The following is a 121,109-nucleotide window of genomic DNA, read 5'->3' on the forward strand; positions in this document are numbered from 1 at the left end:
CTTTGGATTTTGAGCTTTTGATCTCAAGTTGTTCATTCTCTTTTTTTTTTTTTACTACCCCACAGAAAACTGACACCCAATAAATATTTGCTGAATGACTAGATGTTGCTGTCTGCAAGTAACCTGCAGTCACACAGGCCTTGTGTAAATGAGAGCATCTCATATGCCCCCGTGTATTTTGAGTTTGATGTTAGAAAAGTGAATCTTACACTTACCAACAGTTCGCAGCAGCCCAGCCATAGTCACGAGGGAGGACCCTGAAGACAGACCCTCCCCAAGGGCCAGTGGAGAAACTGCCTGCCTCCCAGGGCCGGCAACCACGGGGTTAATCTTCACATTCAGCGGTGGGTCCTCAAAACTCCTTTCCTGTTTATTGAGCAAATTCTCATGCTGGAATTTTAATAACTTTTGCCATTTCAAATAACTAACTGAAGCCAAAGGCAGGGAAAGCATGAAAGTCTCAGCTTAAAAAAATACCGAGGAGCACAAAGTCCTTATTATGCACTGTTCTGCTCCCTGGCCGGCTGGGGGCAGGGCTCTGGGGGGGCCGGGATGCGCGGCAAGGCAGACTGGTCCTCAGCGGAGGCGAAGGTAAATCCCAGCCCAGGGTGCAGAGACGGCCAGCGTCCTCGGGCCCCTCAGGGCCCTCTGGTGGAAGGAGATGATGCTATGAGAACCAGTTCCACGGTAAATGGGGCCAGTTTCCAGGCCCTTCCTACCTTAAATTTGCAGCATTTTAACCAAAAAGACCCAAAAGCTGAGAAGACCTCAGAGTCACAGAGCAGACCGCCAGGGTCCAAGGTCACACAGCCACCCCGGGTGGAACCAGCCCCCCCGCACATTCCCCAAGTCCTTTGCCCCGTGGGTCCGAGCTCGGCAGCTTTCTTGTATAAAACCCAGAGCAGCTCCACCACCTGGACACAAAAAGTGGGTGGCACAGTGGGCGGCTCAGGGCGAGCCCGGTCCTGGGGTGCACCAGGCCCCACACCTGGCGGCCAGGAACTGGGCAAGGCCACTGTCGCTGGGCACTGATGGAGCAGGCAGGGGCCACAGTACTGACATGACCACCAGGACCTACGTGGTTCTTCCTTAATGAATGACTCAAAACAGTCCTTCCAACTCGGACAGGTGCCCTGAGTCCCAAGGAGGGGGGACAGGTGTCTCTCATGGTCTTGCTTCCGCTGATCTTGGTGGGCACTGGGGGAGCCCTGCCGGGCTCTCCTGGGGCCACTGGATTAGAGCCTCATCCAGGCAGCACCCACATGGTCCCCCAGGTCGCTGGGGCTGTTCTAATTTCCCTTTGTTTCTGGCGTTGTTTTCATTTCCTTTTGTACCAGTTGATGTTGTGAATTATGGACCACAGAATTTTGAGACAGCTGTGTAAACGCCTTATGGTTAGTGTCAAAACCCGATTCAGCCTAGCTCCCTCCAGCCCTGGGTGTGTATCAGAGATTCATGCCTCCTGCTTGGGCAACATATCTGCAAAGCTCTCTACTCAAATACAAACATTTTTGATCAGGTAGTAACAGTCAAACAGCCTCCGTTTATGGAGATGGAAAAAGCATCACCTGCAAACACTGTCCACCCCAAGGGTGTAGGCACCTGTTAGGTACAAAGGGCCACCCAGGGACGCAAAGCCTGCAGTTAAACGGTGCTTAGAGTTTCCAAGTCCTTTCCAGGCCTGCAGGGCAGGCAGGAGCAACTCCTCCATTTTGCAGGCAAGGAACGTGGGGGTCAGGGGTGGTGACCCCCCAGCCAGCAGTTTTACAGTCCTCTGGTCCATCTGCCTCCTCGGAGGTTCCAGAAACGAGACACCGCTCTGGGTGCCGAGCGTGGGAAGGTGTGAGCCCCGGTTCCAGTCCTCAGGGCCCTGTCCACGGGGAGGGGGAGGCAGCCCATTCACAGGAAGGTGTCCGGGAGCCCAGACAGTGACTAGATTCAACAGCAGTTTGAAAGCCATCTCAGAATTGGCATTTTGAGGACCCCCCCCCCCCCCCACCAAGCAATCAAGATGACTATTATTAGAAACAAGAATGAAAAAAGTTTATATACATGACTGATAGTTTATAAACACCTTCACATGGTGTGCTTTACTTCAAACTCATGGTTCAGGGCTGAGGTCATTTCTTTCTGCCAAAACATGTCTCTTCTTCTTAAGATTCTGCGCCAGCACCTTGCCTCACCCAAGATACTGATGCAGGAAATTTCCTTGCCCGTTGATGGCCGTAATGCTATTTATATCACCTTAGCAGGCTTGTTGGAAATCGTTGAGGTGTTTCCATTGTGAGACGCAGACTTTGCTCTGTTTTTGGGGCTCACACCTGTGTGTGTGTGTGTTGCAGGCGGGAGGGAGGTATTTTTAAGTCATTTTTCATACTGAATTCACCAGACCCTCCAGGCGGTGGCGGTGAACCCCTGAGTCACTGTTTACTGCCTCGGCGGGGGACTGCACCCCTGGAGAGCTGTCTGCCAGGGCGGGAAGGGGTGGATAGCCTGATTGCTGAGGTGGCTCCAGGACTTGGAGGCGGTTGTCGCAGAGGGGGACCCGGTGACCCTTTTCCACTAGTCTTGTCTCTACTTGCAGGGTCCTCAGAGCAGGGAGCTCCTGTCTCCAGGTGGGGTGTCAGCAGTCACAAGGCACGCCCCCATGGCGCCCCCTGAGATCAGGGTGGGTGAGGGCTGTGGCCCTCCTTCCCTCCGTCCTGAAGCCCCGGCTCCGGTCACTGCAAGTAAAGACTTCATCAGAGCCGCACTCCCACCACGAAACCCGTAAGTCCCTGAAATGCAACTTTCCCCTGATTTTCCCGAATGTCCCAAACCTGAAAATGGAGGCTAATCACATCAACATTTTCTAGTGGCTTCACCGAGGCACAGTTGAAGGTTTAAAGTGTGCAGTTCGAAGAGTTACGTCCAAGGCATCCGGCTGCACAACCAGCACTCATCTGCGGCTGAGAACATCCCCTCCGCGACACGTTCCCTCCATCCTTCCATCCCTCCCTGCCCCCACCCCGTCCCCGACCCCCGGTGACCTGCTTCTTGCTACAAAACGGGTGGATCTGCCTTTTCTAGGACCCACGCACATGGAGTCGGGCAGCGCACGCTCCCGGCATCCGGCCCCGTCCAACGCGTCCGTGCTGTTCTGTGTATCGGGAGTGTGTCCTCTGCATTCCCGAGGTTTATGACGATTCTGTTGCATGGAGATCACGCACTTCATCTATTTGTTTATTCTCCATTGATGCATATTTGTGTTGTTTCCATTTTGGGGCCATTTATTTTTACAATAAAACCTGCTGTGGTCACCCGCACACACGTCTTTGTGTGGCTGCTTTTTTGGTGGCTGGGTGGAGGGGTGGCATGGGCTTAGCTACATTTTCTAGCCTCGGTAGTGACGAGGAGGCTGTGTGAAGCCACCTGTTCATTCACCAAATGTGAATGGTGACGGGTGTGGGCACAGGAAGGCCCCCCTTAGAGGGGCCCCCAGGAGGAGTCGCGGTATTGATGGGCTCTCACAGGCATGCCTGCTCAGTGCGGGACCCCACCCTCCCTCCATGTGGACACTGGTGTCGGGACCTCGGCCCCCTGTGGAGAAGCCATTCCCATTTGGGAACCTGCCTAATCAGCAGGAAGCTCTTCCCTTGTTGGGCTCCATCGCCTTTTCATGGCTGCGTAGTGTTCCATCATGTACATACACCACAGCTTCTTTATCCAGTCATCTGTCGGTGGACATTTAAGTGGTTTCCATGTCTTGGCTGTTGTAAACAGTGCTGCTGTGAACATTGGGGTGCAGGTGTCTTTTCAAATTAGAGTTTTCTCCAGATATATACCCAGGAGTGGGGTTGCTGGATCATATGGTAACTCTACTTTTTGTTTTTTGAGGAATCCCCATACTACTTTCATCAGTGGCTGCACCAAACTGCATTCCCACCAGCAATGTAGGAGGGTTCCCTTCCTCCACACCCCCTCCAGCATTTATCATTTGTGGACTTTTTGATGATGGCCATTGTGACTGGTGTGAGGTGACACCTCACTGTGGTTTTGATCTGGATTTCTCTGATAATTAGCGACATTGAGCATATTTTCATGTCTCTGTTGGCCATCTGTGTGTCCTCTTTGGAGAGATGTCTGTTTAGGTCTTCCACCCATTTTTTGATTCTTTTTGTTGTTGTTACTGAGTTGTGTGAGCTCTTTGTATTTCTAGATATTAAGCCCTTCTGACGAGGGTGTCGTGTGTAAATGCGTGGCGCTGGGCCACACCCAGAACAGGCCCTTGTAGTGCCCAAGACAGCCTACATTTTGGCTTAAGAGCAACATCCAACCTTGTAGTGATCTTATTGTATTTTAATTATTTTTTGTGATAATGTGCAATTTAACGTAAAGCCATGAAACGCCAAACCAAAGGAACAAACTAAGGTTCCGAGAGACACAGTCGAACCGCAAACACATCATGTCCTGTTTCTGCCCAGTCCCAGACCCCTCGGGCTTCCAGACTCGCCCCTGGAAGATGCTCTCAGGACCTTGCCCGTCTGGGGCGTGCTGGTCCCTCGGCCTCGGGGGCCCCGTGCCATGATTTATTGTGGTGCTTTCCAAAGTCCATCTTGAATTTGGTGTCTAAATGCCTGTTCATGTTTTTACCCAAGACATACCAGTTGCCTGTAATTTCCTGCTCTCAGTCCTGGTAGAATCTTGTTTTTCCAAAACCTCAGTTCAGCGAGCACTCATCGTGCCGGTGTGGGAGGCACTGTCCACACAAGCCAGGGCGTCTGAAATGCCAGGACATGCTCCCTGCCCTCGACAAACAAAACATCATCTGCTCTGATTGTTCATCCTGCCTCGTCTTCACTCCGGAGGGTGATGGGAGCCATGTAACCAGGAGCACGAAGCACCGCTTCTCTTTTCTTGTTTGGGGGGCATTGCACCTGGGTTAAAGTGCAGCTTGCTGATTGTTGTTCTCAACCAATGAAATGATGCCCATGCCAGTGGGATATTGATAAAAGACCACAGGAAGGCTGTGACCAACCAGCACTGAGTCACAGCCCAGAGCAGGACCAAGCCCATCTCGCCCTGTGTAGGGAAGAGCTGTCTTGTCTGCATTCTCACAGCATTTCCCTTTCCACCTGCTCCAAACTCCCTCCCCTCTTCAAACACGTGGTCCCCCTCTTAGGGGACCTGCTCTCCAGGCCTCAGTCGGTGAACCCAGAAGTGAACAGTTGACCCAAGTCTCTTCCCTGGGACTTGTGGGCATCTGTCGGGGACAGCATGGCTCAGAGCAGCCTGGGCTGGGCTGGGGGACATGGAGGGACCACTGGGTAGCCATATCTGCAGGATGGAGCAGAATGGGGTCATGGAGTGAGGGCAGAGATGAGGGTCAGTCACCCAGAGATCTGTGGAGTCCGTGACCTTCACACTATCTTCCCAACAAACCCAAGTCCTGGCTTTCCTTCGCTCCACATGGATTTGTGACTTAAGACCCCAGGCGGCCTGATACACCAAAATTTCCACAGACAGGCCTCTCCTGACTCAACATGGAGCCTGAGACAGTATCAAAATTACAGAGCCCGTCCCACAGAGCATCCTCTGTTTGAGTTCACATTTTTGTACTTGGGCCAAAACCATTTTATATTTCCTGGCTCACGCCCACAGAGGCCGGCGTGTGGCGGGGCATGTAAATGCAATCACGGGGCATGAGGCATTTAAGATTCATCCTTGTGGTGAGGTTTGAGTGTCCATTCCCTTTTAATCTCTGAATAGGATTCCATTGTCTGTTGTACCACAGTTTGCTCATCCGTTCTTGCTTCTCCAGGTTTTTGCAATGATGAATCAAGCTGCTGTAAACATTTGCGCGCAGGTTTTGAGTGCACATGAGTTTTCAGATCGGTGGGTAAATACCTAGGAGTGTGGTTGCTGGATCATATGGTAAGAGTTCATTGCGCCTTGTGGAAGCTGTCAGACTGCCTTCCGATGCTGCGGCACAGTTTTGCTTTCCCACCGACCAGGAGCGAGGTTCCTGCTGCTCCACATTCTCATCAGAAATTGCTGTCATCAGGGTTTTGGATTTGAGCCACTGGAAAGGTGTGTCCTGGTAGCTCATTGTTCACTTTCCAGTCTATGTAGGAGCAATGGCCAATGTGGAGCCCGGAAAAGTTTTCCACTGGCCCAGGATTTTATATTGTTTTTAAAGATATGATTCCATCAAGGCTAAAGAACACGTTTCAATAACTCATTAAAATATTTACAGTTAAGAAAATTATAAAGAGGCAACAATCAGTTCCATTCGGAGGCGATGGCTGAGTGTGGAATTTTCAGGGTGTACCCACCACTCACAGCTGTTTGTGTGCGGGGCCGGAAGGAGGGATGCGTGCTGGACACAGGGCCATCGTGCCCTCATCTGCGCCGGGTCTGACTGTCAGTGACCCCGACGAGCTCCCCAGGAGCCCCACGCTGGAGGCGGAGGCGTGAGCGCCTCTATTTCAGGCAAGGGCTTCCTGTTTTCCAGCGTCTCTGCCTGGCTTGGCTCCCTGCCTCCTGCCTCCTGCCTCCTGCCTCCTGCCTCCCATCCCAGCAGGGATGATCTGTTTATGCAACTGTGCTCGGCTCTCAGGGAAATGACGGGAGACCAGACTCGGAGGGGAGCCAGCCCCTATCCCCCTCTACCTCCGTTCCCAGCTGTGACCCCAAACAGAATGTCTGGGGTCTGGAGTCAGCCCTGGAATCACACTCTGCAGCTTCACACCCACATGGCCAGACCCTGTGGAGATGCTCTGCCGACCTAGAACATCTCCCCATTCTCTGGTCGACATCATGGACCTGTCTTAAAAGCCAAGAATATTTTTCTGTTCCCAAATAACCCATTCCAGTTTTTAAAGTTCACCTAAAATGATCTGGATGATTCTGAAAATACCACGTTGTATGAAAGAAGCCGGATGATATAAAGTACATTGTATGATTGATTGACTGACTGATTGATCGAATTCACGTAGAGTTGATTTACAGTGTTGTGTTGGTTTTAGGTGTGCAGCGTAGTGATTCAGTTATACAGATACACACTACTTTTCATATTCTTTTTCATTACAAGTTATTATAAGGTATTGAATACAGTTCCCTGTGCTGTACAGCAAGGCCTTGTTGTTTATTTATATATAGTAGTTTGTATCTGCAAGTAACAGCTCATCTTTCTTACGTATACAAGTTAGTATTTGCAAGTATAATTTTATTTATATGAAGTTTAAGAGCAGGCAAAGCTAAATTGTGGTGATGTTGAGACAGAATAGTAGTTAAATTCAGGGGGACGTTGACTGGAAGAGGTACAGGGGAGCATTCTGGATGTAGGAAGAATTCCATCTCTCTCTAGATCAGGGTGGTGACTAGAGTGTGTGTGTGTGTGTGTGTGTGTGTGCGTTTGTATATGCAAAGGTCGTGGTAAAGACTGAATGTTTGTGTCCCTCCAAAACCCCTAAGTTGAAGTTCTACCCCCGGCGTAATGGTGTGAGGAAGGCCCTGAGGGTGGGGCCCTAGTGAAGGAATTAGCGCCCTTCTCAGAAGAGCCCTGAGAGCTTGCTTCCTGGGTCTCTACCCTCAAGCATGGGAGGACACAACCCAAAAACGCTGTCCGGGAACCAGGACTTGAGCCCTCCCCACACACCTTCTTCTTGGACTCCCAGCCTCCAGAACTGTGAGAAACAAGCTTTTTTTTGCTTAAGCCACTCAGTCTATGGCATTTTTGTTATAGTAACCTGAGCGAAGGCAATCATTGAGCTGTACACTTTAAATTTTTGTACTTTATGTAAATTATATCTCAATAAGGTATAGGGGGAAAACATTTCCCTAAAACAAATGGCCTAAACTCTGAATGCTGAGTGCAAAATAGTAGATCACACCCCCCTCCAGAAGCTTTCATTTAACAGAAGCCCAGAGTGGTTCAATGACTTGCCTGCAGACACACAGCCAGTTAAGGCCAGACTCTGATACAGAGGTCACAGAACATGCTTTGACTGTGGCTTGGAATAATTTTCCTAAATAGGTAGTTTTCTTTATTTCCAAAGTGAGGATTTAAGGCATTTTGTGACTGGAAGAGGCTGACCACAGAAAAACACTGGGGACCTGTCTACCTCATGAGATCGAGGAAGCACGTGTTGACCCCTGATCCTACAGTCTATGGATGCCTCCTCCCCCACCAAGATTTCTGCAAGGAAGGTGTGTGTTGGGGCAGTGTGGGGACTTACTCCCCCCGCCTCGGTCCATGTCCTGAGTCCACTCAGAGGCCGGGCTGCCTGCTTGTCCGCAACCTGAGTTCCCTCCACTCACTGTCAGTGGTGGTGGGGGCGGCGGGGGCGGCTGAGGATGGTGGTAGCATCCTCTGTTTACTGATACAGCTGGCAATATTTTTCATTTACAGTGTCTACTTTGTGATTTAATTCCTGCAAAACAAACCACACACACAATCACTCCCCACCCCCAACTCACAGAAGGAAAACAGACTGGAACCAAAACTGTGGGTCTTCACTTGGCTAGGTAAGACGCTAGGTGATTTTTATTGCCTTCTTTATAATATACATTATTTAGTTTTTATGCAATAGATTTATTCCTAATTGACATTATTCCATGACATTATGCCAACTAGAGGAACATTTGTTCACTTTGCTTTGAAAGAGAAGGAGCATTTAGGTCCAACAGCTGGATCTCCAAGGGGGTTCAGTAAACCGTCCACGCAGCGGACATCAGGGGAGGGGAGATGGTCCTCCGAGGACTGTTACGTAAGGATTCAGGGGACCCACACTAATACCTGGCTCAGGGCCCAGAACACAAACTTTTACCACTGCCTGTGGGCCCGTTTTCCAGGATTATTGTCATTTTCTCATAGGAAGTTAAGTCTTTACAAGGAAAAATTGCATTGAGAGGACCATGAGGATGTCAAGTGATCATCTGTGTGGGCTGTTTATTTTCACACCTGAGGTGATGATTGCTCTTTATGACATCATAATTGCTTGCTGAGGACCTGATTATCACGTCACCAGCAGAGGATTGCGCCTTCAGGCCAGGAGGCAGCAGCTGGGAAACCAGGATTCAATTTTCATGCAAATGTCGGCGTTAATAAAGGGAAAGCAGGAGAGGCTGCCAATTCCACTTTCACGGTGTATCTATTCTCCTTGCTACTCGGCCCACAGTCTCCACGAGCTGCAGGCTGGCCTTTCATCTCCTCCAACTTAAAACCAACGTGCCCTCCGATCTCTAGTTCATCCACGGGACCCACAGGCACCACATTCTCCCTTCTGGTGAGGGGAGTGGAGGTGAGGGTGGGGGAAGGACGGGTGGGGCTAAATCTGGGTTGGGGGTGGGGGGTATGGTTGGGGTGGGTAGCGGATGGGACACAAGCTTGAGAAAGCTGGGCTCTGTCAGGCTTATCTTCAGTGTTTAAAGATAAAATGCAACCTGCTGTATTTAATTTAGCTGGTCTTTTTCCTAGATAGAAGAGAGCTTTAAGGATTTCCTTGTGGAAAGCAATTTTGTTGTTTTTTTTTTTAATTTTGTTTATTTTCCTTCTGTTACGAAGTGCACTATTTTTTCTTCCTCCGTGGTGTTTACATGGAGTTAAAATCATCGCATATAAGGTGAAACCTCAAATAATGAAAAGGCTCAGGGTTTAGGCTGTGGATGCTGGTTAACAAAATATGCAGGTTAACTGAAGATTAAAACAGAAAGACTCTTATTTTTACCTTGATTGTTGGAAATATTTTTATAAGTGAAGGTTCTGGATAGGCAAGTGATGGTTAACTGACATTTTATTATCTCTGTCCCTTAGATTAGGTCTAAGACGTTGTTTTCCACTTAGAAGGTCAGACCTTAACAACTGCAGGAGAGGCACGTGGATGGTGGGTTCCCTCACTGGCGGAAGAGCTAGATCAGACGACGCTAGGGTTTGCCAGTCACACACTTTCTGTGAGTGTAGGTTTCCTGTAATCACATTTTCCTCCCCAAACCTTTGTGCTCCTGAAGGTAATTGCCCTGTAGCCTTTCCAGTACCCCTAAGTCAGCCTAGCAAACTCAAGATCTATGGCTTAGCACTTAAAAGCTAATTTCTTGCTCCTCCAGAGTCCTTTTTGTTTTGGTCCAAAGGCAGGTGTTGTACATGTGAGATGGAGTGGTCAAGACTTGGTCAGACTTGGAGCTCTGCCGTCTTCTCCTGGGGGCCCCCCACTGCGCCCCCCACCACCGATGGGGAGCCAAGAGACTGAAAACAGCACGCAGGCTTTTCAACGGCCGAGGCTGGGGAGTGAAGCACGCATCACTTTTGTGCCTAAATCTTTGGCCAGGTCTGGACACAGGGTCCCCACCTGACTACAAGGTGTGGGGAGGTGGACTTTTCCGTGTGACTGTCAGGATCTGAAAACAGAGCTGGTGGACACGGGGTACCACCTCTTCCTTGTCAGTCTTTTTAAACGCTGTTTGGAGCAGTAAATGCCTTTTGTTGAGAAGGTCTGGGACCTTGATATATTTATATATATATATATATATATATATATATATATATAAAAATGTATAATATATTATATAATTATATAGAATAATATAGAGTATGTAATATGAAATATATATTTCGGGGTACTCCAGAAAAAAGAGGGGCTTCCACTGCAAAAGTTTTAAGAACCCTGAACTTGGCCACGCACACTCGGTTATTCACAACACACTTTGATGGACGACAGACGCTGACCAAGAGCCGTTAGAGGGACGTCCAGTTACAGTGACATGAAATTGTCCACAGTTCCTCTCTGGAAAACACTCTTAAAACTGGACAGAATTGTCTGAGATGTCAGTCTCAGGGTACTGAAAATCAAAGGCGACCAAAAATTTGCGAGCATTCTTGAAAGAAATGGTAGAGTTTTGGGGTAAGAGTCTGTGGCCTCATTCCCTGGGGCTGCCCCCAGCCTCTCTCGCCCGCAGCTTGGGTGGCGAGGATGGTGGACTGACCAGGGTGGGGCCGGCTTCCAAGACAGCAGCTTTGAGGTCAGAATGTGCACTCTCCTGGGTCTCAGGTGAAAACGCCCTGTGACTTTGTCCCAAGAAATTAGTGGCCTCAGGGGAGGATGAAGAAATGTGACAGAAAGTGTCTTTTTTTTTTTTAATTGCAGTCTAGTCAGTTTGCAATGTTGTGTCAGTTTCTGGTGCACAGCATCATGTCTCAGTCATACATGTACATACACATATTCCTTTTCATATTCTTTTTCAAAATAGGTCACTGCAAGATATTGAATATAGTTCCCTGTGCTCTACAGTAGGACATTGTTATCTATTTTATATATAGTAATAAGTATCTGCAAATCTCAAACTCCCAATTTATCCCTTCCGACCCCCTTTCCCCTCTTGTGACCATACATTTGTCCTTTATGTCTGTGTGTCTGTTTCTGTTTTGTAAATAAATTCATTTGTGTCTTTTCTTTTTTAGATTCCACATACAAGTGATACCATATGAGATTTTTCTTTCTCTTTCTGACTCACTTCACTTAGAATGATGATCTCCAGGTCCATCCATGTTGCTGCAAAAGGCATTATTTTATTCTTTTTTGTGGCTGAGTGGTTCCATTGTATACAGGTACCACATCTTCTTTATCCATTTATCTGTCGATGGACACTTAGGTTCCTTCCATGTCTTGGCTATTATAAACAGTGCTGCTACGAACATGGGGTGCATGTATCTTTTCAAATTAGAGTTCCCTCCAGATGTATGCCCAGGAGTCAGACTGCTGGATCATGGGGTTAATCCGTTTTTAGTTTTTTGAGGCCTCTCCAGACTGTGCTCCATAACAGCTGCACCAACAGAAATTGCCCTGGACAGAACTCCGTCCGCCCCCCACGCTCTCCTCCTGGCTGGGCCTCATCCCTGGGGCTTGTTCTCAAGCTTGGCAAGAATCTTGCTAAGCCAGTTTAGCAGAAATCCCCCCACCTTCAATATTGATTCCCTCAATAACTGGTCAAATTCCTCGTTTCCTGCCGTCTCTCAGGTGCTATCGGTTCACTCTCGCCGGCCTTCAGAAAGAATTCCGTTAGGTCAGTTTAACGAGAATTGCCCCATCCTTGACGTCTCCTCTTAGTAGATTTCCAGCCACCCAGCCCGGTAACCTGCCTCTTTGCCATAAGTCTCTGCCTGTCTTTGCTGTATTCGGAGCGGTGTCCAGCTCTATAAGAAGGATTCCTTTCCCCTATTGCAATATTTCCTGAGTAACGTCTATTTTTACCTCTTTGACTTCTGTCCAGCTCTGGTTTCTTTAACAGGAAAACCTGAAGCTTTTGTAGCCTGAGATGGAAGACCCAGTTAGGGCAAAGAGCAGACCAGCTAGAAATGTAACAAGGACATTCCAGAAACAGGAGAGATATAGAACGAGCCATCCGCCTGTCCCTGGGCGACTGGAAAACTCCTCAGCGTGGAAAAGACCCAAGAGGGCCTGACAAACAGTGAGACCTGAGATGTAGCGGGGAGGTGCGATGCGCTGTCCAGCACACACAGGTCCCTCAGCAGAGGGTGTGGCCTTCCAGACGCGGGACCTAAGCACCGGGTGGCCACGGAGCACTGCGGATGCAGGAGGGGCCTGCAGGGAAGCCAGCAAAATAACACAAGAACAAAGAGCTTAGCAGGGACGTCAACTGTCCACCACGGGGGAGACGGAGTCCGAAGGCTAAGTCCAGGCGACGAAGAAACGAGAAATTCAAGCTAAAGAAAAACAGAACAGAATCCAGGATTGCTATGCTATGTTGTCCGAAAAAGGTCGTTTCAGTTTAAAGTCTTACTGGACTGGAAAGAAACCAGGAGGGGTGACATACTCAGAAAAAAAAAAAAAGGCAACAGAAACTGACTCTGAACGGGCCCAAATTTTGGATTTAGTGAAAACTTCAAAGTACCAATTATAAATATGTTCAAAGGACTAAAGGAAAATCTAACAATGGCTCAGCAAGTAGAGTGTCTCAATAATGAAAGAGAAACAATTAAAAAAAAAATTAAAAATCAGTTATAAAGTCGAAAATAACAAAATGAAAAAAATCACCAGATGGGCCTAATAGCAGATTTCAGAGGGCAGAGAGGGAAATCCGCGAATTCAGAGACTGACCAAAACACGCTGCCCACCAGAAAGTAACACAGCCCTGTGCACTGGCTCTCCTTCAGTCAAAGAAGCAGCAGCTCCACCCGTATACAGACAGCTCAGTTTCCACAAAGGTGCAAAGACAATTCAGTGAAGAAAGAACAGTCATTTAAACAAATAGTGCTGGAACCAGCAAATATTCACATGCAAAAAATTACACTTGGATTTGTAACTTGCACCACCTACAAAAATCAGACCCAAATGAACCACAGCCTTAAATGTATGACAATAAAACTTCAGGAAGGAAGTAGAAAAGAAAGCCATCACGCCTTTGGGCTAGGCAGAGATTTGTTAGTTACAGCACCAAAAAAAGTGATGCATAAAAGAAAAAAATTCACCTTTGCTTTTTACATGACATGGTTAATAGAATAAAAAGACAAGTCCAGGCTAGGGGAAAACATTTGCCAGTTATGTCAGAATAAAGATCGGATAACTCAACAATAAGAAAACAAACAAGACAGTTTTTAAAAATGAGCAGAAGATTTGAATAGATATTTTACCAAAGAGGAGACCTGGATGTCAAACAAGCACAGAAAAAGACAATTGACATCACTCGTGTTTAGGGAAACGCAAATTAAAGCCACAGCGAGATATCACAACACACCTATTTTTACAGTGTCTAAAATCAAAAAAGGCGAGCCTTACGAAGAGCCAGCGAGGATGTGGAGGAACTGGAACTCTCCCTCCTTGGCGGTGGGACCGCAAAACGGTACAAGTACTTTGAAAAAGAGTCTGGCTAATTCTTAGGAAGTTAAATGTACCCTTAGCATGCGACCCCACCTTCCCATGGCAGGCCCTTCCCCAAGAGAAAAGCAGACACGGGTCCAGACAAAGACACGCACACAGATGTTCCCAGAAGCTTTATTTGTAACAGTCAAAACTGAAGCAACTCAAATACCCACCAGCAGGTAGCGGGACACATTTTGCTCCGTCCGCACAATGGAACTCTCTTCTGCAAAGAACAGGAATGGGTTGTGGAAACGTGACACAATGAGGGTGAATTGCAAAATACACATTGGCTGAAATAAGCCAGATGGAAAGGCGTCCGTGCGGTGTGAGTCTAGAAAATGCCACTCGTGGTTAGGGACCAAAAGTGGGTGAGTGGTTACCTGGAGGTGGGGGGAGAGGCATGAAGGGGCAGGAGGGGTCTGTTCATTGTCGTGAGTTGTCGATGGTCTCAGAGTAGACGTATGTCAAAATGATCGAATTGTGCACTTAAATATGTGCCGCTTGTGGCACATCAATTATACCTCAACGGAGCTGTTAAAAAAGCAGCTAGGTCTTCATTGGAGAATTGCTTGTTTAGGTCTTTTTGGATTGAGTTGTTTGTTTGTTTGTTTTTGTTTTGTGTAGGTTTACTTAGGTCCCATTTGTTAACACCAGAAATGGACACATTGTCAACTGACTATATACTTCAATTAAAAAAAAAAAAAAGGAACTAGGTCAGGGGAAGTCTGCAATCTGCCCAGAATCTGCATTTCCACCAACTGAAAGCCGGGCTCCCCACCCCCCGGCCCTGCCGACCTCACACCCTCGGGCTCCTCCCAGCCTGGCTGCTCGCTCTCTGCCCGATCACTGGGTCCAGACACAGTGTGTGCATTCTTCACACAACTGTTCAAAGCTATCAGGCATGTTTCCACGTTAGGAACTTTTTGTTAGCTGTTCCATCTGTCTGCAGCATTTGTTCCCCGAATATCTATGGTGCAAGGTCCTTGCTTTAAGCCTTGGCTAAAACGTCACCTTCTCAATGAGACCCACCTGGACCACGTGACTCAGATTACACATCCAACCGCCACTGCCCACAACACTCAGGCTTTTTCCCATTCTTTTTTTTTTTTTCATAGCACTTACTACTTTCCGAAGAAATAGGGAATTTACCTATTTTATGTTGATGACTGTCTGTCTCACCTCCACCCCTCATTGGCATATAAGCATCCGACCCTGCGTGTGTTCTGTTGTGCCTGCTCCACGCCAGCGGAAGGTCGCGTGGGCTCTTACGGCGACCATCACTCGTCACCGCAGCCGTCTCGTAGTCTTTTAGACGAGCCCACCGCGATTACTTAGCTAGTGTCCTGCGGTGGACAGTTGGTAGTTTACCATTTCTGTTGGTTAGTATAAACGCTGCAAACACTCATGTGTGAACATACACAGATGCTATGCATCTCCGAGGAAATCCATCTACACGTACAGAAGACAGTATTTTTACAGAATTACATAAATCATGAGGTGTGTGTACACATCTTTATCTGTCTAGCCATCGGTCTGGAATTTCTAGCTGGAGCTCCTTGCCATGCACAAAGCTTCCACTCAACGTGATGAGGTACTGCGGATTTGTGCCCCAACGAGGGTGCGTGATTTAAATTCCCACCAGAGTCCATGCTGACACCCAGCCCGGCCGACTATCTACTGGGTATGAAACGGGATCAAAATTGGATTCTAACCTGCATTTCCTCTTCCCTGACAGGACGACCATCTTTCACGGGGGACCATTCATGTCTCTCCTTACCTTTTGTTCTTAGTACATTGAGTATATTTCTCTTTTCCTTTTTTAAGTTCCTATGGTCAAGAATGGGTTGAATTTTTTTTCTCCCAGTTCATGACTTGCCTTTATAGTCTCTGTATTGTGTCTTTTGTGAAATAGAATTTCTTTTTCTTAACGGAGTTGCATGGGTCTTTTATTTCCTTCAGGATTTACACTTCTTACACATTTTTTTTCCACTTCAAGTTCATAAAAATGTTATTTAAGGCATCCTCTAAAAGCTTAGCTTTCCACATTTATGTCTTTATTTCGGCTGGGATTATGTCTCCTGCTATAAGAAAGAGGGTCAGGGACCCATGGCAGTGGGCTGGGGGTCTCTCTTCCTCGCTCATCTGAGATGCCCCCTCCCCTTTCTCTGCAGACCACCACATAGCAGCTACTTCTGGACCCAATGTCTGCGTAACGAGGTCTCGCTGCTCCTCCGTTTTAGACGCCTATCAACTTCCTCTGTAACCAGGACTCAGCTTCTGGCTTTGATGTGCTCCGTCTCCCAGGACTTGGGATCATGTGGACATCTCCCCTTTTCTAGAGGCAGGAATTCCTAATAGTTGATGGTTAGCTCGTCTTGTATATCCTAGAATTTTCTTATCTCCTTTCTCTATTCTAGAAGATTTTCTCAAAATTCCTGCCTAACCACTCTAATAAGTCTATTAATAAGGGCCCCTTATTTTCAATTTCCAGGAGCTGCTTTGTTTTCTCACTGTTCCTGTTCTCCAGTGTCCAGTTCCTGTCGTGGTCACACTGCATCCCAGTCAGAGGTACGGGCTGGGGGCAGATAAAGGGACCCAGCTGGGGGACCCAGGGAATTCAGGCGAATAAACAGCCCAGAGCCACTCTGGCCCATAAAATATAATGTGACCCAATTATGTCATTTTACGTTTTCTAATAGACACACTTTAAAAAGTGAAAAGAGAAGGGTTGGCATCAATTCAATAATGCATTTTCTGTAAACCAATATAACCAACACATGTGTTTCAACACACAGATATAAAAACTTATCGATGAGATATTTCACACTTTGTGGTGTGTCTTCCCCATTTGGTATGTGTTTGACACTTAAGCACATTCAGACATTTCAAGTCCTCAAGAGCTATGGTGCTGGCTGTGCTGGACAGAGCGGGTCCATGGGAGCTGGACAGAGCCTGCAGGCTTGTTTCAAAGCCACGCTGAGTCCCCCAGAAACGTTCTCCAGTCTTTCTGGAACCTGCCCCCTGCACTCTGGCCGCTCTCCCGGCCCCTGGCGCCGTCCCAGGTCCCTGTCAGCAGGGCCTTGCTAGCCCCCACCCTCTTCTGAATTAGTCTCCCTCTTGGACATCACCCCCTCTTGGACATTATTTGTGGTCTTGCATCTGCGCTGGGTTTAAACCCTTTGAAAGCGCTGGTTCTCCAGGGCTCACCCTGTCTGTCTGTCCACCAGGTCTGGTTCTCTGACTGTCACCCTTGGGCTGCATGTAAGACCCAGCTTGGCCACACCAACCAGCCTTGATACCCCGGCTGTGCCCCGCTGTCCACTCTCGCAATCTGGAGATGCTACACCCGAAGGTTTCAGGAAAGGCTGGAAGGGGTTCGTGCCTGATACCCTGAGTCCCAGACACGGCAGGCAACCCGTTTATGCTCTAACTCCGGGTGGCGTGTGACTGACTTCAGAACCCTGGTGGCCTTGGGGCTGCTTGGTGGAGATAAGGCAGAGCCAGGAGGAACGCAGCAGGGCCAGCAGGGGGCAGAAGAGGGGCCCCGGCGTGGCCAGAGGAGTGGACTGAGGCCCAGGGAGGAAGGAGGCCCAGGAGGCCCCACCCGCCCGAGCCCTGAGGGATGGGGCTGGCAGGTGTGCCTGCTGACTCAGCCCTGCGCCCAGGCTGCCCTCCCAATGACTTAGAGCTCGCACAATAGCCCCATTGTGTCACTGCCTTTAGCTGCAGCTTCAGTTGCTACCCAGGGACTCAGCCCAGGGACCTCCAGGGACAGAGAGGAACAGTCATGAGAGAGGTCTTTGTGTAAGTCTGTCCTGCAGGAAGGAGTCGGGGTCACGGAGAGCGCGGCTGGCCCCCGAGAGAGGGGGGGCCGGTTTCACAACTTGCGTGGACGGTTGGCCTGTGAGGGTGTGGCACGGCTGTGCGTTTCAGTGGGCTTTCAGACAAAAGACCTTGAAAGTCTGAAGCCTCAGAGAGGTCAGCGAGGTCTCAGCATTCTGTGATGGTTTTTAACCAAGTGAAGGATTTGAACGCGTTTCTTTTTTTGCATTGTCATCACATGCAATGACGTGCTTGAGACTGTCAGCAAAACTCAGGGGCAGCTTAGAGCAGCCAGGCAAGTTTAAACCCATTTTTTAAAATTTATTGTTTTTTTTAATTGAAGTACAGTTGATTTACAATGTTGTGTTAGTTTCTGTTGTGCAGCAGAGTGATTCAGTTATATGTATGTATACACATCCCTTTTCATATTAAACCCGTTTCTGCAGAGGTGACATTTCTGGACACAACTACTCACACTACTGGACTGTGGGTGTCCTGTCACTACACCCTGTGTATCTAATTTTTTCTAGTGGGGACGCTGGGGACTGAACCCAGGACCTCGTGCATGCTGAGCGCGCGCTCCACCACTGAGCTGCACCCCAGCCCTACACCCTGTTCCGACACAACACAGGAGGCACGGGCGTGTCCCTGTGGCACGGGACACCCATTCACCTCCGTGATGAATGAACATCTATTCGGACGTCCACATTCTGGTCGGGCAAATATGTTCATTGGTTTCATTACTTCAACAGCACCTGGGCCAGGTGTTAGAGCGGAAATGATATAAATTACACTCGTCACACACTAACAGACAAATCTTCCTGGACTCCAGTGAGAAAGTGGCCAAAACCAGACCTGTATTTATTGAAAAGCAGTATTTTAAAATAATGCTTCCAAGCTTTTTCATTCTCTCACTCTGAACTTTGGTCTTAAATTATTCTGGCGTTCTGCCACTAGGCAGGAGAGAGGGTAGAAAAGTAAATTGTAAATCAGTTAGTACACAGAAGCCGAAGACAAAACTGTACTGGCGCCAAAAATGCTTCGTTTGGAAATGTCAGAGTTTGAAGAGACATAAAGGTTCTAATTATGATTCAAGACTTTAATTTGTGATGCACTTTGGTAGAGAAGATGGACACCTTCACCCCCTAGAAACAGGAGGGGATGGCATTTGGAACAGCCACCGTGAAGAGCTGGGTGGCTCCACACTGTAATTCACAGGCTGTTTACGGAAAATGAAGGCACATCTAATGCAAACAATTGCAGAGTTGCACAATTACACAAACTCTGACCTTTATTGTCCTCTGCTGTCTGTGCAAAGAGGCAACGGAACAGCAAAACGAGATCCGTCCGGGAAATCTCTGGATGGGCAGGAAGGTGATGGCAGAAGGGTCACCTGGACAGAGCATCGCTGGGGCAGACTCCAAATCACACAGGGACCCTGTCTTGACATTCCCCTGCATCCCCCACTCTATCAATGGGTTCCTACTGGGACCATCAGTCCACACGCCACCGGTCCACCTGGTGCCGGGACGTCCTGGCGTGCAGAACCATCATAAACACTGGTCCTGATCTACCCCACGGTGGTTTGAGAGAAGATTAAAAATAATTGTCAATTACAACTACAAGTCTTAAAGAAGCTCCCGAAGCCAAAGTGTGTTTGTAGTGTGCCCTTTAATTACTTCTCCCTGAATTGCTGGATGTAACTCAGGGATTCAGCTGTCCGGGCGCTCACAGTCTGGAGGGATCCCTGCACAAGGTCAACACGGAACACACAGCAGGGAGATCTGAGAGTTGGGAGAAAGTGTGAGTCCCAGGACAAGGTCCAGAACCCACGTGTTCTGTCTAAGGTCACGACCTGCCTCTCTCCCCTGTAGGTCTATTATGTACCTGGGTGCCCCCAACTCCTTAGGTACCAGACACCAAACTTCTCTTTTATCATCAGACTTCTTTATATCAAAAGCAACAACTAAAGATAAATGAACTCAACTGATGAAGTGCAGACTCTCACAAAACACCTTATTTCTCCTGGGAGCCTCCTGAGGCTAGGGTCAGAGGGCGTGGCCCTGAAGCCAGGCCTCTAGGTTGGCCACCTGCTCCGAGACGCACCAGCCACGTGCCCCCGTGTGTTCACTGGATGCCTTTCCTCCACCATCTGTGTGACAGGGACAAGAGCAGGACTCAGCTCGAGGACTTGTGACGAGAACACTGTGTCCAGCTGGAGGAGCACTGTGATCAGCCCGCGGGGCCACCAGCATCGTGCTCTGTGGCATCGTATCCTGGTGCTGGGCACGCGCGGTGCTCAGTGAGTGGTAAATGCTTCCCAGGAGCACGGAAGGCAGGCAGGAGCAGAGAGAGGAGGGAAGGCCAGCTGACAACCGTTTGGGGAAATGCTTTTTAAAGGATAATTTCTGAAGAGTAAAGTTAAGACCAAGCTTGAGATTCTGGTTTCTCTTGGAGTTGCACTAATTAACATTTATTATTTCAAGATACAAAAATGCAGTGGTAGAAAAAGAAAACACACAAAGAAGAAATCTGTTAAAACTCCCCTCAAAAAGTGCAACCCCCTCCCTCTCTTAGGCACTGAGTCTTCGGGAAAAGCTGTACTAACTCCTCTCCCATCACTGAGTCAGAGCTTCGCCAGAGATGAACACACACAGCATCTTGTCTTAATACTTTTTTTATTACAATATCCAAAAAACTGAGTATGCAAGTTTAGGGGGTCTTAAAACCCCTTCCTCAATTGTAGGAATGCGCCATCTCAAGACTGTGTATTTAAACTATAAAGGAGTTCAAATGTAAAGAAGAAAGAAAATGCGTTTTCTTCATAAACATTCTGTGTCTTACTACCCATCACATATTCTTTTGTAAACCCTGAAAAATTTCCCTGTAAAGCAAATAATATATATTTATATATATATATATAGTGTGTGTGTGTGTGTGTGTGTGTGCACGAAGTGTTGGTCACTCCCCTTCCCCAAAGATCAGCTGTTTTCCTTAATCATCTGTATTAGTGTCAACAAATGGCTACAGATACGTATCACTTTGAGAATTAAATACATAGTTGTGAAATCGAAACAGAGCCGCAGGGCTGGAGGAAAAAGCACTGGCAGACGGCACACCTGGGGGTACATTTCCAAAGCCTCTGTCTCTCCAAGTCTCCGGCCCCTCTCCTGCAGACCGACCTTCAAGGACATCTTTTCTTTATTGCAAGCACAGCCCCAAAGGCACTGGACAGCATCCTCCCTCCTGTCTCACCCGGCGGTTCTGGTATTGCCACGAGCACACGGCCCCGACTCCCACCCCGGAGAGTCTGGGGCCGTGTATGCGCCAAGGACGTGGGCCCGGGGCTGCCAGGACCAGGGCCAGGACCCTTGCCGGTGCCGCCCAGAGCCCCGGCACCACTCTCGAAGGTGCTGTAGTTCACTGAATTAACGGCAGCTTCGGTGCATTCAAACCGCGCCCGGTGTCTCCTTTACGAGGGGTCTGTTGGCCTGAGCGGTTTGAACAGACTAAGGCTGTTTCCCAAGTAGAAGGAATAAAGTGGACAAACTCGCCCCTCTTCCACTGCCCCGTCTCCTAAACTGGCCGGCGGGGCCTGGGATGGCGAGGGGGCAGGCGGAAAGGAGCACCGGGCGGAGGGAGCAGTACCATGGACAGGGCCCGGGCTGCAGGTCACCCACGGGGGGCACGCAGGCCGCGGCGGTCACTGCAGGGCTCTGACGAGGTAGAGCTTCTCCCCGTGCTCGCTGGTGAAGATGGGGGCCTTTTTGTAGTGTTCCACCAACTCGTCCATGCTGTGAAACCGCCGCTGCCCGATGCAGTAGACATTGTCCACCAGCTGCACCTTGAAGTGTTTGTTCTTCCCTGATGCTTTGAGAGACACGGAGAAGTCACTGGGCTGCGGAGGGAAAGGGAACAGGGGTTACGACTGGACATGCGGTGCCTGCTGTCCAGGGCGACCCGGAGGCAGCCCGAGATGCGGATGCTCTGGAGCGAAGGACACTGGAATTTGGTTAGGACGGTTCCGGTGCTAAACGCATTTTAGTCATGTGAAGATGGGGAGACTTATGGAAGGCATGGCAACCTTGTTCACCTGAGTTTTTCTTTTCTTTAGCTGTTTCTGGAATTTTTAAAAAGTGGTCTGCATACAGGCAGCAGCTAGAAATCCCACTTGCTCTGACTTCTACCACTATTCGAAGTTCAGCCAACAGCGTGGTCCTGGCACAAAAACACACAGACTCACGGAGGACAGAGAGCCCAGAAATAAACCCATGCACTTATGGTCAATTAATCTACCACAAAGGAGGCAAACTATATTGACAGAAAAGACAGTCTCTTCAATAGGTGGTGCTGGGAAAGCTGGACAGCTACATGTGAAAGACTGAAATTAAAACATTCTTTAACACCATGTACAAAAATAGACTCACACGGTAAAGACCAAAACATAAGACCCCAAATCATACAACTCCTAGGAAAATACAGACCGGACACTCTTTGATATGAATCACAGCGATGCTGTTTTGGATCTGTCTTCTAAAACAAAGGAAAGAAAAGCAAAGATAAACAAAAGGGAGCTAATTAAACTTAAAAAGCTTTTGCACAGCAAAGGAAACCATTGGCAGAACCAAAAAACAACCTACTGAAGGGGAGAAAACATTTGCAAATGGTAAAACCAGTAAGGGTCAGTATCCAGCATGTATAACCAGCTCATACAATCCAACCTCAAGAAAACAAACAACCTGATTTAAAAATAGGCAGGAAAACTGAGCAGACATTCCAAAGACGGAAATGCAAATAGCCAACAGGCACCTGAAAAGATGGTCAACATCGCCAGTCATCGGGGAAATGCAGATTGAAGCCCCGAGGTGTCACCTCACACCTGCCAGAAGCCATCGTCAAAAAGAACACATGTGGGAGTCTGACCTTTGAAGAGTGTGACTCGCTGTCCTGTACACCTGTAACTTATTTTCAAAAAATTTTTTTAATCTAAAAAGATTTCTAATTCTATGCTATTTACAAATAAATATTTTAAGAGCAGTGGAGAATTCCGGTTGCATTTTAACATGGTTCATAACATCCCCGAGGGGGCGTACCGTGCTTCATGTGCAGGTTTTACTGCGAAACGTTTAGACTTGTGATTATGTCGGCACCTTACTCATATTTGAAGATATTTTAGAAAGATGTTATTTTTGTTAAAATTGGTCTTTTATCTCATTTATTGAAAAATACGTAGGGTGAGACATTGAATAAGGAATGTTCTTTGGGGGAAAAAGGTATTGATTAGTTCAACATGCAATTATTGGTCACAGACCAGGCAGCAGACAGGCCACGCCCTGGATGTGAGCGGGAGCGGGAGCGGGAGCCCAGGACATAGCTCTGCACTGGCTTCTGTGCCTGTGGAAATGACTGTTTCGGGGGGAGGGACGCAGATGAATAAGGAAACGGCATATGGTCAGCTGCAAACCGTGCTAGTTCTCTGAAGACAGGAGAGAGTGCTGGGGTAGCGCAGGTCATTTAAATGTGCGGGGGTGGCCAGGGACGGTCTCTGCAGAAGTGGGGGCTGGGCCCCAGCAATGCAGGGGCGGCAGGGCTAGCGCTGGGGAGGTGGGACGTCGGCAAATGCAGGGAGGGAGGGTCCTGCCTCTTCTGAGGCACTAACTGGCCGGCTCTGCTGAGAGGGAGTTGGAGGGACGCTGGCCTCCCTGATGGCCTCAGAATAAAACCCAACTGCCCACCACGGCCCACCAGGGCTGGGTCAGTGGCCCCCACTACAGAGCCGATCTATGAGACGAAAGGCTGCCCCACCCCCAGGCCCATTTTCACTCTGGTTCCTATTTTTGAGTCATCCTTTGTCCCCGCCTTCGGTCAACCCTTCCTGTAAGTCTCTGCTCAGAGGCTCACCGCCCTGAAGACGCCTCCCCACTCTATAACCAGGTGAGCTCTGCCCCGCCTTGGCTTTCTGCAAAGCAGACAGCGCCATCACACATGAGGCCAGGCAGGGCCACGCCCGATCCCCTGCTGGGTCCACAGAGAGCCCTGGTGGTGGGAGCCGGATCACCCAGCACTTAACTGAATTCCTACAACAGCCTTTTCCCAAGCCCCGGAAGTCACTGCTGCGAGGTCCAGCAGCCCGGCCGGCTTTCCCAGCCCCCCATCAGGAAAAACAAGTGTCCCTGTCCTTGTCTTTGACATGGACTTCGCGAGTGTCTGATTAAAAGTGTACAAATCTTGCAAAACCAGAGACAACTCTGTAGAAACCAATGACAGCTCAGGGAGATGGGGCTCAGAGACAGTCCCGGCCTGGGAAGGATGGCGGGGGCCCCACCAGCCACAGCTGTCGGCAGAGAAGAATCAGAGAGACAGATGTCTTTACAGTTCATACTTACGTGTCCCTCTGCCTGAAACAGACCAAATGAAAACAAACGTTTGAGGGAAAAGCATCCCCTTACCTCCACACTAAACCTGGGGCTGGCTGCCTCGGAGGAAACCTGGGAAATGCTGGCGAGATGAAACTTCAGGAAGAGACGGAAGGTTTATCTCTGATCTGGCCGTGAGCTACATGGCATTTTCAGAATCACGGCCATTAGAGGGTCGGAGGCCAGCATGGGGTGGGGAGGAGGACACAGAACGTGAAAACAATTTCCCCAGCTGGGTCTCTCAGAAATGAATCAACACGGGGTGAAGATCTTCTGAGCCGGCCCAGGAGGGTGGGGGGACAGGGGGGCAGGGGCCAGAAAAAACAGAGACGTATCACCAGGAACCCTGATGTCACAATGACTCTGTCACCCCAGCCCCACCCACAGAACATTCTGCACAGCACAGAAGGACATTCCAAGCAGTCACCTGCACAATTCTCAGCCACTTCTGTTTTCCCAGGACCGAACCAGATGCATGCAAGCCAGCCTCACATCCCAACCCAAGGCAGGTGCTGTGGACGGTTCTGAAAACAGAACTGACTAGAGCAGGTGCTGCCGGACAGGTGGTCTGCACTTGCGTGAGGCCGGGGCATCAGCACCACCTCCCCGGCCACATGGCCATCAGTCCTGGAAGGTCAGGGGACACACCCGTCACCGCGCACCTGGGTCCAACAGCACATCCATCCTCCGCTCAGGTGTCCCTGAAGCCGTGTTTACTCTCAGGCTTCTACTAATTCTTACAAGCACACACATTCTGCGCTGCCAGTCTTGAGATGCAGACAGAGGGCGACCTCAGTGTTACAGTTCAGCGCCGACCAGGCTCTGTGCTGGTTTTATGGACACGTTAACCAGTTCACAGGTAAAGCAGCGCTGCGTGGAGGGAGGATGTGAGTGAGAGCCGGCGTAGGACAGACCTTTTAACTGAGCCCCTGATCCACACAGGGCTTTCTGAACAGGGAAGTCTGCTTTTCACCTAAGCTCCTTCATTTAACATCTTGGCGTCATGTGTTATCTGTATACGTGTGTTACCTTCAGGGAATTCTCTCCTCAACGTGAGTACACTTTCCAATCTTTACCCTCAAGTGCAGTTAACATGTTGCCACGAAATAATTCTGAACAGAGCCTGTAGATGAACTGGACCAGCTGGTCTCAAATTGTGCTCCCAAGACCAGCAACATCACTTGACCTCTTCTAAGCACGTGGCTAAGAAGACATACTGGGGAGGGAGGGACTTGCTCCCGGGCACTGCTGAGTCTTTAATAACCTTAAAACTTCCACTTATCATTCACCTTGGATTTAAGAGCAAGGTGAGAATAGAAATGCCTTTCGTGTGGTTCACCGAGCCTCCCAGGTGGACCCTGGATCGACTGCTGGTCATGCAGGTCTTCAAGCACCAATAATTTATGCATATATTTAACACTCTCTCTGCCCTCAAAGAGAGGACACCTTGTTGGTTTCCTATCAAAGGCTGTATCATTCTTTCCTTCTTGTCTAGTAAATGGGTGTTTTTCTCTCCGTTTTGCTTCTTTAAGGAAAGTAGTCTTTTGTCCGGAGAAGTATTTCCTTTGCCAAAAAAACTTAGAGCCAATGGGTTAAAGGCAGACTGTACCCCACTGATGAATATTTTCTGCTCTTATCTCAGAAAAGCGGCCTTTCAGTTTTCTCACTGCTGGGTCCCCCTCCCCACTTGTCCAATACAGCCCGCTTTGCATCAAAATGGACTCACTGCCTATATGCAGGCCCCTGGCTGCCAACAGCTACTCTTTGTTTTTATACCAGTTTATCTTCTGACTGGCATTTTCTTTCTCCTCTAAGTGTATCTGTGAAACAGTCACTCCCTAGGCTTAAAGCCAGTCCACATGCGACATGATCAAATATTCTTGTTCCCCTTAGCTTTTAAATAAACTTGTTTAAGTAAACAAAGAGAAATCAGTTGTCAGCCTCGGGACAGCCCGCGAAGTCCCACCTGCCGCATCTCCAAACGAGAGCGTTTACTGTCCACATTCAAGTCAGGATGTAGGTGTGTGTGTGTTCTCTCTCCCCGCCTCCCAAAACGCATCTCCTAAAGTTAACATAAATGCCTCAGAGGGCAGACTTTCAGAACACTGTTCCTGTCTTTCTCTGTCTTTTTGCCAAGTCATGCCTGGTGTGACTGATCAGTAATAATCTTATATATATGGATACACACACACACACACACACACACACACATCAGTTGACTGCTAGTGGTGTAAGTACAGACAGTGAGTCAATTTTGATTAAAAGAAGGCAACGCTGGACAACTAGGGAGGGTGAACTCCTGGAATGAGAGAACTGCTTTCTGATTCCGTGTTAGGACCTTGTGCTGCTACTGCGGGGACACTGAGGCCATCCTTGGGAACCACTTAGTAACAGGGCTGCAGGAAATACCCTCAAAGAGGCAAAAAGTGCAGCTGAGATTAAAAGGCTCTGTGCTGATGCAAATCAAAACCACAGTGAGATACCACTTGGGATGGTGGTTATGAAAAACAGAAAAACAAAAAACCCCACAGAAAAACAAAACAACAACTGCTGGCAAGGATGTGTAAAAACTGGAACCCTTGTGCACAGCTGGTGGAAGACAAAATGGTGCAGCTGCAGATGGCGGTTCCTGAAAAAATTAAACACTGACCCACCATTCGCTCCAGCCAGCTCTACTGAGTGTGCACCTTAAAGAGCAGATGTCTGCACGCCCATGTCCACAACAGCCAAAGGGTGGAAGCAACCCAAGCGTCCTTCGACAGATGAATGGATAAACAAACCATGGTCCATCCACACAACGGAGTACCATTCAGCTTTTAAAAAAAAGGAAGGGAATTCTGACACCTGCTACCACACGGATGAACCGTGAGGACATTACGCTGAGTGGAATAAGACAGACACAAAAGCACACACATGTGTGAGTGATTCTACTCATATGAGGTACTTAGTCAAATTCAAAGAGACAGTGAGTAGCAAGTCTCCTGGGGCTGGGTTGCGGGGGAGTTCCCCTTTAGCGAGTCCAGGGCCCCAGTTAGGGAAAGGGAAGCGCTCCGGAGGAGGAGGGTGGTAATGACTGCACAAATGACCTACACGTCTGCACTTACACTGAAAAATGATGAAAATGTTACATTGTATGTTATTTATATTCTGGCACAATAAGAAACATAAATAAGAAGTTCAGGGGCTACTCTAAAAAGGTCTGTGCAAGTCTGGTGGATGCCCTATGATCTTGACAGAGGGAATCGAAGCATCAGGCTGGGTGGTGGGTGAGGACACGTGCTCTTCCTGCCTGGGAAGCTGCCTGCAGGGGTCACACTGCAGGGAGGACTTCACCGCGCTGCTCCCCGCCTTCCGAGCTGTGTGGGCAAGGCCCCCGCTCTGCTGGGACACGGGATGCCCACCAGCTCCAATCGGAAACACAATGCAAACTCAGAGGGTTTGTTACCAAGCTCTAAACAGCTAAAAAGTAAACCAGCAAACACTTTGAGGAGATGCGTTCCACCCAACAGAACCTAATAGTCTACATAAAATTAAACCCTATGATGGTTATAATTTTCACCCTGAAGCCCATTTATGTCTCTCGGGAATGTAGTCTTAAGCAGAAATGGAGTTCCACTCACTGCTGGAAATATGAATAAAACCAGTAAGATGGCAAAATAGGGACCAGGGGTTTTCCAAGTGTGGTCCTTAGATCATCAACAGCCACATCTCCAAAGAATGTGCTAGAAATGCACATTCTTGGGCATTTCACGGGTCGCTGGGGCCGAGCAGTCTCTATTTGACCAAGCCCTCGAGGAAATTCTGATACATCCTTAGTTCGAGCATCACTGCTCTAGGGAGAAGGAGTGATGAAAACGCCTGAAAAACATCGAGTTTTGGTTAAAAGCTACAATTTCTGTAGAAAATGCAATTTGAAAAACCTAGGAAGGAATTATGCTAATTCAGCTCACACAGCTCACAGACGCCCAGCACCTGGGTATTCCCCACGGCAGCACCGCCGTCTAACCACATCCACAGAATATGTCTCAACAAATACGCAAGGATTTACAATGAGCATCAAAGGCAGGTAGGAATTTTGAATTCACTAGGTTTGACAAGCCAAGGATTAGCAGATGGAGGTATGATGATTAAACACAGCGATTAAGAACTGAAACTGTTTCATCCTGAGCTGCTAAAGAGGAATGACAATTACAGATTACGGGGGTGGGGGGGGGGAGTGTGGATGAAGGAAGAACAAACAGTGGGTGGTGAGATTCAGGACAGGAAAGAGAGGACCTTCTGGTTCATTCATTCATTCATCGGTAAAGCACGTCCAACAGACACCTGTGAAACCCCCAGACGTCACTGACACTGGGTATCACAGGATGTAATGATGCTGTTTGTTTTTTCTGAAATATGCATATCCCCCTCCCCTTCCCCCCTAAAAAAGCACAGCTTGCCCAGGACTCAGAGTTGGGTATATGTTTTACTTTTCAAAATAGAAAAAAAATTAAATATTTTTAAAAGCAAAATATCATCAGGCAAGACTCTAGCTTATTTATATTGGAACCACTCAGGATATTTTAAAATAACGGACATCTCGAAGACGTGCTCTAAAAAAGCGGCGTACGGAGGGTGCACAGGTCCTGCGGGGACCTCAACCAAAGGCGAGCCCTGGGCCCAAAGACCCCGAGAAAGGGAAAGGAACTTGAACGAGGTCCTGCGGGAACACTGACCCAGGCCCTGGCTTTGAAGGCCAGGCTCTCGTCTCAGAAGAGCCAAAACGAACAGGAGAAAAGACAAAGGAGGAGGGGAAAACAGACGGGGAGGCTGGCGAGAAGCCGAGGGAGAAGAGGACCAAGCAACAGGCTGTCCATCCGTCCATCCGGACGGTTCCTCACCAGCCGCAGATGACACTGAGGACCGACCTGCTTGTGAGCTAGGAGGCGGCACGGCTGGCCCCGCTCTGCTGTCGGCAGAGACGCAGGGACACGCCTGAGAAAACCTCAGCGCCCAGACCTCAGATGCGGTTAACGGCCAGGCCCCAGGGCATCTCGGCATCTCAGGTGGCCGCCACCTCCTCGAGCTGCTTATGCCAGCAAAGGGGGCCGCTTTCCACCAGGACCACAGCTGCCCCTCTCTCTGTGGCCTTGAAGTCCTCCCTGATCAGTCAACGGGAATCTTGAGAATGCACTTACCCTGATAAACACCCGTTCAGGGGACAAGAGCCACAGCACACAGCGCGTGCTTACTAGTCCGACAGGCTGCAATTCAGAAACTAAACTGAAGCCTGCAGGAGCCAACACAGCCATCGCACCAGACTCCAGCTCCCAAGCTCTGGTTTTGGGGGACCCGCTCTGTGGAAGGTGCATTTCCAGGGATCTACAAAATCGGTTGAGAGGTATTTCCATAATGAAAACACAGAAAGGCTGCCTCATGTGATGCCAGCCCAGTGCTCCCAGACACACAGCCAAAACAGCCCTCGAACCTGCGCTAGAGGTGGATCTGCTCCAGGTCGGAGGTCTCACACCCCCTACTCACTTCACACACACAAGTTCATCTCTCTTAACAACAGTCTCTTCCTTTCAATCATGCTCCTAAGTGCCTCAAAAGCTTTCAGAGATAGACTAGGGGGTGCCTGCGGCAGAGGTGACCTAAGGTTACATGCTTTAAAAAGGGAAACAAACCAACAAAAGGCTGTGCTGGAAACTCAGTGTCCACCTTGCTGAGAACATCTGGTGTGTCTCAGACCCAGAGAGGAAACCAGGTCAACCTCTAGGGCCGAGACGGGTCATTCACAAGGGAAACCGGGGCAGAAAAGGACGTTTGAGTCTGCAGAACAGAAACGGGGCAATATCTGTCAAGAGGCAACAGACCTTGGGAGGCTAAAACACACTTTACTCACCGTCCCTCTGCAAGAGCGCGCCTCGGGGGGAGGCAGTGCATCAGAGGCCGGCAGCCACTGCACTGGGACCTCGGGACACAGGCTGCACAGAACAACTGTGTTCGCCCCCACCAACACGAGCCCCAAATACCCTTGCTGTTGGAGGGCACTCCCACACACATGTATGTGCACACACGTACATGCTCTCCGATTCCTTCCCACTGCCCGACTTACCAAGGATTGGCTGCACCTGAGGAGGAAACAGCCTTGTACAGCATCCACACACATGCACATGTGCACACAGACACACGCACGCACACCCCTCTGCCCTCCAGGCTGTGCCGACCCTGCACTCACCCAGGACTTGCCGTCCTGGACAAGGAAGTCCTGCTGCACGTTACACACGCACACACATACACGCACACACACAGGCCTGCACACATATGCACGTGCACACACACGCCCCGCCGCCCTCCCGGCCACGCCCACCCTGCACTCACCGAGGACTCGCTGTCGCGGACCAGGAAGTCGCCCTGCACGCCCCGCGCGTTGAGCGCGCACTCGGCCTGGTGGCGCGTCACGTTGCCATAGTACCACTCCCGGCCCGCGAAGCGGCCGGAGCGCGCGGGCCCCGCGGGGCCGGAGCCGGCGTGCGGGGCCGGGCGCTCGCTCAGCACCACCACGTAGTTCTTGGGCACCAGGCCGACCTGGCCGCGGGCGTTGCGGCAGCGCCACCACTCGGGGTCGTCCTCGGGCTTCTCCACCACCTCCATGGTCTCGCCCTTGTCGAAGTTGAGCTCCTCCTCGGTGACCGAGCTGAAGGGGTACAGCGTCTGCACCACGTGCAGGACCCGCGCGCCCTGGCCGTTGCTGAGTGCGGCGCCCGGCCGCAGGCTCGGGCCTCCGGGCGCGTCGGCAGCCGCCTCGTCCAGCTCCTCCAGCACGTAGTTGGACGGAAACCAGCCCACCTGCCCGTTGTAGCTGCCCCGCCACCAGCCGTCGCTGCACTTCTCCATGACGGTGACGCGCGAGCCCTTCACCAGCGACAGCTCGTCCTCGCGCTCGGCCGCGTAGGCGAACTTGACCACGGCCGGGATGCTGAGGTCGTAGATGCGGTCGGCGCCGCCCCCGTTGGCGGGGAACTCTGCGTCCGTACTTGGCGTGGGCGACGCGTCGCGGGCGCTGGTCTTCCTGCGGGTCCTGCCGAGTCCTGCGGAGACACGGCAAGGGCTCAGGGAGGGGACGGGCAAGGGCTCCCCGCAGGGTCTGGGCGGAGGGGCGGCTCTGCGCGCAGGATGCTGGACGGCTTGGCCGCGGGCAGCCAACCAGTCACCAGCAGAGGAAGCGACAGCTGCACCCGGCAGTGGTCATATGCCTAAAAGCTGGGAGTTACTGAAACTGATGGCTCTGCTTCCCCCCATAAACTGCCAGAGCACCAGCAAACGAAGATGATAAAACAGTGTAAAGTCTAAAACTGATTAGAGCATCCGTGCACCCCTCAGACCAAAAACAAACATAAAAGCACATCCAGACACAGGCAAGATGCCTTCTGGGTTCTCGTATAGGGGGAAGCTGGAGGAAATTAACTCAAAGGCAGGCCCCAGCTTTCAGACCTTCAGGCCGCCCTGGTCGCACCTCCCTGACCACCGTGGGGCCAGCATTCCCCTTCCTCTACAGGGACACTCAGGGTCCTGGCATCAGACATCCACCCCCTTCTCCTTTCTTCTTTTCTTTCAAAATGGCAGACACTTCTCACAACAGGTGGTGATGAGTGAACTGGAAAAAATTAGCTGAAACATTAAATCCAGGGCAGAATTTTCATATTCTGGTTGAAAACCCACTGGTGGGTTGGAGAATCTGTTTAATGGGGTGTGACCCGCTTGCATACATGAGCTGTCTTCTCCCCTTCAGCTACACACGTGTGCGTGAGTCAGCGCAGAGCTGTAATGTGAAACTTTCTTCTTCCTGAGAGTGAGGAAGACAGTTTGAAAAGCCCTAAGGTAAAAAACAATGGCTTAACCGGGTTCAACGGCATGGAATTCTGGGACTTTGTCGAAAGTGACCCCAGGGGAGGAAGGCATGTCGGGGGCCATGCCCCTGGACTGGGGAGGCTGGCCGGGGTCCCCAGCCTTTCCTGAGAGGCGGCTGCTCCCCCACCAGCTGTCCCAACTCGGTCACTGTGGGGATTTTCGTGGTGCGGAAGCTGTGGCCATTGGCAGGTTTCTGTTTTTTTCCAAAATGACACCAGAGCACTTTTGCGGGGAGCTTCTGCCTCTTTCTCCCCTGATTCCTTCAACTGCAGTAGAGACAGCTTGGTCCTGAGAATAACCTTTGCTTCTGCTACCCTGCTGGGTCTGGGGGTGGGGAGGTCGGAGGAATAAAACGCTGCATCATTATCATCTCTGACCTCAGATCTAGAGAGGACCCGCCCCAGGGACACCTGAAGACACCAATATGTGTGTGATCATTTCTCTTCTATGACTTTTCATTTTTCCCAGTAGGAGCGGCAAACCCTCACACCCATTTGCAGTCTCAGTCCATCTTTCCCAACTAAACGGTAACTAACCATGACCTGGCAGACCGGAAGCCCTCACCAGCCCGCGCCTATGCTCACCCCCTCTCTGTGCCACGTCCGGGAGCACACACTTTCTGGCACCTTCTAAGACCTGTTCACCTTGGACCAGAGTGTGAATTCCTGGGGCAGCCTGGGCCGTGGACAGGATGACCCTCCCAGAGCAGCCTGGCCACATCCCTCACCCCCACCCGGCCCTCGGGGACAGCCCACACGGTGGAGGACACCCAGGCAGCTCCAGCCCTGCCTCGATGGACAGATGGAGGCCCGGACAGGCATGTGTTAGCAGGATTTGGGATGAGCTCAAACGATGTGCTTTTCTTTCAGCTCTCGAGTTAGTCGTAAAATCCCCGACTGTGCAGACTGCCTGGTGTTGGGACACTTTGGTTGGCGGTTTCCCTGCAGCCTGTATGGGACCCGTCAGGCTGTGGATGAGAATTTCCAGAACATGGCTGTTAGAAAACCGTTCCAGCTGCCGGCACGCTGCATTCAGCGATGTTCAGTAACTTTTATTTCCCCCTGCAAAGTAATGATTTTCTCTGCAGCTTGTTCAATAATGTATAGACTGCAATACCTTCGCGTGAAGAAAACAAAGAAGGAATGGAAATTGCTGTCGGAGGGAAAAAAAAAAAAGAAAAGCAGGGTGCTGTTTTGTGTGGCACCTGCTTGGGCATGGTCAGGACTAACTTCCAAAGTAAAGGTCAGGCTCTGAGGGCCCCTTGGTTTCCTTAAATCTCTGATCCTAAAGTTGTGGTAATTAGGATGGAGACGACATTTCAGAGGTGGCACTGGGCTGCTGCCGTGGGGAGTGACCACCCAGGGGACCCTGGAGGTGGGGGCAGAGAGCCTCCCCAAAACCCATGCACCCCCCCCACCTCCCCAGCAGCTCGGGTGTCACCACCCCACCCGGTCCTGGGCAGGGGCTCCCGCACAACCGCCTGCCCAGATGTCCTGTCCCATCAGGAACTGAGCCCGGGCACCCAGCTGCCTGGGCAGGACCGGGTGGGCGGCCGAGGGAGGAGGTGGGCGAGCTCCTGGCTGGGCCACCCCCACAGCCAGGCTATAGCCCAGACACCCGCTGCGCTACGCAGCAGGCTTTATCTGCATTTAATAACCATAATAAAAAATTACACGAGCTCCGTCAGGAGTGGTGTTTCCAACCCTGGGAGCAGACAGCAGCTTTTAAGGGGCGAGCATCTGAGCTGGATTTAAAGGTGAATTAGACATTTCAGCCCTTGTGACAGTTTTCTGGTGTCGAGCTACTGGCTCTCTGCACCTGGGTTACACTGTCACTGATGATTATAAGCACAGGGTCACTTTCTTGAATAAAATTAAACACATTAAAGAGTGAGTTCTAGTAAAAGGTTGAATATGTCCTACATTATTAATGTCAGTGATTTTAAAGTCAAAATCTTTTCTAGTCTCCTTTTAAGATGAAGGGATGTTAGAACAGACAACTTGAAAATATGCTCTGTCATCTTCCAGCTGGAATTCTGCAGATTTAAGATAAAACATCAACCTGATTTGACATAGCTCTGAATACACTCCGGCCCGTCCATTTAGACACAGCACACCTGAGTTTTAGGAGCTCTGTGACAAACTCACTTTATTTTTGTTACTAATCAGATTTGTCACATATACTAGATTTAATCAGAAAATTTCCTTACACCTGAAATGTGTAATTTATAGTAAGTTAAGAAAACGGGTTATTAATCTGTGGGGCTTTTCCCTCATGAGGGTTAGGAAAGTCAACTAAAAACTACAAAAGGTTTTTTATCATTAAATGCCAAGGAGACCTGACAAGATCTGACTCAGGCACCAGGTGACTGAAGTGACTTTCCACAGACGAGGACGTGTTTAATGCTTGGCTTCCAACAGCTTTTCTTGGTGCTGCCTGTGCATTTAATTTGTGTCTTGTTTTTTAGACTCGCTCCCACTACTCAGAGAATGCCAAGTGCCAGAAATTATAATCAAGTATTTGAACAAAGAGGAAAAAACCCTCAAATTTACTGGACTGAAGGATGTTTTGAAGGGTGACCGTTTGGGATTGATGCAATAGTTTGCTACTGTTTTAACCTGTTCAGTTCCCTTCACCCCCATCTCTTATTCAATGAAACGCCTCTCTTCTGGGTGACTCAGACCAGGACTGCCCAGGACTACACCCCAGTCGGGCACGTCTGTGTGACCAGGGAGGGTCGGGGTGGGCAGGACGGAGGCGCAGAGACACAGACACAGAACCCAGACGGCGTGAGCTGAGGGAATCCAACCAACCTTCCCAGTGACGGGAGAGAACCCCCCCCTTTCCATTTCCATCTTCTTTCTTTATTTTTCGCTTTAGCTACTTTTGAATTGATTTCTGTCACTTCCGTTAGGAGCTCTGGAAAACTTCAAGGAAAAAAATAAAATTTTCTCAAGAGGCTATCAGCGTAAGTGCGCGTTCTTAGTGCACACCCCTCGCCCTGTGATGAGCTGCTGTATTGTGCGCTGAATGGAACCCCAAGTTCAGGGAGCGGTGGCCCAGGATGGGGGAAGGGGGGAAGGAGACCTGTAGGAGGGACGGGAGCCACCATCCCCGAGGCAAACCCACCCTTATGGGGTCGGGCTGCCAGCAGAAGGAGGGACAAAGGGGCTATTCACCATCCGCGTGCCCAGATGGTCCCTTTCCCAGCAGGCGGACGTGCCAGGAGCCAGCGCAGAGGGAGTGGTGTCAGGGGCAAAGGCCTCCAGTCACACGGGTCCTCGTGTCCAGGGCCCAGAACCAGAATTCCCACCCTGGTCCTAAGAAAGCCTGTTCCGTTGTGAACAGGCAGGCAAGTGGCCTGACCGAATGTTCAAGCCTGAAAAACACTGGTTGAGAAGTGCAGGACTTTCTACCAAATGTGAGAGTCAAACGGTATCGCAGATGACGAGGAAAAGAATTTAAAAAGAAAATTTAAATTAAAAAACGTAAGTAAAAATATATATTTAGCATCTCTCAACACATATACCTGACCCACCAGAACGAGCACCTGAGTCTGCAGACAGGTGCACACAACGCGGAGAGGATTCCACGTGACGTGGGAGCATCACTGGGCATCTCGGGAGACAGTGCCCCTCAGGGTAAAGTGGGCCTTCATGCAGGCCCGTCCTCCAAGGAGGGACAGGGAGGCTCCTGGGACCACACGCTGCTTGGACAAGGCAAACGCTGGTTACTGAGGGGCCAGGTCCCCGCTGGCTCCAGGAGGGGGTCTGGGTGTAGCCCGGCTCGGCCTCCAGGCCCTCGTCCACCGACGGCTTGCATGGACGGCGCTCAGCCTGGGCTCAGAGGCCGGCTCCTGGCTCTGCTGGGAAGAACCTTGCCACTCTGGACGAGTAACTCCAGTCGCCTGATTTTCATAGAAAAGCTTTGCACGGGGTTAACTCCAGGGCCCTTTCCAGGATTCTAGAAACTGATGAGTGAACAGGACTGTTTCAATCTCACATGCCAGGCTGTGGGAAAGCGAACACAGGAGAACCGAGCGGTCCTCTGGGTCCTACGGCCACTCCTGTCACCAGCGCTTGGCTGAGCACACGGGGTGGACCGCACAGCTTCAGTCACCTTAGATCCGCACGCAAGGCCCCCTCCCACCTCCCTGCCGACTGGAGCTCCACTCTGAAAGCCCGCCAGTAAATTTCCCGAGGCAGACACTCAATTGCTTTGCTTCTTGAAAAACCCAAGCTACAAAATCAATGGAGATTCCCTGCCAACAGCCACCCCAGGACGGCTGGCTTCCACGAGGAAACACAGGCAGAGCCCCGGCCCGAAGCCCACAGTGAGCTGCCCTCCAGGCGGCTCCCAGCTGTGAGGACCACTGGGGACAAGTGGATGCTCACAGAATTAATTTGTTCAGAAGGAGAGAGAGGAAGTTCAGAGAAAGTGATGGCGGCCTGGAGGGGCTGGTCAGGGGACAGACGTCTAGACAGAGGTGAAGCTCTGCTGGGTGACGGGCCTGCCTGAAGTCACTGCCATCCTCCTGTGTCAGGCCGGAGCCCTCCAGACGCCCGCCTGTCCTCCCCTCCTGTCCAGGGAGCAGCGGTGAGTGCCAGGCAAGGGGGCTCGGGAGACAGGGTGCCTGCAACAGCCTTGCAGCAACCAGGGGGGTCTGCCCTCCACAAACACCCCCTGCAGCCCGCACCTGCCCCCGGGGGACAGACAGGAAAGTATACTAGAAAGAAGGAACATTTGGGGCACACGGATCGGGTCTAAAAATGAGAGCACGCCATATGGGGACAGGCAGCTAGAAACAGCAAGAAGATTTTACTTAATTCCTAGGTATTTTTAGTTCACACTTCTCTGCTCTAAAACTGAAGGCTCCCTTTTGAGTAACTTTAGTCAGAAAAGGGTGTTCTCTGTGTTCTTTAGAAAACTGAAGTTATGATAATTTTAACAAGAGGCAACCCAGGTGCCAGCTGCCGGGAAAGAAACTGGGAAACACTTCACGTGATGCTCCTGTCCGTCCTCGGGCACCAGGGGCCCCGGGACGCGCAGTCTGCTGCCCCCGGCCTTCCCGAGGGTCCGGACCCTCCCTCCTTTCCCACCGCCTCTCCTGGCTCTTCTCCCGTGAGCGTTCTTTTGAACAATCTGTCTCTATTTTCTCTCTAATTACCCTCCCACTCATCTGTTGTGAGTATGTTTTGCATTTTTTGTTCTGAATACTTGGAAGCTTACAATATACAAAAACACATCCAAGTTTATTCTGGGGGGCTGGCACTACGATTACTGGAGACGGTTCTTTATTCTGTGGGCCTTGTGTTTGGCAGGTCATTCATCTGCACTGTGAGCGACCTCACCGGGCAGGATTCTGGAGAGTTCTAAGTCGTGGTACATTACGTGCGATTTGTGTAATTAGGTTTTGGACAGTGGTAGACGGCACAGCAGAGACTTGGGGGTAGACCTCGAGTGTTAACCCCAAAACCCCCGCTGCAATATAGGGAAGAGGTGCTAATTTGCTGGAGAAGCTGAACCTTTAAAATCAAACTGAGATGAAAAGAATCACCAAAAAAAGATCAGCTTCTTTTCCCTCGTTTACAGAAAATACAGAGGCACCGAGCATCCGGACCACTGATGCGCCCAGAGGCAAGGACCGTGTGCGCAGGGAACGCCTCCCTCCCAGCAGGCTCAGGGCTGATCCCGCATAGGAAGGGCTGATATTCTGGGGACTAACCGCACGGTGGCTGCAAGAAGCCACCTGCGCAACCCGACTCTGAGTGTTCGTGTGCGTAAATACTGAGAAAACAGATGCAAATGCCCACAGTGTTTATTTCTGGGCAATAAGATCACAGGTGATTTGTGTCTTTTTCGTATTTTCCAGATTTTTAAAAAAAAGTACGCCCGTCTTCAATGAGCCACTTTATAATAAGCCGGCATTTCAGAGGTCACGGTTCTGAGGGCACCTAGGCAGAAATCCGCGTCGTACGAAGAGCCTGTGAACGCCAGGCTGGCTGAAGTCCTGCGCACGCAGGTGGGTTCCAGCCGCTGTGAAGAAGTGGCAACAAAAACTGTTCTTCAGTAAAGCACCTCCCTGGGAGAGGCTTCCCCGTCTCAAAAGATTTAGCACACGCTTTAAAACGCCTAACCAGCATGGCTTTATGCTTTTATGAGTCAGGTCACAATCCCGAGGCGAGATCGCAGCCCAGGAGGGCTCTGAGCCCTTCACAACGTGGCCCGGGCTCCCCCAGCAGGAACGGTTCTGAACGACTGCTCCTCGCTGTCTCGGGAGGAGTTCTCTGTGATGGAAGCGGAGCTCAGACGAGATCTAGTGTATTTGCAAATAAGGGCTCATATTGTTTTGTTTAACTATAAATTATTAAAGGAAAAGAAAGAAGGTTAATCCTTTCCTAACAGAGAGGTCTTTGGGGGGAAGGTACTGCTTTCTTGAAGTTACTCTAACAAAGTATGATTGCATGATTAAATTAAACCCGCACCCAACCTCGGCAGAGCAGAGGACTCTAAGGAAGCAGGAGGTTCTGTGCGGTTAGAGACGTCAGCACATGGAGACTTGGCTGGGGACTGGTGCTGTTTTAGGCCAAACCAGGTGTCTGCTGGGGAAATCTCACCCGTGGGCTTAGCAAGTAGGCGGATTTCCATAGCAGTAAAGTCACCAATGTGGACGATGTCACCAGCACCATGAGGAGGTCAACGCTGGGGCTGTTTTCGACATTCTCACTCCTTCTAACACCCACTGGAGAGAATTTCTGCCTAATCAGTCTACAGTCACACTGTGACTCTCACAACACACCAGTCATGATCATTGAAACAGGAAGCCACGGATGCTTCAGCCCCCATCGTTTCCGTAAGAGCCTGGTGGGAGGCAGGAGGCTGTGGGAAGTTTTCTCCCCTTCCCCCTTGACAACGAAGCCGCGCCAAACGTGGCTGCGGAGGAACAAGTCACTCCACACGGTGACCTCCCTTCTCCTCGACCCTGCTCAGAGGCCAACAGAAAAGTCACGCCAAGATGACAAGGTCTCTCTTTGTTCAACGAAGCCCAAAAAAGACAGACAGCAAGTAGGGGCGTATATCCCTGGCGAGGGGAGTTCTCACCCCCAAGAGCCTTCAGACCCTGAGCAGCAGCTGCTCCCGCCAGATGTGGACGTTCAGGACATAACTGCACTCGCATTTTTACAATAAATAACTCTGGGTACCAACGTTTCCCAGGAGACAAGGGCCTGACTGACAGGAGACCTGGAGAAGGGGGTTCATGCCACAGATGAGGAGGGCCAAGGAGAGCCAGGGGGGAGAAAGTCAAAGAAAAGTGAACTTGGATTCTATTTAAGGAAGAGCTTTCTAACAATCTGTGTTCTCCAAAAATGGAATTGGCTGGCTCCACAAAAGGAGACATGTTCCAGCAGAGCTGGGTGGCCATCTGTCGGGGCGGGGGAGCGGGCCCAGCACCCAGCGCATGTATGGGCTGGCCAAGCAGGGACACCCACCCACTCTACTCTGAGAGCCCCGGGGACACAGCGCACTGGGCAGACCACAGCTCACGCGGAACTGAGCACTAGCCAAAGACGCGATTCAGAGTTCAGCTGTCTTCTCTGGTTCTAAAAACTGCAGGGAAAAATGCCAAGCTGCTCAGGGAATCTGGAGGCAACTCCGAGCTCCTGCTTTGTCTTATTTCACTTCCCACCACTTCAGTCAATTTCTGGGTATTTCATTCTTCACTAGCATCCTGAGAATGTGTTTTTTACAAAGGATAAGAAGGACCAAACATGTCAGCAAAGTTCAGCATCTCCCAAAAACCGTGCTTCATGTGGCCTTCCCCACGTCCGGACACCAGGGAAAAGGAACAGGCAGGCGGGGAGAAAGCCAGGCAGACAGCGAGCTGATGGGGGGTGCGCCCAGCAGCCCCCTCCCCGCCCTCCAGGCGGCTACAGCATCCCATTGCCACGAACCCAACCGTCCATGACTCAGGGTACAATGCCACCAACTTAGAAGAGGAAACAATTCATGGGGTTCAGCCTGCATTCTGCCCTCCCTCCTCTAGACAACAGGACAGGATTTCGTTGAGCCAGAAGATCAGACGGAACGACACACGCGGGGCTGTCGACATGCGTGGAGGGGTCACCCCACCGCAGGACCCTCCAGAAAGTCGATGCCAGGAGGCAGAAACGCGCGGGGGTCAAACATACACACGTGTCGGCTGACGTAACACTCCAACCTCGACACGACAAACCTGCTCTTTCTACACCGGGTCTCCTCGTTTTCAGAGATTTTCAAAAAAGACAAGTAGAAAGAGGTCAATATTAAAACAGACCTTTTTTTTTTTTTCTCAAACACAAACTAAAACAATGACCCCTGCACCCCACCCCCGCCCGGGAAAGCACTGGGCACCCTACCCCACCCCCAGGACAGCGGTGGTCCCGGTGGCTGACACTCACCGAGCGTGTCCTTGAGGTTCCGGACCAGCGAGCCCTTCTTCAGGCTGTTCTTCCTCTCCACGTAGTTGGACGGCACGTAGCCCGTGCGGTTGGCCGCGTTCCGCACCCGCCACCAGGTCTTGGAGTCGTCCAGCAGCCACAGACGCTCGTTCTTCCGGATGTCAAGCTCCTGGTCCTGCTGGGCCGTGTAGTCCCACTTGGCTATCACGATGACCTCCTCTGTCATCTTTCATGGAGTCCTCCTGCTGGCAGAACATGCGGACAGGCTCGTCAGAGACCCGGCCGCAGCCCCGGCCCCACGCACCCACCTGGAACGTCGTGCCTGACGGCTTTCATCACAGCCCGGTGGCCGGCCCTCCTGGGTCCCAGAAGACTCGGTCTTAAGATGACCTTCTTTTAGCATGCGTTAGTGTTCTGTTTAGCAACAGCGACCTTATAAAACAAACCTGAATTTTGTACGGCAGGAGTTCTGCGTGCTCTGCTAAAAACGAACAACAATGAAAAAACTTTCCAAAAAAAAATCTAAGTAACCCGATCATGAGTAATGTGGTCGCTGAAGTAAGCAACACCAGATACTGACAGCCGATACCCTTACAGCCATTTTCTCTGGATAAGCTGAATTTTATGAACGTATTTAATGTATATGCCACATCCAAATCGTAATGTGGTGTCCCGGACTGGATCCTGATATATGAAAAGAAAATTAGTGAAATCCACGCTTAGTATGCAGGAGGTCCTGGTTTCATTCCCCTCTTTCTCTGTTAAATAAATAAATAAGTTAAATAAACCTAATTATCTCCCCCCCAAAAGGAATTAAAAAATAATAAAAAATTAAAAAGAAAAAGAACTGAGCTGTAAAGCCACGAAAAGACACGGAGGACTCTGAATGCACACGGCCGAGTGAAAAAAGCCAATCTGAAAAGGCTGCCGACGGCGTGACGCCCACAAAGCCCCTCTTGCAACCAGACCTCCGTCAGGCTCCCCGGAACACTCATTGCCCTGAAATCCCATGTCTGCGTCTGCCTCACGCAGCCCCAGCACGGATCCTGCTGCCCATCCCCGCCTGCTCTCGGGAAGGGTCCTGTTAGGTCAGCAGGGCCCGGTCCCCTCTGATGGCTCGTGTTCCTCTTAGTGGTTTCCATTCACGGACGGACTTCCCACCTGCTCTGTGGCTGTAAATCCCCACTTCCCCTTCTGTGTGTGGGGGTGAGCCCCACCTCTCTCCCCTACTGCGGAACTCCCCTGTGGTACCACCCCCGCAGCCGAGCACAGTCTGCTTCACTGCTCTTCAACAAGTGTCATTTTTTTCTTTAACAACTCCAGGGACATGACTTTCTGGAAATGGCAAAACTAGGGAGACACTACAAAGGTCAGTGGTGGCCAAGGGCCGAGTGGGGAGAGGAATGATTAGATGGAACGCAAGGATGTTCAGGGCAGTGACACTGTTCTGAATGCTACGCTAACAGTAGACACACGTCATTACACATTTGTCGAGACTCATAAAACGTCCAGCAGCAGGAGTGAACCGAAATACAAAATTATTCCAAAATGAATTTTATTAGTGAATTTTATAAATGAAGTTTATTAATACAACAAAAAATACAGTATATTACATACCTAGTTAAGTCAGTTCTGAAAGTAACCAATGGCAAAGGTACACATGAACGACTGACACGAATCTAGTTACGAGCTACTTCAGCAGCTCCGTACATCTCAGGGAGAAGATGGGCCGCTGATTTTTTCAGCAGAAAAATTGAACACTTAGCCCTTTAAATGACTAGATGTTTACTCAGAGCTACGAAGAAATGAATAATGGAAAGACTCTGGACTAAAATCCCCTTTTCTGACAGAGAGGAGTTCTCATTATTTGCAGGGATGACTTCAGGATTGCAGAGGGGACACATGCACACCGACTCCACAGAAGCATGAACACCATTCTTAAATAACATGACACCTTCCACTTGATGCTAAAGACAGTTATAAATAATGCATGTTCTCCTCTTTTGTGAACGGACTCCCACATTCAGACGGCAAACCTTTCGGGAAGGAGGAGATGTTTAACAGACTTTCTGCACGATGTCCACAGCATCCAAGGACAGACTTTCACAAAGCCCATTTCCAACTGCAGAAAACCCCAAGTTCACCCTGTGTCTCACTCTATGCTGACCTTACCGTCCAGTTAGATCTTTGAAAGTCATGAAGGTCGTTTCTTTTTTCAATCATAATGGGAGGGGCCAGAGCAGACACAGGAACGGGGGTCAGAGAATGGTTTACTCGAATACCAGGCTTCTTTCTTAATGACACAGTTTTGAAGAGAGATTTTTAACAAGGACTGCCCACCACTTAAGACCAATCAAAGCAACTTATTAATTTCCTGCATGACTTAACTGCAGAAAAGCAGGGAAATGAGCTGGCCAGGCTGGTATGTCTCGGTGTGCACTGACTATCCCATGGGAGCCTGGAAAGATGTCAGTGCCTGGCTCCACCCTGCCAATAATATCGGAACCTCTAGGAGCGTGGCCTGAGTGTCCGCAGTGTCCACAGGCCCCCTTGCGGGTCCGCTTCCTGGGCCCGGAGCGTGGGCCGTGGGAAGGTGATCGCTCAGTCCAGGGGAGGACTCGAGTGCAGGAGGACCACTCATTCCATCTCCAAAACACCTGCCTTTCAGGGGAGCATGAGCTTTCAGGAGACAGGACCACAGAGCTGCAGTGACTTGCAGTGAGGGTGGGGGGGCTGGGGCCCAGAGGAGGGTGGGATGGTGGGGGTGCCGCTTAGGATGCGGGGTGTGAGCAGGACGGGCGGGGAGCCAGGGCTGAGCAAGGCGTGGAGTATGAGCAGACGCCCCTTAGAACAAGGCTGCAGATGCTCTCCCTCTGCCTCCGCGTCGGTCAGGGCCCAGGTGCAGGCCCAGGTGCAGGAAGGACCCCCCCCCACCCCCAGCCCTGCCCACCAGCACCTGGGACACGGACCCCCCTCTGCCTCGCGGGCTGCAGAGGCTGCCGGACGTCCACCTGGAGGGGCCCTCGGGTGGGGCCAGGGTGGGGGTTCCACCCCAGGCCTCGGGAAGCTGCCCCAGGAGCCCGGCAGCAGCCGTGACTCACCAGGAGGAGTACGTCTCTGGGTGCAGGAAGCACTGCAGTGGGTAAGAGACCAGCGCTGAACCAAGATTTTCCGCAATAAAACCAGACATACAAACTGACTTAAATTCCTAACGTGGAAAAGCCCCACCAGAAGAAAGTCTGAAAAAGTATATCCTGACTGACCACTGGAATTTTCAGTCAGAAGTGAGATTCTGATTTAGGCTAAGGTAGAGTCACGGAGGGCAGAGCCAAACGACATACACATGCGTGCCTCCAGCTCGGGCAGCTCAAGAAACCTTATTTCTGCCTTTGTTAACTAAGCTAGTTCCCGCCCGGCTACAGCCAACAGGAAGAAGCAAGCGCCGCAAATTTGCTGTCTTATAACCAGATCACTGTCCTGAGTGTCATGTGACCAGTCTAGACTAGAGCTTAGCAAGAATCCCATGTTACACTGAATAAAAGGAACTCTCAGAAAATCTAACTTGCTAAGCTGCTTTTTAAAGTCTTAGGTGGAAGAAGATTTAAAAAAAAAAAAAAAGCAACAGACCAGAATAGCTATAAAAACTTTCTTGGCCCCTTAGTTTTCACTAACTCTTAAAATAACATCAGTGCTATTCTGGGACTCTTTCTAAAAAGGATTCTGTTCACTGCATCTTGCTGGCTTATGGCTGGGTTACGTACTCCTCACAATAGTCAGTGTTCCCGTGACACCCAAAAATGGTCACAGATCCTTCCCAAAAGGTGCCGGGGACCACGTCGAACCACTTGGTCATAACTGTCAACAGAAACAGGGAGTTGAGTCTGGGATTCAGTGTGTCCACCTTGGCCTCGGCTTATTCTGTAAAATGGGAACAGCGAGACCTGCCTCGCCCCACGAGATACCGTGGAGAGCGCGGTGTTGAGGACGGCGGGGTCTCGCGTCATACACACGTGGGTGGCAGTCCTGCTGTGCACCTCAGCCCAGCTGCCCTTCTGTCACCTGGGGGAGCGAGCAGGGCATGTCACTTGGGAGCTTGTGAAGAAAGCTGAGCACAGTGCCCAGCACGGGAGAGCCCAAGAACGGGAACTCCGGTCGTCCCGAAAGCCTCCGTGTGCTGCAGAGCACTTGGGAAATGCCAGCTAGGCTTGTTCAGGGGCCCTCCCTGCCTCCTGTCAGGATCTAGGAAGCCCCTCCGATGCAGCACCCTTCCAGGGCACCAGGGCTCCCTGGTGAGCATGCAGACCCAGGCATAGAAGAGCCTCTGCAGAGAACCCTCCCCTCCCCTCCTTATCTAAGCGTCACCATTCCAGGTCTCCTCCCCAGAGGTCACTAGGGCACAACCTGCAGCCGGACTTACAAGAGCACGTGCATCACCTGAGGTTACCTGTTCGCCCATTTACTGCCCAGGAGGCCCTGCTCTGTGCCCGCAGAGGCTGCTGAAGCTTCAGCCACCCGGTTCAATAGGAAGTTCAAGGAGAGGCGGACTGATGACTCCAGGGTAGTATACAGCCACCTCATTCCCCCTCCTCTGGACTGACCGATCCAGCTGCCACCGAGAAGGACAGGGTCACGCAGCTTTAAAAAGCTGCCAGTCCCACGGTGTGACATAAACCTCATCTGGATGGAATATGGTTGACTAATTTCAATTCAAAATAGAGAGAGATGGACAGACAGACAAAACAAGGGTAACATTTTACCTCTAGGATATTGACTTGGAATTTCAGAAAAATACCTGTGTGTACGTGTGGCTACACACATACTAAAATACATGTCTGTGAGCAAATGACTGGTTTGGGGGTAACCAGGTAAGAAAAGAAACTGACTACATGGGAAAAAAAAAAAAGTCACCTTACCTTGATTTTCAACACACAGTCTGAATTACTCCAATAACATGACCTACTTTCAATATGGGTCTTAAGGATTTTTCTTTGTAATATCTCATGGCGTCAGTGCAGTTAACCAATTATTATGGAAACTCGCTCAAAGATGCAGTAGAAGGAATAATAGCCTGGCCCCCCCCCAAAGACACCCACATCCTCCTTCCTACAACCTGTGGCTACGTGGGGTTACGTGGGGGAGTTTAGGGGAGTTAAGTTACTGATTGGCCCATCCTGAGAGAGGACCCTGTGTTGCCCGCGTGGACGCAGTGTGGTCACAGAGCCCCATGTGAGCAGGGGAGGAGGCAGAGAGTCAGAGGGACCTGGGGGGGCGGTGCTGCTGCAGGTGAGGCTGGACGAGGGTACCAGGACTCCAGAAGAGGCAAGGAACGGCTTCTCCCCTGGAGATACTCAGCCTTGCCCACATCTTGATTCAGCCCCATGAGACCCGGCTGGGGCTCCTGCCCCCCGGACGTGTAAGAGAATCAACTTGGGCTGTTTTAAGCCACTGAGTCGATGGCCAGTTGCTCCAGGAGCCACCAAAAACCAACGCGGTGAAAGGTCGGAAAGCCAAGGTCAGTCCCAAGAAGGAGCACGTCCTTCGACTTCCCCCACTCGCTGTGGCGTTCTCCTCCGTGAGCAAACACTTTAAACGGCACCTCTGCGTCAAGGAGGCCTACTCAAGGCGACCGTCTCAGAAGCAGCTAAAACACCTTATAAATTCTTCATTACAGTTTCACGTTGTGCTGCACATGAAAGGCTTGCCAGATGCCAACTGATCTGACGGGAGCTGGCAGGAACCAGCGGAGACCGGGGCGGGGGGAGAGGAAGTCCCGTTGGCAGCTTTTTCCAGGCAGTATCACTAATGACGGAGAACAGGTGTCCACCTTAAGCAGGACACAATATGGAATCCAGGGGCTGTTCCAAGTCTCGGCAAGTTAATTAAGTTGTGATGAGAGTCAGGGTCTCAGCACTTCCCTGAGGCACAAAACTATCCTGGATGTCAGGAGAAAACGAACATCCGAGCAGGTGCAGCCTCCTCCATGAATGAGGAGGTGCGGGCACAGGCAGTGTCTTGAGTGGTGAGCCGCCCAAGGTCGCAGGATGAGCTGCCAGCGTCCATCTCATGGGGCTGTTTCCCAGGCGTCAGCTCCTCAGAGGCTGACAGTCGCCCTATGAAATCCAGAGGGTCTACAGATACGTGTAATGAATGTGGGAACCGGGGTTCACAGATACTAAATACTCTCATCCAGGCTACAAAGTGCCTGAGCGGGGATTTGAACCCACGAGAATGGTCTGATCACAGAGCCTGAGCTTTACCAGGTAAGAATCCTCTCCTACCTGGCAGCGTCCCGGGTGGCAGGATGCTGCAGCCAGGCTGAAAAAAGAAATCTTGAGGGTACAGGAGACGCCCACCCACAGGGACTGCATCCCAATTTCACCTGGGGGAACTGGCCTGTGACGTCACCTGGGGGAACGGAAGTAGCTCCCGGTGTTCCCGGTATGATCGGGGAAGGGCCATGTGGTCGTGCAGTGTTTTATTTGAGGAAGGGCAAGGGAAGGCCAGACGAGGTGGAAGGTTTCAGGTTTCCAGAGTTCAAAACACAGGGTCAAAGCCGGGAGGTGCAGCTCAGTGGCACAGCACACGCCCAGCACGCACGAGGGCCTGGGTTCAGTGTCCAGTCCCTCCATTAAATAAGTAAGTAAATAAATAAATACATAAGTAAGTAAAGAAATAAACCTAATCCCCTCCCCCACAAAATAATTTAAAAAGCAAAAACACAGGGTGGAGGAGCTTAGTTCCTCCGGACTCTTCCTCTGGGGGCTTATGGGGGGCAGGCCTGTCTGTGCGGCTGTCACCCGTGCGGCTGTCACCCGTACGGCCGTCACTCCGAGCAGACTGCCACTTCCCGCAGCAGCTCCTGCTGAGCGTGGCTGAACGGTTAAGGCCAGAGGCTTCGGAGTCACTGAGACCCGGGTGACCTTGGTTCCACGGGTTATTCTGGAGCAGCTCTTTTTATTAGGTTTTTAAATTTCTGCTGGATGTCGTCACAGTGGCCTGTGAAGTCTCTGTCTTTGAATCCGTGAAGGTCTCCTCCGTGGACCTGGAGGAGAGCCGTCCCCAAGAACGTTCCCTGAGGGCCAGGGAGCTGGGATGAGGGTCCCGGCTCTGCTCCCACCAGGTGGGTGACGCTGGGGGAAGTTGCTTAACCTCTGACCTCTGTTTTCGTTTTGTGAGGATACGAAACCAAACAGTCAAAGGAAGTACCCGGCATCTGGTCTGTGCGTGACCATTGTTAGACACCCCGGCCCCACACACACCTACGTCCACGCGACACCAAACGGCAGGTCTCACCGGACTTAAGTGCAGCTTTTACAGGGATTCAGAAACGCTTACATTGTCATTCGATTGGCTTCTGACACTGTCATTATATAATATTATATATTATGATGTTATCATTCAACTAGATAGTCCCAGAGCCACTGCTCAGAGCCGCCAGGTGGGCTCTGGCCTCCAGCCTCTGCTCCACGGTCTGGTCCCTGACTTTGTTCGGGCCTCAGTCCAGAGGTCCTGCCTTGCTCCCTCCTCCCACGCTTAAACACAAGTTTCCACCAAGCCCCGTCTGCCCCCGGCCCTGCCCTCCATCCTCCCCTCCGGGGCTCTTACTGACCCCTCACACATATTTTTATCATCTGTTTTCCCGCTGGATGTGATTCCTTGCAGACAAGGACCCTGCCTCCTGGCACACAGCGCACAGAGAAGGGCCTGAGCTTGGGTGTTCCCAGGCAGCGCTCGAAGGAGTGAACGGATGCTCTGTGTCTGTAGCTGGGGCGGCCTTGGCCACCAGGGTCCTCGCATGGGGACAAGACCCTGAGATACTGCGTCCCATGCCCAGGTCCCGATTTGCAGCTGGACCCACATTTAAGGAACTCCATGCAGAACCGTCTCACCTTTTGATACTGTCATAGTTATCAGACATCAGGGGTCTTCACTCGTGATGGAAGCCATGGAAAAATCCCAATTAAAAATTTAAATTCCATGTCATTCAGGCACTTTAAGTAAAAGGGTGAAAGTACATGGAATAGAAATAAATATTCATGAAATAACAGATCAATCACAAAGAGCGAATCTCCCAACCCTTTCTGGCAACGGAAAATGAAAGATAAAAGTTGAGCAAAGCTCATTAAACTCCTGAGAAGGCACCATATGACGAGACTGCATGCCTGGCCAAAATAATTCCAGTACTGTTAATACAATTCCAGCATTTAAAATATGTGAATTTATCTTTATCAGCCCCTACACTGAAAAAAAGGTTGTTGGACACTGAAACAGAATACATATAAGCCTCTCAGCAGAGCTATGAGAATCTAAGACTCCCCCTGATAGGAGAGCATTAACATTTATAAACAGTGGTACCCATTGCTGGCCCAGGAAAGGACTCTGTTCTCATCAATGAGTCTGGATTCTCAGGTGGGAATTATCAACCTTACTAGATCAAAATATGATAAAACATACTACTAAAGAAACCATTATGTCTAATGTCAAAGGATTGGTATCTGGGATATAGAAAAAGTGTTATTTGCACCCCAGGGTTCACAGCAGCACTATTTACAATAGCCAAGACGTGGAAGTAACCCAGGTGTCCATCGACAGATGACTGGATAAAGTTGTGGTATATTTATACAACAGAATACTACTCGGCCATAAAAAAGAATGAAATAATGCCATCTGCAGCAACATGGATGGAACTGGACATCGTTATTCTAAATGAAGTAAGCCAGGAAGAGAAACAAAAATACCATATGATATCACTTATATGTGGTATCTAAAAAAAGAAAAAAGACACTCATCAACTCATCTACAAAACAGAAACAGACTCACAGACATAGTAAACAACCTTACGGTTACTGGGGAAAGGGGGTGGGAAGGGATAAGTTTAGGAGTTTGAGATTTGCAAATATTAGCTGCTATATATAAAAATAGATTAAAAAAAAACAAACTTCTTTTGTCTACTGTATAGCACAGGGAACTGTATTCAATATCTTGTAACAATTTTAAATGAAAAAGACTATGAAATAAACATATGTATACGTATGTATGGCTGGGACATTATGCTTTACACCCGAAATTGACAGACTGTAACTGGCTATACTTCAATTTAAAAAAAAAAAGAAAGTCTGCACAAAGGAAAACCAAAAGAAGGCAGGGGTAGCTACTCTTATATCAGACATAATAGACTTTAAGCCAAAGACTGTAACGAGAGACAAAGGAGGTGATTATATAATGACAAAGGAGTCAATCCAATAAGAAGGAATAGTATCTGTAAATATTTATACACCCAACATTGGAGCACCTAAATATAAAAAGCAACTATTAACAGACCTAAAGGGAGAAACAGACAGCAATACAATAATAGTAGGGGACTTCAATACACCACTTTCAACAACGGATTGATCATCCAGACAGAAAATCAATAAGGAATTTTGTACTTAAGCTACACACGAGGCCAGATGGACTTAACAGACATTGACAAAACACTCCATCCAACGGAAGCAGAATACATATTTTTCTCAAGCACATGTGGAACATTCTCCAGCGTATGTCATTAGTTAGGCCACAAACACGTCTTAATAAATTTAAGAAGACTGAAATAGTATCAAGCATCTTCTCCCACTGCAATGGTGTAAGACCAGAAATCAACTACGTGAAGAAAACTGGAAAATGTTACAAATATGTGGAGATTAAATAGCATATTACTGAGCAAGCAATGGGTCAGGAAAGAAATCAAAAGAGAAATAAAAAAATACCGTGGGACGTTAAGAGATACAAACTATTATGTATAAAATATACAAGCAACCACGCTCTGTTGTACAGCACAGGGGAACAGCAGCAATTACTCCGTAATATCTTCAAAAGGAGCATAATGTATAAAAATATCAAATCACTACTTTGTACACCTGAAACTAATATAATATTGTGTATCAACCACACTTTAATAAAAAAAAGTTTCTTGAGACAAATGGAAACAACAGACCAAAACTCAGGGGATGCAGCAAAAGCAGTTTTAAAAGGGAAGTTCAGAGTGATAAAAATCCACGTTAAGGAGAAACAAAGATCCCAAGTAAACAGCCTAACTTCACACCTCAAGGAACTAGGAAAAGAAGGACAAGTGAGGCCCAAAGTCCGTAGAAGGAAGGACAGAAATCAGGGCAGAAATCAAATGAACAGAGACTAAAAAGATAATAGAAAAGATCAATAAAACAAAGCTGTTTTGCTGGAGATAAAGAAGACAGACAAACCTTTAGCTAGACTCACCTAGGAAAGAAAGGACTCAAAGAAAATCAGGAAGGAGGAGGAGGAGGAGGAGAAGGAGGAAGAGGAGAAGGAGGAAGAGGAGAAGGAGGAAGAGGAGGCGGCGACATTACATCTGCTACCACAGACATCGGAAGGCTGAAAGGGACTACCATGAACAATTACACACCAAAAACTGGACACCCTCTAAGTGGATAAATCCCTAGAAGCATGAAACCTATCAAGACTGAGTAACAAAGAAGTAAGAAATCTGAACACACTAATTGTTAGTTAGGAGCCTGACCCAATAATCAGAATGCTCCCAATAAACAAAAGTCCAGGACCATGTGGCTTCACCGGTGAATTCGATCAAACAAGGAAGAATTAATACCAATTCTTCTCAGACTCCTCCAAAGCAGAGAGGAGGAGCAAACACTTCCAAACGTACACCTCCATCCCCGGTAAACACCAGCCAGCCCCTAACAACGTGGAATCGCAGTCCGCGCTCAACTGCCCAGGGAGAATTAGGTGCCGGCTACAAGTTGTTAAGTTAATTCCATTGGAAAAGGGGGGGTTTGCCTCCATCCTCTTCCTGTGGTCTCCACACCCCCCAACGCAGGCAGGGTCAAGGCCAGGGAGTTCCGAAGACTTGGCTCCTGAACTTCCACATGGGGGGAGCTCCTGGGAAGACGAGAATAAGGACAGGGAAATGCAGTCCCCACACACAGGGGCTCAGGGACCCCTCGGGTCCCTCTGAGAGGCAGCTCGGACACCCCAGGACTGCTCCCCTCGGCTCAGCCCCAGCTGTAGGCTTGCTGAGGCAGCGCCTGCATGGGGTGCCTGGGACCCAGGAAATGCTTCCAGGGCTGGGTCCCCGCTTAGCACTTTACCAGGTCGGCACTGCCTTTGTCCTCCTAGGACAGGACCAGGGATGGAAGGACCAAGCCATCCCGTCCCCTGCGGGCACATCAGGCCCACTGACCCAACAGACTCGCTGCTGCCCCCGCCGTGACTGCCTACCTGATGTGGAGACCAGCGAACCCCCCCTGTGCAGGGGGCCCGTTACCCCCTGCCCACATCCCCCCGCGTTAGCACTCACTCGGGTTACCCTGCCTCGGGCGCCCGAGACTCACCACTGACGAACCCGAGGACAGCAGTGACCACAGCCCTGAGCGGTCAGGGGCACGCCCCATTCCCCAGGCCACGAGAGAGAGAGCCCAGAACTGTATCTTGTCTATTTTCGTAGCTGCTAAAACACCCTGCTAAAACAGTCCCTGCACAGGAAAAACAGCCTAGAATCCAGCTGCTCACAGTCGATATTTATTACACGAATGGGCTGATCTAGTGAGTTTCCTGCTGCGCATTTTCCAAAACCAAGGAAATAATTTTTAATAAATAAACCAGTGTTTTGGTGTGGCCCCCAAAACTTATAAAAGTAATTCTTTAAAATTATATGCATATAAATGCTTCTTATAAGGATACTTTGATGATAATCTACGTTTGACTGTCCACCCAGTGGTACCCAGGCATCAGCTCTTGCTTGTGCTTTCGCTGGGCGCTTGTGCAGAATACACTGCCCTAATTAAACACGCGACTTCCCCTGACTCACCACTTTCTGGAAGAGGACCCAGACAGTCACTCAGAGTCTGCTCATGTCACCTACAACCAGGACCTTCTAATGAATTTGTGTCAGACTCTGTCACAGATGAATCGCTCAAGAATTCTGACGGCCAGATTTGAGGACCTGCACTAATTTCTAGCTTACGTTCCCATGAAATCTGACAAACTGACTGATAAGCAACTGCCTTTATAAATGACCTAGTTTTAAAAGGTTCCACTTCAACGACTATTAAAAATATTGAGTGGTGATGCTTAAGATGTTTTTTTATGTAAGGGAAAGCTCCCAGCATTGGACGTGAGACACCCAATGGCGCTCGGATCACTTAAGGTCTGGGAGGGAAACCTGGAAGTGGCCGGAGGGTTGTGAAACCAGTGAGAACCAGCACCGTCCTGGGGGAGGGCACAGCTCAGGGTCGTTTACGGGGACACGGAAAGAAGGAGAGCTTGCATCAGCTGGCAGGGATGAGATCCAAGCTCTGACTCCAAACCAGGACCCAGACGTGGAAATTGTAACAGACGCCCCCAAATACATGTGAGCGGGTGTCGTTTCCGTCAGAGAAATCACAAAGGCGAATTCATAATGTTACCCTTATGAACCACTGCACATCGGTTCCACGAAGTTCTGCTGACCACACATCAGAGGGGAACAGAACTGAAATCAAGGAGGTGGTTACAAAAAAAAAAAAAAAAAAAAAAAAAAAAAAAAACCTCAAGGAGGAAAAACTGATTACAAAAATTTTAGGAGAAGTTTTTGACCAAATGAAAGAAAATCCTAATTTATATTAAACTCACAGCAATCAAACCAAGCGATTTTTATAGTTCAAAGTTACAGGCTCAAGGCTAGTTTAATACAATTTGTGAATAACAGAAGCAAAATGAGATTCTGAAGAAATGCTCACAAATGGGGTGTTATTCCTACAGTTACAGGAGCAACGCTCTGCAGGTGAAACTGGACCTCCTGTTAAACCACGCCTACTGCCCAGCCGGGGCCGGGACCCCGATGGACAGGACCACCGCACAGCATCTCTTAACACCTAAATCAGATGTCCCAAACCATTCGTGAGGGCTAAGAAATGTCTGCTCTAGAGACAGCCTTTTGTCCAGAATCTGTTATTACCGGAGCCCTGGGTCTCAATCCACACACTGTATTACAGATACGATTTTATTTTAACGCACACAGGCACGTGTCTCATAGAGATAAACCCGTCCTTGGAATCCTTATCTGTCTGCGTGTTTTGCTGCAGACTTGTCTTCCCAGCATCCAAGTTGGAATGAAGCCTTCACAAGATGGGACTCACCCTGAAGATGGTTCCCATGAACCCTGGACCCCCCCAGCACAGCACACAGGAAACCCAGCTCCTACAGACACAAGATGACCTGTCCGGCCCAAGAGCTGAGGCTGGGGCGTTTCACAGGTTGGAGGTGCCCTAAGGCCATCACGGGACAAAGCAGGAATCTAGCGTTTGAACCAGATCCCTTGGAAATTTGTATTTCATGAGCCTCCACAAATCTGAGCCCTGTGTCCTGCCGTTTCACTAACGTAAAACCTACTTTCTGCGCAAATCGAGCATCTGAGGCAAAAGCAGCCCCCCCCCACCTGTTTTCATCAGAAACACAGACTCACCTTTGACCTCAGTAACAAGAGACACACAAAATGCAGGTGAATTCTTAGGGACCACAGCCCTGGAGTTACGAAGCTGCAGGAATTCTCCGAGGTCTCAAACCCAACTCAAACCTCAGCAGGGAATTAGGTTCTGGGAAATCACTGATATGAAAGGAGCAGACGAAATCTGAAAAGAAACAGAAATACCTGTAGATGAAGACTGCTTGCTTAAGTAACTGCTTGAGAACTAACTGATCATTCTTTTTGTTTCAAACCAATATTTGTAACAGACTACATAAAAAATACTTACTGACCTCGACCCAAACAGAACACGCTCTCCCCCGGCTACAAGCTCCTCCCCCGCATCAGCTCAGGGGGTGAGGCCACACACGCCACAGAGGGAAGGGACAGGCAGGGTGGGGACCCCCACCATAACCAAGGGACCTAAGCTTCCAGGTCTCTTCCAGGCCCTCCCACGCCCTCAAAGGCTGCCAAAAACAGAAGAGAGGTTGCCAAGTGGGAACTCAGGAAGCCAGTCTGGGAGAAGAATCACAGAGCGTGGATATTGTCAGAGGCCCCGTCTCCTGCACTGGCTGTTCACAGAGGGGGCCACCTGCCGGACCCAGACCTCGGTGCTCTAACATCCCCGCTGGCATCTGAGGATAGCATCCTGAAACCACAAGAAGTCAGGACAAGAAGCCTGACCGCATGACCCCCACCCCTCCCTCCCAGCTGTGGGGTCTGCTGTCACCCCACGGCCCCAACACCTGGGTTGCTATTTTCAGTCCTTGCCTAACATCTGAGGGGACCTGGAAGCTCCGTGGACTCCAAGTGAGTTCACCAACACCTTTAACTACACTTCAAACCCAGAAGGGGTCTGCGCTGACAGTGCACTCTGTTCATTCACCCGTACCATGGTGATGACCCGAAATGTGAAACACTCCACAGAAAAGTCGAATTCTATCTCAGTCAAACAGAAGAAGCTAATTCCAGTAGGGCTATCATGAAAATGTTACAAGGCAAGTTCATAACTTTTGATTACAAAATGAATTCCGCTTTATGCATTCTCTGGCATTATTTTAGAGAATAATTTCTGTTTAAATATACAATTTAACACAAGGGCAGGGCGACGGGCAAACACGCTGGGAACACTGGGTGTGGACAGCATGTCAGACGTCCCCCAGGACGACGGCACCCCTCTCCCCCACCCCGGCCACGCGTTTACAATAACTTGATGACAGCTTCTCCAGAAACAGGAGTTTCGGTGTCTGGACTCAGGTCCTGACTGAGGATTCCGAGTCCTCACCGCTGGCCTCACACACGCCACTTATGGGAGAAAGCCGCCGACTCAACGCAGCCTGGCCCTCAAACACCACCCCTGTGCTAGGGTTTTCAGGGGTTCTTCTGGACTTAAGCCATACTTTTAAAATTTTCATTGAAAAGGAACGTGCCTGGAGTCGGCTCTCCCCAGGCTGGTGCACGCGTGCGAGGGTCCGTCTGGGCGGCCGGGCCGGGGGCTCCCTCCACATGCGCCGTGCCCTCCACGGGGATGTTAATTATACCCACTTGACACATGGCTTAACGTTCTCAGAGAGGTTAAAGGTTCTCCTTACGAGGCTTGAGAGTGAGGAACACAGGCCTTCAAAACTCTAAACCCACCGCACCAGGAGCAAACGTAGTGCTGGAGAACCGATTCACCCGCCCGGGACAGGGGCACGGTGGCCGGGATTTGGAAGCCCGTCCTCTGATATGTGGTGGTGGGCCAGGCGGGAAAGCTGGATGGATCTGAGCTGAGACCCTGCTGCAGGGTCCCTCCAAGAGATTCGTGTGTGAGAAAGGGAGGTGGCAGTGTTTCCCTTGAGAAAAGCATTTTTCCAACAAAGCGTCTGTGCACGGGGCTCACATCTTACACAGGAATGAGCAGTGATTAAAGCCTGTCTCCTACTGGGTTTGCATGATGTCTGCCCACCGCTGTGTTTAACGGGTTTTTAAGCTTATTCAAACCCGCTGTTAGGGACAGCGTTTCAAATCAGCTCTTAACTACAACCAAGATCTAACTGATCAGGAAAGCATACGCTTTTGTGCAGAAAACCACCCCCGACTACAAACACTCTCAGGTGCAAGGTCACGGGGGACAGTGGGGGCCGCGCCCAAGTCATCACTCATGGACACTGACAGCCCGCTGGGGACACAGGGAACTGGGTGCACTTTTCTTTATAAAGGTATTTCTCCACTAATGCTAGACACATCCCTGAAGAAATAAAAGGGGAGGAGGAAGGAGCAGAAGGGACTAACACGAACACCAAAGGCATCTCTTCCTCCACGTGGATTTGGACCCCGAATGATACAAAACTTCACCACTGCAAAATCCAAGGGAGTATCGGAATTCTCTGCAACACTGAGGGTTTCTTTTTCTCAACTGAGTTTTGAAAAGTCCAAGCCCAACCTGGGGCTCTCCCAGTCTTGCCGGGGGCGGGGGGCGGGGGGTCAGCTGCAGGACTCTAGACATGAGGGTGGAGGACAGGAATTTTACAGCAATTAGATGAGGGTGATGGATGGACAGGGAAGAGCCTGTGGCCTCTGGCGTCTGGGAAAAGCCCCAGAGGTAAAACATCTAAGCTCTGGAGCAAAAGGCTGGGAAGGATTCTGTTGTTGGTTGTTGCTCAGGTTGCTTTTTTTTTTTAAATCTTTAAATTACTGGTAACTGAGATGCCTCCTACAGAATGGATCTGCTTCCTAAGAAACCATGAAAAAGCACCTCACTGTGTGTTTTCCTGCTTCATTTCTGACGGGTAACCATTCAGCTCGATGTCCCCCCCCATTCCCGAGTAGCAGTGATGCTCGCACAGATACAACAGTACCCCAGAAAGGGGCTCCACAAAACCCCACAAAATGTGGAAGGAGAAGGGAGTGGAATGCATTACACTTTCCCATTTGGAAAAAAGAAAGGCTAATAGTTATAAATATGTATCTTACAGAGAACAAATTTATGATTATTACAACTGACTAGAAATTTTAATATGACTGTTTTTAATTTATTTATTGTTTTAATGTTTTTTAATGGGGGAGGTAATTTTAGGTTTCTCTATTTATTAATTTTTTTAAACAGAGGTACTGGGAATTGAACCCAGGACACCTTGTGCGTGCTACGCATGCACTTTACCACTGAGCTATACCCCTCCTCTCACTGTGTTTTTAAAGTATATTTAGCTGCTTTTGAAATGGTCTAAATCTAAATAATTTAAAATGGTCAAAGTGTATTCCCCATGGTTTCCCCAAATGGAGACGCCGTCACAGTTCTGTGCCTTCGCGTCCACTCTTCAGCCATCCTGGGTCCAGCTCGGCACCTCCACTTTCCCAAAGTCACTGCCCAGCCCAACCCAAATCATCGATCAGGGATGAACTCAAACGTCCCCTCTTCTGGGACGTTCTTCATAAATGTCCTCCGTTCCTGCAGGAATCACTCTTTCATAATCCAACTCCCCGTTTAGAGGCCGTGTGGACCGGAGGCGCCTCCGGGAAGGGGCCTGCACATGCTGGCGTCCTCCCGCCTTGGCCACACGGCAGGCTCTCGACAAAATGACCCTGAGCAGACATCTGTATCCAGTAAACTCTGGCTTCCTTAGTCCTACCTGTGAGACCTGTTACAACTGTCCGGTGCCGGGCACCGTTCCAGAAGCCTCTTCTCCTAAACTTCCATCTGAGGACCCTGAACCCCTTACGCACGTCACAGCGCGACTCTGCCAAAACCAAACAACAGTTCCGTGGATGAACCATCCGTCTTCCTTTTATTGCTTGTTTTTCTTGAGTATTTCATCTATTAAACAAATCAGCAACGAGCCAACAAGGGGGACGAAATCAAAGAGCACTTCTAAATCCTACAGCTCAAAGCTATACAGATGACGTCCTATGGCAGCTGTCCAATTAGCGCCATCCCCAAAGCTCCACAGTACCGTGTCTGGGCTGAAATCCAATTAAGTCATTTCTGTCTGAATGTCCCCAAAGAGCCTCCCTGCCGAGCTCGAAGTGGAAATAATCGTAAAGGCCAGATTAGCTGTGTAAGCACTTCCAGGGCCGAGACCAGACAAGAGCTTGAAAACCAACATGCCCAGGCTTTCAACCGGGCATAAAGGAAACACGTGTCAGTGACCACCTGGCGGGAAGAAAACGCACTTCCTCGTCCAGCCAGACCTTTTCAGACAACCCTCGTCCCATGTGGGGTCAAAGCAAAGCTCTGAGCCGTTCTCTGACACGCGTCGGCAGGTGAGACTTGGGCTCCGCAGAGCTGCCGTGTGCGCAGAGGGAGCGCGCACGGAGAGACGACAAGCCTTCTCTGACTCACCCTTTCCCTGACCAGCCCCTCGATGCACATGACTGTCCCGTAATGATGTGCAAAACAAGCGCTGTGAGAGGCTGAGGGGCAGGATGGACACAGGAGGAGTGACATCTCCCCTTCACCCTGGACCCATTTCTTCGATTTACAACTTGGCAAAAGACAGAGGATCTTCAGGTTACGCACAGGAGCTGAAACACAAGTGTTCGAACAGCGCGGTCCAGACACGGAAAGGGTCCCCACCTGCCTGTCCACGCAGATCCCACTGAGACCTGCCAACTGGACCCCCTGCAGGTGGTAAGAGCTCCTGGCTGGTTACGATGTCAACCCCTGGTAAGGCCCACTGCCGCCGAGAAGGAGAGAAAAGTGGAGAAAGGTGGAGTCAAGAAACCCCTATCCTCCAAACCCTCAACATCTGAACACTAGGCTCGTCTGAAGGAAGACTCGCCCCGGTGATGGGGCCGTCCACGCCTCTGCACGTGACGGAAAGGACACAACTGGATGCTAAGCCCAGCTCTGCATCTCACCAGCTGGACCACGTGGAGCTGCCACTTAGCCTCAGACACGAGGGGTCAAACACGAAATGACAGGGCGGTACTTCTGTAATTTATTTGCTGCAAGAAAACTCACCCATAAAAAAATTCAGTTCAACTTTTCTAGACAACTTTCACAACCGTTTGGATAGTTTGCTATCCAAACTATCTGCTATTATCTGCCTTAGAAGCAAAAATCTGAGGAGACAAACCAACAGCGTATATATGAACGTAATAGTTGTAGATAAAAAATAATTGATGACGGATTCGAAAAAGCGATGTCTTCACACTGTAAGAAGGAAGAGGGAGGAAACAAGAAAAAACAAGACGATTTGAGCAACTCAGTGCTTAGCTATTTCCAGAACATCTGGACATACACATAAGAAACCATGGCCTTGCCTCTTGGGGGGCCATCTGGGCGCCCAGGACAGGAGGAAGGCTTCCCTCAATGTCAGGTTTCAAGTGCCTTTTTTATTCAAGAAAACAAAACCAAACCAAAAAACTATGCATTAAAAAGTTAAAAAAATTTTTTCAACAAAGTAATGACAGAAGACAAAACAAAACTCAGGACAAGCTAACGACTCCTACGCCTTTCACAGAAGATTAAATTCCACAGACACTTATGTTCAAATCCACATCTCCTGGAGGTAGGAGATAATCTCATATTGGCTCTGAAATGGATGGGTCACAGCCGTAATTTAATGAAAATGTAGTTATAATTTTGTTCTCCTAGGAAATGAACTGAATCAGATTAACACAGCTAGTCATCCTGCAGTCAGACCTCACTCACGGCGATGAAACCCCTTGGAAACCTGCAGTTAGTGCCAGAAGCTTTAAAAAGTTATGAAACCATAAACTAACGAGTCCACACTGAATCGCTGAAAAGAGCTGCTCAGTGCCAAGTCTCCCAACTGGCTTTCTTTTCTAGATGCAGCCTGTTTCCGGGGGAAGGCAGGCGCTGATTGGATCCCACAGTTTAAGGCCCTCTGCTTTTTTTAATTGAATTTAGAATCAGTTTACAACGTTGTGTCAATTTCTGGTGCACAGCATCTGCTTCCGTCACACGTATACACACACATATTCCTTTTCTTATTCTTTCCATTATAGGTTACTACGAGATACTGAATAGAGTTCCCTGTGCTAGACAGAAGAAACGTGTTGTTTATCTATTTTATACATAGTAGTCAGTATCTGCAAATCACGCTTTGTTTAACTGATGATGGTTTCAAAAGGCTTGGCACCTGCTGGGGAGAACCACACGGCATCCCAGCCTGGCTGGGAGTCCCTGCAAATCCAAGGATGTCTTCTTTCACTGTTTCTATGCCCCTCTCCCCCGGGCCAGACAGGAACCCCACAAGGCCAGGACCACTAGCCCCCTCATACAGCAGAAGCTGCCTCCCCCAAAACCTGGTCCGCGCACACAATTTACACCAGAGGAGACTTTCTGGGGCTGAATCCTCACACCACACAAGCCCAGTGCCACACACACCAGTGATGTTCTCGGGTCTGTTTGCCAGAAATGGTTTATGTTTTCCTAAAGTCCTAGATGCAAAAATCTAGTTCTGGAAGAGAAGAGAGAAAAGGGAGAAGAAGGAAGAAGGGACGGAGGGACCCAAGCTCTCAAGGCCCTTGGAACTGAGGAGGGTTTGTGACTGGTGGCGCTGACACTACGGCCTGATGACTTGTGGCTGGGGGACCGCCACCCTCCCTCGAGCTGCCACAACCAGAAAGGTCCCCAGACAACGGGGATGCTGCCAAACGTCCCCTGGGGATGAAGTCACCCGGCTGAGAACCACTGAACTAGAAATACATGTAAATCAGACCGAGTTTGGTTTTTTTTTTTGAACAGACTAGACAGAAACGTTCATGTATATTCATGTATTTTCTAACTATCTGGAACATGGTTAGACTATCCAGGCGGCTGCTGCCGTAAGTACCCCTCCTAAAATAACCGAATAACAGGCACATTCCGTTTAAGTCAACGTCATGATTAGCCAAGTAACAATAAAGCCACGTGATTAGGACACAACTTTAAACTCTTGTTTGCGGTAAGTGTGTGGAGCACGCTGTCATCAAGAAAACAAGAAGTCTTAAAAACAAGTATCTTGCGGGGGAGGGTGTAGCTCAGTGGTAGACCATGTGCTTAGTGTGCACGGGGTCCTGGCTTCCAACCCCAGTGCCTCCTCCTCTAAATAAAATACAAATAAATAAACAAAACTAATTACCCCCCCACAAAACCCCCCAAATATCTAACTGTAGGCAGATATGTACGTGCTTGCATTAGAAAGCAAAAAGTAAAAGGGGAAAAAGAAAAATAATCCTTTTAAAACAATGACCAAAGGGGTTAGGAGAGACAAGGGCTAGAAATGCGAAGCCGACTTCTCTGAGGACACGTCTTTGGGCCGTGGAACCATCTCAAAGGTTTACATAACTATAAACCAATGTTAATTTTTAAAAGTCCTAAAAATCAAAAGCATCATGCAAACAAATTAGTTAAATTATACACTGAGGTGATGGAGTAAACATAGAGAGGAATTTTCCCGAAAGACTTCGGAACACAATAACCTGACTGTATTTTCCTAGCAGGATAAGCCCTGAGGATGAAGACACCTCCAGCTGCTTTCAGTGCTCACTTTGTTGAGAAAAATATGGGTAGAGTTAAACATTTATATGGGTTGTGTATAAATAAAGTGAATAAGTAATTATGTTAATGTTCCTAGGGACAAACGTTTTCAGCCTCACAGAGATACAAATATAAAAATCAAAGACATAAACTACCTTGTACTTCTAATTTTGAATTAGAAATATCAGTGTGAATTTATAATAGATGATGTTAAAAAAAACAAACAAACAAATAAACAAAACCACGTTTGTTCACTGAGAAGGCCCAAGCACAATGGCCAACCGGGAGCACTGAGCATCCCTGACTCCCAAACTGTGGTCCCTAAATTCCATTTCCTACGGAAGGGCCCCCTGGCCTGGGGCAGACACGGGCTGACGGGGCCTGAGGCCACACAGCTTCTCCACTTCGGTAGCAACATCTCAGGCCAAGAGCAGGGGCATGTGCCTGAGAACGTAGAAGCCACCGACCTTGGGCAGCTGGCCCTGGCCACAGCCAAGCCCCCTGCAGCCCAGCAGCAGGGACGTCGGCTACGAGGGAGGAAAGTGCTCGAGAAGTATCTGAAATCATGAGCTCCTGATTTCTCTAAAAACAAACAAAAACCTCGCCGGTGGCTTATGAGGATGCTGGGGAAATGGCACTAATTATTCTGAAAACTGCCACATAAAGGGCAGACTTCCCTGCATCACTGGGGCTCAGACAAGAGCTGTGGGTCCTCCTCATCGGGCCAGTCCGCAGAAGGGAGGCAGGCTCAGGGGCCAGCATCCCTCGGCCCCGGTGACAAATCGTGGACAGAGGCGGCGATCTCCCCACCTGCCCGCTCCCGCGTCCTCCCACGGAAGCACACACACCACCTGAGGAGTCATCTTGCTGGAAAATCAGACCAGAACTGGCTCTCGATCTGGCCAGCACTTTACAGGACACACAGGGACACAGGAGGACGCTCAACGGGAATCCAGTTAGCAAACCACAGCAGCAGGAAACCCAAACTGGGGACAAAAGACCCTGCCGCACAAACAAATCAATCCACAATGGAAAAAAAAATGATAGGGCGGAGGAATCAATAAATGATTCAACTGCAGTGTATGGACCTTATTTGGATCTTGGTTTGAACAAGCAAATTCTAAATAAAATTTTTGAGCTAGCTGGAAGTTGGAACAATGGCTGTCTACTTGGTAATATGAAGGAATTTCTGTTACTGGACTATTTACTAAGTAATTTTCAGATGAAATAAATTGATACCTGGGGAATGACCTTAAAAAGAAGTGGCTGGAGAGAGTGGAGGTCAGTGAAACAAGACCCACCAGGGACCGGTAACTCCCAAGCCTGAGGTGCTCACAACTAGCCGTTCTGTGACTCTCTCTGCCTTAAAAGAACTACACTGAGTATGATTGTCCTGTTAACTAAGAAACCCCACCTTCCAGGGAGCGACAGTCAGGAACATCAGGAAACATCGCTGGAAGACCTCTGGAAGCCTCCAGGCCCCGCACCACTCTGCTCACACGGAGGCCAGCAAAGCCGCGCCAGGGCCCAGAACCAGTCACTGGAGAGGCCACAAGGGGCCCCAGCTTCCAAAGCCTCATCTCTGGTGATCAGGGCCGGACTGGGGAGGGAGGAGGCTGGGGAGGGCCGCAGAGGACTCTCTACAGAGCCTGCACACGCTCGTAAGCTTGCTGCTCACAATCAGCTGAGTACTAAGACACGAAGTCCCTTCCTTCTGCTTCTGAACACACTTTCAAAAAAAAAAAAAAAAGGAAAAAAAGAAAAACAAAGTTTTTTAGCAGTTTGAACCTGGCCCCTGCCAAAAATGAAATCAGTTCATGCGACAATCTTGAGCACTGACTCCAAGGCTCAATATACAAGATATTATAACATTTCGTGTCCTGTGAAAACACAATGACAAACAGCAGCTGGGTCACCTCCACAATGATTGGACTCTCTCTGCTCGCCCTCCCAGATGCAGGAAGAGTGTGTAGCAGCTCTGATTTGTCTGAATATAAAATTACACAAATCAGAATATAAGCACTTCACAGAGGTCACTGGGATCAAGCTCTAGCACACAATGAGCCAATCAGAAATGCTCCTTACTTTAGAGACAGTTACCACACAGAGCAAGTGAGCACACCACAGCACCGTAGAAACATACACGTAAACCCACGGGTAACGGGTAAGGACACTCACTGGCCGGAAAAGGCTGTTTCAAACAACTTTCCAGGTGAGCAAAGGAACCCCCCTCTTCTCTCCCCCCAGGCTCAGTCGGCAGGTGGAAATACTCCTCCTGCCTGGGTAGACCATTCGGGTGGGAAGAAAGATGACAAACGTCCATCACAAATACCATAGTCAGCACTGTCCTGAATAAAAATGGGTTACGTCACTGCCAAGTGCCACACGCTGGACTGTGGAGTGCAAGCAACACCCTTGTCACGGAGCTGAGGGGTCCGGATAACCCAAGGTGACCCTGAAATGCAGATGCCCTGTCTTCCGCAGGGAAAGAGGCATTTCGTTTCGTCCTGCAAATCCCAAACTCAGTCCAATTTCCGACCGTCACAAGGCAACAGGAGAAAGAAAGAAGAGAAAGGACTCCTGCTCTGGGCGGAGGGAACGTCCCTGCCACCAGCTTCCCGTCGCCTCTGCTGAGGCCACATCACCAGCTCAGGCAGCAGGCTACCTGGCTTCCCTCGCTCCAGAGGAGCTCAGGTTTTCATTTTTAATCTTTTACTAGAGAAAAAACGTAACCCAGACATATTTATGGAGGACTAAGACTTGGAATATTTACTGAGTTTCTTCAGGCCAACGTAGTTTACAATACTCAAGACAGCAAAGGTAAAAAAAAAAAAATACACCATTCTTCTAACAGTTGCCTCCCCAGGAATCCCACCCGCTGGGGGAGCCCCTTCGACGTGCAAAGCGCGCAACCAGCAAGAAGGGCGCAGCTCAGCGCCAGCCCGGCCCCAAAAGCTCTTCCGCCCCAAACAGAAAGCACGCCACACGCGAGCGACACGCAGAATCCCAGAACACGGCGCCCTCATCACTAACTCTTGTCTTTCACCTAAAGTTGTATCAGAGCCGACTCACATCGGCCTGGAAACAGGTCACATCTCAGCAACATCTAAGCAGGAACATATTAACACAGAGACCGAGAGTCAAGCCTCCATCCGTCCCAGAAACTGTTCTCGCCTCCTTAGCCCACCTATTGAATCCCTCGTTATGGTTTTCTGAGTTCTTCTTTCAAAACATCTTCGGGGGATTTGCCCTTTGCCCTCCTTCCTGAGCTGGTACCCCCACCAGGAATAAGAAAGGCAGCCGACACGGGGTGGGGTGGGGGGGTGGTGTTCGCTGTTCACCCGGAGGCAGGAAAAGTGGAGGATGAGACACACAGAGGCCGGCTCTGCTGCCCCATGGTCACCGTCACTGTGATCAGAGGTCCGGGCGGGACAGCAGACACACCCCAGTGCATTTCTGGGCTCGGCCTCAAGAACGGAGGGGCTGGAGCAGGGCCACTGTCCTGCCGGACGCCCTCCAGGGGAGCGCACGCACAGCCCCGCTGGCCGAGCCCAGGGAGCGGCACAGGCTGCCTGCTGCCAGGGCTGAGAGCCCGAAGGGCCCCCCCCACTGACACAGGGCACCCCCAACCCTCCGCCACCACAGGAGCCCTGAGAGGAGAGGGAGGAGCCTGCCCTGGGGGCTGACCCCTGCACGGGGGCACCTGCAAACACAGGAGAGTGTCCCTGCAGGGTCACATGCAGCCCGGGGAGGGGGTGGCAGGCCCGCTTCCCACCCCTCCAGGACCCACGCCAGCTGTCTTGTGCTCACTGCGACATCTTTATTTACAGAGGAGGGATTTGGCTAAAGCAAATTTGCAATAGGTGAGAGAGTTGCTAAGTGTGTTTTAATAGACACGAGGCTGGTCTTCTCAGACGCCGTGCTTAGCATGGTGACGCCTCTGAACTGACCTGTGACACAGAAGGGGGACCTGCCCATTCCAGGATGGCTGGCCCCACAGCTGAGCTGGGGTCGAGCCGAGAGAGCCACAGAGGAAGATTGGATTGATATTCTTTCTTCACCTCCCAGTGCACCCATGCGCTAGATCCAGCCTATCCAAAATTCCTGAGAGGTTTCCACTTCCAACAGGGCCCCTGAGGAAGAACCCTGTGACCAGAGTAGAGCAGAGGCCACCTGGACAAGAAGGTCAGCAGTGCTGACTCCCAGCTGAATCGAAACAGAAAGAAACCCTAGGTCACTTCTCACCTGTCACCTGCAGTCTGATGGCTAAAGATCCCCAGAGCCTGGGCAGAGCTTACACTGCCCTGAGAGATGGCTGGACTAGAACCAGAGGGGCGAGCTGCAGCAGGGCGAGCTGCAGGGAGGAGGCTGCAGGGGGGAGGCTGCAAGGGTGAGGCAGCAGTGGGGGGAGGCAGCCAGCCTACATCAGCTGCTCAATGACCAAACCTAGTGGACAATTCTCAAGTTCTTTGTCCTGGTCATGTTGCAAATGTCAAAGATCCCTTTCTGGACCAGGGGACACGCAGGACACTCAGAATGTAGCCACCCTCCGTGGGTCGGAAGGGAGGGCACAGGAAGCAGCCCCGAGCACAGCTGGGTGACCCTGCACCTGTCACACCCCTGCACGGTGACACAGGTCCTGCCCCCGCCCCCAAACTTTCTTCGGCTGCTTCCAGGTGACGTTGAAATTTCAGGATATTTGGCATGCTTATGGAAGTAAGAGACAGAAGTCGGGAAAGGGAGTTTGTTACAGAAAACCCAGGGTGTGTGACTGCTCTAGCTGGGACGAAAGTTGGGGGTCTCTCGCCCCCACCCCCACCCAGGACTCGAAAGGGAAGTGAGAGCTGCTGGTGACATGGGACAGCAGTGCAGACCCGGAGTTCCCTGGGGGCAGCCCAAGGGCCGCACGTGGCCTTCTCCAACCCCCCTCCTCCCCAGAAGCGGCCTCAGTCAGGGACATCCCGGTGCTGTGCCAAGACAGGCCAGGCCAAAACACAGCGGGGGCACTTTCTTCAAAGGAAGTCCGAGGTGGAGGTCCCAACCCCGCTAAGGAACTGAGGGACAGTTGTGCCTTATACCGGGTGGGGTTTTTTGTTTGTTTTTTTTTTTAATGGAAGCACTGGGGATTGAACCCAGGACCTCGTGCATGCTAAGCACACGCTCTACCCCTGAGCTACACCCTCCATCTTGTTCCCCTTGTGTTCTTTGGTAACCACAAAACCAAAAGGAACTCTGACAACCAGCTTGCCACCTCACTCACAGGTGAGGAGATTACGAGCATGACTAGAGTACAAAACAAAAACAAAAACAATCACATTAAAAGAATCCAAGTGAATCAGAGTAGCTCCTGAAAGATACACTGGGAGGTGTGGGCTCTGAGCCATGAAGCCAGGCCCTGAGGTCAGGACGGAAACAACCTCATTTTCAAGAGGGTCTAATCAGCTGGTTAGTCTTCACTCCTCTGTCTCCAGCAGAAGCCACTGAGGTTAAGTCCTAAACTCACAAATAACATTTAAAACCCAAAGGAGGCAATAACGAACGTATAAAGGGGCTAGAATGACAACTGAGCTGAATAAATAAGTGGGAGGGAAGATGAATTCAAACAAACCAAAATTTGAAGTTAAATTTTAAAATTACACTATGGTTAAAAGTAATACCAAGAAACGATACATGCGCATATACGCACATATACATGTGAATCTGCTTTACAAAAATCTAGTGGGTCCACGGGGGTCGGGGGGGTGGGTGGGGACAAAGATGGGGCAAGACTGGCCCTGCTCGAGAAAGCTAAAATGGACGGTCTGAATAGCGGTTCTCCAACTCAGCGCCAGAGAGACCCCGCGCCCCCAAGACAGGCCATTAGGAAGAGGCAGACAGAGACTCCTGGAGGGGTCCGTCCTCTAGTGTCCCTCACAGCCCTCCTCCCCCAGCGGAGACCACCTGCCGCAGGTAAGCCAGGCAGACGGAGGGCAGCCGGGGCGGGGGGGGCGGGCGCACCTGCTGCCGTTCCCACAGGCTCCTAGCCGAAGCCCTTCTGCTTGCTTCCATGACAGCTAGTTTTGGGAGGGTGGCAGGGAGGGGACAGACAATCAGGCCCTCAAATCACCCTGGGAGGGAGGCAGGCAGCCAGAGAGCACTGGGAACAGCGGCCGGGAAAGCAGAGATCCGAGTGACGGGCGGGCCTGACAGCCGAAGGGAGCCTGCGACCCCAGGACGGCTCTCACTTCAGATGGAAGAAAGTAAGTTCGGACCCGCAGCAAGTCACGTCAGCCAGGCTGGATGCTTTTCCTCGAAGAGGTTATGACGTCAAAGCCGCTTCTGTTATGGCTGCGTGTTTCTGTTCCCCTCTTCAAAAATGCATGCATTGAAAACCTGGTCCCCAGGATGACGGCATTTGGAGGCGAGCCCTCGAATGGTAATTATAGGTCTGCATTGGGCTCACAGAGAGTGGAGCCCCTGACAGGATGCATGTTCCCAGAGGAAGAGGAAGAGGACAGAACCCTCCTCCATCGCGTGCGGATGCAGCAACAAGGCAAGCCAGAAAGTGCCTCCCACCCGGGACCAAGCCAGCTGTTCCCCTGATCGTGGACTTCCAGAACCATGAGAAATAACGGCCTGCTGTTTACGCCCCCCAGCTGTAGTGCTTTGTTATAACCACTTCAGCTAAGACAGCCTCTATTTAAGGAGCATTAGCTTTTAAAAAATCATCCTTTTTTGTTTTAATTTTCTTTTTCTTTTTTTGAAGCAGGAGGTAATGAGGTTTATTTCTTTATTTGTTTTAATGGAGGCACTGGGGCTGGAACCCAGGACCTCGTGCATGCTAAGCACATGCTCTGCCCCCGAGACACACCCTCCCCCTAAAATACTACCCTTTAGTCACATGAAAGCAACGTTAGACCTCACGTAAGTCATATGATGAGAAAGAATGGACAATTACTCTGAAATATTTGTCCAAAATATAACTTAGTTTCATGTTTCTTCCTATAGATTCAGAACAAAAGGGGAAAGGGAGAAACAGCGATGCCAGCAGAGGACTGTCAACACTGGAAACTGAAAGGATAAGACATCTAAAAAACGAATCACTGCAGCTTACTTCCCCCAAAACGACTCTCCTGAACATCTGAAATAATAAAAAGGCTAAACGTGACTTTCCAAAAATCCTTCCCTTGACCTGTTAAAATTAAGGTGTCTGGATGTAAAATAATGGAAAATAATAACTCAGACCACTGACTGTCAACACCCACACCGCAGGCGCGCAGTCCTCCGCGGCTCAGCGCACGGCGCCAGCTGTGAGGCACGGCCTCCCTGTCAGACAGGCAAGCCACGGCCTGTGCCCCCGGAGCGCACCCTTTGGAAATGAGAGGTACTCTGTAGCCCTCTATGACCAAGGAAATTATTTTAGATGTGAGCATTTCTGATTGCACACACATTCTACAGGAAGTTTCAGCACTTCTGAGCTACAGAAAGACACTGTTTTATCACTTATGTAGCTACATCTCTCAGCATGATAGAAGTCAGATAACAAAACACCATTCTTCAAAGATTTTCAACATTAGATCACGCTCGGGACTAAGTCTGCTAACTCGAGTCACGATAACAGAAATTCCCATCGTGCCCTTAAAGTTTAAAAGCATTTCAAGAAAGCCATGTCTAAACTATTACATTTTTAAAATTCTGGTTCTTAGACATTCCTTTAGCAACCATGCCCCACTCACACAGCTCCTGGACTTCACTTTCTCTCATTTCTCCTCATTTTGGTCTTCACCACAACCCATTTTCCGGTGAAGGCCACTGAGGCCCGCAGAGGCAAGGTAACCCGCCCGAGACACGGTCCCCGCAGTCAGCCACAATCCGAATCAGGCGCTCTGGCACCAGGATCTTGGGTTTAAAATTGCAGGAGAAAGCTAAAAGGTAAACATGACAAATGCAGAATGGTCACGCCTGGGACGGAGACCAAAGCCTACGTGAGGAGCAAAAATCCCAGCTTTTCTCTGATTTTCCTCCTGAACCAGTTTTATTGGCGGCAGAGCCTTGATGCACACACTCCATGCCAGGGACGAGCCTGGAGAGCCCGACTCCCGTGGCGGGAGCTGCCCGGCCCTCTGGGGACCTCCTGGCCAGATCTCACCCACCCTGGCTCCACACCACCGGCGCCTTCCCCGCAGCCCCCTCTCTTAGAAAACCTGCAGCCACAGACGCCGCTCCCCTGCAGCTTAGTTACCCTTCTCCAAGTTCTTCCAAGCACACTCACAATTTCTATGCCACACTTGGGAGTTCTGTATCTCTGAGCCTCCTCAGAAATGTTACTATATTTTTCCTACATGTGCTTCCTGAGAACCACGAGCTGGGGGAGTTACCCGCACAGGGAGAGGCATGATTAGTCCGGAGGGTAGAGAAGAATGTAAAATAAGAACGCATCAGCTGTTCTGCAGAGAAGGAGTGTTCTGGAATCAGGCACAGCCAGCTGGGGAGGAGGAAGGGTGGTGGGGGGCAGTGCACGGCTGTCCCGCAGGGGCTCAGCAAAGACACGTAGTCTTGGTCCCCCGTTCCAGGCACAGAGCTCCTAACCCCTGGGAACCTCCTGAGTGACAGGAGCGTCCCTTGTTACCAGTAACCAGCCCCTTACCCAGCACCCATGGTGATGCTGACCAAGTGGCCCTGGGCTGGTCCTCTGCAGGTTCTGGATGGGGCCAGCCAAGAAAGACCAACCTGCCCCGCCCCCAACTAGCAGAGAGAGGAGAGGGGCTGGAGACTGGGTTATAAGGATCCAGAACGAGATTCAGGGAGCCTCAGGGCTCATGAACACCATGATGTGCTGGGCGGGTGGGGCACCCGGAGAGGGTCCCCAAACTCTGCACCACCACCTCCCACCACCCCTAGCACCTCTCCTCCTCTGGTGACTCCTGAGCTGTATCCTTTGCAATAAACCAGAGAGAGTGACATGCTTTCCTGATTCTGAGTCATTACGGCAAATTAGTATACCTAATGGGGGGGGGGTTATGGGAACCCCCAATTCACAGCCAGTCGGTCCCAAGTACAGGCATCTGAAGTGACAGGCAGTCTTGTGGGACAGAGCCTTTCACCTATGAGACCTACACCAACTCCCACGAGCTGGTGTCGAATTCAACTGAGTTACAGGACACAGAATCAGAGACCAGTCCAACCCGTGAGTCTCTGGCCACACGTGGCAACTGAGCACTCAAGATGCAGCCTGTCCGGCTGTGTCCTGCTCTGAGGACACGCCGCACCCAGAGACGCCACAAAAAGAAAAAGGACAAAAGTTTAAAAATCCCATCTCCTACTAGCCATTTTTTAAGCTGAAATGATATTGGGCTAAATAAATACGTTACTAAAATTAATTTCATCTCTTTCTGCTTTCTTAATCAGATTACCAGAAAATTTAAAGTTCCATATTCAGCTCACACGTGTGGCTTCTATAGTGCTTTCGTTTCTAGAAATTCAGGGACTGAAACCCTTTCCGTCTCCACTTTTTACACGTGGAAAGAAAGCAGCCCTCCGGACGGGAGGGTGTGAGTAACGAGGAGAAAGAATGCGCAGTGGTCCGGCCGGGAACCACTGGGGTTTGGGAGTGCCAGTCTGCCGCCAAGCACCCTTCAGCGACCAGCATCCCTGCCCCCATCTCAGAAAAGGCACTCAGCTGGTGCCAGAGGAGTGATGGAGAAAGGGCTCCCCGCCTCACCCCCCACTCCTCCCTGCACACCGGTGGGCAGACCTTCCTGGACAAGGGCCAGACATCTCGGGCTTTGCAAGCAATGCTTTCTGCTGCGATGACTCAACGTTGCCCTGTATCCAGGAGACAACCACAGGCCAGATGTCAGTGGACGAGCCTGGCCATGTCCTAATAAAACTCCCCACAAGAACAAGCTGGGAGCAGAGTCGGCCCTCAGGCCAGAGTCTGCCAACCCTGCTCTACACTGTTAACAACAAGGCAACAGCCCCCAAATGGAGTCACTTATGGTAAGTCCCATGTCACCAAACAGACTGAATTACAGCTCTGCTCTCCCAGAAATGGAATTTGAACCCACTCGATCAGGAAGCAGCACCAGTGAAGGACTCTGCCTGGTGGGCCCTGCCGTCCCTACAGGAAAGTGACCTTGTAACAGCCCGCTCGCTTTGTCCAATGTAACCTCCTGGGCCAGCTCCCTCTGGCGATTCAAGTCCTCGCTCTGCCCAGCTCCTCGGAGGGCCCCTCTGTCTGCTGGGGGTCTCTGCCCAATTCATGCATCACTGAGTAAAGCCAGCAAGACCTTAACATCCCCTCCGCTGAATTTTGTTTTTTAACACCACCAGGAAGAGAAAAATACACTCCCAAACACGTGAGTCTCTCATCAGTGCCCCCAAATACCAACTTACAAAGGTATCTTCCACAAAACACTAACGAGGGTTTTCCTGAAACCAGGCTGAGCTGGGGAAGTGAAATTCTGCCAGGGGACTTGCTGCCAGGCGTGCCCACTCTCACCGGACATCACGAGAGGGCCACTCGGGTACCGTCACGAGAGGTACTAAGTTTACAGCAAATTGCACTGGGTCACCAGAGATGCTGCACGGGACAAAGACAAAATTAAAACGTACACCAGGGGACTGGACGGTGAGCTACAGTCTTCCTGGGCAGTGTGGGCCCTGCTTCTGCAGAGGGGGGTCCACACAGGGCCCCGTGTGTGTCCTGACCCAGCAGACTTCATGCACAGGTGCCTCCCACAGGGGCGGGAGTGGGGAGCAGCTGTCCTGGAGGTGCCAGGGCCTGAGACCAACGTCATTTTTCTCTTGACTCCCAGCTGTGACCCACACTCTACGTGCAGCAGGAAAAGGGACCAAGAAGGCGCCGCTGGGTGATTACATTAAGTTGAAAACTTTCAAAAATAATGACTCATAAATCTAAGTGAGACTTAACGAAAGATGGAAACAGCTTGCAGGGAACCCCACACGCCCACCAGGTGGAGGGGAGGCCAGGGCAGGAGGTGTGGGGACTGACCAAGGTGGCCAAGCAGCACACCTGAGAACCCCCGCCCCCTGGCTTCTCTGCACGGACCACCCTGGGGGGTGCTGGTGGATAAACCCCTAGCGCACATGGCACTGGCAAAAAAGAGCATCAGAACCCGGAGGAGAAGGAGAAACAAAGTCAAGCCGCCATCCCTTCCTTCGGCACCGGCACCTCCACTGGCAGGCACCCCCAGCGCCCGCATCCCTGAGCCCCGGCCTGTCCCTCCCCCACCCCCTTGGTGCCCCTTTCTCCTTTCACGTTCGTTGGAGATCTTTCTGGAGGGTACACTATGATGGGGTCTCTGCTGTCTTGAGCCAGTGTGTTGGGAGGAAGGTCATAGGAACCCGGCACAGAAGCAGGGCCACAACTTCAGGGAGTCCGCTCGGCAGGGAGTGTGGTCAGCTGAAGGGGGCGCAGGGAGAACGGCCAGGTCTGGACACAGTGACAAACTGCCACCAACAGCAGCTTAAAACCATGCAGGTATGTGTATCATTTCTGAGTCTGCACGGCTCACCCAAGGTCTTCATTAGTTACCAGACAACACTCAGCTCAAACACACAGGCCCCGTCGCCTCCTTGGGGCGTGGCAAACACGCTAACAGCATTTGCAACTCTTTCTAAAAACGACCATCGAGATCCAATTACCTTTTAAACAACAGTCGCCCCATGACCTGTGTCTCACCTGGCCTGAGACCACACAGGATAATCAGCTACAACACCGCCTTTACGCCCCAAACCAGGCTCCAACGCACAGACAAAAGCCACGTTCGCCCTCCGAGGGGCAAGTCGTGGGAGGGCTGAGGACACTCCTGAGGCTGTCACAGAGTCCCTTAAAGAAGGGCCACTAGCTGGGAGGTCGGCTCCAAGCGTGGGCACGGGGCCCAGCCTTGGGACAATGGGAGGAGCTCTGACAGCCACGAGCACTGGCCCTGGTCCTGCCATCAGGGCCCCTAGACCACATCGACGCCAACTGCTTGTACGGACGGGCCCTTCCACTCTTCTAAGTGTGGTTCGGGTGAAACCAATGCTGAACGTTGCTGAGAATCCTCGGGGCCCTTTAGAAGGGCGTCATGTATCACAGATGCTACCTGAAGAGCCACGAAGACGTCCACACCATTTAACCCCGCAGCCCCTCGCTGAGGAACTTACGTTACGGAAACGACTCCGTAGAAGAAAAGAGCTATCAGAGGTGCACGCGGCCACCTCACCTACCGGAGCAGGATCTTAAATGACCAAGTCAGCGGGCGACTCATGGCCCTGAGAGAGCTGTCACTCTACGGCATGTCCTCCGGCAGCAAGAGAACACCGCAGAGATCGCCAGTGAGGTGGGGAACGCTCACGTTAAGAAGAACGTGAAAATGCACAAATGGTGACACACACGGACAAGGACTAATTGCAAACGTGAAAAGTTTCTCTTTGGGGACCTGTAAGATTACAGGAGGCGGCTTCCTTTTTAGATACAATCTGTAAGAGTTAGGAGGCTGCCTTTATCATTAAAGGAAACTCCACCAAAAAAAAAAAAAGAAAGAAAGAGGGGTGCCGGAAGAGGTAAGTCTCAGGAAGCCAGGTCTCGGGTAGGTGTGTGTTCAGTCTGCACTTTCAGATCCTTTTACCTGGCCGTGCTGACAGCCCCACCTGGGAAGCCCAGAGCAAGTGAGTAGGGTCACCCTGTTACCACGGGGGGGACGCCCGAAGGCAGCTGTGCTGACACCTTGAAGCCCGGCAGGTGCGGCCCAACGGGGATGCCGTCCTGGCCTCGCCCCAGCGCGAGTCGGTCAGGGATGTGGACGCCCGCCTCCCTCCCTCTCTCCTGCCCAGCAAGGATGCACAGCCGCCACCAAGGGTCACTGCACTTGTGTGCAAATGTAACACGCTTGCGTGTAAATGCTTCAGGGAGGCTGCATGGCTGCGTTCGGATAAATTCCGCGTTTAAGCGGGGATGAGGCAGCCTGAGGGGGCTGAGGTCCAAATGCAGTGAAGTCCAAATCAGGCGGCACAGGAGAAACGTGAAGTAAACGTCAGCGATCACCGCGGCCGTGGTAACACCCGGGGAAGGCCCCTTACCTGCAGGGACGGTCCAGCAGGCGGGACCTGCAGCTCCGGGCACCGATTCTTCTTCCCAATCATTTCTTACTTTATAACATACTTCTGTTACCTCTGGGGTCAAAACCTCTGGGGATCACTTTGCTGTACACCGACAACCAAAAAGTCAAACTCCATCATGCAAGAGATTTTTTAAAAGTCACTGACATTTCCCTGATACTGGAAGTTATTATAACCCCCAAGTACCAAATCCACAACCCGACCCAGTCACTGCCATATTAACTCACCACAAATCCCAGGACACTATTTACATTAGTTTTTTTAAGACAATAAACTGAGAGATATATTTCCCACTATGACCACTTAAATAATTAAATGTACAGAACCAGTGATTAAGCTTTTTATCTAGTTTGAATGAGGTTATTTTTAGATTTTTCTTACAGTCAATGGATTTTACTTTCTGTCATCACTGCAGGACTGGAAAGAGTTCTGTTTGGCAGCAAAATCACTTTCCTGCAACGCCTGCGTGGATGGCGTCTGGCCCGAGGCCTGGGTCCCAGCAGCTCTGACTTCAGACAAGACAGCACCAGGGCCCCGCCGGGCCCACCCCGGTGCCGCACACCCCTCCCAGCGGCCTGGTGACGCCCAGGGGTGCCTTCTCAGGATGCTTTCACATGGTTCTCATCGCATGCAATTGTACTAACGCACAATTATTAAAGTATTATTTAAAAGACGAATTTGAGATACAGTAACATGTCCTTCTGTGTTAGTTATTGGTGAACAGGAGGCAGCAGGTCTACACAGCCACCGTAATTCCAGAGGAAGAGGAAAGTCACCCAAATACTAACCCACCTGCAGCCACCGCCACGCGCCCCGGAAGCCCGGGCAGTTCTCTGATGACCACGGACAAGCCGTGCTGCCTACGCTGGCAACGGGAGGAAACGCTTGATTTCAGCTAAAAGCTAGTGAAGATAAAAGTGTAAGTTTTCACCCCGAGGTCACGGCCCCCGGGAAGTCCACCCTCTTCTGGCAGGGCCCCTGGGTTAAGCACCGACTGTGGGGAACCGCTCAGAACGTCACAGGATGTCATGACCTGGGTCCATCAGACTCAACAAATCCCGGATTCCAGACTCGGGCAGGGTCACCGGAGGGACCGGTCAGGGCAGAGGCTGTTTGCTGCTGTACCAGGAAGGCCTGCGGATGTGAGGGAGGGGCGGCTGACGCGGGAGCCCAGGACTGGACCAGCCGCCCTGGCCCAGGGCTCTGCCGCCTCCTGGCTCCCCATTTCCCCGCGAGGCCTCTTCCATCATGAGGGCTGGAAGGAGGTTACGAGACCTCCTCGTTCACCTGCTCTCAAACGTGGAGCCATGCTTCCGGCAGACTTGCTATGAAGAAAAGGCGAGACTAGCCAGCTCCCAGAAACACTGTCCTTAAACGATTTCCAGCAAAGCGGGAGTCCTCACTTTCACGCCGTCATCCTTCCACACACAGACACCGAAACTCGCAGAGACAACCTCAGTCCAAACAAACATTCAGAACAAAGGTTTTTAAAAACTTACCAGAAACCCGCAGGTCAAAATAGAAACCATAGCTCATTCTTTAACACGGGGGCTTGGATTTAAAGAAAATAATGTTCAAAAAAGCCACTGCAGAGGTTTATATTCAGTCAATTTTAATAAACAAAACGCACCGATGCAAGTTACACGCATGTGGATGAGCCTGGATGAATCTCTCTAATCTACGGAACTCTGGGTAAGCGGTGTCCCCACAGGGCGCCATCCACCCCCCACCCTCAAATCACACCATCTTTGGGGGGTGGGGTATAAACAAGGAAGTGAAACAGGCTACTGGCTTAAACCCTGACCCTTTCTGTTCCCCAGAGAAAGGCCAGCCACTCTTCCCCTCTGTCTAGAGACAGACTTTCTGGAACCTTCCATGAGCCACCAGAGAAGAGGCCCACCTGAGCCCCTCCCCCAGTCAGCTCCTGAGCCCGCTCCCACGCAGCCCAGCCCTGCTGGCTGGCAGGCACACCCGGAGCTGCGTCACGGCACCTGGGCAGGCGGTGGGGGCCGTATCTGTGGACGGAGCGCATCTTCCCTGAGTGGAGATCCATGCAGCAGGCCCCCATCATCGGCCAGCCCTTCCTCCAGCCAGAGGACAATTTCAGCACCCCCCTCCCCGGGGTCTGCCATCTCAGAGCACAGAGCATCCGGTGTGCAAGGAAACCAGGAAGACCCGCTGGTGGTTTTATTTGCCCAATTGGACAAAGTCCAAGGACACGCTCACCATCACACATGCACACTCACTTGCCCTCACACTCACACATGTGATGAAACCATCTCAGACACGCCTGGCTTTGAGGACCTCCCTACCCTGGCCAAGAATGACCCTCAGGGCAGCGCTCCCGTCTGTGACTCCACTGTCTCCCTCTCCTGGGGGCACCAGGCTTCCTTGCAAAGACTGCAGGACAGACAGAGGAGAGACCAGGTCACTCCATGGCGGACACGCGGGGACAGCCCGACACACGGAACCTCAGCCGAGACGGTGAGGGCAACATGACAAGTCACGTTGCTGTCATGCACCCCGACAGGATGCGATGAGAACGGCACTTTCCCTCCTGGTTCTTCTCCCTAAAACCTGGAGCCCAGCCCACCTACGAGCAAAACCAGACAGATCCCAACTGAGCAACGGTCCACAAAACACCGGATCCGTGCTCCTCAAAGCTAAAAAAGTCACCAGAGCAGGGAAAGTCTGCACAACCATCACGACCAGGAGGCGTCTGGGGAAGACTCAGTGTCCTGGTGGGGTCCCGGGACAGGAAAGGACGTCAGGTAAAAACTAAGCACATCCAAATGAAGTATGGGCTTCCATTAACAACCAAGTACCCGTACTGGTCCACCAGCTGTGACCACGTCCCAGTGGATCGCGAGATGCTAACAGTGGAAACCGAGTGCTGGGTTTGGGAATTCTCTGTACTTGCTCTGGAATTTTTCTATAAATCTAAGACTATTCTAAAATTAAAGGCTTATTTAAAAACACATATGTACTATACATACTATACATAAAGACATCTATGCAAAGTGTAACATGAATGCCTTTCAACAATTACAAGCCGTGCTTTGGGAAAGTTATTAAAAAGCTGTACTCAACTGAAGGAGACAAACGCTGCGGATTAGCGTCACACAACAGAATAAGGATATTAGGGGGCTGAACAGTACAATTTTTGCTTTTCCTCAAAGAACACATTACGTGTACTTACACGCATGAAATAATAACTATACTTCATGAGTCTGTAAACAAAAAAAAAATCTTGCTTCCTTGAATGAGACCCAAAACAAACTTATTTCACATGCATTAAATTCTCTCTGATTTAAGGACGCTGAGAGCCAGGAATCAATGTATTCCAATCAATCTTTCAAACTGCAACACAAAACTCATATCTCAAATTAAAGCCTTCTTATTCTCAAATTAAGTTCATCTGAACACAAAGCATTAATTACAGTGTGTCCCACATTAATTACAGTATGTCACAAAAACTATTGTACACAAATCCACGTCATCAGAAGTTTAAGGAACTGTAAACTGGTTCAGTGTGCAACAGAGGACAAGTCACTAATTATGATTTTAATTGTTTTGAACGCTAGCATTCAATTACTTCTGGATGCTAAACAGAAACACTGAAACTGGTCCATCTGCCAGCTTTCGGTCAAAATGGCACAATGGCTTGGCTACAAGATTCAGCAGAGGTCAACATCCTGTAACACTGCATTTGAAAAATACAAAAAAATAACATCCATAATGGAGGAAAGAAACAGTTTACATTCCAAAGGAAACAAACTAAACACTTTGAATCAGACTCTCAGTTAGATTTAAAATAAATAAATAAATAAATAAATAAACCTGCAAAACATCTGAACAGGACTGCTTTACAATATTCGTTACTAATCTGAGCAAAGCAGTAGTTTGACTAAATAAATCTTTTCTAGATTAAAATGGAATGGCATAAGGCATCGATGCTGTTTTCAATAAAAAATAGGAAATTAGAAGTATCAGTGGGCTTCCTGACGCCAGCATCCCATTAAAAGCACCAACAAGTACTTTTACTATTTTTTAAGATCTAAAGTTCTTATGCAAATAAACCATGTGTAAGCAGAGTTTATATGATCTAAGGATTGTGGACCAGCTGACCCCAAAAGCACGTGTTCATCCTAAGCAAACCAACACCCAGCCTCCTGCGGGTCCAGGAAGACAGCGCTGTCCTGGGAAGGGAGAAGTTGGGGCTGGTGGAGGACAGGGTGCTGGCCCCAGAGGCTGACCCTCAGGACTGCCTGACACTGACGGATTCCTGAGGATCTTGAAAATACTCTCTCCTCCTGGAAAATCTGAAATGAATCCTGGCCTTGGACTTTCCATGAGTCTTCCCTGCACCCCCCAGGACCCTGCACAGAGGCAGTGGACACTCAGCTTGTACTCTTGAGATGAAAGTTGATCACAAACCTGTAACATCACCCCACACCAATTTACAAGCTCCCGGAGAGCAGCTCTCTGTCTGGTCCGCCTTTGTGTTCCCTGAGTCCCAGGCCTCTCCCGGGGCCGGCTCTCAAAAGTATTAATTGTGTAACAACTTAGGTACAGCGAAGTGGGACAGTGGCCCAATCTGCAGGTCAGATCAGGATGAAGAAGGCAGCTTCTGCTCTGTCCCCACACACACACACTCTTTCGGTCCTCCAGCTGGGTTCACAAAAGGGGGAAAGCTACAGAAATCTACCAGGCAGGCAGCTGGGTCCACCCCGCTTGGAAGACAATGCTCTGACAAGGAAGTGCCCGGCTCCAATTTCTAACCAGGGAATGCAGGGTGATCAAAGGTGTTTAAGAACATTATCCCTGCTTCACAGAAGATAAGACAGAGGTGGAGAAATTAAAATAATAGCATTTGCAGCAACATGGATGGGCCTAGAGATCGTCATTCTAAGTGAAGCCAGAAAGAGAAAGAAAAATGCCAAATGATATCGCTCATATGTGGAATTTAAAAAAAAAAAAAAAAAAGGACACAAACGAACTTACCTACAAAACAGAACAGACTTACATAGAGAACAAACTTACAGTTACCAGGGGGGAAAAGGGTGGGGAGGGACAAGCTGGGAATTCGAAAATTGCACCTCAGGGGGAGTGATGGAAATGTTAGCTGTCTTGACTGGTGGTGGTTTCATGGCTGTACACATCTATCAAAATTCATCAAATTGTACATTTGAAATATGTGTTGTTTACTGTACAGGAACCATACTACAGTAAAGGTGTTAAATAAATAAGCAAATAAATAAATGAGGTTATTGTTAAAAAAAAAAAAACTCCTAAATGTCCAAATTAAAAAAAAAAAAAAAAAAGACAGACAGAAAGAAAGGCGTGTGCAGCTTGGGCCAAAGGAGCAGCAGGTGGAAGGAGCAGGTGCACTTCCACTGCTCACAGGGAACCAAGTGTCTGGAGTTCACGTTAGACCAGCCACCAATGAAGTTAGAAGGATGTCATTCTCATCCAGCCCCTATTACAATGAAAAGCCAAGAGGCTACCACACTAAGGCAAACATCTTATTCCGAGGGAGGAGAGGACTTCAATAATGGAAATACAAAGCCCGAGGTCTGCAGCTCCAGGTCTGGGGCAAGTCACACACGGGAGCCCTGTGACCTTCCCCGGGTGCTGGGGCTCCACCAGTGCGTAAGCATCAAATGATACAGCGCCCCACAAAGCACAGTGGGACACACAGACTGCGGAGCAGCCCGAAACTGCAGCAGGCGCGAGTCTGCCCACAGACCTCTTGCTGGCTCGTCAGAGGTCCGTCTCTGTCCACATGAGGATGGGAGGTTAAGGGGAGCAAAGACCGACCGAGCGTAGGCTGAACCATCTCCGCCAAGAAAAGGGCAGAAATGAACAGAGTGCTGATTCTGTGTTTAACCTGATAACATAACAGGAAGAGTGGAGATAAAAAGCAACCCAGGAAAAAGAGCAACACAACAGGAAATGATTCACAGAAAGCAGATCGGGACAGAGCCAGGGGAGCCTCCAACGGACAGCCCTCTGAATTTCGAGGCCTCTCTGCGCAAGCTGGAGCCTGCTCCCCCAAGAAACTCAAGCGCGGACGGGCCCTCGCACCCTCGGCCAGCTCTGCCTCTCACCCAGACGCCGCGAGTCACAGACCAACCGCCAAGCTATCCTCTCCCCTTTCCTTTTCCCTGGAGAAGGTCTCATTTGCGATATTTTTGTTCCCTCTCTGCTGGAGAGTTTATTTTAGAACTATTCAAAGGAGGAAATACAACGTTTGCCAGCTAACAGATGTGACCAGCTCACACGATTAGCAGGCTGAATGCAGGATCTCATCAACTTTAGTAAAAACAACAAAAAGAATTTTTTTTTCCTACAGACAATCTCCAATGGTGACGAGTCTGAGCTAAGTCACCAGATGGCTTTGATTACAACAAACTCTGAAAATCAATTACTTATTAAAAGCCATTGATAAGGAACCGCATTACTTCCTCGTCAGTGGACGTTCTAAGGGAAATGTCACTGTCACAGTTCAGCCGGTTATCAAGCTGCTTCCCACAAAAATCAGCACTTCTATTTCCAGGGTCCAACAGGCAGAAGTAGAAAACATAAAAACACAATGAATACAGTACTTCACCACCACCAACATCACTGATTAGCCCCAGGGCAAAACCACTCCCCGCTGAGAACCACTGGTCTACATACAGGCGTGGAGGGTCAAGCCTCAAGGTTTTTTAGGTTTTTGGGGGGGGGGGGTGGGTAAATATTAACATTTTAAAAAGCATTTTTGTAGGTGCAGAAATGAATTGCTTTGAGCTCTTAATCCAAACCTAACAGCTAGGAAAATCCAAGAATGAACGGGATTTTGTAAGTACAGAGTCTGTTGAAAACATTTTTTCCTTCAACTGTAACAACCCTCTTGGACCAAGACCTTAAGGAAAAGGAGATCTCCTTCCTGCGGAAGGTGGGGCTGAGCACACCAGGTGCGAGGCGCTGTCAAGCTTCCGCGGCAGCAATTCAACACCGGAGCTCTAATCGACACTCCATCATCGGAACTTCAGTTCCACCTGGGATCCTTCAAGTGAAAATGACAGCAGACGGCAGAGGGTGCTGTCCCTTCCCCCACTTTTGAGGATAATCACAGTTTCTTTGTAGATCTACTGAGCCACATGAAGCGAAGGAGACTAAGAAGGGGCCTGAAGCAGCACCGACGTCTTAACAGAGGGAGGAGGACGCGTACGTCCAAGCTGGGCCGGTCCGAAGACGGCGGCAACTGACCAGGTGAAGGAAAACCACCGGAGGGCAGGGAGTGACGGCACATGACTTAGGGTACACGGTCAGGCTGGGCAAATCACACACAAATGTGAAACACAGCGGGGAGAGCCAAAAGAAAGGAAGAAAAAAATCTGCTTTTATAGCCGTCTCGCCAGATTCTGCTCCTAAATATGTTCCTTTTAAAAAGGTGGTTTGATGAAAAATCACTATTCACGTGTATCAAATGTCCTGAAACTGGTTCTAAGTAACCCCCTGAATCCCTTGTTTTTCTTGGTCTCTTCAAAATACTCAAGCGGCTTGTAGTTTTTAATGTCCTGTCCCCAAGCTGGTTCCCATCACTCAGAGTGACAAGGGAGCTGTTTATCATCCATCCAGACCTCTCCCACCACCCCCACCCTCCGACGCACACAGACTTGAAAACAGGGAGACAAGCTTTTAAAGTGATTGTCCCTAAAATGAAGACAGCTGGAAAGAGAGAAAAAGACAGAACCGCTCTTCTCTTCGGTGGCCAGGCTCACAAGTGACATAATTAAAATACCCGTTGACTTGCCGACATCCTTAAATACTCAGCCAGAACTCACAGGACATGAAACTGAGGCACGTGGTTTAAGGCAGATCAATGAGGGCACTGGCGGCCCCGCCCAGTGAGATGGCTGCTGGCGCCTTTCTAAGCATCTCACGACCCTGCCTGTCCCCGAGCGTGCCTCCCCAGCCGGCTGCCCCCACCACAGCTGGGAGAATTATTAAGCTTGTTTAAGTAAATAAATCTTTGCTGCCACTCCTCCTGGAACATGCTGCCTGCAGGGCTGGCCGCAGGAGAAGGAGTCGGACTGGAAATCTAAGCCTGGGAATTCCGAGAGCCTGCCCAAGTGAGAACCCACTGGGGACCCCCGCGTTCCCGAGCCTGGGAACACCCAGAAGTTTCTCCGACAGCACCAGACTCTTGGTTACATGTCAGCTCCATCCGCCCCGAGGCAGGAGGCTGCTGGTGCTCTGAGGGCCCCAGAGGGTGAGTTGGGATGGTCTGGCACTACAAACCTCCCCTAGGACTTTCCCACCTTGGAACAGCAGTCTGCCAAAGCTACTGGATCACAGGAGAACTCAACAAAACAGCAAATGCAGGGGGGAGGGTAGAGCTCAGTGAGAGAGCACAAGCTTAGCATGCACAAGGTCCTAGGTTCAATCCCCAGTACCTCCTCGAAAAATAAGTAAACCTAATTACCTTCCCCTTGCCCAAATTAAAAAAAAAAAAAAAGAAAAGAAAAGCAAATGCAGACCTGCAGACCTGACACTCCGGGTTGGGTCCAGCCACCGGAGTCTGAAGGAGCCTCCCAGGGATGCCCAGCCCAGAGCTTAGAGGGCGTGCCCATCTGGGGCCCACCAGCCGGCCGAGGCACTCAGGGGGAGGGCTGGGGAGAGGTGCAGCAGGGCGGGAGGCGCTCGCTGACGCTCCTCTGTGACCACCCGCAGGACCCCGGGAGCAGCTGGTGGCTATTCACCGTGTCCTTCCAAAGTCCAGGCCTCCTGCACAACTGGGCTGATAAGACGTTCCCAGAATGAACGCTATCGGGGCTCCACCCCCCAGCAATGACTTTCCATTATGTTTCTCCACTCCCACACCATAATAAAGGTTTACAGCTGTTCATGTATTTTCAGATACAACTTAATGAAGAGACAGTGGCCCAGCTGAGCGGATATACGGCTCAGAAGTCAGACAGTCTGCGGTAGAATTCTGGATCCAAGCTTTACAAGATGCGGAACTTCGGGTAACCCCACCTGCCCTGTCTCCACAACTTGTCTAGAGAAGGAGACATAGAAAGTAACCACACTTAGTTTCTGAGAGGGTTCAATGAGCTTGTCTGGGGCGTAGAGTGGTTAGCACTGTCAATACAACGCGGGGGGTGTGCGTGCATGTGTGCGTGCATGTGTTAGGGGAGGCACTAATGATCACTAAAGAAATGATTTTCACTTCCTTACTTAGGACTTAAGTATGTAATATATCGTAAATGTGTGGACTACTAATACCAAAAAAAAAGTCATTTCGCGTTTGGTAAGTTAACGTCTAGAATTCAAAACACATTTTAAAACGTTTGTAAAATGGACAGGTATTTTGATTACAGGTAGCCAAATCTGGTTTTAGTTCTGTAAAGCTGAGCACATGAAATGTCACATGAGTCCTCATAACCACAGAGATTACTCCCTTCCCACGAAATAATAATCATTACCATTATTACTCCAGGTTGCTTCCACTACATCTTGTTGGCTATCTCAAGTTAGGGAAACACTGACCAAACGAAGCTGAAATCATGAAAGGTGTACAGACCTGTACCTGATGATACGGGTCCTCTGAACTCCCAAATGTAGAGGGAAGGGGGAGCCACAGGTGCAGTCTAAGACATCGTACAAGAAACGTGAATGATCTCATCGCCAGTGCTTTGGGCTGGACACCTGCAGGGCTCCTGGGTGAAAGAATACATCGTGGAAGTTGTCTTGTTTCTTCTTGCGTCTCTCCCGTGGCCACTAGAACATCTGAAACTCCACCTGTGGCTCAGGCTGGCAGGAAACAGCCCAGGTGAAACACACAAGGTGTCTGCGCTCAGCCTCCCCCCTTCCCTAAGCATCAGGCACAGGTCTGGGTGCAACGCTGCAGTCGTGTGGTGATGCTGTCATTACAAGGTCGCACTGACTCAGTCCCAGCACATAGTCTTCAAAAATAAACTGAGGATAAACTCTAGTGCCTTATTATCACAACCAGCACACTGTCACTCAGTGTGTGGCCACAGGTGACTGTGGTGACTCAGGATAGAGGCACGGGGACCTGTTCTGAGACTGGTGAAGCAGTGAGGAGCCCAGGGGTGCCGCTCCCGCCGGCCACACTGAGGACTTGGGACACTGATCAGAAGGCAGGGGAGAGCCACAGGTGGGACCTCGGCCTGATTCCTAGGGCACAGTGGGTGGGGCTGGTGGGCAGGGCGGGAAAGGTATCCGGCCAGTCCCAGTGAGAGAGGAATGAGGCCAGCAGGGCTCAGGTGTAAGAGAGCTTTCGGAAGTAAAATCCGTGAGATGTGGGACCTGGAAGGTGAGGGAGAACTCCAGGGTGACCCAGTGCGTCGATGATGGAACATTAACTGAGAGGGCAGGCAGGTCGGGGGTGGGTTGAGAAGCTGGATGTTTCCTTGAATGACCCTGAGTCACCAACAAACATATTTGCAGCTGGAGAGCCACAGTCACCCAGGTGATCACCTGGCACGGCTCAGACTGGCCCAGCACAGACACGGTGATCAGAGTGGACGTCATCGACCCAGCCCGCACCAGCCGAGGGGAGCCACGTGACGGGGTGGAGGCCTAGGTCTCAGCAGCAGCCCCAGGGGATGCTCCCGGCCCCCAGCTCCCTGGCCTCACCCGCCCCTCTGCCCCTCTGTCCACGGCCAGGAAGCACTCTCATTCCCATACAAAATCCAACACCTTCCATAGATCTGATATTTTATCATGATCCTGATCCAAGAAACACGCTGCAGCTGAGCCAACGCCGGCAGCACCCTGCTCCCTCCTCGTCCAGCTTCCACGACCAACACTGAGCTGTCCTCCCCGCTCCTGTCCCCTCCTACCCCAAACACCAGGCTCCAGATCAGTGTGAAGCAACAGGGCTTCCCAAACCCATCAGCCCAGTTTTAAACAGTTACTTTCACACTGTGATGAACTGAATGGCCCCCAGGATTCACAGGCGGAAGCCCTGACCCCAACCTGGCTGCAGACAGAGCCTCCGAGATGACTAAAGTTCAGTGAGGTCATAGGAGCGGGGCCCTAAACCAAAAGGACTGATGTCCCGACAAGGAGGGGGACGGACACCAGGACTCTCCACCTGCGGCAGAGAAAGGGCAGGTGAGGGCACAGCGGGAGGGCGGCCGGCTAAGCCAGGAAGAGACTCACGAAGAACCGAATCTGATACGTGGAATCTAAAAAAAAATGACACAAATGAACTTATTTACAAAACAGAAACAGACTCACAAACATAGAAAACAAAAAACTTGTGGTTGCCAAAGGAGAAAGGGGGAGAGGGATAAATCAGGAGTTTGGCATTTGCAGATACAAAAATATACATAAAATAGATAAACAACAAGGTCCCACTGTACAGCACAGGGAACTATATTCAATTCCTTGTAATAGCCTGTAATGAAAAAGAATATGAAAAGGAACATGTAAGTGTGTACCACTGAATCACTGTGCTGTACGCCAGAAGTTAACACAACACTGTAAACTGACTTCAATTAAAAAAAACAGAACCAAAATCTGCCAGCACCCCGATCTTCCCTTTCCAGCCCCCAGAACTGTGAGAAACAAGCTTCCTTCTCACCCCCTCTGCAGCCCCTGTTCGGGCACTAGGCAGATGCGCACCCTGTAACCAGGCACACGTGTTCTTTAACCAGCGGAGAACGTCTAGGCTAATGTGGCTTGGACACTGAAGACGCTCATCCATCAGCTCATCCATCGACCCGCTGTCACCTGCAGCGGGCAGGGGCTCCCACAAGGTCCGCCGCACTTCATCAGGACCCGCTAGCAGATCCGCGGCCTCCAGGAGGCCCCCACGCCCAGCACCTCTGGGGGCTATGTCCTTCCCACTGAGCACAGCCAGCGGCCCTGTCACCCTCCACTGCCCCTGGGCTCCAGACTCCTCCCACCAACATAAGGGCCAGGGCCCATCTCACCCCATTATTTCAAATATTAAATATGGTGGGAGATGGGAGAGCAACTGGTAAACTACGAGCTGCCATTGAAGCACTAGGACCTACTCTTCTCTGACTTTGGCATTTCACATCGTCATCAACCGCCGAGCAGCCAAACCACCCCACTTTCCGGAACAGTCTCCAAAGGGGAAACTGAGCACACTTGAAGTTTCTTTTCTGAAAAACATTAAAAATACAAATGGTAGAAAGAGAAGAAGGCCGGCACTAAGTGACCGGCTGACCAGGCCAGGACACAAATGCTCTGTCCAGAGTTTCCAATTCGAGGGAGACCTGGACAACCTACTGAAAAGCGTAAAAGTCAACCCACCGGGGGGACATGTATGCAGTTGGGCTTGTTTTTCGTTTTGCTGGGGTTTTTTGGTTTGTTTCTGTGTTTGTTTCCAGGTTTCCCTTCAGGACTATAAACGATTCATTTGACAGAGAATTTACTAAATAAGGCCACCAAACCAAATTCTCCCGTTTTGTGGAAACAAAACCTGCGACCATGTCACAGGGGTTCAGAGCACGAGGATTCTGGGGATCTCTTCTGACACATAGCTCAGGGGGGACCCAGAGGCTCAGAACTCCACACTCACGTGTTCAAGCAGCGTTTGCTGGGCATCCGTGTGTACAAGGAACCAACACCCAGAAACCACGGGGCCAACTGTGACGTGTGTGTGTGTGTGTGTGTGTGTGTGTGCTGGGGAGAGGGTCTACCTCGCAAATGTTGACTATACCCTCAGAAATAGACAGACTGTAGGATCCATTCAGCGGGAAAGGCAAGAAAGGAAAAACCAGTCCAGTTTTTAAAACTGTGCTACTAAAAGGGCTGTAAGAAATAAGAAACTATTTTTACTTCAGCTGCATACTTTTGAAACCATTAAAAGGCCGCCTTGACCTCCTTCTGAGTTGCCTTAACTCAAGCATTTAACACAATATACGTGGTATCATTCTTAGTTCAGGCCCTTTGAAAACATGCCATGAAGAGTTTCCATCACTCATCTCAGGGAGCAGAAGCAATCTGGGAGGGCACTTGCAACTCATCCGGTTGGGAGAACGAATTTCGTAAGCCTCGGGGCTGAGCTGTGGGGAGTTTCCAGTTCCTTAGCGAAAGAAGTTCGCTTACCAGATTTCCAAACATGGTCCCCTGCCCTCCCCTGCAGTTCCAGCCAGCAATCTTCAGCTCAGTGGGAGAACCACGTCCACAGCCCTCTCCCCTAGCACATGCAGCAGGCCACGCTGGACTGCGACAAGCGTGTGTATCCCAGAGACACAGGTGTAACACAGCCTCACGCAGCCAGGGCCAACAATGCTCATACAAGTGATGGAGTGAAAAGCTTCAGATCATGCTGGGCAACCAAGATGTCTTTAAGGGTATTTTAAAAGGTTATCCAGTTTCTGTACATGCAAGAAAGATTTCTGGTGTATTTCACATGGATGCTAATGCATTTCTCAAATCCTGTGCACATAAGATCTGCTGTTTGTTGGGAAAAGCTCAATAATCTCCCACTGCAAACAACAGAGGTGGGGAACATGGCAGCTTCAAAGAGGTCAAGGATGGAGTGAATTTAAGCACAAGGAATGCAATAAAGAAAAACTCAGAGCCTGACAAATGAGCACAGCTACTTGAAATGCACCTTAAGAAAGTCTCAACTTAATAATTCCAAAGGGAACTCTAATCTGAAAAGACACATGCACCCCAATGTTCACAGCAGCACTATTTACAGTCACCAAGATGGGGTAACAACCTAAGTGTCCATCAGTAGATGACTGGATAAAGAAGGTGTGGTATATTTATACAATGGAATACTACTCAGCCATAAAAAAAGAATGAAATAATGCCATTTGCAGCAACATGGATGGACCTGGAGACCATCATTCTAAGTGAAGTAAGCCAGACAGAGAAAGAAGAATAAATGCCATATGATGTCACTCATGTGGAATGTTAAAAAAAAAAGACACAAATGAACTTATTTACAAAACAGAAACGGACTCACAGACATACAGAACAAACTTACAGTTACCAAGGGAGAAAGGGGTGGGATGGGATAAATTGGGAGTTTGAGATTTGCAAATATTAACTACCATTTATAAAACAGATAAACAAGTTTCTACTGTATAGCACAGGAAACTATATTTAATATCTTGTGAACTATAATGAAAAAGAATATGAAAATAAGTATATGTATGTGTATGTATGACTGAAACTTGATGCTGAAGACCAGAAACTGATGATGCAACATTGTAAACTGACAATACTTCAATTTAAAAAGAGAAAGTCCCAGCTCAAGTGGGAAGAGAAGGTCATAGGTCAGTCTATTCGCAAGGCAACCTGCAACCCAGTCTCATCCTGTGTTCCGGGATCAGTCCTGCTGAGTGCTTAGGTACCAGCTGAGACGCTTGGAGCCCAGGTGCGGCCTCCAGGTCACCAGCTCACCCAAGATTAAAGTTCCCCATTTCAGCTTAACTTGCTGCAGCCAAACCACTAAGATCTGGCCGCTTTCTTCAATCAAAACTACATCTAACCAACCTGGAGGAGGGGGAGATCAAAGGAGGATTTTCCCTCGTGGTCGCTGCTTCAGAAACATGGTTAACACCCACGTGTGGGGAAACCCCTGTTCCAAACACCTAAAAACTGACATCTACAGCCCAGCCTCCTGGTTAAGAGCATTTCATCTCCACATGTCCAGGGACCGCCCCCCTCTTTACACACTTCTGATTCCTGTTATTAATTTACCCGTTTATCTGGGAACACTGGGTAAGTGAATTAAGGGCGTGTTCAGAAGCAAAGTTTACATCTGCTTCAGTAAGTTACCACAGTTCAGGTTATTTCACTGTCAGCCGTTTTAAGCCTTGAAAAGCTCTGTTGCTGACGACACCAAATGCTAGGGGATGAAACACACCCCGAATGACTCTCATTCCTACCAGAATCCCTTTGGCGAAGAGGAGGAAGGAGCCAGACTGGGCCGGACCGGGCAGGGCCTCCCCCACCTGTGGGTCCCGCCAGCCACGCCCCCGGCCTCTCAGGGTTCAGCTGCTTTTTGGGTGAAGGGAAGGAGTGGGCCTGCGCACAGTTCCAGGCTCCTCGGGCCCAGCGCTGCGGCCTGCTCGTCCCATTGTACAGACGCAAACTTGGCCAGGTTCAGCCTTAAACCTGTTGTCAAAATAAACAAAGCCAAATGCAGGGGACACTGCCAACCCGACCTGTCCTGGATGACACAGGCGGCGCGCGCCCGCTCGCGCTGCGGCTCCCAAGCTGTTGCAATGCCGAGTCCGGTGGCCCCCGCGCCCGCAGCCCCTGCAGGGCGGTCTCTACAGATGAAACCGTTTTGCAGTCACACCCCCCACACACAACCCCGGCTGACTGCGCTCCCGAAGGAGTTCCGTCTAGTCCTGCAAAGTCACACACCGAATTCTTCCGGAACCGCTGGGTGGTTCGATCGCCCTGAACGAGACGAGGGCAGTGCGATCGTGAGAAACTTTGTTTCCGGGGCCGCGAATCGCGGTCAGGACGCGGAGCCCGGGCCCGGCACAAAGCGACCCCGCCGAGGCGAGCCCTCCTGGGCGCGGAGAGACAGCAGCTCCGCGCGGGGTCTCGCCTACAGTCCCGATGGACAGAAGTTCTGCGGGCCGCGCTCGCCTCCGGGTCCTGCGCGGGGCCGGCGATCCGCGCGGTCCTTCCCGGGGGCGCGCCCGGCCCCCGCCCCGCGCCCCCGCACCGAGTCCCCCGTCCCGGGGTCCCCGCGCAGGCCGACCGCGCCCGCCAGGCCCCGGGGAGGGGGCGAGCCTGGAGGTGCCGGCGGCCGTGGGGCCAGGCCGCGCGGGGACCCGGCCCCCGGTTCCCGGCCCCGGCGCGCCCCGCCAGCCCCGCCAGCCCCGCCGGCCCCGCCGCGCTGCAACTCCGCCGAGCCGCCCAAGTTGGCGGCCCCCGCCCGCTCCGGCCCCCGGCCCCCGGCCCCCGGCTGCGGCCCCCGCCCCGGCCCGGCTTACCTCGCGCGCCGCCCGCCGAGGCCGGGGCAGCGGCGCGGGTCCCGGGCGGCGGCCGCTCTGCGCCCGCCCAGGCGCCGCTCTTTGTCTGCGCCGCTCGCTCCTCCCGCCGCTCGGCGGACGCTGCCGGCCCGGGCGGACCCCGCGGGCCCGGCCGACCCCCGCCGCCGAGCCCCCGCGCCCGCCCGCCCGCTCGCTCGGCTCCGGCCTGCCGCTCCCGCCGCGGCGCCCCCTCCCTGGCAGCGCCCGCCGCGCGCCCTTCCTCCTCCTCTTCCTCGTCCTCCTCGTCCGCTCCGCCCCGTGACGCCGCCGGGGCCGCCCAGGCCCGCGCGCCCGCCGCCCGGGACCCACCTGGGCGCGCACGGCGGACGGGCTCGGGCGGCGCCGGGACCCTCTCGGGGCTCGCGGCTCGGGGCTCGGCCGGGGGCGCCGCCCGGCCCGGGAAGACCCCGCGCAGCGCCGGGCCGGGCGCCGAGGGGAGGCGAGGCCCCGCTCCTCCCCACCCTGCGCGCCCGGGGAGCGACCAGGAGACCGGGAGAGGCGAGAGGGGCAGCCACTTGGGCCTCGGAGGGCGGGCGGGGGTCTTCCATCCTCTTTTTGTTTGATTCTCTTATCGCGACCGCCCCCCTCCCGGAAGCATTCCCACGGCACCCTTGGCGAGCAGGCCTGCGGGCCATCAGAAAAGTGACTTACAGAAAAATGTCACTTCCTCTCCGTAATTGCTTCTGGGCCTTTTTATTTATTTGCCTCGTATCTATTTACTTTCCCAACCAGACACTTTTTTACTCCCTCGTTATCGTCGGAAGCACTACTAAAAAGCAAGAGAGGGAATCTAGTCTGTGCCTGCCTCGCCTCTGGTCCAGCTCAAGCCCGCCCGCCCAGCAGTCCTATAAAGAGCTGCAGGAACGAGGGCCCCAGAAGTTGTCACTGGTTATGGGACTGGTCCGGTCACCTGGCCACACGCTTCCCTGTAAACAGACTTGGAAGATTAAAACCCAAGAGGAGGGGGAAAGCGGCAAAGTGCCTTAAACAGGCACATGCATTCAAACGCCTGTCCCCCAATCTCCTTCCCAGATGGCTTCCCAAAAGGAAATCCTGCTATTCAAATGATTCCGATTTCCTGGTGGAATAACCCGGATCTGTGTTAATGAGATTCTTTCTTAGGCTCCTGGCTTCTCGTTATATTAAGGCAATGACAACTTACCCAAGGTGACCAGGTGTATCTCTGACTAGCTGATCCCCTGCCCTGTTCCCAAACAGAAGTACCCAAGGAGGGTGCCTGGAACCAGTATAACAATGAAGTCACAGCTGAGCGTTTGACTACCTGCTTCTTCAGCTGTGGAACAAGTGTTTCTTAACCTATCTGAAATCTATCCAATGGGGAGATAATAGGTACCCAGCTCCTCTATAAATCTCTGGTGTACTTTCTGGCCGTGGGGGACATGCAATGGTTGTGATCGCTAGCTGGAAAGGGACACAGTGCCCTGAGCCTGGATGGGTCCAAGAGCAGGGAGTCCGAGAGCCTCCTGCCGTATGACCTTGAGAAAGACGCTCTCTCAGTTCATCATTTGGTGAAAACTCTGTCTTACTAATAAGGAAAGCAGAATTATAGTAAATGGTCTGGCCTAATTTTAAATTAGTTTACTCAAAATAGGTGTAACAACATTGACCCAGTTTTTTAACTACTTGTCTGCTTTGTAACCTCCCTTTGAATCAGAAGCTGAACTCCTCTTCTTTCTCTGATTTTTTGTAAAGTCACCAAGGACATTCTCTATGTAAAACCCAAAGTCTCTTTCTCCATCGTCATCCCAGGCAGTTTTCTGAAGCCCGTGGCATTTCTGCTGTTTCCTGAAACGTGGTTGTCTTTTCATTAACCTAACACAGCTACCTTTCTGACCTGCCCACATCTGTCCTTGCCGGGCGTGATGTCCTCCCAACATCTAACAGTACCTACTCCCGAAGCAAACTTTGGCCCTTTGTTTTTATTCTGACATGTGCCTTAAAAAAAAAAAAAAGAGTTAATCATATTTTGTATGTTTCCAGTAGGACATTCAGGGATTAACTCCGAGATCTGCAGCCTTAGAAGCTCCCAGCTCATCTGCCATCCTTCTGGGCAGCCCATCACCTCTTCAGTGTCACCAGCTTCAGGATGAAACTTACCTCCTTCCCAAGCTAGCTCCTCCCACAATGACCGCAGGCTTGGCCAAGAGGCCACAGGTATCTCCGCTCCTGGGAGAGACCTCATTGCAATTCTACTTCTTCCTTCCCTCTCTCCAAGCTTGGCCATGGTGGGAGACAGTGGGCATCTTGTCTCTCACTCCCTGACCCCTGTGAGAGCGAACAGCCTGGGGTGGCCTGACAGAACCCTCCCACTCAGGACTCTGAAGCTGGAGAGGGTTCTGAAAACCGGGGAGGAAGAGATTGAGTTTGCTTTTGCTGGAAGGATCCCAGAACTTCCCTACAGAGGTCATTCACCGCTTGGTCTCACCCTTCTCTCAGGTCCTCCAGCACCGCCCCGCCCCACCAGCCAAGGCTCCTTGATATTCTGATAAATTCCAGTTCTACTTAAGGTAGCCAGAGGTACTCTCTCTTCTTGCAACCAAAACCCCCGAATGAGGCAAACGCTAGGATTTGGAAAGTTGGAAACAGACAAGGAGGAAGTTCCCAGTGGAGGGAGCTTAGAACCCTGAGGACAGAGCGAGGAAGTGGGAGGACCCATGGGAACGGAGAATGACACGTTTGTCTAAAGGGAGCAGAGGATGCCTGCAGAGGATCCCATGGAGATCAGACCAGGAACACGGTACTTCAGTGTGGACATCATGGGGCTGGACGGCAGGATAACTCATCTGGTGCCTGTACCAAAGATCGCCGGGGGCAGGAAGAGCAGTTAGAAGTCTGCAACACTGAGAGAGGCCATAACTCAAACGGGAGGAGTGACTGGATGGGAAAGGGAATAGGAGAAGTTGAGAGGCCCCCAAAGAATTGACTTATTGGCTGCAGGGGCAGAGGAGAACAGGTGTCCCAGGTACCTCAGGGTTTGGATGTGGGTGGTGGCCAAAGTATGTTGCGGATATCCGAAATAGAGCAGTGGGGTAAACAGGTTTGTGAGGGATGAACAATTCTGGGTTTTGCACAGTCAGATACATTTAATGAATATTTACTGCCAACTTATTCCATGGAGAATACACTACAGGAGGCACGGAAACGAGCAGGTCACAGTTCCTGCCCTCAAGTGACGTTTTTGCTAGAAAAGTGGCTATTAGTGCTGCCCGTGTCCCTCTGGGGTGGTGAGCCGCACTGCTTTTTAATTGTGTCCTCCATCTCGGCAGGGGCGGAAACACCCTGTGGGCAGGGACCACGTCTGATATTCCTCTGCAGCATTAGCATCTTTCCCTGGGTACCCAGGACCCAGCAGACACTTAATAAATCTTTAATGATGGATGGACGTTCCAAACCTTTATTAGTTTGCCAAAGGGAACAGGGGCCTGCAAGAGCTAGCAAAGAGGCCTTTAAGAACTCACGTTCAAGAATTTCAAAACAGACGCTGGTGGGCTTGCGGATTTCAGTGTTTCATTTTATCCACTCTGTGTCCACATGGAGAAGAGACAGAAACTTGAGTCCTGAAATAGCATGATAATTTCTGACCGCAACTCTGAAGCGCCTTCCCATGACCTCTTCAGACTTGAGAAGGGACAGGTTAGAAACCTATGAAATCCATCTCTCAGGGACTGACAGGGTTAAAGTTTTCAAAAAAAACCACAAAAACAGTCAAGTTTGTACAAACCAAAACAAGTAAGGTGTCCTCCACGTCTGGGCAGAACAATTCTACTTCTAGCTCTGAATTACGAGCTGGACTTCAGGAAACAGCTAGGCATTGTCTAACTGTCTAAAGGAAAAACAGATGAAGTAACACCATAAAGTTGAGTGCGATTTAGCATAAAAAGAAATTTAGAGGGCAGTTAGCGTGCTACGCGATCTTCAGCATGTGTTTTGTCAAGGAACGCTTACTGTGATTATAAATATCACGTCAGGACTTTGAAACTTGAAGACTGCTTGCTCTGAAATATAAAAATGATCAAACTTTCAATTGTTTTTGATGATGATCGTCGGGGTAGAATTAATTTTAGACAGGAAAAATTTTAAGGTCAATCCATAACTGTAGAAAAGCTAAGAGGATTTTACCCGCATTTCCATTTTGAAATCTGCCTGTAGGTGAACATCACATATGAAACATTTCTGCAAGATACAATAAACCCTCAGTTAATCAGGATGCCTCAGGAAGGAGCTGTTCTGCTCAATTACATTTTCATTTTGGGTAAGGACTAACCAGAAAGCCCCTTTAGCGGAAACATGAGTGGAAATTTTTTAAAATACATATTGCAAGTGCTGTCTCACCTTTAAAATGCAGTATAATTAAGTGACGTGAGTCTTAAAATCTATTTATTTCTAAATGAATTATTTTATTTTATTTTTTAATGGAGGTCCTGGGGATTGAACCTAGGTCCTTGTGCATGCTAAGCATGTGCTCTACCACTGAGTTATTCTGTCCCCCAGACGTGAGTCTTTTATCAATGTTGGGGTACCCTAATACCTCAAAGTCATTCTGAACACAAATCCCCATTTTATGGCGCTAAATGTATACATGATTGGATGGAGTCTGCACTTAGTCAAGGCCATGTGCTCAAATTGCTTTTTAAAAGTTAATAAAATGTATTTGTTTTTCTGCATTTGCTACTTTTTTCCCCCAAAGTGGAGTACTGAGTAGGGTGACATGCGGTTAGTAGGGGTTTCAATTACTTGACATCTGGTAATCAGTATCTTATAGGGATATTTTAAAAGGAAAGTCTTCTAAAATACACAGCAACATTGTAAACTGGTAACATTTTTAAAATTTTTAATTAAAATTTAAAATAAAACAAAACAAAATAAAATAAAATAAAATAAAATAAAATAAAATAAAATATAGAGCAATTCTTACTGACTGGTGAATAGAATGTTGGTTTCATTAATCACACTCTCCACTAAAGCACAAGTAAGTTAATGAGAAGGTGCATTTCAGAAACGCCAATGATCAGATACCTTTTCACTCTGCTGTTTGTGGTGCACTGCTCCAAACAGCTCTCTCTTTATTCAGTAAATTTGATGGAAAATTTTAACCTGGAAATTGGCCACGTGTGAGGATTAAGCCTGTGCATCTGAACACCCGGTGGTCTGGGACACCCTCCCTTCCAAATGTCCTCCTCTGTTCATTAGTCCGTAAACTCCTTCAATGGAGTTCCTCTCACCTCCACACCTCCGCTGGGACACTTAACAACATGCCTGGATTTGTAGTCATTTATGTCCATATGATTTTCAAAGATGACAAACTGATAAAGAGCAAGAATGATCTCTTTGAATTCCCCAGAGTAAACCATACAAAGTTCGAAGTTAAGAACAGTTTCTTGAAGGAATGCTGTGGGATTAAAATCAACTGTTTAGAAATAGTGTTTTTTAAGTGCAATAAATGTTTAGCTAGTTATATTGTAAGTTGTTATTAATGCTATAGTTACTTACTCATTGTGTCCTTGCCACTTGCCAAGTGTGTTATCTGACCGTCACAACCCAGTGAAGGAAGCCAATATCCCCATTTTAAAGATAAGACTTGAAAAGCTTCAAAAACTTGTCTAAGGTCACAAGCTGATAGGCAGTTGTGAATTGTTTTTTCCTGGTCTCTCATACAAATGTTGGTTCACAAGGTGCTTGAGAAATAAACTGAGATGAATAAATTGCATTTATTTTAATTTCCCATTAAGTCAATTTCGCTTTCACTTTTTCTCTCCATGACTTACTCAGTTTCTAACTCAAGTTTATGCTTTTATACTTTTTGACGCCCTTCACCCGTTTTGTACACTCCCCACCCCCCATCTCTGGCAACCACCAATCTGTTTGCTGTAGCCATGAACTTGATTTTTCCTTTTTAGTTTCCACATATAAGTGAGATCGTATGATATTTGTCTTTCTTTGTCTACCTTATTTCACTTAAAGCAGTCCCTCGAGGTCCATCCATATTGCTGCGAACGGCAGCATTCACTTCTTTCCCACGACTATTAACTGTAATATTCATATATATGAGTCACATTTTCTTTATCCATTCATCCATCCATGGACACGTGGGTTGTTTCCATGTCTTGGCTCTTGTGAATAATGCTGCAATGAATATGGGGGTGCAGATATCTTAGTGACTTCATCTCCTTTCAGATCTGTACCCAGGAGTGGGGTTGCTGCGTGCTGGATCACATGGTAGCTCTGTTTTTAATGTCTTAGGAATCTCCATTCTGTTTTCCTTAGTGGCTGCACCAATTTGCATTCCCACCAACAGTGCTCAAAGGTTCCCTTTCCTCCACATCCTTCTTTCTTGCCTTTTTGATAATAGCCTTTCTGACAGGTGGGAGGTGGGCTCTGACTGTGCCTTGCACTTTCCTGGTGATTAGTGACGTCGAGCACTTTTTCATGCACCTGTTAGCCACCTCTGTGTCTTCTTTGGAAAAGTGTCTATTCAGGTCCTCTGCCCATTTTTCAATCAGATTGGGATTTTTTTTTGCTATTGAGCCATATGTGTTTTTTAAAAATACATTTTGGATATTAACCCCTCATCAGATATTGCAAATATTTTCTCCCATTCAGTGGGTTTCCTTTGCATTTTGTGGATGATTTCCTTTGCTGCAGAGAAGCTGTTTAACTTCGTGCAGCCCCACTGATTGAGTTTTGCTTTTGCTGTATCACATTTCCAGCCCTCTCTCCAAATACAGTCACAGTGGGACTCAGGACTTCACTGTATGAATTGGGGGTGGGGGTGGGTGGTGGGGATGCAATCTGGTCTGTAACACGTACCAAGTAAATCATTTGCACTGAAATCATTATCTCAGGGTGTGATCCCAAATTAAAGCAGCCATATACCAATTTGCCTTAGACCTTGAAAAAGGTTGTTATAAAGGACACACACACACCTGGTTTGACAAAAAGGGGGTTCTTGACATCAGAGAATGCATCAGGCATTGCCAGCCAGTTTCCTCATAGACTTGGACTGTATAATCCAAGAATGAAATCTGGCAGGTTGTAGGGGAGTCTCTTTAAAAGAATGTGCCTACGCGTTTGCAGCAACATGGATGGGCCTGGAGGTCGTCATACTAAGTGAAGTAAGCCAGACAGAAAGAAGAATACCGTATGATGTCACTCATATGTGGAATCTAAAAAAAAAAAAAAAAAAAAGACACATGAACTTATTTACAAAACAGGAATAGACTCAGACATAGAAAACAAACGTATGGTTATCAGGCAGGAAAGGGGTGGGAGGGATAAATTGGTAGCTCGAGATTTGCAGATACTAACTACTGTATTTAAAATGGGTAAACAACAAGTTTCTACTGTACAGCACAAGGAACTATATTCAATATCTTGTAGTAACCCATAATGAAAAGGAATATATGTGTATGTATATGTGCGACTGAAACGTGATGCTGCGCACCAGAAGTTGATGCAACATTGTAAACTGACTAGACTTCAATTTAAAAAAAAAAAAAAAGAAGAACAGGCCTATGGATTCGTAGGGTTTTGTGCTTCCTGCACCCGTTCCTTTCTGTTTACCATTGCTCTGTACAGAGGCAAGCTGGATGCACAGCTATCCTGACGGATGGGAGGAGATGGAGGAGACAGATTTCCCGGGGAGTCTGTCTCAGGAAGGTGTCGTGTGATGTGCTTTCTGGGCACACGTCTAAAGCAGTTGACAGTAGACCTTTCAGGGTCCTCCCCACATGACCCTCTTTGAGACCAAGGCTCACACTCACCTGAGAGTCACTGGGACGGGCCCCTGACCAGAGCTCTCTCCCCACCGGCCGTCTGGGCAAACCTCCCCTGTTGCACGTACACGCATTAACTGCTATTTTTCAAGTACAGATGCCATGGTGCTGAAAAAAATCCAGATTTATTTTGTGACGTCATTGAATTCATAGCAGCTTTTAGTCATGTGGTTTCCTAATCAAAGGACATTTAAGCTACTCTCACGCATGAAGACACTTGAAAAATAATACCTTTCTATAAAAAAGGATCCTCCTACTCAAAATTTTGGAGTCATTGTTCTAATAATCTGTAACAGAGACACGTTTCTAACTCAGCCAACCTCCGCGGACAAGGGCTAAGAACAGAGTCTGTGATCCACTCTCTGTTCACAGCCCCCCACCCCTGAGTAGTGTCCTTAACGCGACTTCCTGTGTCCCTGGTTCTTTATTCTAGCTGTCCTTGTCCCTTCATTCCTCCGTATTTTTTTTTAATTTGCATTCTTTTTATTGAGGTATAATCAGTTTATAGTGTTGCATCAATTTCTGGTGTACAACATCATGTTTCAGTCATACATGTACATACATATACGCATTTTCCTATTTTTTTCCCTTGCAGTTACTATGAGGTATTGAATATAGTCCCCTGTGCTGTACAGAAGGAATCTGTTGTTTATCTGTTTTATATACAGTAGTTAGTACCTGCAAATCTTGGCCTCCCTCTCTCTTGCTGTCTTCTCCTGCCCATATTTTTAATTCTATTCACATAAGATCTTCCTCTTCCCCTTGATCGATGCTTTGTGAATTCCTTATCCATTCTTTTAATCACCATCTCATTGAAAAGCCTTCTTAACTCGACCCACAAGTATCCCTATCATGTGTAAGGAGCTTACCCAAATGCAGAAATGGAGAATTAGACTAGAGAAGATTTGCTCAGATATATATTCATCGGTAAAGGTTGGCCACACCCGTGTAGCAGACCCAGCTGGTGCCCAGTCTCACCCCGGGACCCCACCCTTTCCCTGCCTGTGGCCCTGAGATGCTTAGAGCATCTGTTCTCCCCAAGTGCAGGCAGCAGTCCTAGGACATGAGGGTCCTCTCAACCAACAACTGATGAGAACTGGTTGGCAGACACCCCACCTCCCCTTGGGTGAGATGCTGGGGTGTCTGTTCTGCTGGCACCCAGAATTTTCCAGTGCGATGAACCTCCAGGCGTCCACAGTCATAACTCACTTCATAAACCCTACACCGTCTTCCTTCCTTCTCCTGCTTCCCCAGTGCTATTCCTGGGATCCCAAATGACTTTGTGCTCTAAACTGAGTCTCAGAGATTGCCTACGGGGAAATCCAAATCAAGATGCCCTGGGACGTTCTCTGCCTTGCTACATTTTGAACAATCCTATTTCTAGATTAAAGAAAAGGATATTTGGCTGTCTTCTGGTACTGCCTGGATTTATTAATGTCATCACTCTGATTGACACATAGGTAGCTGTGACCTGGAGAAGCCACTTCACCACTACGTGCCTCAGTTTCCCTACTGCAGAATAAGAGTCTGGACCGGAGCAGTGATTTTCAAGGTGTGGGAGTCCCCTGAAGCACTGTAAAGATTCGCCAGATCTCCAGACAAAAGTGAAATCTGAACATGAGTCATTCGAATTAAATTACAAACCTCCAGGGGAAGGGAAAGAGTGTGCCCCTGGGTACTGGAGACAATTCTCCGCGTCTCTCGTGTTTCTGCTCGTCCTGCAAGCAGAGGCGCCGACCGCCTTTATCCCAGACGGTCCTTTCAAAGATGCCATAGAACAAAGAACCTTGGGAGGTAGGGGCAGTGTCTCCCCATGGGACAGCGGCAGGTTGGTCTACTGTCCCGTATAGGAGGAGGGCTTCCCTCCAGCACAGTGGTCGAGCAGTTAGATTACTCGTTGCTCAGAGTAAGAAACTGCAGTTCCCTGAGCTCTGGGTTTTCAGCACTGATGTAAACGCCTGCACACAGAGCATCTGCCCAGCCCCTCTGTCACCCCCGTGAGATTTGGAGGCTGGGGGGACTGAAGCAGACAAGAAGCCCTTGCCACTTGCTGTCCAGGAGGACTAAGCCCTTTGTCTTTGACCCGGGAATCTTGTGTCTTCTGGCAGCATTCACAAAACTACACAAGCTCAATTTTTAGTGCCCAAGTTAGATTAAATCTCAGCCCCCGCACGCTGTTTACCATTTGGAAAGTGTTGCTGAATTCTGTGCTATTAATGTTACCAGTGAAACGCAGGTTGGTGGAAGGTTTGCACCATACTATTACCATCGTCCTCCAACATAGTCTGAAATAGAATCTAAGTAAAGATCCGAGGTTCTGAGACAATTGGCTCGAAGGCAGATTAGTAAAATCTTTGCACTGCAAACAGGCAAGCGTGTGCATGCTGGTGATTCCCCATTTTGATGGTTTCGTATGTGTCCTTGCAGGCAAAGAAGAGGGTTATTTACCACATTGTAAAACACTCACCACAGACATTTTAGGAGAAGAAAAACTCAACTGCTTAGAACACAAATAACACCACAAATAACCGTACAAAAATGTGGCGATGTCTGTGTAGTGAGTGACAGCAGTGGTAGGAAAGCTCGTCACATAAAAGTTACTGCCAACCTGAGGGCAAGTTTATTTGTGTAACAAGCCCTGACTGTCACGAAGAAAGCAACTTTGTTTTTTTTAAGTGTTGGATAATGTCATACAAATTGACAACTTTATTAAAGGATTGTTTCCCTCACTGCAAACTTATCAGACATTTATAATAATAAATGCAATGAATTCAGAGTTTACTTTTCATCCTCAGGTTCACTGGTTACACTGAGGCAGACCCTCCGTATGGTGTAACAGAAGCAGAGCTAAAACTCTCAGACACAGCAGGGCTGAGCTGTTTGCACATCTTGCTGATGTTTTTGAAGAACTATATTTGGCATGTAGGGCCCCCATGTCAGCACGACTTAAATTACAGTTACAATGGGTATACTGAAACTGAAAGCTGAAGTTTGGACTCGGCACACAAAACAAAGCAAATTCAGCTATTTAGAAACTTCACATTACTAGCTGACAAAGAACTCGGAATTGCTGTGTCTGATTTTTAAAAAATTAATATGGCTTTATATTATTCAAGGTTACATTTAAAAAGTATTTCCTGCCCAACGATCATTAAAACTGGCTGAGGTATTTGATCAACCATCTCTAAATTTAGCAACTGTTAGTTAAGAAACAACAGCACTTACATGATATCGTTAGATAAAGATTGCCTTACTATTTCTCCATTGATTTTCTGATTTAGCTTAATTGATGTATATCCTTGGTTGCTAAAAAGCTATTTATAAAATTTTACCATATGGAACCACCTGTCTTTGTGAATTATAATTGTTTTAATTCTATCAGCTACACTGAGGGGGCACAGAAGTGCACCCGAGATCCCTAAGTCCCAATTCCTAGATTTTGTATTCATATTATTCATATTATAGTTCTCAGTGATTTATTTTATGAGTAAATGTTATAGATTTGAATGTGTAAGTAAATCTATGCTAGCAATATAACATATTTTCTGTTTTACACGTTGGAGTTCCACCTAAGATTTTATTTTTTCAAGAAGCTTCTGGGAAGGAAAAGATTTTGCAAATCCCTAGAGTAATTAATTTGTTAAGATTGTTTTTTCGTTTCTAAAGACTCATTTCTCTATTCTGAACTTAAATGTCTCAATTTTCCAAAATTATTGAACCAGAAGACTGACATATTATCCAAGTTGACATATATCCAAAAGATACACACACACACACACACACACACTTTCTCGCCTCCCTGCCCCGGTGTTGCCTTCTCTAACGCAGCCCAGTCACTCTCTGCATCAGACGTGCCAACTTTGCTGATTATTCAGTTTGTCCTCATTTCTGTTTCCTTGAGCTGCTTTTGCTCTAGGTCACTGATTATCTATACTTCCGCTGAGCGGTGGATGGAATGATTTATGAATAACAACAACAAAAAGGGAAAGCAGGTAATTTGGAGTAGTTTGCTAACCCTAATGAAAAGCTTTTCATGGAGTAAGTGTTTAGAATTATTAACTGGGACAGTAGTTTAGTCTTTCATGCTGCCCCGTGAAAATATCTGTAGGATGACAGATAAAATAAGCTTATGGTCACCAAAGGGGAAAGGGGAGGAAAGGGAAAATTAGGAGTTTGGGATTAGTGACACAAAGTATTATAGATAAAATAGATAAGCAAGGATCTACTGTAGAGCACAGGGAACTATACTCAATATCTTGTAATAGCCCATAATGGAAAAGAATCTGAAAAAGAATATATATATTTATATGTATAATTGAATCACTTTGCCGTACGTCTGAAACTAACACAACATTGTAAATCAACTACATTTCAGTAAAAAAAAAAAAAATCTGTAGGATGAAAGATTCTGGGGAAACATCCTATCACACAACTGAAACTCTCTGTGTCTCTGATGGTGGTGTTGTGCCCCAGACTGTGTATTAGCTATCTCTTGCTGTGTAACAAATTACTCCAAAACTTAATACTTGGAGTGATATGCATGTATGAGCTCACGGTTTCTGTGGGTCAGAACCTGGAGCGGCTGACTGGGCACATCTGAGTCAAGGTCCCTCACGAGGTTACTATCATGCTGTTGTCTGGGGCTGCGGTCTCATCTGAAGGCTCTACTGGGGAGGAGGCGCTGCCTCCAGGTTTCCATGTTACTCACGTGGTTGTTGGCAGGACTCACAGGCTGTTGGGTTGAGGGCCCATGCTCCTCGCTGGCTATTGGCTGGAGGCCTCCCTGGGCTCCTTTCCACGTGGGCCTCTCCTTGGCCAGCTCACAACACAACAGCTGACTCCCCTCCACATGAGCAAGAGAGACACGCACAGGAGGGGGCCCAAGACAGAAGTCACAGCCTTTCTGTAACCTAATCTTGAACGTGACATCCTATCACTCTTTCCATATCTGCTTCATTAGGAGCCAGGGACTCAGTCCAGCGCCCCCTGGGAGGGGTGTGAAGGGGAGGGTCTTACACAAGGGCATTAACAGCAGGAGGCACAGATCTCAGGGGGCATCTCAGAAGCTGCCCACCCCAGGGTGCGATGCAGAATCCACCTGCCTCTGCCACACTCTCCAAACCCAGCAGATTCAGCTCCTAGCCAGCACAAGTGAGCCACACCACACAGCCAGTGGTCTGCATGCCTCTCATCTCTCCGCTCCTGAAATGAAAAGTCAACAACTGCTTCCCTGTCCTCATCTTGCCAGCATTTTGTACCCATCTGGGTCAGAACAGGGACTGTTGGCGGAGTGATTAAGGGCACAACCACTCCTGTCATCACAGGCACCGAGGGCCTTACAGCAGGCCTTCCCCCCAAGGCTGGAGATGCAGGTCCAGCTCTGCTCCGCGGATGCCCAGAGTGCTTCTTCTCCTCTGTAATCATACCTTGTCCTCACCTGTCAGGTTGTTACCGTGCCTCACTGCATACAAAGTGACTTTTAAGGTTAAAAGAACTCCTTCCCCAAATCAGGGTTGACATACAGCAGGGACGCTACTGGGAGCCTCCAGAGCCCCGACCGGCTGCCGGGGCAGTTCTGGGGCTTGTTAATTGGCATGCGCCCATTCCAACCAAGTCACTTTGCTGTACCCCTGAAACTAACACAACATTGTAAATCCGCTATACTTTGATTTAAAAAAAAAAAGACGCTGGAGGAAAAAAAAATATATATATGGTTCCAGACTCGGTCCAAGGACAGATTGGTTTTTGCTCAAAGTTCAGCTGGGATTGCAGGCTTTGCTAGCCTGCCGGAGCCTGACTGCTGGGACGTTCCGAGCTCTCCAGAGTGCTAATGATTGCCGTGGCCGTGGGTAGCAATTTGATTCCTTGAGATTCCAGCTGCCCCACCTCTCAGTCCAGATTGCAAGGGAGGAGGAGTTATGCCAGCAGCTATTTTAAGGTTTGTCCATTAACCAAAGAGGCATATGTATTTTTAGCCCAAATTTATAAATGTTTATTACCTTAAACCCAAGATGAGAGCAAGTGGGTGGTTCCTTCTCTTGCGTCTGAAGCCTTCAAGTCTGTAGAAATCACTCTTGACCTAGAATTCGACGGGTTCTGAAATACGGTAACTAGTTGTTAATGGTGCAAACAGTTGGCCACAGATTCTCAATTGGGAGCCTCGAGGCATCAGAATGGTTCTCCAAGAAGCTCTTAAACACGTTATTTTGGACTTCCGGACTTCAGCCCGCCCTCCTCCTCCCATGCTGTAAACTCAGGGGATGTGACATCTGCCACTTGGAATGAAGACTGGCCACACAAGCCCAAGGAAGAAGCTTAGGGGCAAATCCAGGGGAGGACCAAAGGACAGACCCGTGTCCCAGGGGTAACGCCACCTGGAAGGCAGACACAGGGTGTGTGGACAGGCTACCGGCGTCTGGGTTACTTCCTTCATGTCTCAAGTGATTTCTAAGTGTCTCCATTTCCCATCTTCAGGTTGCAAAATACTCATCATAAATAACCAGTAAAAGCACAGCATTTTCATTTAATACAACTGCACTCCCCTTGAATCAACGTGGCAATGCCAAACTTGAAATTTTCAGGATTGACAAAATAACGAATTAGTTTTTTTAAACTGACACCTCCAACGTGAATAATTTTAGGGTGTAGTCCATTTCGTGTTGAGGTATTGCATTCTTCCCCACCAGATGTCTGCCCCTCAGTTTCTGAAGATTTGTCTTTCCATGAAAACATGTCTCTGGCTTTTCGACGGAGATTACAGAATAGTTGACAGTTCGTGGACAGTTGCTCCGCAAACGACTGAGGTCGATGTACCTGTTCCCTGCTGTAAAAGAAAGCACAGACCAGCAGATGCACACAGATGTGGTGCAACTTCCTGGGCACCATCTTTAGAGAGAACTGCTTGCTCTTAATTCTCTCTCCTGCCCGTAGACCAGAGCTGGCGGCAGACGGAGTGACCATGAGGAGAGGACACAGCCTGGCGGGGTGACACAGGGACCATAGCGGAGGAACCTGGGTCCCTGGGTGACCTATGGAGCAGAGCCCCCTGTCCTGACCTGCCCTGGGCCCTTGACAACCTTGGCCATAATATGCTTTCTTAAGAATTATTGAATAAATTTCAAAAAAACACAGCAGCCCTTCAGAGAGGAACAAGCCTCCGGAGAGGGGAGGCCACGCCCCCAGGCCGGGCAGTGACTGGAGAGGCAGGTTCTGAGCCGGGCGCCCAGGCTCTAACCACTGCACCACCCTGGCTCTGCCGTGTTTATCCCGTCAGTGCTGCAGGGTGTGAATGTCCCTATCTAAGGGCTCCTGCGTCTGTGACACAGGAGCTGCTTCTGCTGAGTCAGCCTTGCTGGCGAGGCTCACACAAAGGTCCTAATTCACCGTGACCCCAGCATGCTTATTTTCACCCTTCCTGTGGGGTGACGATGCAACAGTGACATTGGCAAACATGGGACACGGAATGGAACGAAGCTTTCCTGGAAGCTGGGACTGTAGCAGGACTGTCTCTGCCTCCCAGCTCCCTCTCATCTGGGAGCCCCCAGCCCTGCGGAGTGACCCCCGAAAACACTCTCCTTCAAATTCCACCCCTTACACTCTCTGCCCACCATCTCCCCAGCTCCTGTCCTATGTACTCACGCCCTCGGCATAGGAGAGGCAACACCTGGGGTCCTTCGACAGGACAGGGGTGTCAGGATGTCAGTGGGTCGCTTTGTGCAGGAAGGTGTTACATCTCAGTGGGCTCCTGTAAGAGCGACTGTCAGATCTTTAGGGCTTTGAAATGTCAAGTCCCCACAGCCATCTGTTGACATCCGAGTGACTGAAAATTGCCTTTGAATCTTGCTCAAACATTTGGAGCCTCCACATCCTTGTTTCGGATGCTCAACAGATCCGTCAGCAAACAGCGCAAACCCACAGGCTGGATGGCACGCTCCCGTGCACCCTCCCCCTCACCAGGAATCCACCACAGGCTCCATGCAAGGAAAGAACCAAAATCCTTGTCCAAAATTCCAGTGCGTGTGAGCACAGGAAAAGATGGCGGGGTGCTTGCTAATGACGACACCGACATTCCTGTCTATTCAATAGATGCCGGATGCTGGCGGTAATTCACTGCAGGAAGTGACAGCTGGGGCGGGGAAGGAGGAGGAGGGTAATTGGCGAAATTAAAATTTAGATCAGCATCAACCCTCTCCCCCATGCAAACCTCACAATGCAATCTTACGTGAGCTAAAGCTCTCGGGATCAAACTCCTGTGTGGGCTGTTAGAACCTCACTCCCCAGCCCCTAGCCATGCCCTCTGCCTGTAACGTGGATGAAGTAGATGACAGACCACCCTGCTCCCCCGACGGCGCCACCCTGCTCCCCCGACGGCGCCACCCCGCTCAGGGCTCCCACACTTGTGCAGACAGCGGACTCCCCCGGGCGGGGGGAGCTGCGTGAAGCACAGGTGGCCCGCGCACCCCCAGGGCGTGGGAGTCAGAACTCGGGGGTGGGCCTGTGGATTAACGTTTCTAACATTTTCCAGGTGATGCTGCCGTTGCTGGTCCACGGACCCCACTTTGAGAACCACTGGTCTCCGTGACAGGGACTGTGGGTTCTCCCTAATTCCTGCACATCCAGGAGAGCTGCACGGAGGGTGGGAGAGGACTGAGTCCCAGCTCGGCCACCGACCAGCTGCATAGGGTGATTGCTTATTTTCTGAAAGCTTCAGTGTCCTGACCGGCGGGACATGATGGCACGGCTTCCTGCAGAGGGACTTAGGGGACGCAAAGCCCGCAGGGCCCCCCCCCCCGAGCATTAGCTCCCAGGCTCTGCCCCCCGACCTGATCTCTCCCTAGGCCTTGACTGCAAGGAGCAAAGTCTTCCGAAACGCTCGCTCCTAAGTGTTAATCCATACCCAATAAACAGGAATCTGTTTCTGGGACATCCTGGCCTCTTACTTACATTAATATTGCCTTTTGCTCTGGTTGCTGTTTGACGGGACTGCCTGGGAGGCTACAGCGCTATACTGACTTCATCCTGTGAGAGAGAGAGAGAGAGAGAGAATGAGAGACAATACCAGCCCCCACCCGCTGGTCCGTGGCCTGGGACCCCAGTACAGACACAGAGAATTTCCTATCAAAGTGTCGCCTGTTGAAAGTTTGGTCTGAAAGTTCTCAGTACTTCAAGGGTGGCACCTCTCCAATTTGTCCGGCTGATCGCGGTGTTTGCTGGTGTTGCACCAGGCTGCGTGGGGGCCTGGTGAGCAGAACTCCGATTCAGCCTCCCCCAGACAATTCCCTCCCACGATAATTCCCAAGAGAAAACTGGGACCAGGCCAGTGGTGAGTCACACGCAGCGACTAAGAACAGAGGCTCAGAAACGTGGCCGAGCCCCTCCCAGCCGTCCTGGGAGGCCAGTCAGTTCCATGTCCCAACTGGTTAAACACTAGTCACTCAAATGAGGCGTTTTTTAAAAATAATATTCAAATTCTTACCTGTCTTCACCCGAACGCGGGTGACATGTTCACAGCAACATTACTCACAGTGGTCATAAGGAGGAAGTAACCTGAGTGTCCAACAACAGATGAACGGATCCACAGAATGTGGTCTAAGCAGACAGAGAAGCGGGGAGGGTGCAGCTCAGTGGTGGAGTGCATGCTTAGCATGCATGAGGTCCTGGGTTCAATCCCCAGCACCTCCATTAAACTAAATAAGGAAATAAACCTAATTACTTCCTCTTCTCCCCAAAAAAATTTTACAAAAGGGACAGTGGAGTATTAGCTTTAAAAAGGAAGGCTGCTCTGACACGGGCTACGACATGGATGAACCTTGAGGACGTGGTGCTCAGTGAAAGAAGCCACACAAGGAGACAAACACCGTGTGATTCCCCTTTCATGAGGTCCCTAGAGGAGTCAAACCCTCAGAGACAGAAAGTGGGTGGTGGGGGCCTGGGGCTGGGGGCGGGGTGAGGAGTGAGTGTTTCATGGACAGAGGTTCAGTTTGGGAAGAGGAGAAAGTTCTGGAGTTGATGGTGGGAAGGATGGCGGCCCCAAGTGGGAATGTTCTTATCAACACTGAACTGTACACTCAAAAATGGTTAAGATGGTAACTTCTATGTTACGTGTATTTCACCAAAATTAAAAAAAAAAAATTAAACAACAACAAAACAGCGCGTTCAGCTCAGGGCCGGGGCTGTCGCTGGATCAGTTCGGAGAACGAGTGAAGACTGGATGCACCGGCTTCTAAGTTACTTCTCCAGCCTGAGGGGTGATCCGCTGTGGTGTCTGGAGGCTGCTGGGACCCCCTTTAAATCCACACCACAGACAAAGAGCAGAAGGAAGTAACTTACACGAGGAAGCGCTAATGTTCTGATGAAACCAACAGGCTTATACTATAGGTACGTCCAATAAGAGCCCCAGAGTGTCCTCCAGGGCCACTGACACCCAAGGAGGCTGTCAGAGGTGCTGGGAATTAAATCACTTCTTGCCCCCACGCAGCTCAGCAACCTTCCCTACGTTCTCCAGCAGGTTCCATTCCATGTAATTGAATCTATGGGGAGTCTTTGGACTTTCTATAACATGACTTTACTGACAAATTCTTTTTTTTTTTCCATACGCATTGCTGGAATTTCCAGAGTAACATTTAGGGCTATTGGCAAGGATGCCTAACTTGTCTCTGATGTTAACGGAAAGCACCATAATGTTCCCGTTTTTTGCAGGGCGCTGGAAGGCAAGTGCTGTGAGGACAGAGCCTTACCCTGTGGCAATTACGCATATTTGTTACTGTCCTGGTTTTATTTCTGTTGTTGAATTTTATTCTGTCTGCTTTTTTCTGTGATGCTGAAGTTCTCTATTTCTTTGTTTTAGTCATTTAGATGAAGTAAAATCATGTTTTCGTCCGACTCTCAAGTATCTTTAAATGTATCAGATATACACTTAAAATTACATTACTCAATCCAAAATAAAATACAGCTACTACTAATTAAACATATGCTTTTTGCTCCTCTGACAAATTCGTTTTGCAAAAGCAGCAGCAGAAGGGTCCGCTCCCCGCTTTCCCCTGAGCTCCTCTGAAAGGCAGGAGAAGCACGTGGGCAGAGGCGGTGGGAACTCAGACCCCCCCCCAACTCCAGCGTCACTGAGAGGAAGAAGACTCTGACCCTCAGGGAGCTTGAAATCGAACAATTGCGAAGGAAATCCAATGGCTCAGTTACTCACGGAATACAAAACTGATCAAAACTACACGTCGAAAGGATACACACGACCCTCACGTTCATTGGAGCAACCATCCATTTCACCAAATGTGTATCATGAATGAACTCTTCACATTGGCCCCAGAAGTTAGGCCATTTTTACCACATTTGATGTCTTGGAAAACTAGTACTTGGCAAAGTTTCGCTTACCAGACCTCCAAGAAAACAGCTCTCAGCTCGGGACACAGGTGTCCTGGGGTATCCGCTCGACATAGGCGGAGATGGGTGGGCTCGTCACCCAAGGGTCCCCAGGGCAGGTGACCCGCAGTGCCGCCCACCTCTCCTGCGTCTGGCCCTTTAGCCGCATGGCCGCCAGGCCAGCTTCTCTTCCTGTCAAGCTTGCTCCCAGGTGACTCCTAACTGGGTCTTCTATTTTTCCATTTGGTTTATTGAGGCAAATTCAAGGCCTTCATCATCTTCCTGGGCCTTCCCTTCTGAGTCTCAAGACTCTTTTCTTAAACAGAAGCCCGTACTTGCAAACCAAAAGGGTTTCAAAATGCTTGCTTCTGATGTCACCTTCCAAACCTATTTGGAGATCAGAAAGTCACAGTGGCGGTTTCTCTCTCTCTCAGTTCCTGCTACGGGAGCCATCTTCATTCTAATTTTCCCCTTGGCAATCTGAATACCTCTAAATGAAACTCGGAGAGACATGCATATAAAGAACTTTAAGAAAGAAAAGCACAAGGATACGTATTTCGAAGTATTCTCTGACTACATACATAGCAAGATATTTTTTTCTCGCCAAAATGAATCGTGTTCAAGTGTACCTTCTTTTGCCTACACTGTTCTTGGTACCAGGCGACATCCAGGGACGAACTGGACCCAGCTTCTCTGTCCATCTAGAGATTCCATTCCAGTGGGAGACACAGACTAAAAGCCAATGAATGAACCAATTATTTAATGACAATGATGAAACAGGCTACAAAGAAGACATGGAATCCAGCAAGTGTGCGACAAGGGTGGCAGAGGCTTGCTCGGATTTTCTGGATTTTTTTCCTGGACTTTTTGAGGAGTGAACTCAGATCTCAGAGGGGAGTGGAGAGATGTTAAGAAGGCAAGGAAAGAATTTCCTGTCAACCAGCATGTTCTGTTGCATGATTTCAAGTGGCTGCAGAGTGTTTCTATACAATTGACTGGGCCAGTTTCTGATTGCTGTGACTTTAAATCCCCTCCTATTAGCAACGCTGTTCCAAGGTGCCGGCATCTCTGAGTACGTATGTGTTTATTTCCTCAGGATAAATTTTTAGAGGAGGAACTGGTTTGTCAGAGGGGCTACAAGGCTAGGCTGCCTGATACATACTGTTCAGATATGCTCCAGAAAGCTTGCACAGTTTACACCCTCATCGACAGGGCATGGGAAATCCATTCCCATGTGTCCAGTGGTAACTCTCACTGCCTCTGAAAATTGTGCCATTTTATAGTGAAAGCATGTGTACGCTTACACTGTTTTCTATTGTGTGTTTTATTTCTGGTGGGTGTTCACATGTGCTCACATGTTTAGCAGTTACTTAAATTTCTTCTTTAATTAACTGAACACTTACGTTCTTTGCCCGTTTTTATAATATGGTGTTCTTTTCTTGATTAGTGTTGAGAGCTCTTGTATGTGGAGAATACTTGCCCTTTTCACCACACTGCAGTTGGCCTTTTACTTCCCTTTCTGGTGTTTTTGTCACGTGTGCAAGTATATCAGGTGTTTCCACGTCAGCAGGCGTGAACACACACACACTTGTACAGCCGTGTCAGTGTGTATGTAACGCGAATCCCTGTGATGTCAATGTAAATGGATCGACTGGGCTAAAGAGGAGGAGCATTTCAATCATCCTCTTTTTTCCTTTCGATTTTATTGAGATATAGCTGACACCCAGCACCATATGCTTTTTTGTGGGAGGGAGGCAATTAGGTTTTATCTGCTTGTTTTTAATGGAGGTGCTGGGGATTGAACCCAGGACCTCAGGGCTTCCTAGGCATGTGCTCTGCCACTGAGCTGTACCCTCCCCCCAGGCAGAGGTACATTTAAAAGGCTGATAGCTGTTCCCAATCACCCAGCTTGTCTGATGGTCACAGCCACCCTCTGAGATCATTAGGAATCTGACCAGCTAGAAATGAAGGGCCCAGAACAGAGGGCACGACTCAGCCTTTCACCACTGAGGGTCCTGTCTCTGGTATATTCTACAAGGGGGGGAAAGAAAGGACTTAATTTTCAAGTTCTCAAACATTTCCTCTGCCAGAAGTCAGGATTGTAGAGACCAAATGAAAGAGTTTATTTTAAACATCAAAAGAGAACATGACCTAAGTTAGGAAAGGGAAATCTAAACTTGCTGCCCAGTGACGGTCTCAGGGCTGAAGGCTCTTCCAGCATCATGTCGCTGAGAAGAAGCATCTGGTTCTATTTTCACAGGGGGCGGCCCCTCCCCGGCGGATCACAGAAAACACATTCCTGTATCCTGCATGTTATTTCTTAATGTCTCTGAGTATTTTAGAACTGGTGAGAAATCTTCTGAGGGAAAAAAAAAAACCCAGCAGGCATTGAAAGTAATAGACTTCCTATTATATTCTGCACCATAAAAAAAAAGTTTAGATGCAAACAACCGAACGTCAGAAATGATTTCAGCTTGTGAGTAACACGAAAATGGATGTACCGTTATTTATTACTCTTTTTCAACTGAGAAACGACGTGGCATTTCAAAATGGTGTAACGTAATGAGCTTCTCTGTCACGGGAAGTAACTTTAGCTACTGTCATGGAAGAGATGGAGAATTTCAGAAAAGGCTCCCAGAAGGACTGACAGAGGACGCTGAGGAACCCGACTCTCTCAAAGGCTGCGTCTTCCGGTTCCGTGGCGCTGCTATCGCCGTACACAATAAAAGCGCCTTGTGCCAATTTAAAAAAACTCCCCTCTTAAAGAATGGAAATGCCTCTCTGGGAGCAAAGTACCCTAACAAGGGATGATAGTTGCAAGAGGAGGAAGACCGCGGGGCAGCCGCCGGGAAGGATCGTGGACGGGGAAGCCCACGTCCACCCTGGACAATGGCAGGAGGCGGAAACGAGGTCAATGTGCAGCTTCCGGGGAGGAGGCGAGGACGGCCCGGACGGTCTGGGACCGTGTCCCATCTGTTAACACCTCTGACGTCCGCACACGCAGCACGGTCGGTGGCATCTTACGGCTGACGCTCCGTCAGGTTTATTTGTCCCAGACCTTTCATCCTCAGTGGCACAGAAAATGATGGCCCCAGGTTTGCTGAAGTAGGAATCCTGACGTCCCGATGATGAGGCCTGGAGAACGTCGTGCGGGAGCCGGGGGCTGTCGCCCACACCCGCAGCAGCCGGTGAACTGTAAGCACAGGGGCAGCGCACGAGACTCCAGAGCAAGGTTAAAGGGGCCTGAAGCCTTTGGGAGGAGAAGGAAAGACGGTGCGGCTGCTGACTCACCTTCAGACTCAATGAGAATGTGTACGGCCCGAACCTGGCGTCGGAATCACTGTGTGTCTTCATCTCCCAGAAGCAAATAAGCAGTTTATTTATTTTTTAAAGTGCCTGTCAGGTATTAGCCTTAGAAATCCAAGTACGTCAGGGTTTTATAGAAAATATTGGATTGTTTTGTGCACAGGGTGTGTATCTATTGATTGTGATTTGTAACAATTAATTAATACTCAGATATAACATCGAGAGAGAACACTTCCGCTCTACAGCACAATTACAGAATTGATTTCCTACAGAACGTTTTAAAGCGATGTGGACTTACACAGCTGGGAAGGTCTGAATTTCCAACTGGAGTCAATTCCAGCCTTTTGAATTGGGAAAAGTGGTGGTGGGAGACCAAGCTGTGAGACCAGAGACCCCAGACCCAGCACTGCCTGTTCCTGGAGCCCTCACTGAGCCGGAAGCTGGGCAAGGTGACCATGAGTTCCTTTCTTAACACACGTGGTCATTGTGTGACCAAGGCCAACAGGCCATCCACTGTCATACGTGGCCCAAGAGGAGGCAGGACACAAAGGAGGAATACAGGAGTACTAGAATGACCAAGACACCTGTGCTGGTTGCAGGGCAGTGGGGGGAGAGCTTCCTGAAAAAGCCCACATGGGATGTGCTTCCAAGGGGGATCCTGGGATGTGGGGGCGAGTGGAGGGCAGGTGCGGATGCACCTGAGAAAGGAACACACCTGCTAGAGCCAACGGCGGGGAGTGTAACGGTCAGGACTGCGGCTCTCAGGCCAGCCCTGTGTCAGCATCACCTAGAAAACCTTAAACAAGCGGTGCCTGGGCCCCCCGCCACCCCGCCCAGCCAGATGCCTCGGGTCTGCTCCGCTTGCCTGGTCTGTGGCTGTGCAGACCTTCCCGACCCAGGTCAACGGAGCCAGATGCTCTGAGGATGGGGCCCAGACACATGTTTTAAAGCATTTTTTCCCAGGTACTTCGGTCTGGTACAGCAGGTAGGAGAGTTTCAGTAAAAGCTCAGGGTGTGAGTTGGGAAGGTCAGAGAGGATGTGAACTAGATCTTTTCTTTTGGGATCTTTCCCAGAAGGTTTGTATCTGGGACAGTTTGCGGCAGGAAACAGAATCCAACGCAGCCGGGTCATGAAGCTGTGTGCAGTGGTCAGGGACTGAGCGAGAGACAGAGGGCAGCCAGGTGGTGGCAGGGACGGAAGCCCATGTACCCGAGAGCTGGGGAAGGCCGGAGCCTTTCTGGAGGAGGCTGGAGTCCTAGCGTGGCCCTGAGTAGGGAGGGGGCGGGAAGGAAAACACAGCCGTCTCTTCCCATGTTTTAGCATCTTGCTGCTTCTCCCACTGCCCAGACCCAACCAGAAACCAGGGGGCCAGGGGCCAGCATCCCAGAGGCAGAGCCTGCTGGGCTGGTGGAGGTGGGGAGCGAGAGCCAGATGAGGATCCTCAGCACCATGTTAAAGGCACTGTGAGGAGCTTGCCTGAATTTGGGGGCCGTGTCGAGCCCTGGAGGCTTCTGATCAGGAAAGCCACGATTAGAAGCCTTGGGATGTGTCAGCTGCCGTGACTTGGAACGTTACTGTGAGTGGGGAAACGCAGACCTGCAGGTGGCTCAAGGCCAGGAGGAAGCAGGCGGTTTCCCGCATGCACGCTGCCCTGCGGGGTCAGGGGCTCCCTGGGGGCCGGACGATGGCCGGAGCAGTGGGTGATGCCCGGCCGCTGCCCTGACCCTGGCCTGCCCAGCCTTCTCGCTGCAAGTCCTCATCCTGAAGAACAAAGGCCTGCCTGTTCTTAAACCAGATTAATGGGATGGATTCATTCCATGTGTTCATCCCACACTGAGGAACTGTGGCCGTGCCGGCGAGCGCGTAGGGGCACGTGGGGTCTGAGTTCCTGTGAGGGGTGCGGGGTGATTTCCAGCAAACAGCAGAAGTTTCTGAGACTTACTGTGGTGCATCGCTAGGAGACTTACAAACGCCCAAGTTTCACGGAGCTGAGCTGGGTTCCCGGGCCTGTAAAGAGGTACATACGCGCTGGCTTTACCGCCACCGGCAGGGGCAGCCTGGCAGAGCTCAGTCGTCGCCAGTGACGTAAATCGGAGCATCCTGGGAGTTTCCCAGCCTTGACCTTGCACTGTTTCAGGACAATCAGCTCCACCATGGTACAGTCGAAAGGCTGCAGTGGGAACACCTGCTATGAAGCCCCTGACATCGCTCAGTTCTGAGAGGCTTTTGGTCTTCGTGAGGCTCTGGCAGGGGGCGGAAGAGCAGGACGTGGTGTCTACTCTGGACGGACCCTCTCTGCCCAGACTCCGATGCCCTCTCCCTTCCCCACTCCCTCCAGACCTCAGAATGGCCTCAGGTCCTCTGCTTTTGGCCTGACTTCCTCCTGCACTTCTGTTCCCTGCACTGGGCTGTGTCCTTGTAAACAACCCTCCTGGAACATCCTCATCTTTTCCCCTTACCCACACAAACTGCATAACAGACTTGGGTCAATGGTAGATTTTCCGTAAATCTGTATATTTCTCAATGCACTTCAAGGGTAGGGGGACGTGCTTTGTGTACGGCCAGAGTGGATCCATTTGCCTCTTGGGCCTCCCCCTAAAACTTGACTTGTATAAAGGACTTCACAACTGAGACGCAGTCTGAAACCTCTGGGGAAAAGAAAACAATGCCTGAATTTTAAGACTGGATGGAGAATCGAAGTTCTCGTCCAGTCCTTGCCACAGCCCTCAAGTAACCCAGGATCTAGTCCCTTTCCCAGGCTGTAACTTTGCAGGACAGCCTCCAATGGAGTCTTGGCATTTTTCCATTTAATTTGATAAATGGAGCCGGCTAGCAAGGTGGAGTGGCTTAGTGTCTAAAAAAATCCACTTTGCAGTCTAAATTATTCAGGTAACCCATCTGTATTAATCAGATCAGTTGGATATTTGCCAAATCTCCACTTCTTTTTGTGTGACTTAGGGCCGAGACAGGAGGACAAAGCGGGGGTGGGGCGGCAGGGAGGTCGGCTCTCCGGACAGCTTCACAAAGGTGCTCCAGGAGGAAGCCCACGAGGGGCTGGCAGCAATCCTTGTACTACGGATGGCTCTAAAATGTGAGCATCCAGACAGACGGTGCCCCCTTGGGAAGAGACACGGACGATGCACACAGACGTCCGAGGGACCGAGGGCCCCCTCCCAGGGCGCAGCGCCATCAGCAGGACCTTAGAAGTACCTGCACTCAACCAAGACCCCAGAATACAAGTGAAAACTAATTGGAAAGGCAGATGGCCCATCATTTCAGGGAGATGTCAAGAATCATAGAGTGTTTACAACGGTTTGGTCCAAAATGAGATTTGTGATTTCTAGAGAAGAAAGATGTTTCTGGTTTGTGAGGCATGACTGGTGGAACGTGGCGTGGAGGGAGGCACAGCCGTCAGGCAGCCACAGACCCCGAGTCCTCTGACAGTTCCCGGGACAGGGGCCCCAGAGCAGCTCTTTAGTGAGAAGACCTTCAAACGTTGGGTCTGCCCACCCAGGCTCTCATGTCTGTTCAGTACTGTTTTCCCAACAGAGGCGATTTGGAAAGAGCATCGATTGGGCCTCGGGATAGCTGAGTGCTCGTCCTACTGGGTACCACTTGCCCTGAGCGCGATGCTGAGGGCATAGTTGCTCTGGCAGAATCCACGGGGGTGGAGAGTGGGGGGCAGTGGGCCGTGGGGAGGGAGGAGTCGCTGATCTGCAGAGAGCTTAGTTTGCAAGCAAATCTGAGCCGGAGCAGGCCTTCACAAGTACTGATTCTTTTTGGCTGGATTCCAGGCTGGTCTGAGAGTGGAGGGATGGGTGGGGTCCATGGATGAGGGCCCGTGGGATGGGGGACTCTGTGCCTCGCTGGGCTTTGGTCCCTTTGCTGGAGCGGACGGCTTGCATTAAACGATTGTGTTATTTCTTCCATCCCTAATGCTGTATAATTTTATATCTGCTCATCCACAAAACACCAATTCTCTCTGAACTAATTGCCCAGAAAAAAATTAATAGCGTTCTTAACATACTAAGTAATCTTTCCTTTACTTCCATTTTGCAAACTAGAAAATTAAGACATAGGTGACTGGTTTTTACATACAAACTCCCAATTAAATTTTTTTCCAACCAAACTTAATGTGTAGTTTTGAGCTGCTTTTTATAGAAAAAGCAAGTTTTTCTTTTTTTTTTTTTAATGGGTAGTATTTTAGCCCAGAGAAGCTAGAAAGATTACCTTGCACGCTTTGGTAATTCCACAGATGATGGAAAAGTCCCAATTCTGTGCTGGGCAGACCTGACCTGAAAACGTGAAGGTCAAACTCACTCAGAATCTTCAAGTCCGGAGGTTCTCTGTGAAGGCTGACACACACGCACACACGCACGCACACCAGGTGGGACCGCGAAAAGGATAAAGACCGCTTCACCTCCTTTCTCACAGTAATCTTTCCAAGATTAGTTGGACCGAGTATCAATCCAGGAGCTGACATGCTGAAAACTTACATTTTCTGTTTTCCGGGGTCAGAAGCCAAAAGGTGAGAGAGACAATTTACCAGGGTAAGAAGATGCAAAACTCTTGATATTAGAATTTCAGTATCTAAGTCAGAAAATTCAGAAATTTCTCCTGAAATGGCTAGAATACTAAGCAGATTCTTAAATCATGAAAAATCCATGGGTCAGAGAATGTGAAATCAGAATAAAAACTGCCCCCAAATCTGGACTGGGATGCCTTGTCTCCTAAAGGCTGGTGGTAGTGAACTCCAGGCCCCGCCCCATCAGCAGCAACAGCGCTTGTTTGCCTGGGAGAGTATTGTGTGTCCTGCGGTGCATTTCCTGGTGTATTCAAACTATAACCACAATAGGACCACTTTTAATGGCCTTTCCAGCCCTGCTCTGGCGCAAACCTTCTCCTCGTCTGCAGGGGATTATTTCTGCAGCTGCCTAAATGGCCTCCTAACTTCCACCCTCGCTCCCGTCCAGTGCAGGTGGTGCCTTTGGACATCAGAACATGTCCCTGCTGTGCCCAAAGCCCTGCGAGGTGTCCCTTCACCTAGAGATCAAAGCCATGACCCCTCCTAGCCCTGCACGACCGTATTCATCCACTACTCCTCCCACTGATGGCTTTGCTCCCCCAGAGATGCCCAGAACCCTGACACTTGTGTCTCTCAGAGCCCCAGAAATGGGAAAGGCCAGAGAATAAGCACCACCACCCAGCACTATCCACCACTGACCGAACCAGTGGATAATCACCCAGCTCCCTCGTGCCTAGGGGAGGCTCTGATCCAGACTGTCTCTTGGGGCCCCCAGGTGTGTGGAACGCAGGTGCCCTCACTGGTAACTTGCTTAACAACAATGTACTGTATTAGCTCTGGCTCCTATAACAAAAAAGACAGGGAGCTTAAATGACAGACATTCATTTCTCACAGTCCTGGAGGCTGGACATCCAAGATCAAGGTGCTGGCCAGTTAGCGTTGTGCTAGGGAGATGGACATCTCCCTGCTGCGTGAAGACGTGCTGGAGAGAGGTCATCATCTTCTAGGGCATGAATCCCACGTGTGAGGGCCCCATCCTGGTGACCCCATCACCTCCCACAGGTCCTGGGTTGGGGCTTCCACAGATGAACTCGGGGGACAGACGTCCAGGCTGAAGGTCTGTCCTCCTCTTCCCTGCCCTGTGTCCCTGGGCCTCTCCTGGGACCGTCCTGCAGATGAACTCCGTGCTGGAGATGGACCTGCTCTGAGAGTTCACTCCAAAAAAACCCAAGAACAGGGTGGTAAGATGACTCCAAGGCTCCATTCACCGAGGCTGAGGACTCGAAAAATGTGCAGATGTGAAAGGCCATGCTTTAGTTAGATGCTTTTCTCTTCAATGGGGATAAAGCAAATTTCATTAAAAATGAACGGCGAAAGGCCCTTGCCTACGAATAACCGAGCCTGCAGGGTGGTCAGTGGAGAACCGTTGCAAAGCAAAGGGCTTAAGGATGGTCCGAATCATCTGTTCAAGGCTCGACCTGCGCAGCAGGATGAGCTGTGGGTCTGAAGCTCAGGGTTTTGTAGCCACGGGGCAAGGCTGGGACATGGGAGTGGAGGGTTCCTCACATCCATGGCAACCACGTGCCCCCCTCAGAGTGACGTCGGGCTTGGGAAATGCTTCTGGCCTTCACGTCCAAGAGATCTGAGTGGCTTTGCCCAATTTCTGATTGGGGAAACAGCAGGGTCCTGTGTTCAGAGCTCCCGGGAGCAGCCCTGTCAGAGGGATGAACTTACGAAGACGCACCTTACGCACGTCGTCAGAGTTCCTGTCAGGAGAACACACCAGCTAGTAACTTCTGAGTGTCGCTCTGCCTCCTCTTCTACAAACACTGGTTACATATTATTTAATAAATAGTATTTATCCATTTAATAGGTGAGCGATTGTAACTTGATTAAATTTGTATGTTACTTCCTCATGGGTGAGTTTGGTCTTGTTATTACATGTTTTTTGATTATTTCTTATTTGGTAAATTATTAACACGTTCTTGTTACCCATTTTTATAGTGAATGCCTACAGAACAAGATAGCTTGAAATTGGAAAATGCTACAATTTAAGACAAATTTTCTATCAAGACAGTTGCAGGAAAAAATCCCCCAGCGCAAAGGAGCTGCTCTGTAAAACGGCTCGCGTCCAGAGCGGAGCATTAACGAGCAAGCCACACGGTCGCACCGGGAGAGCCTCACAGGGACCCAGACCTTCCCCACTCTTTGATTTTGACTTTCGTTTGAGTCAAGCTACTTAATAAAGCTTCTAAATAATGATGAGCTGAGCATTAACAGGTTTAATACTGAAGGTAAATAAAATATGCTCAAGAATATTTTATCTAAATCCAGGGCACATAGAGAAATCTCACTGGACCAGACAGCTCCTTCCAGTGTACCTACACAGCCTCCCGGCAAACTTTGTAATTAAACGTGGTTGTGGATGAGAACATAGTTCAGGACTGAGGCAGGCTTCTGTGAGGACCACAGAGCCAGGAGGAAGAGGCTCACTCTAGCTAGCTACCAGGGAAGTCATGAAAAAGCTGGCGATCAACCTCATTTGCAAGGGAAATACAGCCGTTGTGGGAGCTGAGCCTTCCGCCTTCCTCAGATGGGAGCAGCCTGCTGTCTCTTTAACCCACGAGGAAGGCCCTGGATGTTTCTTTCAGGAAGACTGTGCCTGCCTCCCTTCCTGCCTGCCCCTTCCTACCCTGGGAGGGGGGGCTCAAGAGGTTAGTATGGGGAAAAAACGATGTTAGTATGACACATAATTAGACAGCAAAAAAGTTCATAAATATGGAAGAACTGGGAGAAAACAGCTAGTTCGAAGGGAAATGAAATTGCCATAAATCTGAGAGAGGCGTGGCGTAGAAATTAAGCCCAAAGACTGATCACCTAAGCACTATCCAGTCTAATCTTGCTATTCACAGAACTTACGATCTATCAAGTCGCCTGGAACACTGAGTTAGTGAGAACGGAACCACTCCTCCTGGGGCAGCGGCACCGGGAGTGAAGGAGGGAGGCGGGAGAGTCAGAGAGACTAGAAGGCGCGGCACTGCTGTTTGGGAGCAAGAGGAAGGGGACGAGGACAGAGGTGGCCTCTGAAAGCCGGCAAAGGCGGGGGGACAGCTTAGAAACCCCAGAAGGAGCACAGCTCTCCGCGAGCCCTAACTGCAGCCTGGCCAAACCCACGTGGGCATCTGACCCCTGGACTGTCAGACAGCGAATCTGTACATGGCCAGGATTCATGTTAACTGGTTACAGCAGCCACGGGGACTCATACAGACCGCCTTTCCTGAGGGGGTGGAGTGAAGGGATGGGGCATCAGTCCTACCGTCTGCCTCTCACTACGCTGCTGAGATGTTCCCCAGGACTTACTCCGCCGTCTGCCTGCAGGCGCCGGCCGCCCCGGGAGGGCTTGTGCACAGGAGGCGGCGCGAGGGAGGGGTCAGTCTGGCGTGTCCTCTTCCGTGCTGCTCACATCTGAGTTTCCACTATTTCCCATTAGAACAGAAAGAGGCCTTTCTTCTTTATGGTCAGATAAGAAAACCCCTTGTTCTAGACACTGGCCCTTTTTTGTTTCTTTGCATGTGGAGAAGGTGATGGAAGCTGCCGGATGGTTCCTAACCCCTTATTTGAGTAACATTCAAACAGCAA

At 49.8% G+C, this 121,109-nt stretch overlaps 1 protein-coding gene across 4 annotated transcripts; it reads right to left on the bottom strand.

Annotated features, from left to right (window-relative positions):
* Nucleotides 1–20,339: 20,339 nt before the first annotated feature.
* NCK2 (NCK adaptor protein 2) lies at nt 20,340–90,536 on the bottom strand. 4 transcript variants are annotated; one of them, XM_031441020.2, is made up of 5 exons: nt 90,437–90,536; nt 53,900–54,065; nt 40,426–40,670; nt 30,458–31,167; nt 20,340–21,576 (listed from the first exon to the last, which is right to left on the bottom strand). In XM_031441020.2, exons 3-5 carry the CDS (start codon nt 40,649–40,651, stop codon nt 21,382–21,384), a joined length of 1,131 nt encoding a protein of 376 aa, XP_031296880.2. In that variant the 5' UTR covers nt 40,652–40,670; nt 53,900–54,065; nt 90,437–90,536; the 3' UTR covers nt 20,340–21,381. The 4 variants fall into 4 exon arrangements, with proteins under 4 accessions (XP_031296880.2, XP_064337845.1, XP_064337846.1 ...); XM_064481775.1 differs by lacking the exon at nt 90,437–90,536 and adding an exon at nt 83,000–83,343; XM_064481776.1 differs by lacking the exon at nt 90,437–90,536 and adding an exon at nt 83,000–83,341 and having other exon boundaries at nt 40,426–40,667.
* Nucleotides 90,537–121,109: the final 30,573 nt, after the last annotated feature.

This window comes from Camelus dromedarius, chromosome 33 (genome assembly GCF_036321535.1).
Source record: "Camelus dromedarius isolate mCamDro1 chromosome 33, mCamDro1.pat, whole genome shotgun sequence".
NCBI classification, from domain to species: domain Eukaryota; kingdom Metazoa; phylum Chordata; class Mammalia; order Artiodactyla; family Camelidae; genus Camelus; species Camelus dromedarius.

What these genes read in the sequence shown, in the direction of transcription:
- NCK2 (XM_031441020.2), bottom strand. Translation starts at nt 40,651, where the DNA reads ATGACAGAGGAGGTCATCGTGATAGCCAAGTGGGACTACACGGCCCAG. An exon ending in GAACCTCAAGGACACGCTCG is followed by an intron (nt 31,168 to 40,425) that starts GTGAGTGTCAGC and finishes GTGTCTCCGCAG; the next exon opens with GACTCGGCAGGACCCGCAGG. An exon ending in TCCGCGACAGCGAGTCCTCG is followed by an intron (nt 21,577 to 30,457) that starts GTGAGTGCAGGG and finishes TTCCCTCCGCAG; the next exon opens with CCCAGTGACTTCTCCGTGTC.